Below are 125,000 nucleotides of genomic sequence, written 5' to 3' on the forward strand. Positions count from 1 at the left end.
GGGAAAACTAAACACAATGCTGGGAGAAAGAAGATGGAGTCAGGAGACGCCATGGAGCTGCCAGAGGGAAAAGACATGAACTGTCAGTTAAAACCTTGCCAGTAAGCCACAAGCCTCATGGTAAAACATAAAATAATAAAAATGGGTTAAATTAAGATGTACGAGCTAGCCAATAAAAAACTAGAGCTAATAGGCCAAGCAGTGATTTAAATAATATAGTTTTTGTGTGATTATTTTGGGTCTGAACAGCTGAAAACCCACAAATGGCCTCCCACAACCAACAGCTCTGGCCTATGACATTGAACTGGGCATCTTCTTTCATATCTGCCTATAATATAAAGACTTGGTCTTTTTATGGTGTGACACAGTTCCTGCATGTGTGCTCCCCCCTTGTACATGTGTTTAATTTTTATCTTAGTTATGTGACTGTTTGTCTGCATGCATGTCTGTGTACTGTGTGTTTGATGTCCTTGGAAGCCCAAAGACCATGGCAGCTGCTCTAGAACTGTTGGTTCCAGGTTTTAAGCATCAATGTGGGTGGTGGGAATAAAACTTGAATTCTTGGTAAGAAACCAAATGCTCTTAACCTCTGAACTATCTCTCCAGCCCTTTTTGGATGCTTTTAAATTTTTCATTTTTGCTTGCGTGACCTAATTCATCTGCTTTATCTTTGGTCCTGATAGTCTACCTTCTACTTTTAAGGTTTTCCCTTGAGTTTTTTTGTTGTGTTGTTGGGTTTTTCAATTCCATTTTTCATTTTAGATATGCCTCTTCAGTGTTTATATCTTTATTGAATTTGGTTTTCCAGTCCTTGATTGTCTTTGTCATTTCAGCCAGCCTTATGCTTGCTTGTGTTTTCTTGGACATTGCTCAGGCATTGATTCTCTTTAAGTTCCTTGGGATGTTTCTTTTGGTCTTCTGTAAACTTGAATTCTTTGATGAAGTTTTGTACTTTAAAAATTTTGTGCCTTGGGGATTACCTTGGTAATTCTCATTGAAGATCTTTCTGTCTGTCTGTCTTTCTCTGTCTCTCTCTCTCTCTCTCCTTTTCTCTTTCGTGTGTGTGTGTGTGTGTGTGTGTGTGTGTGTGTGTGTGTGTGTAGTTGAACAAGAATGTGGAGGCCAGAGGCCAACTTTACATGCTTTTCCTCAGCAAACATCTATCTTGTTTTCTGTGACCTTAATATTTATTGATGAAGTTCAGCTGTGTGATCAGCTGGCATTAGTGATTCTCCTGTCTCTGCTCCCCAGCACTAGGAGTTCAAGTCTATATCACATCTCACTTGTTTCAGGTCCTTTCACTTATGTGAGAAGTGCTTTGATGACGGAGCCATCTTCCCCAACCTTGATATTGCATTTATTTGTTTTTGAACCAGGGTCTTGCTGTGTACCCTTGACTGTCCTGGAACTCACAGAGGTCTGCCTACTTCTACCTCCAAAGTGCTAGGATTAAAGGTGTGTACTATCAAGTTAGTCCAATGCTACAATTTAAGATGGGCGTAAAACTGTGAGGAAATTCTTTATAGCGTTTACTGTAGGAACAACTACAGAGATCTCTATATTCCTTGAACCCACTCCTGGATAGTACCTGTAGACTCAACACCCCTCCTTCTTAAAAACCTGTGTTGTACTTGAGGGCCCCATGTTGACACCATCATTGCCAATAGTTTATACATTGTCCTAGGATCTCTCTTGGTGCTGCTTACTTGGGCACACATAGAATGTACCCACCTTATGGTGGAGACACACTTACCATCCTACAAATCCTCAGTACTTTGTGTTCCTTTCTACTTCTAAGCCCTGTTTCTAAAAGCATTAAACATCTTCTTTATAGTTCTGCCTTTTGCAGAATGTCCTGCATTGGGAATCATACAGAATACAGTCCTTTCAGCTCAGCTTTTCCCTTCCGTAGTATATATTTAAGATTCCTCTGTGTCTTTTCATGGCTGATATCTCATTTCTTTCTAGTATTGAAGGGATGTCTTAGGGTTTCTATTGCCGTGAAGAGACACCATGAACACAGTAACTCTTACGAAGGAATACATTTAATTGGAGCAGCGTACAGTTTCAGAGGTTAGTCCATTATCATAGTGGGAAATGGTGGCATGCAGGCAGATGTGGTGCTGGAGAAGAAGCTGAGAGTCCTACGTATTGACTGTGGGCAGCAGAAGGAGTCTGTGTCCCATTGGCCAGACTTAAGCTTGTAAGACCTCAAAACCTGCCTCCATAGTGACATACTTTCTCCAACAAGGCCATACCTGCTCCACAAAGTCATACCTCCTAATAGTGCCAGTCTCTATGGGCACAGCATTTAAACACAAGAGTCTATGAGGGCCTTACCTACTCAAACCACCACAGTGATATTCCACCATGCAGGTGTGCAGGCTATCTCAATGCTCCCGTGTATTGGGGATTATAAGTAATAGAAAATGTAATAGATGTTTCTATGTGTATATGTTTTGAACTCCTGTCTAAATACACACCAGCACAATGATTAAATGGTAAGAGTACGCTGTATTTTGTAATAAACTACCAAACTGTCTTCCATCATGCCATGGCATTTGGTTGGCAGCAAACAGGAGTTCACGTTGTCCCACCCTCTCCCGCATTTAGTGGTGTGATTGTTCTGGGTGGGGCATTCTAAAAGTGTGGAGCCCTACCTATTTTTTTTTTTTTTTTGCTTTAGCATTTCTTGACTAAGCTATGGTGGGGTGTTTTCAGTTACTTGCCACCTTTAGATTTTCTCAGGTGCTGTTTAGGGTCCTTGGTCAACTTTTACCCTGGTTGTCTGTCTTCTTCTTTCTGAGTTTTAGGAGCCTTTGTGTTTAATATTCAATGAGGAAATGTCTCTTGCACACATTTCCCCCAGTATATGGCTTGTCTTTTCATATTGTCTCTTGCACAGGAAAAATGTGAATTTAAAAGGAGTCCAGCTTATTCTTTTTTGTGGATAATACCTTTGGCATCATATCAAGTAGACTATCCTGTGTCTTTTAGGAGTTTTGTAATTTGTATTTCTCATTTAGGTCTGTGATCCATTTTGAGTTTATATTTGTTAAAATGTAAGGTTTTTGTCTGGATTCATTTTTTTTTTGCATGTGATGCCCATTATTTCCAGCATCATCTCTTGAAGTCTTTCCTTTGCTGGGGAACCTTTGCTCCATTGTCAGGCATCAGTTGACTGTATTTATGTGGGTTCAATTCTCAGCTCTCTGTTCAGTCTAGATGACTACTAAAATATCAATTTAAAAATAATTTTACATATTTATTGCCAGTACTAGTCTACCTTGATTATCATAACATAGATTTATAATTAGGTTTTATATTGATCTGATACTCCAAGAAGCAGTAAAGATGGTAATATTTTTGACTTTGTAGATCATATGGTCTCTGTTAGAATGACTTCGTTTTGCAGTTGTGGGAAAGTTAGCTTGTTGACCTCTGTTGTATCCCATAGCCCTGCTCAACTCGATTATTAGTTCTTAAAAAATTTTAAAAAGTAATGTTTATTAAGGTAAAAGTCATATAACAAAATCAACTACTAAAAAACTAGACACAGTAGCCTAATACACTGTTATGTACCAACCATTTCTGCCTGATTTCAGGACAATCCTGTACATGTAAAATCCTTACATATTAAGCAGTATCTCCCCATTCTCTTCTTTCCAAAGGCCCTGACAATCACCGTTCTATAATCTATCTGTAGATTTAATCATTTTATATCTATCTGCAGAATGGGGTCAATCTATGTGTCACCACATCTGGCTTTTAATCTTTAGTACAGATCTGTACTTATCTTTCCCAGGCTGAGTAACAGTGTGTTGCTTATATGTCTGTGGCTTCTTTGTCCATTCATCCCCTTGAGGGCCATCTGGGTTGTTTCTACCCTTTGATCGTTGTTAGGAATGCTGCCATGAATAAATATGTCCATGCTTGTTTGGGTAGATGGTTTCAGTTCCTTTGCTTATCTACCTAGGAATGGAATAGAGGGTCATATGGTCACTCTCTTCAACCTTTTTAAACTTAATAGCACCTTTTAAGATGTCAATAAGAATTTTTACATAAATAATTATACTTACAAGTAAAGAGCCTTGGTTTTTCCTTTGTGATTTAGATGTTGTTTATTCCCATTTCTTACCTTATTACATAGTCTATATCCCTCACATAGAATTGATAACAAGTTGTAAGAGTAGATAGTTACTGATCTCAAGAGGAAAGCTTTTTTCCATTGAGCATGATGCTGAGAGGTGCCTTTCAGAAGATAAGTACTTTCTATTCACCCAGTGCCTTTAATAATTAAATGTTGCGTTTCACAAAATATTTGATATCCATTTAATCACAGTTTTACTTTTCTTATTTATTTATTTATTTATTCAATTTATTTATTTATTTTGGTTTTTCGAGACAGGGTTTCTCTGTAGCTTTGAAACCTGTCCTGGAACTAGCTCTTATAGACCAGGCTGACCTCAAACTCACAGAGATCTGCCTGCCTCTGTCTCCTGAGTGCTGGGATTAAAGGCATGCACCATCATCACCTGGCCTCTTTTAATTTTTTACCATTATGAATTATACTTTGTGTGTGTGCATATGTGCATGCCACTGCTGGCATGTGTGGAGAGCGTCGGAGAACTCTCTGGAATTGACTCTCTCCTGCTATAGGTCCTGGGCATGGAACTCAGATGGGCAGGGTTGGTGCCAAGTGCCTTTACCTGCTGGGCTATCTTGCCAGCCCTGTCTGACTTTTAATGTTACTATAGCCTTGCACTTATGGGATAACCTCTTGGTCATGGTGTTCTCTCCTTTCAATATATTTTGTAGCTAACACTTTGTTTAGAATTTTTGCCATCTGTGTTCATAAGGGAAAATAGCCTGGAGTTTTGTATAACTTCTTTAAATTTTCTGTCTGTTTAATTTGAAGTTGTCAGGAGATTGATAAAGTAGACTGCAGAGGTTCAGGATTATATTGCATTCCCCAAGCTACACAGTCAGCATGGTAATGGGGTTGAGAACACTCCAGCACTACTACAGCCTCTTTGTGGACTCACATCCATGGCCATGATGCCCTCCCTAGCAGCAGGAGTCACTGATTAGCTTTCCAGTTGTATACGTTTGCCTTTCCTGGGCACCACAGAAAAATCATGTATGTCCTCTTTTGTGTCTTTAGCATGTTCTTGAGGTTTATGTGCATTTACAGAATGCATCATCTGTGTCTTACTTTTAATGGCCATATATAATAATTCCATTGTATGATTACCTCCTCATCAACTGACAGACATTAGATTGTTTTTATTTTTTGGCTGTTTTGCTAGTATGCACATTTAAATGTAGGTCATTGAATGGTTATTTATTTATTTGAGTAGACTAACAGAAGTGGAAATTCTGAATCATTTGGCCTTCATCTTTAATTCCCTGAGGACAGAAATGTGTTCATGGATTTTTAGAAATGCCTTAGTGTGGTCTTTGAGTCAGACCAGCTATAGGCTTGCCAACATAATGGGTAACAAAACTGATCTGAAGTTATTCGTGACATATTCTCCTGTGAGCCTCTACTTTTTATTAATACTGTCCTTCCCCCTTTGAAGAACTTTTTTCTTGATTCCTTGCAATCGTATCAAATAACCCTGGAGATTTTACATGTCTGACATTTGTATTTCCATAAGAACCCCTGAGATATATTCAGAAGTACTTTACAGGAAAATCCACATTAGCAGACTAGAAGAACTGCGGCCCCGGTTCCCTTGACTCTCGTTAGCACTGCTGCTGTGAATATGTGTGCGCACTTTGCTGGAGAACCCATTTTTAGTTCATCTGTGTCTACATATATGAGCAAGTGACAGGGACAGATTAAAACAGCTTGAGCAAGAGAGACAAATTAAAAACAAAAATCAGGGCCAGTGTAACAGTTCAACAGGTAAAGGTATTTGCTGTCAAGCTGGTCACCCTGAGTTTGATCCCTGTAACCTATATGGTGGAAGAAAGAATCAGCTCCTGAAGGCTGTTGTCTCACTTTCCCGTGGGCACTAGCATGGACATACCCACCTCTCCCCTAAAATGATACATCACAAACTCAGATCCAGGGTGATGAATGGCAGGCAGCAGAACATGGAGGCTCATTAGTGGCTCTGTGTGTTCTTCTATTGCCACTGTTCCTGTTACTTACAGAGTGTGTGCAGTTTATTATGAACACAAAGCAAGGCTAAGGAGGAATCAAAAAAAAAATTTAAAAAAGGGGGGAACAAAACAAACAGAGAAACAAAACACACACACACACATACACAAAACCTCCAAAACAATGAAACATGTTCGGGTAAACAAAGGGAAGGAAACCGAAAATTGAGTTAAAACTTGAATTTCTACCAGCCTGCAATCAGGTGTGAGACCTGCCTCCAGGCTGTGCCACCACCCCCACCACTCTCTGGACTCTGTACCTCCAAGACCTACTCTGCCACCCAACCCCACACACCTGAACATCCTCCTCATGGCCATCCCTCCCCTGCAACCCCAGCAGACTACATTGGCACAGACACAAATCACATCAGTTGGAAAAACTGACTACATAGGCACAGGCTCAAACCACAACAGTTGGAAGAACAGGCACAAGCCACACCAATTGGAAGAAAAGATGAGTAAATGCTGGTGTAAGAATTCATTCAACAAGTAAAGGAGCCATGTCGTACCACCAGAACCCAGTGATCCTACAACAGCAAGACCTGAAATTTCAATGCAGCAAAAACACAGAGATATGCACTTTAAAATTTCTTTATGAAGATGATAGAGGCCCTTAAAGAGGAAAGGAAAAATTCTGTTAAAGAGGTTGAGGAAAAAACAATAAAAAAATGGAAGTAATCAATAAATCCCTTAAGAAAGCAAAGAAACCCAAGAAAAAAACAATCAACAAATGAAGGAAAAGGCTCAAGACTTGAAAATGGAAATAGAAACAATAAAGAAAACACAAACAGAGGGAATTCTGGAAATGAGAAATCTGAGGAAGCGAACAGGAACTACAGAACACCAACAGAATACAAGAGATGAAGAGACTCTCAGGCATTGAAGATACAATAGAGGAAATAAATATCAGTCAAAGAAAATGTCAAACCCAATAAATTCCTAACATAGAACATTAAGGAAATCTGGGACAGCATGTAAAGATCAAACCTAAGAATAATAGGGATAGAAGAAGAAAAAGAATCTCAGCTAAAAGACACAGAAAACATTCAACAAAACCATAGAACTTCCCCAACTTAGAGAAAGACATGACTGTAAGGGTACAAGACACTTACAGAACACCAAATAGGCTGCCCCCAAAGTCCCCTATCACATAATAATCAAAACACTAAACATACAGAAGAAAGAAAGCTAAGAGCTGCAAAGGAAAAAGGTCAAGCAATGTAGTATAAAGGCAGACCAATCAGAATTATCCCCAACTTCCCAATGGAGACTCTAAAAGCCAGAAAGTCCTGGGAAGACATTTTACAGAAACTAAGGGACCATGTATTCTAGGCAAGAATACTATACCCAGAAAAACTTTGAACCTATGTAGACAGAGAAAACAAGATATTTCACAACAAAACCAGATTTAAACAATAGCTATCCACAAATCTGGCACTACAGAAAGTACTAGAAGGAAATTCCAACCCAAGGAACTCAGTTACAACCACAAATCTAAGGCAATAGATAATTTCACAACAGCAAAGCCCAAAGAAGGGAAGCACATACACACAACTACTACCATCACCACCAAAACCAAAACCAAAAAAAAAAAAAAAACCCGAATTAACAATCACTGGTCAATAACATCTCTTACTTTAAATGGACTCAATTTGCCAATAAAAAGACACAGGTTAGCAGACTGGATACAAAAAGATGATCCATCCTTCTGCTGCATATAAGAAACACACTTCAACTTCAAAGACATATATTATCTCAGAGTAAAGGGTTGGGAAAAGATTTTCCGAACAAATGGACCTAAGAAGCAAGTTGGTGTAGCTATCCTAATATCTAACAAAATAGACTTCAGACTAAAATTAATCAAAAGAGATGGAGAAGGACATTTCATATTTATAAAAGGAAAAATTCATTAATATGAAGTCTCAATTCTGAACATCTGTGTCCCCCACACAAGAGCATCCACATTTGTAAAAGAAACATTACTAAAGCTTAAGTCACACATGAAACCCAAAACATTAATAGTGGGAGTCTTCAACACCCCACTCTCATCAATGGATAAGTCTTCCAGACAGAAAATTAACAGAGAAACAGGGAAACTAACAGCTGTTATTACTTAAAATGGACTTAACAGACATCTACAGAACATTTCACCCAAACACAAAAGTATACCTTCTTCTCAGCATCTCATGGACTCTTCTCTAAAACTGACCACATACTTAGTGGTAAAGCAAATCTCAACAGATAAAAAAAAAAAAAAAGGAATAACTTTTTGTATCTTACCAGATCACCATGGGTTAAAATTAGAGTTCAAAAACAACACAAACTACAGAAAGCCTACAAACTCATGGAAACTGAGTAACTCTCAACTGAACCACTTCTGGGTCAAGGAAGAAATAAAGAAATTAAAGACTTCCTAGAATTCAGTGAAAATGAATGCACAATATACCCAAACTTATGGGACCTAGAGAAAGCAGTACTAAGAGGAAAGTTTATAGTACTAAGTGCCTAAATAAAGAAAGTAGAGAAATCTCACACTAGTGACTTAATAGGACACCTGAAAGCTCTAGAACAAAAAGAAGCAAATTCACTTAGGAGAAGTAGATAGCAGGAAATAATTAAACTCAGGGTTGAAATCAATAAAAGTGAAACAAAGTACATTACAAAGAATCAATGAAAGAAAGAGTTGGTTCTTTGAGAAAATCAACAAGATAGACAAACTCTTATCCAAACTAATCAAAAGGCAGAGAGATAATATCCAAATTAACAGAATCAGAAACAAAAAGGGGAAAATAACAACAGACACTGAGTAAATCCAGAGAATCATCAGGTCATACTTCAAAAACCTGAACTCCACAAAATTGGAACATGTAAAAGAAATCAATTTTCCTGATAGATATCACATACCAAAATCAAGACCAGATAAACAATTTAAATAGACCTATAATCTCTAAGGAAATGGAAATAGTCATTAAAAGTCTCCCAAACAAACAAAAGCCCAGCGCCAGATAGTTTCAGTGCAGAATTATATCAGCATTTCAAAGAAGAGCTAATACCAATACCCCTCAAATTGTTCCACATAATAGAAACAGAAGGAATACTGTCAAATTTTTTTTATGAGGCCACAGAGCCTTGACACTCAAACCAAACAAAGATACAACAAAGAAAGAGAATTACAGAATAATCTCCTTCATGAACATCAATGTAAAAATACTCAATAAAATACTGGCAAACTGAATTAAAGAACATATAAAAAAATCATCCACCATGGTCAAATAAGCTTAATCACAGAGATGTAGGTGTGATTCAACATAGGAAAATCTGTCAACATAATCCACCATATAAACAAACTGAAAGAAAAAAAAACACGACCATCTATCTCATTAAATGCTGAAAAATCTTTTGACAAAATATACCACCCATTCATGATAAAGGTCTTGGAGAGAGCAGGGATATAAGAAATGTACCTGAACATAATAAAGACAATATACAACAAGCCAAAAGCCAACATCAAAATAAATGGAGAGAAACTCAAAGTGATTCCACTAAAATTAAGAAAAACAATAGGCTGTCCACTCTTTCCAAATCTATTCAATATAGTGCTCGAAGTTTTAGCTAGAGCAAAAAGACAACAAAGGAGATCAAGGAGATATGAACTGGAAAGGAAGAAGTCAAACTTTTGCTATTTGCAGATAATAGGATAGTATACATTAAGTGACCAAAAAAATTCTATCAGGGAACTCCTACAGCTGATAAACGCCTTCAATAATGTGTGGGGATACAAGCTTAACTAAAGAAAATATCAGTAGCCCTCTTATATATAAATGATAAATTGGCCAAGAAAGAAATCAGAGAAACAACACCCTTTACAATAGCCTTTTAAAATATATATGTATATATATGGGGATAACTCTAACCAAACAAGTGAAAGACCTATATGAAAAGAATTTTAAGTCTCTGAAAAGATATTGGGGAAGAGATCAAAAAATGGAAAGATCTTCCATGATCATGGATCGGTAGGATTAACATAGTAAAAATGATGATCTTACCAAAAGCAATCTACAGAATCAATACATTCACCATCAAAATCCCAACACAATTCTTCACAGACCTGGAAAGAATACTCTTCATATGAAAAAGCAAAAAACCTAAGACAGTTTTTCAGTGCCAGAGAAGTTAGGTAACAAGGAAGACCCTAAGAGGGACACATAGATCTCTCAGGGAAGAGCAAACAGATGAGCTGTTCTGGCTAAACAGGTGGTGGGGGAATGGGACAAAGGGAACGTGAGGGATCAGGATGGTTGAGGGTGGTAAGAGAGAGGAGAGTAATGAAAGAGGTATCTTGATAGAGGGAACCATTATGGGGTTAGGGCAAAACCTGTTGCCAAGGAAACATCCAGGAACCCACAAGAATGACCCTAGCTAAGACTCCTAGCAATAGTGGAGAGGGTGCCTGAACTGGCCTTCTCTTATAATCAGATTGTTGACTATCCTAATTGTCATCAGACAGACTTCATCCTGTACCTGATGGAAACAGATGCAGAGAGATTCACAGCCAAACACTGGGTCAAGCACCAGGAGTCCAGCTGAGAGTGAGGAAAGATTATATGAGCAAGGGGTGGGCACATCAAGATAATGATGGGAAAACCCAGAGACAGCTGACTGAACTTGTGGGAGTTCACTGACTCTGGACTGAAAGCTACGGAGCCAGCATGGGATTGACCTAGGCCCTCTGTACCTGGGTGACAATTGTGTAGCTTGGTCTTTTGTAGGACCTCTAGCAGTAGGACCAGGACCTGTCTCTGACATATGAGCTGACTCTTTGGAACCCATTCCCTATGGTAGGATATTTTTCCCAGTCGTGATGGCTGGGGGAGTGGGAGCTTTTAGTTCACGCTTCTGTTCCTGACATTGCCATTTAAAAACCTACAGAGACTGCTGTTGCCCAGTGTGTCTACCGCTATATCACTCTGATGATGGCACATGGCTGAGCAGAGTGAACAGCCTACACCAATGGGCCGGATACAGTGCTCAGCTATTTGGGCATCTGATCTGATCTAGATGAACTCCTTTGTTTAAGATTCAGTTCCAGAAAGAAGCAGAGTAAATGTTTCCTTTACCCAAGTACTATCTCATTTGAACTGTGAACCCGGAGGCTTGATGAAGCCTGTAGGCAGAGACTTTCAGGAGAAAGAAGGTACTACTGGGAGGACTTAAGCTGCTGGGAGCCACTCACAAGATGAGTCAAAGCCTACAAACTGTTAGCTGGTACGAAATGGCTCTGTATTTTCAACTTAATTTTTTTACATCCAAGGTTTAGTTTTGTTGTTGTTAAAGTAGGGCCAGATTCAACTTGCTTCAGGTTTTCGTTTGTAAACAACCTTCCTCCCCAGCTTAATGGTGATCTTTGCTGTGACTTCTGCATCCTTTCGCCTGGAGGTTTGTTGATTTGTGTTGAGTGCTGTTAAATGACATACAGATCCCATGCATTTTTGACAAATCAAAGGGTTTTTTTTTTGAAATCTCTCTCGAGTTTGTTTTTCACCCTCAATCTCCCCAGGAATCCAAAAATAAATGATTAGCCCTGAAAACATACACAAGTCCCATTGTACAGACCGAGCAGGTCATATTTACATTTATTTAGGAATGATTACACGCACGCACATGTGCATGTCTAACAACAGTTAATGAAGAAAGGAGGCCATAAATTTGAAGAAGGACAAGAAAGGTTAATATGGGAGAGTTTGATGGAGGAGGAAGGGGGAAATGATGCAACTATAATATCAAAAAATAAATTTAAAAACTGATATAGAAACAAACAGGATTGCTTCCCTTGTATATGTGAGAATAAAAATACCACTTTATAGGGCTGCAAGGATTAAGATAATTGAGTAAGTGATGAATGAAGCAGTAGACAAATGAAAAGCAGAAAACATCAACTGTCCGAGAGGATGCCAGAGCCTTGCTATCTGACCCCGGGTAAAGGGCTTCATTCCAGAGGTTTCCATTGTAACTTTGGGCTACTAGCATCTCTTGTCCTCATTTATTCGCTGACTAAAGATTAACTGGTATAGTACATGTAAGGTACTCTACAGAAACTGCGTTGTAGTTGAAAGAAAATGGTACAGCAAGAATGGGTATGGGTAGTTGGTTTGGCTTACTAAGAACACTCATTCTTACACGTGGCATCTGAGTGGGAATACCTAGAACACTCCCATGTAAACAAGCTGGTTGTAGACAACATTCCTGTAAACCCAGCACTGCGGGGTAGACAGGCAGGTCCTGGGAGCTCACCAGCCAGTCAGTCTACTGAACTAGTGAGATTCAGAGTCACTGACAGACTTTGTCTCTCGGGAATAAGGCAGAGAGCAATCGAGGAAGACACCAGTGCTTTCTTCCGGCTTCCACAGGTGCATGAAAAATATAGACACGGCAGACACTGGCGCCCATCAAGGGGATCAGTACTGCACCTGGGCCTCCCAATCTCAGCCTTCAGCACTTCATATATTTATATAATAGGCATGCAGTCAATAGCTGGGATATATTAGATAAAGAAAATTTACTTTTTCAGTTAGCATGCTTCTAGTGATCGCAGCATCCTGTGGAAAGGTATGGAAAACACGAGCTGATGTTTGGGGAGACACCAAGTAGAAAGGCTGGCTGGATGGCTTAGCACTTCCACAGGCTTTATCGCCTGGATGTACATTTGCATTTCTTAGAGAAAGTATGGATTTTAAATTAAGTTACTAATTTTTTTCTTAGATAACATTTGTTTACATAAAAGTGTCATCTTTGGGGATAAAGACTGTTACATTTGAAGCAATTACAGGAGTCAGTTTCTCCTGCATTTAATATCCCGAGAAATCATAAGCACATGAGCGCTGGAAACATGGGTAAGACAACCTTTAGAGTTTCTGGCATCAGGGTTAAGCTCATTTTGAACAAATGTCATTTTCCTGTGCACACACTTGCTGTCACATTGGTCTCTAAATGTCCATCTTAAGTCCTAAAATGGGAACGCTGCTGCCAGTGGAATGAGAACAAACAAGGGGTTGTGACTAAGTAGTTCTAGGAAAGCATGTTGGGAGCCACATAATGAAAAAGCAGATATTTTTATTATGATGTTTATCCATATTTGGCATTGCTGTAAATGGCTGACTAACATTTACTGCCAATTCAGTACAAATGTGTGGTTTGGTAATACCAGAACAGCAAATTTAAATGAAAAATAAAAGTTAAACATTTCCACACAAAATTTTACAGTCTGACATTTCACTGTGTAGGTAAAAAGACAGGTTTAAACTACAGGTTATTCAGCAAGAATAAAAAACTACAGCTTGTATTTTTAAACGGGAGTCACTGGTTTTTAATTTTTACACATTTAAAAATTACTGTGATAAAAATAATGAAAAAGCTCCTTAATAATGCCATACACAGTATAATATAGATTTGTCCCCATTATATAGCATTTGTTTAATATACAAAATAGAATATTGACACACTGAAATCTATATGTAGTTAAGCAGGTTATTTAGAAGGATATTTTTATACAGCCATTTATCAGAAAATAAAATCCTTTCAGGCATGTTCTAGACAGAAGCCAACCCTTTCCTGAAAACCTGGTCATCACTTCTGATGGACCAGGCTGACTGAAAGTCTGGAAAATGAGAAAACTTCCATCTGAAGTGGTTTGCAGTGTCTCCTAAACACTTTTATTCCACCTTCTAACACTGAAACCAGGCACATAAGAAACACATTCAACTACAGCTTATTGTTGGGGGTGACCAACCAAGATCTAAAGCTCAATGAAGGCTACCATGATCCTTGAATGTTGACAGAGCCAAGCTTAATAGCATGATTCATCCCACGGTGCTATGGTCTCACAGTACAGAAGAGGGAGAAATACTGAGACCAGTGTCCAACTGTAATTCCCATCCCTGTCCTGGCCCTACTCTGCAGTGCTGGGGAGGCTGGCTTTTCCACATGCTCACCAAGTTCACCCTGCACTCATCTCAAGGATTCCACACACTAAACATGCCCCTGTCCCTCTGGGGGGTCTCACTTGTTGATTTGTCTTCCCTTCCCTTCCCCAAGCTTCCTGTCTTCTCATTTCTGCTTATACAATATCCCAAGTCAATGCCTAAAATATCCACAATGTCCCTTTTTGTCCTACCAGTAATTAAGGGTAGTTTGTAAGATCTGTTGAGTCATGTAGGCATTTCACCAACTATCACTGAAGTTCCTATGAAGCTAAATAGTTTGTAATGGCATGAAACCACACACAAATTGAAGCTGCTCTCAAACAGGAACACAGCCTTCTCACTAATACTCAATCAGGATAGATTTCTTCCTTCCCATACAGGGAAGGAACACAGCTCTTTATCCATTTAATGGAAAGCTTCCTATATTAGTTTTATGAATGTCTGCTGCCTCTGTTACTAACAAAGCACACAGATCTTTTTCTTTTCCTTTTTGGAGCTATAATTCTTTTGAGAGTCAAGCTGGTTGGGACTAAAAATAGATTTATGTGTGATGTGCTTTCTGGCTTTAACTATATAACATTCCATAAATGTACAATAATCTATTTTTGAGAAGCTCATTTTGAAACTTAACACTGTCATTGATAATATTCAATTGGTATTTCTTAGGCACCATAAATTTCACATCCAGCTGGGTTACAATTACCTTAAAGTAATCTGAGACCAATTGAAACCATTAAAAAGTGAACATTCCCTTTTAGGAGAATTCAAAAAGCAAAGGATTACACTTTTTTATTAAATAATTTCTGCAAAATACTGAAAAAAAAAAACAACATTCAAAAAGCATTCAAAGAAAACATAAACATGTCCTCATTTTACTTGGAAATAAACTATTGTAGGATGGAAAGGATTAGTGTATTATTGGTGACCTATGGGATTCTGTAGTATTTACATATTGCTGGTACCTCTATTCATATTATTGCCAAACTTCTAAAGCCTCTGTTTCTGTTAACCCGTGGGGAGGTCACATGTGAAAGTAACCCTGTTACTAGATGGTGCCTATCACTACATAAGCACCACCTTTCTGTCTTTGTGTATGTTAGCGCAAGGGGAGATGTAATAAACTAACCCTGCACTGACAGGGTCGTGGTTGGAGAAGGATAGTTAGAATGGGAGGTGGGGAATTAGTTCCCTATGATCTGATTGGGTCAAAGCTTCAACAACCCCCATTGCACACAGGGCCAGTCTCCATCTCCCTCTTCCTAGCTTAGAGCAAACCGGTTTTGACTTCTAAGAACACTGAAGCCTGTCCGGATGCTCTCACACACTATACATCATATAGGATATCCATCAACATTTCTTTGACCCCTACAAAAAATATATAACATGTCATGATAAAACAATCTCATCTAAAAATCATTCTTATTTTACACTATACAGCTATTTTACAATCATTTTAATAAATTGCATGTAAAGCTGCAGTAGCCCTTCCCTTCCCAGATTAGTGAATACCAATATGATATATATCTGAAACTATAACTAAATATAAAAATATATTAGAAGTTTCATATTTTTAATATTAGATTTTCAGTTTTCTATTACACAAATAATTTGGCCACCTTAAGTAGAAATCAATTTTTTTGTGGCTTAGTAAGTGTGTTAAGCTTTGAGTTTACAGAAAGTTGGTAAGGTGCACACAGAAAGGGCTACCACAGCTTCTGGTTTGTTTACATGATAATTCTCAGTGTGAAGGTCACAAGACTGTGTTATGCTATGGCACATGTAGGGATGTCTAGCTGGACAAACATGGATGCCTGACATTCAGTTCTAAAAACAAAAATCAGTAGCTGATTTTCCTGAACCACCAGGAAAGCTAGACCAATTGGTGACAGGTGGGGTGTGAAAATGGGCGTCTAGCCATTCTTCCATATTAGAGATCAGTTCGGGGAAGTTAATGACAGAAGTTACTTGGTCTGATTTTTAAAAAAAAAAAAATCTCTCAGTCTTGTCACATGATCTGGAAACATAAATTTTAAGATGTTACACAAACCACTCCAGAAGGTCCTGAAAGAGTTGATTTACAAACTTTTTTGCCATCTCACCAATGTAGAGATGGAACATTAGGTGTACGCTGGGCCTTTCGGTAGGTGCTGTCTTACAGTCTTCTGTGACAGTCTCCACGGTTTCCCCAGTGGTCACTGTACTAGGTAGGTGCTCTACACCATTTAGGACGGTAATCTGCACAACCTATCTAATTCTCCATGGAAGCAGATATATACAAAATAAGAGCTTTTGACAGGAATACTGGAGATCTGAGTCAATTTGTGTGGTCTTCTGACAGCTAAGTGCCATCAGGGTAGAAGCACCAACCCATTTTCACACAGAGGATTAATATTTAGAGTTTAGGAAAGCTATGGACTAGCTGCCCATCTTAAACAGCTGTACAATAACTTGAATACAAAAATTATTTAAGAAAAAAACGAGCAAGCATAGTTCACTGAATATAAAGGAAAATTGTTAAAACCAGACAGTAATAGCTATAAAAGGCACAACTTCCCTTTTCTGATATACACGTGTAAACTTTTTTCAGGTTTCCATGCATAAATCTCAAAAAATGCTATCTTAACTATACATGGGAAAAATACACCAAGAGAAAGTCTAGAAGTTTTATCCAGCCAACTGAAAGTATGAGCAGAAAGCTGATCACATGGACTCTGGGCACTGGTGGTTTAGGTGTGTTCTTCCCCAGAGTGGAGACGGTGCACACGCCTCCACGGAACTGTCCTTAGTTTCTGTGATACACCAACCAATACACTTCACTGTCTGCTTTCCCATCACTCAGAGTGATGGCTCAACTGCTTCTGTTGCCGAGTCTTGGCCCTCTATAAACCACATGTAGTGCGTATTCGAACAAAACAAGACAAAAACAAAAAGAACAAAACATCTACAAGACAAATTGATAAGTTTGTACAGTAAAAGCTATAAATTCAACTTTCTTTAAGGCAACCTTTCTTAGTAAGGCAGTCATTTCTGATGAAACAGAAGCTTTTTGATATTTCCATTTGTATATTTTGGTATCTGATTAGTGATGATTTCAGCTAACATCTCTGGGAATTCAATACTCATGGACTTATCCAAAAACGTCTGGAAGCAGTAGGTAAGGAGGTTCTCGACCACCTGCAAGAGAAGACACAGTACCGATGAGGCTTTGGACCACAGCAGTGGGAGGGGCTTGTATCCCTTTTTTCCCCCAAGGCTTAACTTTCATTTTTTCCTTTTTATTGAAAATAGATTCTTTCCTCATACAGTATACCCTGATTATAGTTTCCCCTTCCTCCGTTCTTCCCAGTTCCTCCTCCTCTTCCCTCAAATCCATTTCCTTTCTGTCTCCCATTAGGACAGAACAGGTGTCTAAGAGATAATAAATGATAACAAAATAAAATCTAATAGGACAAAAATAAATTATCACATTGGAGTTGAATGAGACAAACAAACAAAAGAAAAGAGCCCAAGAGAAGGAACAAGATTCTGGGACACTCGTTAACTCACTCAGGAACCCATAATAAACACTGATAAAAGCCATAATCTATAGTGCAGAGGACCTGGTGCAGACTGTCTTCATGCTCTGTTGGTCTTTTTAAAATCTGACCTAAAATAGACTTATCTTTATTGGAATTCCCCAGAGAAGAAAAATCATTTAAATAAAATGAGCACAGAAGTACACCAGACATTTTACATTTCTTAAATCAGGAACGGAAGCCTGATGCCTGTCATCCCAGCACTTAGGACACTGAGGCGGCAGGATCAAGGAAGATTGTGAGTTCGAGGCCAGTCTGGACTAGTACTGAATACAGGAAGATGAAACCAGCATAATTTAATAGCTCCTTTGTGTAGGGAAATCTACTGTAAAAAATAGTGCTATTAAGCTCTGTAATATGGTATTTTCACGGAAATGACTAGAATAGTAACACAAGAGAAATGTGTACAAAACTGAAGTTTACAAAGTTAACTTGAAACATCACTGAAATATATAAACTGAGGGGGATGATTTATTGGGGGATGTGTGTGTAGTACTAATTAAGATATACCTCATGTCCCACAAAATTCTTATGTTCTCTCTGACTCTGGGTTTTTGAGACAGGATCTGTCTTCTACAGCCTGACTGTCCTGGAGCTCAGACATCTACCTCAGCCTTTGCTGTGATTAAAGGCCTGTGCACCACACCCAGCCTATGTTTCTCTTTTTGTGCTCTTTTGGCTTTGTGTTTGATACTTACATCATGCATGGAGTCCAAAAGTTTTGTCAGTTGATAAAAGCGCTGCCAGTTCTGACTGGAGTTTCCTTCCCTTTTGACAATGGCCTTTCCTAGCTCTTTGATATAGGTCATTCGAATCTCATCAAATAACTCTTGGCTCTTGAGACCTTCCTTAGGGACTAAAAGGAAAGATGAAGTCAGTTAAAGAATTGCCTTGCTGTACATTGTCATGCACCAAGTAGGACATTTCATGCATACTTCAGTGTTACAATGCACTTTCAATGCATCCAAAACCCCATGCACTTTCCAAGGACTGGATGGAGGACCACAGCGAAGTGGAATAGGGCAATGAGGACTGGGGTCATACCATGGGCAAGCCAATTATTGTCTATCTTATTAAATGTGAGCTGGTGATGAAAAGCCTGTTTTGAAGATGAAATGATCATTGATGATATAGTTAACTTTGGCTGGTATTCTTCACTTTCAATTAGTTATATTTCCAGGTAGAAGGATTTAGAAACAACTTTTATCCCACTAGCTACATGCTAAGCATTTGTATCATACAATGAGTTAATTAGAACTTTAAATTTAGCATGTAACATAAAATGTGTTAGCATACTCAAATTTTATATGATTCTAGTATAAGAGGAAAGATGGTCTTTACTTTGTCATAGTCTACATACAGCCCTTTCTAGGGAGCAAATATCTGTTTCTGTGTGCTTTTAAGAACTAACCATACTTCATGAAATCTGGATTGTAATATTGGGGTATTTTTTATTATCCTATTACTCTTCAATACTCATTGCTACTAAGGGATGATCATGGGCATTTACTCTTGTGGAGTTATAACTTCGGTAGATGGTTACATTTCTCAGTGTGCTCTCACGAATACTGCTGTGCTAACAATGGTTAGGGGCAGTAAAAGTTGGGTAGTTTAATACAGAGACCCGAATCTGCAGCCTCCAGATTTCAGGTTAGGTGCTGTGTAATCCATGACTGCTGATGCCAGAGGGCAGACTGAGTAGCTGAGACAGAAATGACCATGCTGTAGACATGTGCTGCTGCCTTTGAAGAAGTTTGCTACCTCAGATATTATGCAGTGTTACACATCCTTTTACTTCAGCTAGTCAATGCCTTCATTCAGTACTTCTGGAAATACCATAAACTTGTTTCTTTTTAAATCCAGTTTAAGATTATCCTTCCAGCATTTAGCCCATCTCCATTTTTATTGAAACTATGGATATATTTGAATTTATTTGGGCTCCATTTACCTGGCATCTCTTATCATGTCCCCTTGCGTCCCTCTTGCCTCCAAGCTCCTATCCTTCACTTCTTACTGTCTTGCTAGCACCTTCCCTGTGTCCACAAAAGCTGGCAATGTGCATACTCTAGTTGTCATCCTTGAAATGAGCGTCCATGCTTACCAGATCCTCCTCTAGGTTTATTATGTGATTTTTTTTGTATTTTAGTTGTTTTTAACCCACAAGGATATAGTCTGTTATTTTATATATAGGCAAATGTCAGTTTAAATCTATGCATTCCCCACTACCTTAGTCCTTTATTCCTTAACAAACATGAGTTACTTTCCTTCAGCCTAAGTGAGAGTTCCTGGTGGCCAGCATTTTCACCCTGGCTTCTGGAGGAGACAGGCATTTTTTTGGGGGGGGGGGCTGTCTGTATTCGCAGTGCTTGTTGACAGAGCTGGTTAGAACCTGCCTTGTCTCTGACTTCCTCTCCTCAGCATGGCTCTCCTTTGTTCCCTTCTAGCTTGGCCTCTTTTTGCACCTTCTGATTTTTTTTTAAATTTAAGAAATCGTATTTACTAAAAAGCACAAGGATGTCAACAAGACAGTAATCCATTTTTCAGTCGCAGTCATATTTGATTATCAGAATAATTGTTTTGTGCACGTTACATCAGAGACACCTGAGGATGGAAACAGTCCATTTACAACCTTACTGCACCAGCTGAGTTAGTAGCTACTGAAATACACCAGGACAGGGCTGTCTAGAGACATATTAGAGAGCGTGCTAATGATTTCCAAGCTGGAGAGTTTAAAATCAAATCTTACACAGCCTTCCATTTCAGTTTTTTTTTTCCATAAAGGGAGCTGTTTAAATACTGTATTGACAAGAAAACCTAAACCTGACCCGATTCATGTTTAATCATCATCTTCAATGTCCTCCGTTTCCTTGGCTTCACAACTCTCTCTTGTACTGCATCCTTTCCCCTTATCCTGGATTTTGTTTTTTCATATGAAGTCGAGTTTTGATCTTTCAAGATCAGTAAACAAGTGTGTTGGGATTTTAATGGGGACTGCATTCAATCTGTAGATTGCTTTTGGTGGGATAGCCATTTTTACTACGTTAATCCTACCAATTCATGAATATGGGAGTCTTTCCATCTTCTGATATCTTTCCAATTTTTTTCTTCAAAGACTCGAAATTCTTGTTGTACAGACCTTTCACTTGCTTGGTTAGTGATACACCAAGGTATTTTTCTATTATTTTAGGCTACTGTAAAGGGTGTTTATTCCCTGATTTCTTTCTCAGCCCATTTATTGCTTGTAGACAGGAGGGCTACGGATATTTTTGAGTTAATCTTGTTTCCTGTCTTGACTAAAGGTGTTTATCAGCTGTAGGAGTTCCCTGATAGAGTTTTTGGGATCACTTATGTACACTATCACATCATCTGCGAATAATGATACTTTAACTTCTTCCTTTCCAATCTGTATCCCTTTGGTTTCCTTTGGTTTTCTTACTGCTCTAGCTAGACCTTCAAGTACTACTGAATAGATATGGAGAGAGTGGAGTCTTATTCCTGATTTTAGTGGAATTGCTTTAAGTTTCTCTTCATTTAATTTGATGATGGGATCCCTCTTAAGAGATTAGCATCTTTTCTTTTAATAGTGTATGTCTTAAGGTTTATTGATGTCTTTTCTTGGCACAATAGCCTATTTCTTTTCAGTGATGAATAATATACCATTATTGGACATATCAATTTATCCATTCACCTACTGGAGGACATTTCATTGCTCCCAGGTTTTGTCAAATACAAACAGCTTGGCTATAATATTCTTATTGACATAATTTTTCAATTACTTTGTATACTGATCAAGCAGTTGCTACATCAAGTGGTGAGACTATTTTGGTTTTATAGAAAACTGCAAAAGTGTCTTCTGAAATGGCCATTCTACTCTGCAGTTCTTTGAGCAACGAAGGAGAAGTCCTTTGCTCTGTGTCCTCACCAGTATTTGGTGTGCTCACTACTCTGGATTGGTGCATTCTAGACAGGTCCTGCAGTATGTGACAGGCAGCACCGTGTCATGCAGACTTTCTGTCTTCATCTCCTATAATAAGGGTTCTTTGCATATTCTCAGTCCTTACAAACTGGGTTGTTGATTTTCTTGTTGATGTTGAAGAGTTCCTTATATATTTTAAAGAATGTCACGTAAGACCATTCTTTTATTACTTATTCAAGATGTCAAATAATTAATATGGACAAGAGCCTTCGTATTTTTTTGGATTTTTCTAGCTTGGTTATTTTTGCTAGATGAAAGCAATTTCATTAAAGTCTAAATGTCAGTAGTCTTGTTTAAACTTTTGGTTGATTTTGACAAACTGTTGTTTTAGTTTTCTAGGCAATTCCCACACATGGCAGTACTCACTATTTAAGTCCAAACAATAACGCAGTATGAAACAGAATTATTGTTGGCATCCTTTTCTAACATAGTGATGTACTAAAGATGGAAGGGTGGAAAGAAAGACAGTTCTACACAGGTTTTAGTCAACTGAGATCTAGGCAGATCCCACCCCTATTTCTACAATACCTATTTATCTTACTAACATCAGTAACAATATATATACACTACTCACTTCTTCCCTTTCTGAAAACCATCTGACTAGCAAAACACAGTGGAACTGGTATAATTACTCTAAGAGATCCACAAAACAATAGGTTTAAAACTTCCACATCCCATGCGTTTGCCATATTTAGACATGAATCTTAGAAGTGAGTAGGTGGTCCACCAACCTGAGGAGAGAAGCAGTAAGGTTTTCATACAGAGATACTCTTCGTAGGATACCTGCAGTCTTTGTAACTCAGAGGATACATACAGCATTTGTTTACATTGTTCATACATGCAGGGTAGAGTCATTCTCTGCCTGTGAGACAAAATAAAAGTGTGAGTTAGAAAGAAAAAGTGCTAGTGTAAAATAACAGCTCAAGTTTGGTTTGGTTTTCAATATGAACTCATGAGTGAAAGCATAACTGTTGCTAGCGATAATCCCCTGGGGAACTAGAATGATGGAGAACAAGAGACTATGCAGTGATACCCCTTTATACTACAGACACGAGGATTTTGTTGTTTTAGAAATGTGAACACTTTGCTATTAGAACTCATTAAGCTATAGAACTCTGGAATGCCTAGCATAATTTATTAATGAATCATTAGGATTCAGTTATTTTTACATATTTTCTAGTCTGCTTATTTCTTTTAATTTATTTTTTGAGATTATAATATAATCTACATTCCCCAATATTCTCCTTCAAATTGACGGTCTCTTTTTGCATTAGTTGTTACAAACATGTATATTTATTTATATTCCTAAGTACACAAGTACGACATGCTCAGTATGCAGGCTGTCACTGTGTATACTTCTGGGGCTGACTAGTCGCATAGGATAACTAATTGGTGCGCTCTTCCCTGGGCAAGACCATTTCTCCTGCTCTCAGCATCCCTTAGTTGCCTGTAGCTCTTTGGGTAGGCTTGAGTTCTTGTGAGATTTCCTTCATCCATGTGAACATATCTATTGTTGAGCTCCTGTTTAGGCAAGGGTACAAGTTTTCTTTATAAATGGCAGATATTATTTTATTTTCTTTAGCATTTAGAGTTATTACCATTTACTCTTTTAAATCAACATTTGGCATCTGACTATAGTCAGATTTACAACATAGTTTTTGACCTTATTATTTAAACATCAGAAGCCCCTCTGATGAATAGTAGTTCATCCTAAAATCGGTTATGTGTGACGGTTATGCTAAGAGGCAGTATTTGCACTTGTCACTCTCTTGGTCTTCCATCTTATCATTTGAGACAATTTCTTACTGAACCTGGAGCTTACGTATAGGCTATGCTGTCTGGCCAGAAAGCCCCAGGGATCCTCCTGTCTGTAATTCCCTAGTGTGTGTCTCCATGACATGTAAGCAGCTAAAGGACAGGGGCCATGTCTATATTCTGATGGAGTTATGGGTGAAGCCCAGTTGGGAGAGTGCTTTGCCTGGCCCTGCACTCAGGCTCCCTCCCATCCCCTTCCCTCTACCCAGACTAGGATGTTATGCATTATTGTTTATCTCTAATACACGATGGCTATTTCTTGGCCCTAGAACAAAATCAAACATCTGTTTCATGGACTAGATGATTTTGTTTGGCCATTATTCACTCCCCTAAACACCACCACACCCTTGAGGGCCTTCTTTCAATTCCTCACCTGCGCCAAGCTCACCTCCATTCCTCACACTTGTTCCTTCTGCCGTGAATGCCCTATACTTTCACAGGGTTTGGTTTTTTCTTTTCTTTTGTATAGTGAATAATTAGCTACTCAAGCCCCCCCGGGTTCCAAAAACTCCCATCAACTCCACCCCACCCCGCCACACTATTCATTTCGTCTACTATTTTATTTCGTGTTTTTATAATACTGCTTGGCACTTGGTAAGTACCACCTACTTATAATATGGCAGGAGAAAATGACAAGTGCCACCAGTGGGGAGACGATATTAACGTTCACTGGGTGATTAACTTCTTCAGCTAGGATTTTTTCCTACTACTTTCCAGCCATTGGGAAGTCTCTGCTGTACCTTCTGAGATGTGTGTCCCATAAATTACCCAGCAGTAGCTCAAAGAAAAGGGTTCTGGAATCAAGGTTACCTCATAACAATGGCTCTGACATACTCCCTAAGAATCTCTCCTTAAAAATACCTCGGTTATCTCATCTGGTCCCCACTAAACATGTAAGATAAAACAGGAACTTAACTGTGTCATTGCTCCAGCCTCTCCCACTTAATGTTTAGCTCAAACAGACGCACTTCTGTAACTCCTACACTTTTTATTTCTTTTTTTAAAATCTGGTACATACAGTAAGGAATGCTTGCTATACACAACCTCTTTAGGATGTCCCAAATACTTTCCAATTCCCTTTTCTCTGACTCTTCTATGCATTAGTCAGCATTGGGTCCTGAACTCACTGCTCTTCTGGATACCTGTCAGGTAGTCATTGTCATCGCATGCATTGTACCTGAATGATGGTGTGCTGATGGGGCTTTATGGTCTCACTACTTCTGGGAGGAACGCTTAGAAGAATCTATAAATAGACAATAAAGGATAATCTCTATTTTCTTCAGAGAATACCCCCTGGACTCTGGGTATGAACTCATATGCATTCTAGGAAAGGACAAGTCACTGGCACAAAGGCAAGTGATAGAAAACAGAGAGCAAGAGCAACCAGGGCTCTATGGGAGAGGTTATATTTGGTCTCACATGAACTAATAGGGTGCATTTGAGGAATGACCAGTTAAAGTGTCAATAGAAAGTGAGGATGTGGGTAGTGGTGGCGCACGCCTTTAATCCCAGCACTCGGGAGGCAGAGGCAGGCAGATCTCTGTGAGTTTGAGGCCAGCCTGGTCTATAAAGTGAGTGCCAAGGCAGCCAAGACTGTTACAGAAAGAAACCCTGTTTCAAAAACAAAACAAAATAAAACACAAACCAGTGATAAACATAGCTGCATGAGCGGCAGTCATAAGCACAGATACTGGCATAGGCCTAAAGGATAAGACAATGGCTGAGTTATGAAACTGATGAGTTGTGATAGTTCTTCAGTTAAAAAAATCTCCATATTATGTTTCCTCATATATACTTTTTTCTTCTTTTAGACAGGGTCTCACGTGGCCCAGGCTGGCCTCAGACTTGCTAGTAGCTAAGAATAATAAAAAAATTCTATTATTCCTATGTCCATTTCTTCAGTGCTAAGATTATATGTATACACATTGCACCCAGTTTATGCTGTGCTGGGGACATACACACTAGACAAAAACTTTACCACTTGAGCTACACCCTGAGCACAGTTGTTGCAATCTAGGGCATAGAGGTTCTAAGCCTTGCCATGCAAACCGTTACCTCTTGTCTCCATGTCTGCAGCACTTCACATCTACTTAGTGGGCACATTCTTATTGTTTTTACGGGCTCCACATGAATTTTCTCATACTCATTTTGTCTTCTTGATTAGGGTTATATAAATTAAAGCAATAGTACAATAAGATTATAGTTATTATTGTTACTTGCCACACTGTATTGACATCAAGACTCCAGAGATGCCCAAGCTATAAATTGTTTTTGTTTTTTGTTTGTTTGATTTTTAAACCATGGTATCTATTATGTAGCTTTGGCTGTCCTGAACTCAGTATGTAGCCCAGACTGGCCTGGAACTCCACTTGCCTCTGCCACAGGAGATGTGGGTTATTAATGGGGTGCCCTACCACATCCAGCTGGAGCAAAGGCATTTGTAAATGTTATCTCAAGACAGTAATAATGTGACATGTGCACATCATCTTAGAATTGCTCTACCTTGTTCTAACTGACAAACAAGCCTGCTTCAAGTCTGTCCAGATCTAGAGAGCTGGTGGGATTGACTCAGGACCACATCATTATGATAACCCAATGGGAACATCAGCTGCGGAAAATACAGTATGAATGTAACTTACTCATTAATAATCAGATCAGGAGCAAAGCACAGCAGATTTGCACTTGCTTGTCTGTATGATCTCCAGCCCAGGGCAAATGCCATCAGAAACATCCATGAGTACTGCAGGAGGGTCATTTGGTCATCCAGGTGTAAGTTTCGGAACCCTAAATTGGAAACACTCTAGTTGATCAGTTGGCCTTGTTTGGGGGGGGGGTGACCTTTAACAGATAGCATTTGTCAGATCAACACCTAGACACTCAGAACTTTTAAATGGTTTAACAAAATGTATGAATAGCTTGGATTTTTGTCACTTTTGCTTATTTAAATATATACAAAGTATATGGTAAAAGAGAAAGCCAAGAGTCTTAGCTTAGTATATTTCTTAATGGATTCAAATTTTAAAATTCCCTGCTACCTATCTTGTGTCCTTTGCCAAAATGGTGGGGGTGATGGTGCTTAGGTCACTTAGTCTTCCTTTACCTGTGTAGCCATAAGCTTGCCAATCCCACCACCTGTAAAGTCAGGGCTGAGCTTGACACCGAATTCTACTACACCAAAATCCAACATGAAACTTGTGCTTAGAACTGCCTCACAATTAGATGTGATGTTTCATTTAATAAAAAGTGAAAATGATTTTGCGTTAGTAATTTTTGACAAATTCAACACACCCACTTTATCAATTTCAAAAGCAACAAACAAACAAAATGAATGGGGTTTCCAAATGTTCTCCTCCAGGTGTCATAGTGAAGATACACGATCTTATCTAAAATGAAATGCTATGGGTGTCCAAATGGTGTCTATAGATCTCTCATTTGTCCTTATGAGTAAGAGAAACAAGATTTTCTGTGTGATTAGGGTGATATAAATTCTAAAGAGCCCTAGAACAGCTGTATTTTTTTGAGGGGGGGTGACCCCAGGGTCTTGTGCATGGTAAGCAAATGGCATACCACTGAGTAATATACCAAGCCCAAGCCAGAATGCCTTTGTTCATTCTGTACTCCTGCCATCCTGTGTCTTACCTGGTATTGCCTTGGCCCATTTCACTGCTGCAATCACTTGGCGGCCACCTAACATGTTGAGCGTGTTCATGATTCTCCAGGCTGAGTCTGGAACAGAGCTGTCGTAGCCTGCATACAACACCTCAGGTTCAATCACCTCCAGCAGTGACACCAGGGTAGGGGTGAGCTGTGGCAATGTCGCAGGGACTACTGTTTTGTTAGAATTTTCAGAAGTCTCTTGTGCGGCTCCTGCAGTGGCTTGCTGAATCCCTTTTATTTTTTTCTTTGTTTTTCGAGCTGTGGATATTGGGAAAAATAGAAATGTACTGAATCAACTTTGTAGCCCAAACTTTCCAATTACAAGAGGGGTTTGATTTCTGAAACTATTATTGAAAGAAGTAAAAAAAAACTATTTTTAAGTTTTTGGCATGTGTGGTAGTTTGAATATAAATGCCCCCATAATTTTATAGGGAGTGGCACTATCAGGTGGTGTGGCTTTGAGGTCTTTTGCTTAATCTTCTCTCAGTGTCACAGTAGACTTCCTGTTGCTTGTAAGATGTAGGACTCTCAGCTACTACTCCAGCACCAAGTCTGCCTGCCTGCTGCCTTGCTGAACTATATGCCAGCCCCAATTAAATGTTTTCTTTAGAAGAGTTGCCATGGTCATGTTGTCTCTTCACAGCAATAGAAACCTTAAGACAGCATGTATCTGTGAATGTTTGTTATGCACAAGTGTGAGTGTGGTGTATGTATACATGTGTATGGGGAGAAAACACATATACATAGAGAAGTTGGGTGTCCAACTCTCACTCCCCACCTTATTCTTTTTGAGGCAGGCTCTCTCACTGAAGTGGGAGTAGACTAGCAGCCAGTGAACCCAGATATCCTCCTGTACCCACCCTATCTCCCAAAGTGCTGGGTTTAGCAGGCAGGGACATAACCATGCCTGGCTTTTTATGTGAGTAATGGGACCCAAACGTGGATCTCCATGCTTGCCTAGCAGGTGATCTTACCCAGTGAGCCCTCTCTCTAGCTCCAGAATTTTTTATTAGTAATTATGATGGCATGGAAACGGAGAAATTTTGTTTCTAGAAGGGAAAGATCCGTTGGCATTCACTCCTGTAATTTGTTTCCCCTAAAAGTGAGCCAGTAGTCTACTGTTGGCCTTAAACTTCTGATCCTGACTCCTAAGTGCTAGATTATTTTTATTCTCATTTTTTATTAATTCGTCCAGAATTTCATACAATGTATTTTGATGATATTTACTCCTTTTTCTAATTCCTCCCAGATCTACACCCTCTTCCCAACTCTGTTCTCACTATTATCTTTTAAAGCCCATCCAGTACAATGTGTGCTGTCCATTCACTCTTGGATGTGCATCCTTCCCCTGGAGAGGGGTGACCTGTCAGGGGCTACACTCAATAGCTGCTTGGCTAGGGTGTGGGCTTCTGTGCCCATTCCTCTCTCCATGCTGAGATTTGGCTTGAGCTTGCCCAGGTCTTGTGCATGCTGCCATAACTGCTGTTAGTTCTTATGTGCAGCTGTCTGCCACATCTGGAGAGCACTGATTCTTATAGTCATCCACTGCCTCCACTCTTACAGTCTTTTCCACCCTCTCTTCTGCAGTGATCCCTGAGTCTTGGGAGGAAGAAGTTTGCTATAGGTCTGCCATCTAGGACTAAGCATTTCGCATTGAATACAAATATACACTTAAATTAATTTTTGTAACCATTGTAATTTCAAGAAACAGACAACCATCATTTTATTTAAAGCAATGTTTAATGTGTTAGTACTTAGCTGTCCATCTTAAACAACTTAAAAAGCTCTGGGATGGTCTGGAGGGCCTGGACTTTATATTTAGCAGCACACTCTATGGAAGGTAGCATTAGGAGTCTCTTCCATAAAGAGAATGAGCTGAATACCATTCTTTCAATATCAATATCTTTCATTTAAATTAGTGCTACTCTTACTTCTTTGGTCTCTCAATATAAGATTAATCTTTTTTTAAAGGTTTCTTTTCATTTTTAATTATTTATATGTGTTTATGTCTGAAAAGGGTATGAGTACATGATTGCCTATCAGATCCCCTGGAACTGAGTTACAGGCAGCTGTGAGTCAAATGTGGGTGCTGGGAAGTGAACTTGATTCCTCTGCCATTGATCCATTTCTCCAGCCCAAAGACTAGTCTTTGTCATTATTGCTTATTTAATTCCTGCTAACTGTCTATATTTACAGTTAGCTCTACAGCTTCCAGGATGACTTCCCTAACCTTCAGGACAGAATCTGATGGCCTCTCCTCTTGACCCTGCAACATTATTCCTTTTGTGGCATGCCACGCTATTTTGTGGTTGACTTTGTGCCTAAATAGAAAGTAAGCTGCTCAAACTCAGGCACTGAATTTGGATTCTCTTTCTACTTGCTGAGTATTTGTTAAATGAAGAACCGTAATAACAGTGAACACTAATGTGAGTTATAAGACACCACTTTTCAGAGCTTGCTACTTCAACTACAGCAAAATCCCAAACTTTTCCAGAGGAAAGTTTCTAAGTGAGATTAAGTGTTGATTATATAACTTGTTATATAAACACGGATATCAAATTCTAACTTACAAGTAGTTTTAGTTTCTTTTATAATTAAACCACAAAACCATCCACTAATGCCTTAATTTTTTTGTAGAGTTGTAATAAAACATACTTTTCAAGTAAAAGGTGTACTTTTTTTGAAATGCCAAAAAAAGAGAGGAACATGAAATAGATCTCATACACAATACTTTTTCAACCTTAGGGAATGGTTTTAAAAGGATGAAAACAAACTTGCTTCAAGTTATGTAATTTTCAGTATTATATAATTTCTTTAATATATATACTCTGGCTGTCCTAAATTCAATGTATATAACAAAATTGATGAATTAATACATAAATGATATGATCATGGAAAAAAATCCAAAATATTATACAGTATGTTTTATTGGACAATAATATAATATTATGCTAATTAAGTATGTATAAACGGAGTTCATTAAGTGATTACATCTGCTTGCTTTTATAAAAATCAGAAGTGATCAGTTTTCATGTGGTAGCTAGACAGTTCCTTTTAGGTATCTCCATTACCTTCAAGGTTCATTCCAGCCTGAAGACATTTTCGATAGCGGCATGCTGGGCAGTTTTTTCTTCGAATTTTATCAATGATACAATCATTTCTTCCAGCACAAAGATAATTGTGCTGTCCTAAAAGAGACAAAAGGGGCATCGTTAAAATTACACAGATCTATAAGGGTATTTTTTTATGAAGAGCCTAGTCTCTGTTTTTATTTTGAGCAAAATGTGATCAAGATACAAAGTCACTGACTAAGGAAGGCATCATCAGTGTGTTTGTCTACATGAAATCCAATGTTAAGAGAACTTGTTCTGTTCAACAAATTTCAGAGTTAATTAAAACCAGCCTTACTAAGGCATTTCATAGGTAGATGTGTACAAATCGTAAATATACTTTGAGACAGAACTGTATTCTATAAGCCCTGTGCCAAAAGTCAGCACTTTAAAACTGCTTATACAGTTCCTTTAATAGTTACAGATGAAAAAAAAATAGTTACAGATGGCGTCTGCAATGTCTGGGATTGCTTTATTACTATTTCTGACATATTGTTGACGTGACTAAAGAGAAAGCAGGCTTAAAAATATTTGGGAATGCCTATGAAAAATGAATTTAATAAACATACCTTCACATGTAGGTAAAATTTTTCTTTTTTTCTTTTTTTTTTTTTTTTTTTTTTTGAGACAGGGTTTTTCTGTGTAGCTCAGGAGCCTGTCCTGGAACTCACTCTGTAGATCAGTCTGGCTACAAACTCACAGAGATCTACCTGCCTCTGCCTCCCGAGTGCTAGGATGTGCTACACCACCACCTGGCTTTCTTCCCAATTTTAAATGAAGTGAAATGTTACAAATTGCTAACAACTGGTTACATAAATCACAAACTAAGAAAGCTCACAAAGATTAATATGCTTTTAGAATATAAGGATGTTTGGAGTCACCTGTGACCTCGAATGCTGACTGAAAATAGTGCTAGCATCTAAATTTCCTGGTACCCAGTATTGAAGAACTGTCATTCTCTGTCAAAACATTTCAAAGAACATTAAAAAGGAAAAGACTAAACGTGTTTCTGTCTTCCACGTCCACATTCTCCTTGTCCTCTTGAAAGGCAGAGGGAGTAGAAATTTCCTACCTAAGACTTGACTGTTCACATAGACATACCAATAACTGACATTCCATGTTACTTAAGCTAGATGGGATGGCAAGATGTTGAGAAAGGAAGGACATTTCTCATCATATTTAAAGAAATGCAATGTCAGCTCACCAGGCTGAACATTTTCTTTAATGACTAGGCAACTTAAAACATGGATTAAAAAGTGTTTTGTTTTCCTGATATGATAAATCATGATGCTTTTTAAATACGAGTTTGGAGTACACAGTTAACTGATGAGGTACAGAGCTGACTATGGCTACACATCTCGCTTTATTTCAGGACTACTCTTCCATGCCAAATATCTGTGCTCTCTGACATCCTTTCTGTATTATGTAAGCTTCCTGGCTTCTTGGACACAAAATGGAAGAACTAACCCAATAAAATCATATTCTGTAGGACTGAAGAGATGACTCAGCAGTTAAGAGCACTTGCTGCTCTGGCACAGGACCTGAGTTCAGTTCTCAGCATCCACTTGGGAGCAGCTCACAACTGTCTAACTCCAGTTCCTGGTAATCAGATGCCTTCTGGCCTCAGCAGGTACCAGACATGTACATGGTGTTCTCACAGGCAGACATTCATATGCATAAAATAAAACTAAATCCTTCTTAAAAATCCCATCATGCAGCAAAAGGAAAAAAAAAACCCTGCAGAGATTGCATGCACAGCTGAAACAGTAAAATTTCACCCCTTAAGAACATCTCCATATCACTGTCTTGCAGAATCTCCCCACACTAGTATCCTGCAGTTATGGGAGAAATTCCTTCTAGAGTAGAAGAGAGCCATTGTTTGTTTTCTATCAGCTAAAAGGCTCAGCTATGCATTTTCTGCTGATATTGATTTCTCTGTCCAGGGTATAATGTAGTGTGACTCTTCACCACAGGCTCAGGCTATCATAATAAAAATACGATGTTCAACTGGTCGATTCCTTCCTTACTATAAAACAAGGGATTGGAACTGGTGTTCAATATCTCACAAGGAATGAACATGCACTACTAATAGTAATTTAACAACCATCTCTTTAAGACAGGTATCTGGAGTTCCTGTTTCCTGCTACCTGGTAAATTTCCTTTTAATTTCTCAATACCAAGTGAAGAGCCTTGAGATCGCCGAAGCCTCTCAATACTGCTGGTACTGTTACTTTTGGCTGAAATTTACTTTTAGCATGTGTCTGTGGCTTGCTGTTAATGATAGGAGTAGCTGTCAGACTAAAAGATACCTGACGTTTCTGTCCCCTGATACACAGTAATGTAGTCCCTTCCCAAATCATGCCAAGCTGACTTCTGTGACCAATAAAATATTTCATAGATCAAACTGGTATGAAGATAGGAACACAACAAAGGTCATGTAAAATATGCAGACTACAAACTGTCCTGGGATTAAATGTAATGCAATCTGATCAGGTTAAACTTCTTGGTAGCAGTATGGTCCATTGGGGTGCCAAAAAAATAAAAAATACAAAAATCCTGTTCTTGAAAACATTAACCTTTTGGAGTTTGTTCTTTGATGAAGTGTTGGAAAGTTTGTAAATCTCAGAGGTAATTATGCAAATATCGTGTTCAACACACCAGAAGTTACTGGTTAAATCTCTTGTAATTACTTTTATTTCAGCATCCACCTATATTATAAACTGGCAGGCGTCAGAGGCTTGTCATATGTGTCTTTGAGAGTCAATGTCCTGACCCAAACACCTTACCTGGAGACCACTGTTGGAATCCCAGCTTTGCCAACTCTTCAAACCTGACTGCTCCTCTGTTGGATATAGATCCTATTAGGATCTAAGTGCTCACAGGGCCATAACTGTTTTGGTATGTGTGTACTTAACATAAGGTAGGCACTTATCAATGACTTCATTTTCCACATGTGAACAATAAATTTAGATACTGTGGGTAAAATGACATTTAAAAAAAGGGACTGGCAGGGCAGAGGAGCATAGAAAACAATGGAGAACTCCCAGGATCTTAAATTACAAAACAAAATATCGTGCCCAGCGGTGGTGGCACACACTTTAATCCCAGTAGTTGGGAGGAAGAAGCAGGCAAATCTCAAATTCAAGGCCAGCTTGGTCTATGCTAGTTCCAGGACAGGCCAGTTCTGTTACAGAGAAACCCTGTCTTGAAAAACCAAAAAGAAAAATAGAAAGAAATAAAGAAAATATTTACTCTCAATACATCTTATATAAATAATAAGTGCTTAAAACTTACTCATATTTATATTTGGGTATTTATAATACCAATATGGGGGTTAAATATAATTTCTAGTATGTGTTAAAATGTGATGTTAAATATATAATATACCTGTCTTTTAAGGAAGAAATGCTACTAGATAAAGATTTGAGTTAAAGTACCAAAGTGTATAGAATTTTAGAGCTGGGTTCCAGGACAGGCTCCAAAGCCACAGAGAAATCCTGTCTCCAAAAAAAAAAAGAAAGAAAGAGAGCCAAAATATGCCCATTACACATTTAAAGGTCTTCTTGCTAATCACGGAATCTAGCCACCATACTCTGCTGAGACAATTAAATAATAATAATAATTTCTTAAAAAATAGTGCAGCTAATACTATTTTTTTAACCTAAAAATAAGTGAAAGAGTTAATTTTAAATAAGAATTAAGAACAGTGGACTGTAGTGATATTATATTTCAGAGGTTAATTTAGTTTTATTTTCTGGTTTAATTCCATTAAGAATTTAACTTTTAGGAATGGTATATAAACTATCTCTAATACTAATCTTTCTCTCTGGGGTGTGTACCCACCAGCACAAGGTCATCCTGTATCATTTTTACAGTGCAGTCACCCTCTTCAAAACATCACTATTCTAGACTACCTCTGTATGATAATCTCTGTACTTGGAATTGTTAATTCTGACTTTATTAAGTGGACCCTGATCTCCCTGAAGGCAGATCAAGTCTTAATGGTATTTATAGTACTTAGCATGACCTCTTATTAGCAGAGACCTCCCATTTCCTGGTGTCACTCATTTTTGTCTGACCGGGGGAGCTGGCAGCTTTGAAACCAACTTGCTTATGGGGAATGGAAAGCCACTGCTGTCTGACTGTTCAGACTCAGCGACTGTCAGCTCACGTAGCAGTATTCCTCACAGTGTCTTCTTCAGTTCTCTCTCAGACTGAACTTTTCAGCAGTTTATTCTATTTCTGCTCCTTCCTCCTGTCCTTCCCCTTCCCAATGGAGGACATGAGAGGCGCCATGCTTGGCCCTAAATGGATGTCTAGCTTTGGTGGACTTTGCATACAATGGACAGTCCAAACTGTACTGTGAGAAATAGAAACAAAATAGAACGGACATGAAACTCTTCAAAACACACACTACCTTCCACTGCTCTTTTGAAGAAGACTTTACAGCTCCCACATGTCAACACGCCGTAATGGCATCCCGAAGCTTCATCAGAACACACCAGGCAGAGCTTGGGAGGTGGTCCCGCTGCTGTTGAGGAGCTAGATGGAGGAGAGCTCACATCTGGTCGCATTCCAGGGCTAAAGGAAGAGGAGAAACAGTGTCATGACTGTCACCACTATGAAAGGAATAGAGCAGCATGTATTTATTTTACCTTTTTATTCCACATTAGTAAGTTCCCAATGAATTGTCTTTTGCCCTATCTAAATATATTTAAACACATATTATTTTTCTACATAAAATATGAAATGCAGGAACTGGCAAGACTGCTAAGTGGTTAAGATCACTTGTCCAGCAGACATGAGAACCTTCTTGAGTTCAAATCCCTACCACCTTCATAAAGCAGGGCATAACTGTGCATGCCTATAATCCAGCATTGGGGTACAGAAACAGGTGGATATGAAGGGCTCCCCCAGACAGCCAGCCTAACTGAAACAGTAAGGTTCCCAGTCAATGAGAGACTCTGTCTCAAGTCAGAAAGGTGGCAAGTGACAGATGATACATACCCTATGAACTGCTCTGGTATCTACACACCTGCATATTTGCATGCATGTATAACAAAAACATACAACAGTAATAAAATAAAAATAAAATATGAAGTGAAATAGCTAATGTTGTAGTCCACTTAGAATATAATTACTATTTAAATGTAATAATATGCATTATTTTCTAAGTGTGCAATTAGCAAGATTTTTTTAAAAAATGGGTTAGACCTGTAATTACCATTAAAATCAAGAAAGAATATTTCTATCACATCCCAAAATTCTATCCCATTAATTGCATAGAACATCAGTCTTTTTTCCTCTTTATTTTATGATCTTACATTAATTAAGAATCATTAGTATTCTCTAATATAGGAAATATTATACACCAGCTAATAAATTGATCCGAGCTGAAACAATAGTTTCTTATGACTAGGAAAAGATTATTCCAGAAACATTACTGTACATATTGGAAAAACTGTAGTTTTCAACCCCGAGAATGACCATCCTGCTCTCACACAACAGAATGTCCCAAGGCAAACAGTGCCGAGCATGAGCTAGCCTGACCCTCTGACCAGGCCTCCCCTGCCACTGTGCCAACTTCTTACCACCACAGACTGTGTACAGTGTAACACTTATTAGTTTAAAGTTCTTAAAATTTCAGTAAGAACAATGGATGCTTATCTTTTCCCCGAAGCAATAAAGACAGGAGATTAACTATTAACTATTATATTTCATATTGGTAATGATGGTTTTCAATACTGAACTATCCTAAGGAACTCCTATCTGTGTGTGTGTGTGTGTGTGTGTGTGTGTGTGTGTGTGTGTAGGTAGGTAGGTAAAAAGAATTTCTAGGCTCCTGCTTCAAATGACACTGCCTATTCCTTATCTTCTTAAGTACTCTCAAACAGGCTTTCAAAAACACGAATAGTGTGGAACAACCCTTCATGTTAAAGTATGTTGTTTATCACTTACATAAGACAGTTCACAAACATAAACACACTCTCTCTTTCTGAACTGTGCTCACTCTATTCCCCAAAAGATGGTATACAGGAGTAAAGTAGTGGGTATCAATTGTCTCTCCATCCTCCATGCACGCCTTCATTTCAGCCCAGGACAGTGCTGCATTTCAAGTGCAAAAAAAAAAAAAAAAAAAAAAAAAAAAATCCATGCATTGACAACTGAAGCAGTTTCTTTACTTTGATCTATTAGAAACAACAAGGAAGTCTTTCTGTTGCTAAATTTACTTAGGAATAAAAACTGAAACTTACTTAGGAATAAAAACTGAAACATAGTAACTGTAGCTGGGAGTTGTTACTTGTCCCTCTAATCCTGATACTCAGGAGGATGGAATGGAAAGACTGGTACAAACCTGAGACCAGGGTGCGACCTGCCAGTTCTGGGAAACCCTGTGAGACCCCGTTTCAAGGAACAACCAACCAACCAAAAATGTGTCATAATTCTAGTAAGTCAGTCATTAAGCCCAAGGTTCACCCTAAATTTAATCCTCAAATGAAGTTCCCTACATTTTGCCAAGTGTCTGTTTATCTAGTGGCTTAATCAATAGGGCAGCATACCCGCCATTTAGTTCTGGGAATGGCTCTAGGTTTCACATTGTTCTCTGAGCACTGTCAACAGACCTTCTGTTTACTCCATATCACAAGGTATCGATTCCTTGCTAGATTTGGGCAAGTGAACTGACTGCATACTGAGAATCTCCTGAGATGACTGATGTGCTTGGCCACACCCTCTGGTGACTGTAGAAGTAAGGTAAAGCAGCTGCTTTGGGCCAGAGTTCTACACTGAAGTAGGAAGGTCCTGGGATGACACAGAGTGCAGTAATTTGCTAGGGGAGCAAAACTCCCTAGCCTCTGGTTCTGAAGATGCTCCTATTCCTGCTCAGTCAATCTCTTCTCAACTGACATCTATTTTTAGGAAGCAGCAAGTTGCTTGTATATTTAGTTTATGGAAAATGAGCACACTGTTTAAAGATTTTTAAGGTCAAGTCTATAAAGTTTCCTTTACTAATTTTACATATGGTATTCACATATGTATGAAATATATGTATATATATGAATTTTAAACAATATTTTGTAGTACATTATGGCTTACTGCCATGAGGAGACTTTCATTTAACCTCTGAATAACATTGTGCTAAGATGCCAGCATCTCCAGGTGAGGTCATGCACACAGTGGCACATTGGTACTCACAGAGGACACCAACTTGTTTCAGATCTCAGTAGTCCCACCTGACTACCTGTGTAGCTTTTGGAAAGTGTTGACTACTCTGAGTTTTAGTTTTCACATCTTCAAGCTATATTTTGAAACCAAAATAACACTTTAGAAGTCTAGTGTATAGTTCATCCTTGCGGCAAAGAATTAAAGCATATGTGTTCATTATTTTCTTAAGGAAAATAAGTCTAAAATCGAGAACAGTAGTCTCCAAATTATCACACAAAAATTAGAATACATGAAAAACATGTTTAGACTACTCAAATATGATTTATAGATGGGAAACAGTTAAAACTAAATGAGTGAACAATCTAGAACCCAAGTCAGGCTTCGGGGAATCATCTGAAGTACGTCAGATAAGAACTCGGTACGTGGAAAGCTGCATACCATAGACATCAGTGTGGGGCAAAATCAGCTTTTATCACACAGAAGGGAACTCTATAAGAAACAGAAGAACACAGCTACAAGTGTTATTTGCTATGATATTGTCAAAAGGGCAAGGGGATCAAAAAAATGCTAGATCCCCAAGGAAAATAACTGAAATCTTCTAATAAAAAGGTATCGCAGAAAGGATAGTTATACTGTAGTAACTGTATATTTCACATGCTTTTTCTTATGGATACTGTCAAATGCTAAGAGCACAAGTATGCTAAGAGCACAAGTATACCGTGGAACAATCTTTGTATACTCTAAATAAGTATTGCTCTCATCAGTTAATAAAAGCTGGCTGTCCTGTTGGTGGGCAGGAAGAGATAGGGTGGGAGAGACAGACTAGGAGGATGCTAGGAAGAAGGGTGGAGTCTGAGAGCCTTGAGCCAGACATAGAAGCAGCAATATGAGAAGTTCACAGGTGAGGTAAACGAGCCTTGGGGCGGCACACAGATTACTAGAAATGGGTTGATTTATGTTATAAGAGCTAGCTAAAAAACAGGACTAAGATATTGGGCAAACATTTATAATCAATAGTTAAGTCTCTGTGTGGTTATTTGGGGGGTGGCTGGTGAGGCAAAGAAGTCCACCTACATAAGTATTTATATCTCTATTTTGTCACATATTAAAAACATACATGTGTTGATATATACAGAATTAACCATTGCTTTGCTTTCTCAAGGATGTTCAGTGGACTTGACCTCTTTTAACTATGAGGTGGTGGTGAATACAATGATTAACATCTGTTAAGCTCATCAGTGCAGGTATCATCATTCTGAGAGGTCTTGGGGCTTCCATGGTCCTTAGAATGCACTGTGAGAAGTGCTTTCATGGAGAACACTGGAGATAATACAATAGTTTGGTGATGATTTGGTGTTTAAATTCTCAATTGTTCTGTTTTGAAATGGGATATTAATGAACTGAGCAAAAGGAAATGGTATTATGTACTAAACTTGAGGCTTTCTCTAAAGCATAAGAATGTTAAACTTTTACAAACCCAAGTGTTATGGTTGGCTTGGCCTTCAAGTTAATTTAATCAATAATTTTTCAATGCAGTGCGAGATATCCACCTCAAAACACAAGCGTTAACTACCATGGGAAAATCTTGGGAGCACAACTGCCGCGCTGGTTTAATTTTTAACAAGTACTAATGGAGTAGGTGCGTTCTTTTCAGCTTTTCAGTGTTGTTCAAACGCCACAAGGCACTTCTCAATAAGGGGACAGTTTTGTTCCTAGGGGACATCTGGCAATGGCTGAAGACATTTTTATTTTTTATAAATGGGGGAAAGCTACTTTTGTAAGAGATAAAGGCCCAAGATGTGAAAAAATACCCTCCAGCGCAAAAGATAGCCCCCAATAACAGACTTGCCTAGCTTCAAGACAGCAGTGCTGAGGTGGGAGCAGCTTTGCCAAAAGCTTACAGCACATACATTGGTGTGGATAAATAAATAAAATCTAACAAGAGCCAGAAACACTTTTAAAGTGTGTGGTGCTCATTCTTGATTGGTGAATCCAGAACACAACCCCTACAGCTAAGACTCACAGTATCCTGGGAGAGGGAAGAGGAAGATTGTAACTTCAAGAGGACACAGTACCTACTATGCAACAGTGTCTTCCATAGGGACAGAAGAGTCTCAAAGATATGGTTTCCTAAATAAGACTGGAACAATGACAATGGCAGTTGACATGCTGATGTGGAAGGAGAGTATCTCACAGGGTCCAAGCCCTAGACGAAAAGCCACAGGCTCTGACTGCTGAAAGAGTCAGTCTTTCTCAGTGATGCCACCCTCCCCCCAATCAGCTAATATCAAGTAGTCAGCCCTAAAAAATATACATCTGTGTGACAGTAATGTACTCAGGTTATACTTTTCCATATGTGTGCTTGAGTGTGTGCAAGTACACACACCTCAATATTAACTGAAGAAAAACAGGCCATGAATTTGAGAGGGGCAGAGGGCAGACATGGTGGGATGGAGGAATGAGGAAAATTTATAAATACAGTAGTCATATATAAAATTTTCCAAAAATTAATAAAAATTTTTAAAGGAATGATTGCTTTATTGAGGTAGCCTCTGTAGTCTTTTAGTTCAGACAAGTCCAAACAGTGGTACAAAATGGAGTTGAAGCCAGAGACTATGCAGGCCTGGTTGTCAACGACAGAATTAGCTTGAGTAGGTAATTTAATTTTTTCCTCTAGGGCTAGCAGTGAAAGGTGGATTTTACACATTAAAGTCACCTGTACTTTTCTTATCTTTGTTCATTAGGAAAAATGTAAAGACTCAGCTGCACACACCAGGAGACTGTAGTTTGTGACTCTTCATTTATCTTTGCTTTAGCTAAAAGATTACTGATTGTTTACTAATATGCTATGGAATAGCTCTCAAACCAAATATAAAATACTCTGGGGGAAGATTTTCACCACACTTCTGTTCTATGATTTCAGTAGGACACATTTTATCTTATTTTAACAAGACAAGAAAACCTGGTTATTTATTCTTTGCTTTGCATTTATGGAAGAAGGCTTCCACTTTAGGTATATATAAAAGCTTTCTGTAAGGTTTTGACAAGGTAGGGGGGAAAATCAATGTTTCTTTTGAAAATACTTAATTTCTCACTGGCTGCATGGATCAGAAAGTTATTTGGTGAGGATTCTGAAAACCAAATGATTTGTATCCACGACTAAAAGTAGAATGAGATCCAATTTCACTCCTAATCTTTCAGTTTAAGCTAAGAAAGTATAGGTTAATATGGAATGAAATCATCTGTGATATATTATGTTCATTTATCAAATGAGCTGTTTGGATGTTGTCCATTTTTATATAAAAACATGAAATGACAATCCTATCTCCAAACTGTTCACCATTTACACCCACTTAAGCAAGTCAGAAGACAGAGTAGCAAACCTGTGTACAATCATAGGCCACAAGCATTGTCAGTGAGGAAGGGCGAACGTGGAAAGATCCTCTCTGACTTTGACACAAGGGTTTGTCATGTCAGTTCTCAGGCATGGTCTTAGCTAATACACACCAAACAAGCAGGACACATTTCCCAAGTGTTTCTGAGTAGAAAAGGATACACTTCGATCGGTAAATGACTTTTGGGGTCCCGTATGTTTATTTGAGAATAAATGGTCAAAAGTCTGATATACTTCACAGAAGAACAATGTATTTCTTCCTCATGAACAGCCAATTCTGAGTCCTTGAGTAATTTAGTGTTTAACACCTGTGTCACCTTGCATAGAGGAGAAAATAGTACAAATCTTGTAAACTCCACACACTTTCTTTCTCGGGTTGTATTCTCAGTTCTGTTAGCTTAGTTTGCAGTAAGGAATGTGAGTTTTAAGGAAGAACAACGATGTTTTAAATAGTACATCAAGACCAAGATTGGTCAGGAAGAAGATTAGAAAGGCAAGTTTTCATTACATGGTTATTTCTAGAATGTAAAATTTTTCTTTGCTTTCTGTTTGTTTCCTCACTATTAGGAACACACAGGATAATTAATGGTTTTCTAGGATCTGAACTGTAAATGGTTTCATACAGATTTTTGAGCATGTCATCTTCACAGAAGGCAAGAATATGATGGAGACAATAGTAAGTTATTGCTAGCTTCCAATATATACCTTCACATCTTTGAAGTGTTTGTATTTCTACTTGAAATATAAAAGTACATGTCTGTGAAATCATACCAATAAGATCATCTTGCAGCTAACACTTTGCATGAACTTGCAATGCTACCCTAGCTTCCTTCTCAGTGATGAGGATATAGGTGTATTCCACCACATTCTGCTTTCTTATTTGATTCCTAGAGATCTGAGTTTTTATTATGCTTAGTAGCCCACAAATTAATGCAGAGATTTTGCAAACTTTAGTCATTTCTCATATCCTACCTATTACTTGTTGCTGCTGTTTTGGAGATGCAGTCTCATAGCCTAGGCTTTGCTTTTTATTCTAATATACTATGCCAACTTTCTCTTTCCTGTCCTCTCCATAACAACCACCATATGCCTCTTTAACCACTGCAGTGATTTGTCCTAAGTTGTCCTATTCTTCGCCTTTTCTCTTTCCATTCCAACCAATCTCTACACTGGCGAAACATCCACTCCTGTCCTAATTAAAAAGTCTAGGGGGCTTCTCCAATTTGTACAGTATAAGCACAATATGGCTCACAGTCTGGCCTCTTTATTTTTTCCAATCATATGTCTTTCTACAAACACAAACCATTTGGTGTGTCATTTCAGAGAACCTGTGTTTTATAAATATTGACAAAATGCCTAGTGCAGACCAAGTTTCTCCTGGGAGTCTTTGATAAGACCCGTCCCCATCCTGAAGTATCTACTGTGGCGTTTCTGAACCACAAGATCTTGGAACTCAAACATTCCCATTAAGATTTTACACAGGTGGCCTTGGTACTTTTTGATGTTTATGTGTATGTTCTTCCTACTAGATAACTACTTTGAAGAGGCACAGACCCCATGTCTTGTGCCTCTTCATACAATGAGCCTCTTGTACCTGGCTTTAATAAAGATATAAATATAAATATGCTAAATAAAATATCCTCTCCCATCTGGGAAAGAATTTGAAGCACCTAACACGATAGGTGTTTATATAATTATACCCAATACAGGTATAAGGTATAACCCTACAGCTAAGTACTGCACAGGATTCTTTATGAAGAGGACTAAGTAGAATAGCATATATAATCTTGTGACATGGACACTATTGTCAACATTATGGATTTAAACATATTAAATTTACAAAGTCCAATCCTGTCTTTCTGCTCTCCTACACACTTGTATGGTGCTTCCTACACCAAGTTAACCTTGTGAATCAGTACTATGACAAGGTGACAAAATTGTGACCTTGAGATTGAGGAACAACACTTTCTACTTCACGTCTCAGTAACACAGACTACAAGCAGAAAATTCCTGTATTCACTTCTAATCCTAATTTGATTTTTTTTAAAAAAGGCAAAGAGTTGTCTTACAACCATGTTAAATTTTCAAATATTCTATTCTACAAATGCCTACCCAGTTAGCTCCTAAAATCAAGGTATTTCTAAGAACAAAAAGGATGGAATAATATGTCTACATGTAGCACAAAGGAAAGAAAGCATCCCTCAGAACAAGCTTTGGCTTCATTTAAAACCATACCCACTCTACTCATCAAAGGCTAAAGCTTAATTCTCCTGCTAGCATGAGGTAGTAATGTCTGTGGTCCCAATCTGCTAGCAAATGAGCCTCTTTTGATCCCTCCCTTCATCCTGTCATATTTACAGTATTAATATGATAATAATATATATTTGATAAAGAGGGAGAGGCACATTTACTAGAATTCCCACTACTAGATCAAAAAATAAATAGCCTTTAGAATAGATGAAAAATCTACTTATAGGCTGAAAAGATTTTCAGTATGTTATAAACAAACCTAAATAAAATTCCCCTGTCACAGCAATAACCATATTGAAAATTACAGATTTGAATCCCATATGCCAAGATCCATAATTAGGAACTTACATAAATAGTACTGTTTAATTTACAGACTGAGAAGAAATAAATTGAGCTATTAGTAAGAATTTGGAGGACAGTAGCTTTTGAGGCTGATAAAGTTTTTACAATTATGTGGGCACCAAGAAGATACCCCTGAGGTAAACATGAAAATTCAGTTCTAATTCATCCTCCCTTATCTGTGAATAGAGTACAAATTATTTATAAAAGTATATTTGTAACTTAAAAGTCCAAAAACATCTAGGTTGTTGACATTTCCTTAAATCCCTATCATGGTGAATTACTGTACTCATGGAGACCACACAATGAAGCAGCAGAAAGCAGACATGTCTTATGCACACAACGCCATACTTGCTCTCAGAGAAGCTCTGATGTGCAATATATGGACTCATGTATTGGGCCCTGGAGTCTTTCAGAATAAACTAACGTATCAAGTTGGATATGAGCAGTTACAGGGAAGTCATTTTCTAAGCTAGAACAGAAATACTAACTGGTTAACTTAAGTGAAAGGAGCGGAGCTGGAGAGGAGTGTCTAGTCACTGTCAGGTCTAGGAGGGGACGACATATCTACTCTTAGAAAAACAACTGATGCTGAACAGATTGATAAAACAAAAAAATCTTATTATTCGGTTCAAAGGTCATTAAAGTACCATAATTTATTTATCAAACTCAACTCAAAGGTAACAGGTACCATTTATTTAGAAGTTTTGTGATGATACTTGGTACACAGATTCTGTGATCCTCATAAGCAACCTGAGAGATGCTGTTGCTGTTGACATTTAAGGGTGTGGCAGCCAAGACAGAGGGGTGTTTTAAAGAACACCAGTCCCAGACACACTACATGGAATATACCAGTAGGAGGGAATATCTGAATTTGGTATTTGATTTCAGGTTGGCTGCCATTTCACTTTTAGCACATATCAAAAACAAATGTTTGGCTAACTACAGCAGAGTAACATAAAATATGTACGCACTTTTGGGTGACTAAGGTAGAGTAATGTGGGATATGTATAATATGGTAATAATTACAGGATGGAGGTCTCCTATTCCACAAAACTATACTCTCTGCTAAAGTCCTCCAGGTAAGTTATGTAAATATCAAAATATACAGAGGAAAATATTGCAGCATGTACATGTTACATATATGTACTTTAATGTACATATATTCACACACATATTCTCTATAATTCAGGAGATAAGCAATATAAGCTACAATGTAGTTTTACTTCTATAAATTTCAAAAACAAGTTTTGATTTTATTTCAGAGTCCAAAAAAGTTTAAATTACTGTAGTTCAAATTAGAATATTTGTATGACAGTAGCATCTTTCTTCTAAATCTAAATTCACTAACACTTAGAAACAACATAGGATTGAAAAAACTCAAAAATAGGTGAGTGTGATTTTGTTTGAGACAATTTTTCTAAATGTAAACATTTCATGAGCACAGATGACGATTTCTTGAGATGGCACTGTTCCTGGCAATGCAACCGAAATGTGTGTCTGGCAGCTTTGGGGGTACGTGATAAACATTTATAAGCAAATAACAGTAACTCTGCTTGCTTTGAACTATTTTCTTTTCCCCCTAAAACTATTCTGAATATTTAAGAGTAAACCCAGGGACTGGAAGGTTGACTCAGGACTTAAGACCACTGTGTGCTCTTCCAGAGGACCCAGCTTCAGTTTCCTGCACCCATGTGGTAGCTCATAACTACCTGTAACTCTGGTTCCAGGGCTCTGGCACCCTGTTATGACCTCCATAGGCACACAGGCACACCAATATACAAATTAATATTTTTAAAAGCAAATAAAATCCTATATTGTCTGAAACAAAACTTCTAAAACTCAAAGTTTATATCTCCACAGAATTATTAAAAATATTTTAAACTAAATTCTTTCCTGAATGCCGCCTTATGTGAGTGGTTGGTTCTGTGCACAGGAAGCAAAGCTCCTGAACACTGCACTGTTGATAGGACAGTCTGTCCACAGCAGCTCCCAAACCTGAGACCTCCTGAAAGTACGCTCTACTACTTAAAAACCACAAAGCATTGTTTAAAATTGCAACTTAAAAAATCATCACTTAAAGTCACAATTTGAAATTATAAATAATATGCTTTGGTGGCAATGAGCATTTTAGTAATTTGAAATTCATGGCACAGCAAGCATATGAAAGGCATGCTGGCGGCACTTTGAGAAGTAATGGTTAAAACTCCTTGTGATCTTGGATTATCTATAGAAAGAATAATCTGCCATAAGTGGAACAGTAAGGAGGAAGGCTAATAGGAATTTCATTTATAGCAGGTAAGTAAAACATGGCTCTTTGAACAAATGAAGGTAAGGTTTCTTCTGGAATCCTGAATCGAAAACAGTACATGGTACAATTCAGCTGTATTCGGTTTAAATGGGCTTACTGGGAAATGTCATCATGTTTATTATTTTCTACAGAGAAAATATTTTCAAGTTTATCAAATAACGCAGTGAACTTTGGTATGGCCTTTTTTGGGGGCGGTAAGCTATCTGTGTACTTTCTCTGTACTTGTACATAACATGTTTTCACATTAAAATGAGTACATATATAAAGTACTGCAGTATGCTATAATAAAGTAAGAAAAAAAACTACCACTGCAGAGGTTTTCTTGGCGGAGGAGGGGAGGGGGGAGATGGGAGAAGAAGCCAAAAGACAATGACTGTTCCAAAAATTCTAGCCATGGTTTAAAACAGAATACAAAACCACTTGCTAAAACGTGGATTATAAAATTGGTATATGAAGGACAAGTAATTTAGCACTTACATCGTTGACATTTTCTTATCAGTCAGAGAATCTCCAGCAATTCTTTACTGTTGAAAACTGACAACTTTATCACACAAAAGCACTCCCGGGTGAACGGCCCACTGTTAGGCAGACAGTACTGCAAGAGTCAGGCTATACGGAAACTACTCAGTCTGAGTATTTATACCCTGGTGTTCTGTTTTTTTCTTGTTTTGAACTTACCCAAGACTTTAGATAAGAACCAATGACTAAACCAAACTTGGTGGCATATAACTGTAACACCAGTACTTAGGAGGCTGAGACAGGGGACTGCCCTGAGTTTGAGGCCAACGTTGGCTACATAATCACAAAACGTGTATGATGACATCTGAATCTTTAGAATTAAGAGCATGAAGTGTAATAGAAAAAAAAACCCTATTTTTACATTACAATGGAGTGTTCAGGAAAGGTCCTTGGTAAACAGGAGGAATCTGACCATTCCTCCTCTATGAACAGAGAAGAGGGCAGGAATCCTGAGGACCATCCCTATTTAAAGTGTTACTTTTCCTTCGAGTGCTCAAGATGTGACCCAACCCAATATGAGAAAAAGTTGCTGTAATTGCTGAAATGGACACAAAGCCTAAAGCTAAAAATAATGAGGAACAACAACTTAGGAAAAGCTCACAGAAGAAACAATGGGCTCATGTCTTGCCATGCAGTGGGAAGTTGAAATCAGCTAAGTAACTCTATCTATGGGTTACAGGATCACATTTTGAATAGTAGATAATTTACTTTCATTCTTGCTAGCAACAAGAAATGCTACGATATACTACACGCCAAAGCAACTGCAATTTTCCTTCCAGGTAGGAAGAAAAAAAATGGAATAAATTCGACATAACTGTCTCTCTCATCTAGAAAACATAAAATATTTTCTTTGTTTCTTTATAGCCAATCCACAATCCTTGGTGTAGGCCAAGAATACTGTTTCAAATCCATTTAGAAATATACAATGAGAAATAATGAATAATCTACTAAATTAAGCTGGATTAGATAATAGTTAGAACATTTAGAAAATAGAGGACTATCCATTCCTCTGTCAGAGAAGACCTGAAGATACTGACACACAGAGTTTCCCGCCTTCCATAAATCTGCATGTACTCATCTGCTATAAAACTAGAGTGGATTGCTTTGTACCTCACTTTTTACATGTGAAACACTGTTATTTGCTTAGTTAAAATATTGAGAAAACATTTCATTTCATTAAGTGTCTTTTAGCCATTTGAGATTTTTCTGTTGAATATTTTCTGTCTAGTTCTGTACCCCATTTTTCAATTGGGTTATTTGGAATTTTGATGTCCAATTTCTTGAGTTCTTTATATATTTTACCAATCAGTCCTCTGTTCGATGTGGTGAAGATCTTTCCCCATTCAGTAGGCTTTTTTGTCTTACTGTGTCCTTTGCTTTACAGAAACTTCTCAGTTTCAGGAGGTCCGATTTATTTATTGTTGCTCTCAGTGTCTGTGCTACTGGTGTTATATTTAGGAAGTGGTCTCCTGTGCCCATGCATTGAAGGCTACTTCCCACTTTCTCTTCTATCGGGTTCAGTGTGGTGGGGTTTGTATTGAGGTCCTTAATCAGTTTGGACTTGAGTTTTGTACATGGGGATAGATAAGGATCTATTTTCATTCTTCTACATGTTGACATCCAGTTATGCCAGCACCATTTGCTGAAGATGCTTTTTTCCCCATTGTATAATTTTAGCTTTTTTGCAAATCAAAACAGCTCTGAGATACCATCTTACACCAGTCAGAATGGCTAAGATAAAAAACACCAATGATAGCTTATACTGGAGAGGATGTAGAGTAAGAGGAACACACCTCCACTGCTGTTGGGAATGCGAACTTGTATAACCATTTTGGAAATGAGTATGATGGTTTCTCAGAAAATTGGGAATCAACCTACCTCAGGACCCAGTAATACCACTCTTGGGCATATACCCAAAAGATGCTCAATCATACTACAAGGACATTTTATTCAACTATGTTCATAGCAGCATTATTTGTAATATCTATAACCTGAAAACAACCTAGATGCCCCTCAACTGAAGAATGGATAAAGAAAATGTGGCACATTTACACATTAGAGTACTATTCAGCAATAAAAAAAATGACATCTTGAAATTTGCAAACAAATGGATGGAACTAGAAAACACCATCTTGAGTGAGGTAACCCAGGCCCTAAAAGATGAACATGGTATGTACTCACTTGTAAGTGGATACTAGCTGAAAAGCAAGGGATATTGTGCCTGTAGTTCATGATCCTAGAGGAGATAAGTAACAAGCTGAACCCTAAGAAAAACATATAGATATTCCTGGTGAGGGGAATAGAGAGGGTGGAAGGGGAAGATGAGGGGAGAAAGGGAGGGGGAGATCTTGAGGGAACGAGATCATCGAGATGAAGGACAGAGATGAGAGCAAGGAAAGAGATTTTGATTAAGGTAGCCATTATGGGGCTAGCAAGAAACCTGACACTAGAGAAATTTTCAGGAATCCACAAGGATGACCCCAGATAAGACCCTAAGCAATAGAGGAGAGGGTGCCGGAACTCACCTTGCCCTGTAGTCAGACTGATGAATATCTTAAATATCATCATAGAACCTTAATCTAACAATTGATGGAAACAGAGGCAAAGGCCTGCAGCAAGCACTGGGCTGAGCTCCCAAAGTCTAGTTGAAGAGTGGAAGGAATGAGAATATGAACAAAGAAGTCAAGACCATGATGGGTACACCCACTGAAACAGTTTACCTGAGCTCATAGGATCTCACCAACTCCAGCTGGATTAAGAAGGAAACAGTATAGGTCCAAACTAGTCCCTCTGAATGTGGTTGACAGTTGTATGGCTGGGGCAGACTGCAGGGCACTGGCAGTGACACCAGGATTTATCCCTACTGCTTATACTAGTATTTTTGGAACCTATTCTCTTTGGATGGATTCCTTGCTCAGCCTAGATATAGTAGGGAGGGCCTTGGACCTTCCCCAAAGCAATGTGCCTTACCCTCTCTGAGGAGTGGATAGGGGTTGGGGAAGGGGGTAGGTGGAAGGAATGGGAGGAGGGGAGGGAGTGAGAACTGGGATTAGTATGTAAAATGAAAAAAATACTTTGTTTTCTTTTTTAAACACATAATAAAAATAGAGAAAACTTATGTCAGTAATAATATTATTAATTAATAATAATCTTATCTGTCCAGGGTTTCCAGCCTAAGCTGGCCTTGAATTCCCTAGGTACCTGAGGGTGACATCAAACTTCTGATCCTACTAACTCTAACATCCAAGTGCTAAGATTACAGACACGCAGTACTATGTGTGGTTTCTATGGTGCTGGGGAGCAAACCCAGGGCCTCATGGATACTAAAGATAAATACTCCTTTCTCAAATCACATGATTCTAAGGGATTAGGCTACAGTTTAATCTTTGTCCAGGTCATATTTTGCCTTGATTCTTTTCACCATTATAAGTATTTTATATCTTCAGTTGAATTTCCTTAAATTAAATTCTTGTAAGAGTAAAGAAATTCAGTGAATCACTCAAGAATTTTCTCTGTGTACTATAATGGTACTTTTTTCTTGTTTCTTTCGGACTGGATCTTCCTACTTAACCCAGGTACACTCTGAACTCACTTTCTTCCTGTCTCTGCCTCCTGTGTGCTGGAATTATATGTACATGCAATGATGCCCTGCATTAAAAAATGCATTGTTCAGCTACCTCTCTACCAACCCAGAAAAGCAGTCCGAGTGTGAGTGCATACAGACCTTTGCCCACACTGGCTTCAAACAACAACAACAAAAATCTAGTGAACTTTCAGTTAATGAAATTGCCTCATTTTTTTTATTCTCGGGTGTTTGCCTTCACTTGTAAAGAAAAAGAATCAGATCATTCAGAATTTAATTGATTAAGGATATGTCATCTTCAATTTTAAAATATTTCAAGTCTGATGGTAAATCTCTAATGCTTAGGGCTGTTACTATTGGTATGAACAGATGGTACTAATATTTTTACTATTATTTGAAGTGTATGGGACCTTGAAAGTAAAGGGACCTTGAAAGTAAAATGACTAGACAACTAAGTATCTAAAAATGATACTATGCATTAATTAGCTCTCCCAAGAACCTATTAAAAAGAGAGTAATGTCATTTATTTTTATTCTTTGAAGATTGTGGTTTCAAAGGCAGTCTATCCAAGGGTAGAGAACAGATGTGCAAGGAATAGACTTCTGGGATTTCTTAAACAGTAGGAACAGCTAGGGAACCTAACTATCAACATCAAAAGATTGATCAAGAGTTTGATTAGAACATTTGCAGGTTTCTTTTAATAGAAATAATAGGTTAGGTTACAGGCATCTAACTCTTATGTGAAAAATTATAATGTTGAGTAAAATATGTATAGTTATCCTTAAAAAGTACCTGTGTTGAATAAAGTATGTATATTTACTCTTAAAAGTACCTGTGAGCAGACAAAGAATTAAGCTATATCTAAGAGAATGAAAGCACTCCAACCACATAGAAATACTTTTAGGTCTAGCCAAATATGAGTTTCAAATTAAAGAATAGAAAACTTGTTTGAAAAATGGACACTCTTTTTACTACCCCAAATAAACAAGATAATACAATATACATACTTTATAAAGTAGGAACTCTAAATGACTAGCAAACAAGTGAGCAAGTTATTCAGCTTCATTAGTAACTATGCAGTTTCAAATTTAAGCCACAACGAAAGTCCATTACATACCTAGCATGGTAGAAATGAAACATTTGATAGTAAGAAGGAATGAAATTTAAAGGGTACAATTAGTTTTGGAGACAATTTGGCATCACCTTATCAAGTTTGGTGACCCAGCAACTCCATCAATGGATGAGCAGCCATAAACAAACAGAAACAAAGAAGCATACAACAAAACATAGATGTTGGCAGTTACACTTTCACTGTAAGCTCAAGCTGGAAAGCAGTCGGATGCTCACTATGAATTGATGAAGGAGGTCTTCTATCTACATGTTGCTTTCGTTGATTAATTAATAAAGAAAACTGCTTGGCCTGATAGGTCAGAACACAGGTAGGCAGGGAAGAAAGAACAGAATGCTGGGAGGAAGAAGGCAGTGAGGCAGACGCCATGCTTCTCCTACCCAAGACAGACGGTGGTTAGACTCATGCCGGTAAGCCACAGTCAAGTGGTGATACATATTAATAGAAATGGGTTAATCAAGATGTGAGAGTTAGCTAGTAAGAGGCTAGAGCTAATGGGCCAGACAGTGTTTAAATGAATACAATTTGTGTGTTGTTATTTCGGGTATAAAGCTAGCTGTGCAGGAGCCAGGTGGCATGAAAAGCAGGCCTGCTCGCCTCATCACTAAAATTGATGCCCGGTTGCCTCATCACTACAGTGAACTGTTGTGGTTTCTTTATATGAGACTGATATGTAAGAGGCAGGATATATAGATGGTTAGACAGCTGTCTAGTACAGTACAGCTGTGAGCTTTATAACTATTCTTATATGTAACTATGTTTTGGTTCATAGAACTTTTATTAGTATAGTTTTTTGTTTTGTTTGGGAGTATTTATTTATCTGAGATTCGGTCTCACTGTGTTGTGCTAGTTGGCCTGGAACTCTTTAAGAGATCTGCCTGCCTCCCAAGTACTGAGATTTCTTACTACCATGCTGGGCTTCAATGACCTTTTATAATTCAAAATAAATAAGCAGAAAATCTCTATATTATCTTGTCTACCAGAGTTTTCATGACTTCATTCCTTTTACAGTCTTAGTCTTTTTTTTTTTTTTTTTTTTTGTATTTTCTTTCTTAAATTCCTAGACTGGTTTTATTTTCTTATATTCTTTCCTATTTTCTATGTCTTTTAACTTATTTCTGGGTCATTTTATTTTTCTGTTTCACTTGTTCTATTGAACTTTTCAATTGTGTAACTGCCTTTGAATTCCCATGGTCTCAGTGCAATCTCTGAAGGTTTTCTGTAAAAAGCATCACACTATTATTTAGTGAATGCTGTTCTTATGTCTCAACATAAAAATGCTAGTTTGAGAGATGCTTCCTTTCCCCTGCATGCTTTCTATTTTCTCCCAGATGGGTTTTTATTTTTGTTTGATCTCTGTTGCCATCGCCTCACCCATGCCCACCCCCTGTGCAGGCAGGAAATTCAAGGTCTTTATCTATGGTGATACAAACCACAATGGTGGACAGAGACAGACAGATTCCACGCAGTTGAAGGTGGAGGCCTCTGACATCGGAAGGCCAAGTTCTACTCCTTGCTGAAAGCAAAAGCTTAGCATGTAGCAAGCGAATGAGCATGGGGATAAAGCACTCATAAAGGAAGCAAAAAACTTGATGTCAACTCCCCTTTACATAAGACTTCACTGCATCTGTGAACTCAGGAACTAGAAGCATTCTTTGATTTGTGAAGTTTTCCTTTGACTACCTTTAAAACCATGAATGCTGATAATAATACAGAAATAACTATTCACCACTAGCCTTTTAGGAGACATCTGCATACAAGGATCACAAACACTCCAGGTCTCTTTCAAATACAAGAAGGTAAGTCTTCAATTACACACTGTTCTAACAGAATATGGATCCGGTGCTGCATATTTATAACCAGAGTTGAGATCAAGATGACATTATTCAGTATTAACGTGTTAATAAATATTTTTTAGTATTCAAAAAGTAGAATTGTTAGGAAAGACAAAAACTATTTCAAATAAATTATTGCAGAATATAGAATTATTAATTTACAATGAATGATATGGGTAAATGCCCTCAATGTTTATTATGAAGTCAACTGAAATATTAGTGGTATGGGCTTAATTAACTTTAATAGCGTTTCATAGTAAGCAAAATGGAGATGAGGGGGAGATGTATTTTATCACATTGTATCCTGGCACACACCCAGCTGATGTTTGTCTAGGATGATGCAATGGATGAGTCAGAAGTGGTTCTAGTGACGCTATGTTCAAAAGTACAGCCACAGTCAAAACAGTAGTGACAACAAAGAGCATGAGGTAGGCAGGACTATGTTATGCTTAAGAATATTTAATTACTTTCCTGTTAGTGATTTCACTTGACCTGTTCATGAATTGATACTAACTCACCTTGTGTGGGGGCTGGCAAGGTATACATGCTTATAATCAGTGATCTCATTATCTTATCTTGACATCATCTCTGAGAATGGGTTGTATTAACATCTCCATTTTGAGGATAAAGGTAAGACTAGTAAACAAGTTCCAGGGATCAAGGTCACCAACTTGGTATCTTCCTGACAACAGGAACCTATTTTCAAACCTATAGTCCAGGAGTTCATTGCCTCTTATTGGTGTTCCCCATGTTGATGCCGTATGGACCCAAAGTTACCATGGACATATATTTGATAATCACTTTTGAAGAGAAGTTGGAGATCTCAAGTAAAGGTTTTATGGCAGCAAGTTACCAAAACAATAACAACAAAAAGAAGACCTCTCAAGCTGTTTTAGGACTGAATCAGAAAGTCCTGAGCAAAGGTACAAGGAAAACCAAGTTCTGTATCAGAAGCCAGGAAACACAGCTGTGTGCTTAGTACAAGTGTAACGAGTAAGACGAGTTGGTTTTTATGAAGTATCTGCAGTCCATTGTGGAAGACATAAGGACATTGAAAGGTATGGGGGGTCTTAAATACCAGATGCTAACACAATCTATAAACTGAGCTAATTAAAATTAGGGATATTCTTTGGATTAAGAGAGGATAAAATACAAATGTCAGATTCCAATTGTGGTCAAAATAATGTATTTTAAAATTTTTGATGACAGGGTCTATATATTAGAGATCAGGCTGGCCTCGAACTCTCAGGAAACATGCCTTTGCCTCTCAAGTGCTGGGACTGAAGGCATACACTACCACACCAGGCTAAGAAGAAACAGTCTTAAAATATGTCAGCAGTTTCCTGACAAGAGCAGTCTCCAACACTACAGGAAAGCTGCTGTGAAGACGAGGAGCACCGCTGTCCCCCAGGGCAGCACAAGGAGTGGCATCCTCTCGAACAGAAAACATTCAGACTCTGAGGACCAAGTAAGAGTGCTTGCAGGGGACGTGTTACCTGGCCGTGGAAAAGCCACCTCTGGCACTTCTAAACCAGTGCTAAGAGGGTGGCTTGATATTTGACTGGTTTCTGTGATTTACAACATAGGCGGTGACTAAGAACTCTGCAGGGGACTTTCTAGAGAGAGCGAAACTTCACAAAGAAGTTTCCTCCCTCAAAATGTGATATTACTTAAAATGCAGAAACTTACATAATTATAATTTCTTTGAATTGTTTTACCATGGTAAAAAGTAGGAAGTTCAAAATCTCAAGTAACAAAAGAAATGTAATTTGCAACAATTTTCAAGTTGCAGGCTTTAAGGTATTTTTATAAAATTTTTATTGATATGCATTAACAGCACAAAATAATGAGTTTTACCATGATATTTGTCTTTCCAAATATTGTTTATTTTTCTTAGCATGATGATTTATGCCCATTTCTCTATAAGCAACACAATTTTTTTGTTTAGTGGCTGTATTATACTCAAATATATATGTATAATTAATACACATGCACAGTCTTTATCCCTCCACTGCCGGGTGATTAGGCTGAGTCCATGAGTTGGCTGTTCTGAGTAGTCCCAAATAAACATGGGTTTGTAGGCACCTTCGTTGTATGCTGACTTTGATTCCTGGTATGTACTGAAAAGTGATATAGCTAGATCATGTAGCAGTTCTGGTTCTTTTTGATGTTATTGTTAAGAATCAACTGATTTCTGCAATGGTTGACCTAACTGAGAAGCACTGGATCTCAGAGGACTTAGAGCAGGGAGTATGGGATAAGTCTTGTCAAAATACATTGTATGCGATTCTCGAAGAATTAGTACAGTATTTAAAAGGAATAAATATTACTGCAACTCAAAGTAATCTTCACCTTATAACAATATAAGAGCTACCCAAGCTGCCATACTTGCCAGCACTTGTTTCATAAACACCATGTGCACATGTGTACGTACAGATACACAAATACTGATGGTGGGCATCTTCCTTCATCGCTCTTCACCTTGTTTTATGAGACAGGGTCTCTTACTGGATGTTAAACTCACCAACCTGGCTTGACTGCATGCCAGCAAGCAGCAGGGGTCCCCTGTGTCTACCACTGCAACCCCGAGATTCTAGGCACAGCCCAGGCAGCACACTTACTTGCCTTTTACTCACGTGAGTGACAAAGAGGAACACAATCTTCATTACTGCAGGCAAGTTCGGAGACATGCTGCTTGTTTTATTTATTTTTCAAGGCTGAATAGTTTCTTATTTTAAAGACTTATTTTTGACTGGGCTTGGACTCAAGAGTAGAAAATCTAAGTGAGGACAGCCTACGTCTCTTGGCGATCTGTTCTGGGTGTATTTTGGCTTCCTTCATTCTCTAGGCTAAAAGTTTAGTATATTCAACAGCCTCCACCTCAGCTTTCTGAGTGCACCGTTTCTTCAGAGCAATGTGTCCATGTTTGTGCTACAGGACACGTGCAGTGACAAGACACTGATCTTAGGTGCTCTGCTCCTCGGCTTCTTAACTTCTTTCTTAAGGACTTTCTCACAGCATACTGCTGGACATCACCTTCTGTAGAGAAGCTGAAACGCTTTCAGATTCTTGTAGTTATTTTGGGACTCCTGAGTCACAACAGTATCTGTCAGCTCAGGAATATCCTTCTTTCCCCCCGGCCCCTTTCTTTCTGCAGTGGCCACATTGAGAACACCCAGACTGACATCCACGAACAGACTCGGGCTTCCTCTCTTCACTTCTCCTTGGTATGGAGCAGGGAAGCTCCTTACTCAACAGCAGGCACACTGTGCTCTGGGTCAAGATCTTGCTTCATGGGAACATGTCATTTGTCATTCCTGCCACTGATTCAGAACTCGTAACCTTTGCACTCTTCACCCAGGACGTCAAGCATCTACTTCTGCGGCCATGAGCTTCTCATTGAAACTATGAAGTTTGCATTTGTCATCATTTTTGATGAGTTTCTGTCAGCCAGTGGCTGGGAAGGAGATACTCAGCTACATCTTGTCACAGCCAATCCTAGGAGGCATCACACACATGCACGTACACACACACACACACATACACAACACTATAGTCCTTTTCAAAAAGTCCTTGTCTATACATATATCTTTCAATGTTACCCTCTGTGTTTTCCTGTAGTAGTTTCAAAGTTTTGGTTCTTAAACCAGGTCTTTGATCCATTTTGAGTTTTGTACAGAGTAAGAGGTAAAAATCAAGTTTCAATCTTTTACATGTACATATTCAGTTTTCCTAATAACTCACTAAAGAGAGTGTATTTTTTCAATGTATGTTTTGGCCCCTACATGGATCAGATGGCTATAGGTAGCTGTGTTTCTGCCGGTTTATTTCTGGGTCCTCTATTGGTTCCCTGGACCACCGGTTTTATTTTCACACCACTATCATAGTGGTTTTGATACTTTGGCCCTGTATTCTAATTTGAAGTGAGGTACTTTGTTGTCCCTTAGTACTGTCCCCATTTCCTTTAAGGTTGCTTTGACTATCTGGGGGTTGTGGTGTTTCCTGTTAACTAGACTGCTATTGCTAGTTCTGGGAATAATGTCAATAGGGGTTTGATGGGGCCTAATGGCATCAAATCTGTAGATGACTTTCAATAACACAGTTATGCTGTTTCATTATCTCTAGCATCTCTGATTACATTTCCCTATTCTGTGTATTCATCTTTGCATTTAGTGAATTAATTTGCCCACCTGTCACAGCTGCTTTTGCTCCATGGTTAACATGAGTTCTGGTCAGCAAAGCAGAAGGCCCTTTAGAGTTGGGGGATCATCATAAGGCAATGGAACGATGAGGCTGGAGCTGCATGTGGCTGCCATGTTGAGTAAGGGAAGATGAGCACAGGATATGAGGGACACAGCTAACATAATAAAAGCAATATACGACAAGCTGAATGCCAACATCAAAATAAATGAGAGAAAGTCAAAGTAATTCCACTAAAATTAAGAACAAGACAAAGTTGTCCACTCTCTCCATACCCATTCAATATAGTACTTGAAGTTTTAGGTAGAACAATAAGAAAACTAAAGGAAACCAAGAGGATACAAGGGGAAAGGAAGAAGTCAAAGTATCATTATTTGCAAATGATATGATAGTGTACATAAGTGACCCCAAAAACACTATCAGGGAACTCCTACAGCTGATAAACACCTTTAGTCAAGTGACTGGATACAAGATTAACTCCAAAAGAAAAAGTAGTAGCCCTCCTATATAAAAATAATAAATAGGCTAGGAAAGAAATCAGGGAAACAGCACCCTTCACAATAGCCTCAAATAATATAAACTATTGGTGTAACTCTAGCCAGGCAAGTGAAAGACCTGTATGACAAGAACTTCAAGTCTTTGAAGAAAAATACTGGAGTTATCAGAAGATGGAAAGGTCTCTAATGTTCATGAATTAGTAGGATTAACATAGTAAAAATGGCCATCCTACCAAAAGCAATCTACAGATCGAGTGCAATCCCTATTAAAATCCCAATACAATTCTTTACAGATCTTGAAAGAACAATACTCAACTTCATATGGAAAACGTAAAAAAAAAAAAACCAAATTCTATACAATAAAAACTTCCAGAGGTATCACTATCCCTGATATCACGCTCTACTACAGAGCTATAGTAATAAAAACTGCATGATATTGGCATAAAACTGTAGGAGGAGGGCCTGCTTGCTCGTCCTGGCTGCCTGGCTAGCTTAGCCCTGAAATCACCACACAAAAATTGTATTCATTAAAACACTGCTTGAGCTATTAGCTCTAACTTCTTATTCGCTAATTCTTATATTAATTTAACCCACTTCTATTAATCTGTATATCACAACATGGCAGTGACTTACTCGGTAAAATTCCCAGTGTCTTGTCTCTGGCGACTCCATGGCGTCTCTATGACTGCTTTCTTCCTCCCAGAATTCAGTTCCGTCTTCCCCACCTACCTAAGTTCTGCCCTATCAACAGGCCAAGGCAGTTTATTTATTCATCAATGAAAGCAGCACACAGACAGAAAAATCTCCTACACCATAAAACCAGACAGGTGAATACATGAATTAAATTGAAGACCCACACACCTCTAGACACCAGATTTTTGACCAAGAAGCCAAAGTTATACAATGGAAAAAAGAAACCATCTTCAACAAATGGTGCTGGCCTAACCAGATGTCGGCATGTGGAACTGCCAAGACCACAGCATGAATCCAGATACGATGCACATCACAGAAAACACGATGTACATCACACAAGAGAATGTGGGAAACAGCCTTGAGGGCGTTGGCACAGGAAGGTGTCCTTCCTGAATGGGGCACCAATAGTGTGGGCACTAAGAGAAACACTTAATAAATGAGACCTCATGAAACTGAACAGTTTCTGTAAGGCAGAGGACACCGTCAATAAGACAAAACAGCAGCCTACAAAACAGGAAAAGATCTTCACCAGCCTCACATCCCATCCAACAGAGGTCTGATTCCAGAATATAAAACAACTCAAGAAACTAGATTGTTAACCAGCCTAATAATCCAATTGAAAAATGTGGTATAGAGCTAAATAGAGAATTCTCAATAGAAGAATCTCAAATGGCCAAGAAACACTTAAAGAGATGTTCAACATCCTTAGCCATTAGGGAAATGCAAATTAAAATGACTCTGAGATTCTATCTTACACCTGTCAGAATGGCCAATAGCAGAAACACAAGCAACATGCTGGAGAGGATGTAGAGCAAGGGGAACACTCCTCCATTGCTGGCAGCAGTGGAAACTTGTACAGCTACTTTGGAAGTCAGTGCTGCAGTTTCTCAGAAAGCTGGGCATCAATCTACCATAAGACCCATATATATATGGATGGGACATTTATCCAAAGGATGATCAATCATACCACAAGGATATCTGCTCAACTATGTTCATAGCAGCTTTATTTGTACTAGCCAAAACCTGGAAACAACCTAGATGTCTCTCAACTGAGGGAACAGATAAAGAAAATGGTACATTTATATAGTGGAGTATTACTTAGCTGTTAAAAACAAGGATGCAAGGAAATGTGAAGGCAAATGTATAGAACTAGAAAAAACTTATCCTGAGTTAGGTAACTCAGACCCAGAAAGACAAACAGGTATGCACTCACTCATAAGTGAATATGAGCTGTAAAACAAAGGATAACTGTGCTACATTCCACAGACCCAGACAGACTATGTAGTAAGGAAGGCTTATAGGGGGATGTCTGGATTTCCCTGAAAAGGGGAAATAGAGATTCTGTGAATGGACTGTGGGTGAGTGGGGGTGGGAACATGAGCAATCAGGTTGGATGGGGATGGAGCAGAGAGTACTGAAAGAAACTAATAGAAAGGGAGGTATTTCAGGGTCAGGTACAAACCTGGTGCAAGGGAATCTCCCAGAAACCTACAAGGATGACCCCCAGTTAAGACTCCTAGTACAGCCTCAACTGGCTATTCCCTATAACCAGACAAAACTTCAAGTAGAAGTGGGAAACCAACCCAGCCACATAACCTTTGACCTACAGTCTGTCATGCCTATGGGATGTGCTGGGGTAAAGGGTCCAGAAGTTGAGATAGTGGCCAATCAATGATCAGTCTAGCCTCAAAACCCATGCCAGGAGAATAAACCTGCCCTTGACACTGTCTCAAGCACCAGGATCTGGCAGGATGACCCAGAGACCTAGGGTGGAAGAAAAAAAAATGTCAAAGGCAGAGATTGAGGAATCCTACATAAGTGGGGGAGAAAGGATTGTAGGAGCCTGCGGGGTTAAGGACACCAAAATGCACAGAATCAACTAACCTGGGCTCATGTGGTTCAGAGAGACTGAACTGACAACCAGGGAGCCTGCATTTATGTTACACTAGTGTAGCTTAGTCCTATTGTGGAACTCCTAACAGCAGGAACAGGGACTGTCTCCAACTCTTTTGCTGGAATTTGGGACTCTACTCCCCATACCGGGTTGCCTTGCCCAGTCTTAATACGAAGCAAGGTGTTTAGTCTTACTGCAACCTGATATACCATGTTTTGTTGATATTCATGGAAGATCTGTCCTTTCCTAAGCAGAAAATGAGGCGGAGTCGATGGGGGCGGGGAGAGACGGGCTGGGAGGAGAGGAGGGATGGGAAACTGGTACCTGGGTGTGAAATAAGAGGCAAGCAAAGCACTCTGCAGGGGCGCCCTAGCAGAAGATCCCCTCTACAGTCTCACCTTCAAGATTTAAAAGAACTGAAACTAGAGGCAATTCCACATCCCCTCTTCTGTTTTAAAAACACAAAACATTGCCCCTGCAGACTCACACCTTAAACCAGTGTCCAAAGTTGGAAGCCCGACTGATGATCACTTTGAGTATCACAGTGGTGAATGGCGAGTGTTCTTTACTTCTAAATGCCATATACTAAGTGCCATTTCTAGTATCTATTAGATGATACACAGAGACTCTTTGAGACATTCATCTTATTATACAAACAAATAATAACCAACATAGTTGTTGGCTGTACATCTTTTGGTACTCAGGAAACTCCAGCTTGAAAAAGCTGTTCTCTTGAATTACTTCCCATCTAGAAGCTTACGCTAAACTAACCTCAAGGCCTACAAATAGTTACTGTGAAAAGACAGTAAAAGAGTTCAGGTAGGTACCAGTGTATATTTGATAGTGCTAACTGTTTTTTTTTTTTCCCCCTAAATTTTGTTTGGTAGAGAATAAAGTCCCTCAGTACAGCTTTGTACTACAGCTCCACCGTCTGTCCTGTCCGCCTTTCTAGAAGAGCCTTCCTTTAAGCAGATACCAAGGTGAGGTGTTTTAAACTCTTGCCTACTGGTGACTATGTGTCTGAAACCTTATATCCTACCTTGGGCAACATGACAGGTATTCAACATGTGGTTCTTTACTGTTCACCTCAAATCTGGGCTGTCAAAGGGAATTCTTAACCATTCCAGTTAGCAACTTTTTCCTTTAATGGTGTTTTTGAGATAGTTTCTCACTAGCCCAAGTAGGCCTTGAACTCTCAAAGTGTCTCTGTTCAGCCTCTTAAATCCTGGGATTACATGTGTGCAACAGAGGTAACCTGGCTGCCAGATTATCAGCTAACTCGTGTGCTAGCACATTCTTGGTGCTCTAATTATAAGAATTGAATGTGACTTCTAATAAAAGCTTTGAAAATGCCCACCAAAAGTATAAACTACAACAATCAATTAATAAAAAGCAGGATAATGTTAAAGCCAGGCGTTGACGAGTTTGTACAGTCCCAGCACTCAGGAGGTACAGGCATGAGCGTAAGGATTTCAAGTTCAATCTTACCTACATAGTGAGTTTGAAGTTAGTCTGAGCTAATTGAGACCTTGTCTAAAAAAATAACACATATATACACACAAACATATACAGTTCATAAACTGTGGCAATCCTACTTTTAGACACTATATAATGACCGCTATTTTAATTATAACTTGATATCACACTTGCAAGTTGGCCTCTCTGCTAACATTTATTTGTAACACCCAAAATGCACTGTCATCCAGGTTCCATGCAGATAAGCAGTGTTGAAAATCTGACTTCACTCAAGAGCACATTCCAAACACAGAAAAGAGACACACTACCTTCCTGTTTTCGGGCTACTATGTCTTTCTTGTGTACTTAGTACCACGTCTAGAATTTAATTATCATGGATAATGAAAATTACCTACAAAGCTAGTAAGATACAATGTTAAACACCTACTTAAAAGACTGTATAGATCTCAATCAATCCACATCTGTCAGCAAAGGACTTCACAGTGAAAGATTTTGGAGCCATTGCCATTCCCCACTTGAATTTTATAATCCTTTAAAAAAAATCATCCTTAGTTCATGGTGATTGAAGGGCCAGGTGGATTTGGGACTACAGCTGCCAACTCCTGATGCAGACTTGGTTGCATTACCATCAGGAATCACCACAAAACACTACCTGGCTATGAGTAAGTTAGGATCTTAATAAATAAAATACATAGTAGAGTAAGTCCTTCGTTTGCAGGCAGACACATTATAAATGTTTGAATACGGAGAAATAAAATATGAGAACACTAGTGAGAGGAAAGAGGTCATAGAGGTTGAAGGAGGCAGAGAACCAGAGATGTGTACCACAAAAGTCTTAGGAAGAAATCTTTATAAACAGGTCATTGATGTATAGCACGGAGCTATTGCATAGTATGTCACCGGACAGTGTCCACTGAACTTAGTGACAAGAAGATGATTGGTAGCTCAGAAAAGCCAATGCCAATGAGCAGAGACAGAAACCAGATGTCTCCAAGATTAACCAACTGCCTCCCAAGGCCTTCCAAAAACCACTCTCCACTTCCTTTGCTGCCACTCCAGCTCATGCTCTCATGAGTTATCGGATCTTTGGCAGTCACTCTTACAGTTACCTTGCTGTATGTATGTGTGTGTGTGTATACGTACGCACACACATACACACACGAGCGCCATCCCCAGCTGCCAGAGTAGTACTTCTAAGGTAGAGCATGGAGCAGAGCAGTCTGGCTCAGAAGCATCATGGTTCACTGCTGCCTTGATGGAGTGTGCAGCAACCCTCTCATCTTCAGTGGGTTCTGCACTGTACCCTTACCATCCACACACAGATATGATCAGATCACGGCTGCTATCACCTTAGCAGTCTTCACTGCCATCAGCGCTGTTAGGACGATCTTATGTGGTTCATAAGGTCTCACAATATTGGTAAAATCCAAATATGATACCATTACTAGTCTCAATCTTCAAGTCCATATTGCTATGATTCAAAAATCTGCCTTAAAATTCAACCTTTAAAAAATTAACCACATTTAAAGAGTCAAAATGTAAATTACAGTTATGCAGATGAGAATGCTTTTCTTCTTAAGGTATGGGTCTGGGTCTCTAATAAGTCTGACAGACTGGATAAACATCATCTAACAGAAAACTTGTCGGGAAATATATTTATTGTTGAAACACACGTCTAATAAAGGGGGATGTTCAAGAATTTAATGATGGATTTCCTAATATTAATCTGTTACAGAAACATTTCCATCCTGTTACCACTGGCTCTCTATTCCCAGCTGAGTAGAAAGACAGGAAATAGAAGAAAGGTACATGTGTGGTGCTTCCCCATTGGAAGCGAGCGGCCTAACACACGACACTGAACGAGCTGGTGCCATGACTTCCCAGCTGGAGAACTGTCACACATAAGACAATTTAACTCCAGACAGACCAGAAGCATCTAACAAATCTTAGAGGTGATAAGGATGATGTCATTGGCAAATGATATGTTATATAATCACATACCATATCCCATGTCTTTAACTTTGTTACTATTTGCTATTGCTATCCAGTATTTTACATAATCACGTGTGTTACATAAACCCCGTACAGTGCAGTGGTGATGGACTGCACTTGGCAAAGCTGCTCCCCGTCTACACTTCCTCTCTGTGCTTGGTACTCATTACACTATGACAGGTGTCTGCAGAGGACTCCTAGGATCAGTCACCAGAAGATGATTCTGCACGTGTAACAACTATGAGGAAACAATGTATCTCCGTGCCAGAACTGGGACTTTGAGATTTTATCAGTGAACCCAGAATTTCATCAAACAGCAACAATGAGCTATCCCAGATGTATTTTGTTGGTTTATAAAGGAATGCCAAAAGATTTGTTCTTTCTTAATTAGAATATATTATGTTCTCAATTAGAGAAGTTCCTTTCATTCATATTTTAGGAATCTAGTGTTTCCTTGATTTTAGCAAGATGTTCTTTAAGCCACAAAATAAACAGTGCAGACCACTGTTATCATAGCGCTTACTCGTCCGTCTCAGAACATTCTGTGTAGTGAGATTTCATTTGTACTTTAGTATTGCCTGAAGACCAGACCACAAAACAGCCACACTAGTCAGCCATACAGGCCAGGCAGTGGTGGCACACACCTTTAATCCCAGTAGGCACACTAGTTAGCCATAGAGGCTGGGGCGGTGGTGGTGCATGCCTTTAATCCCAGCACTAGAGAGGACTGTAAGGCGGGAGGAGACAGGAACTTGCCCTCCTTCAGTCTGAAGATTTCATAAAGATAAGCGCTCTCTAGTGGCTTGGCTGCTTTGCTTCTCTGATCTTCAGGTTGAACCCCAAAATCTGTCTCTGGGTTTTTATTATTCATGCAACAATTTTGAGGGCTCTCTGGGAGGCAATCTCCCAGTCTCTGCTTTGGGAAGTCCTGTGTCTGGTGAGGAATCCTGAGTTGGTGACGAGCCATGAGATCCACTTTGTCCTCACCATTGTCTTAGTGTCACTTAGAGGTGACAGAACATGTGCTTCATATGCTAAGTACTGAGGGCAGACGACCAAACTAATTTCTATTTGATGTCTCTGTCAGAATTACCTAGTTAAGTCCAATCAAGCTCAGCACCTTGATTTATGTCTTACACTGCCAACTCATTTGGACAAATTTGGAGGTCTAACAACTACTTTTTTAGAACCATTTACATCATTACCTATGCTCATTATGCTGATTTTAATAAGGTATTAGCATAAGCAATGACAATAGCTAATCAAATTTTGACCTACATGTCGTGAATTTCCCCACCGAGGGGAATGGGAATGCTACAACTCAAGAAAGCTTGCAAAGGAGATACAGAGAACAAAAATTAAAAGCTCCCTAAAATATACTATATCCGCTAAAATTTATTTTCATATTTTAACACTGAGCAGATGTCTTAGTTAGGGTTTCTGTTGCAATGAAACACCAGGCAAGCTGGGGAGGAAAGGGTTTATTTGGCTTACACCTCAGCATTGCTGTTCATTACTGAAGAAAGTCAGGACAAAAACTCAAACAGGGCAGAATCCAGGAGGCATGAGCTGATGCAGAGGCCAGGGAGAGGACCTGCTTACTGGCTTGCTTCCCTCGGTTTGCTCAGCCCACCTTCTTAAAGAAGCCCAGAAACCGAAGCCCAGGGATGGCACCACGTACAGTGGGTAGGGCCCTGCCCCGTCCCCCAGTGATCACTAAATGATAAAATGCCTTATAGCTGGATCTCAAGGAGGCATTTCCTCAGCTGAGGCTCCTTCCTCTGATGACTCTAGCTTGTGCCAAGTTGACACACAAAATCAGCCTGTACAGCAGATAAAATGACCATCTAAACCCAGCGTCCTTTGTGTATATCTAGAGACTGTATGATTGTGGGTTCACTGACAAGTACAACTCACAGTGCTTTAATTGGCTCTGATGGTCTAACCTGGTCTGCTAGAGTGTCACTGCATGGAACAAAGCATTTAAAAGTAAAAGAGCTACAATGTAAATTTATTATATTATAGCATGTTAAAAATCTTATTGTGAAAAACAAGTGCTTTTCTTAGATTTCAGATTTTATGCATTTGTAAGTTTCAATGTGGAAAAATTCCAGTCTCTATTTTACAAGTAAACAATTATGCATGACCTTACTTCTTGTTCCTGTAAATAAATCCAAAGCAATCTTCAGAAAATTTTGAGTCAATAATTTGGTTCCATGAAATTCTCTAAGTATAGTGTTTCCTGAGTTGCAAAGTAAGTTGTAGAATATTCAGGATTATCATTATCTTTTGACTAGTTTTTCAAACAAACAACAACAACAAAAAAAAACTACCCAGAATCCCGGCTTCCGCTTTTTACGCGGGAGTGACATTCAGCTAGTGTAGGCAGCTCAGTGGTTCACCAGCTCCGAACTAAGTGTTAGGTGGGATGTGTCTCTGATGACAAACATCAAGTATTTTCCTTTTTTTTTTCCCAAGATATCTGTTTACTTTATTACAAAAAGATGGAAAAATCCTCAGTTCCTAAATATCATATCTTCTCCCTCAAATACCGGTAGACAATAAATTGATAGTAAAAACCGGCCAAAGAAGCTCCAAATTTGAGTGTAAGTACATTCAACAAGGAGGTTAAGCAGATTTCAGAAATTCCTTATAAAATACCAAAACTGCCTTTTAAAGAAACCTTCTCATTTTCAATGTTTGAGGGGTTGGGTTCCAGTGAATTTACTAACTTCTAAGACATTTCTGACTACTTTGGAAGCACTACAAGATCTTGTAAGTTCCTTAGTATATTAGTGCAAGTGTGCCTTCCCTCCGTGTTTAAAGAAACGGAAATGAACAAGTTAAAAAGCATTTTCCTAACCCTGACTGTAAGTCACAAGCTTGATGCTGCCTGGAGCCAGCTGGCATCGGGCCCGTTTACAGTAGGCTGTTTACTCGCTGTCTACCAATCAGCGCAGAGAAAGAATGCTTACAGGCGCAGTTGGAATGCTCTCCAAAATAGACCAACAGAGGTGGAAGGCTTAAGAACTTTATTAAACTTTATAGGTATTATCTGAAAACTCCAAAGCCTTGGAATCCACCTTTTTAACTCGGCATTTTAAAGTGATCCTCAGTGAACAATCTTAAAATAAGCTCCTTAGTGGAATGGGTATTTTTTCTACATTTTAAGTAAATTTTAACTATAATTTTTAAAGATCACAACACAGATCTTAAAATAGATTTTAATTTTAGTTAATTTGATTGAAATTGCTATTACTAGTTCTTACATAACACAACAGTAAGAAAGAGAAGGGCAGAATATGTGGAAAATAGGAAGGCAAGCTCTGATGATCACAAAAGAAATACATCAGAAAACAGCTGAGTGACTTGGGTCGACGCCTAGAAGCTACGGTGATTGGTGTTAAGACCGTGGAGAGGCTCTTTCATCCCCCATTGTCCAGTTTAAGTCAGAGAAAAACAGGTAATAAAAACTCTTTCTCCATTATAGTAAATCCCAAGTTTGTATTCTCAAGGTTACATACTATATTTAGCATCAGTAGCCATGGTAAACTTTAAAATATAACTTGTCTCAGTATTTAGCGAATGTTCAGATGACTGACAGGCAGGAGCTAATGTCTCAGGTATTTCATAGTTATCAACTTAATCCTAGAATCAAATCAATAAATGTGAACAAATTTTACCCAAAGGACATTAGGAATAAAAACTACATTTTAAGCCACACATATGCAGGGAAAAGAGGATGAACATGTTCTGTAGGAAAAGGGTAGCTCCCGAAAGCTCTGAAGCACGCACAGCTACAGTGCAGGGCAGCCAGGTCTGCCGTGCAGTATCTGGCGTCTCGAGCGTCCTTATTTTAAAGCAGATTTTTAGAAACCTATACACCTCTTGCTGTACTAAAGGAATCATTCCACGATGTCTGTTGCTGTACGTAAGCAGTTAGCTTTAGTAACCGAGTCCACACGGCAGCACAAACCGCTTTACCGGCACCACAAGGCTGCCCAGGGTCTACGCGGCGCTGCTCTTCGAGCACATCTTTTGCTAATTAGCCCCCATAATTTGGTGGTTCCAGCTCCTGGAGTACGCTGGTCACAGTGTATCTTGTTCTGGTTTTACTTTTTGAGTTCTTTTTCCTCATGATTTGTTTCTTTCAAAAAGAGATCACATGTTAATATGGTTTACTTATTGCTAAATTATAGTAAGCTATTTTCTAAACATTTGTTTTCTGAAAATCCTTATAGCTAATTATCATATTTAGATTACCTTTTCTTCCTTCCTTCTTTTCCCCAATCTCCCCACTCCTTTCTCATCCTTTTTCTCCTTCTCTTACCGCTTTCTGCCCCACCCCCACGGATGGACTCCAGAGGTGTACATGCCTGCACTTTGGCCCTGAACCACATCCCTAGCCCATTCCTTTTAGGAGCCTAAAAACAAAGAATATACACCTAAACTGCTGGGAGCTATCAGTAATACATACTGCATAGGCTATTTCTGAATTGTCACTACGATATACAATTTAAATAAAACATTGATTAGTAGGTAAATAAATAAAATTCTACCTAGTGCTTCAATAGTTAGTAACTGAATAGGTACAACATTCATGACCATGAAAATACTATAATTTACAAACAAGATTGTAAAATACTTCCATGGCAGGACTATAGAGATGCTCAGTGGTTAAGAGCACTGGATGCTCTTCCAGAGGACTTGGGTTTGATCCCCAGTGCCCTACAGCAGCTCACAGCTGTGTATAACTCTGGTTCAATAGGATCCAATGTCCTCTTCTGGTCTCCCCAGGTACCAGGCATGCAAGTGGTATACACACACACTTGCAGGCAAATTATCCAAACACATTAAATAATAAAATTAAATATACTACTACCTCAGCAGGGGTGAAGGCCTAAAGACGCATCAATTATTCATTAAATCAGTTGAATGTTTTCTATCTATAATGTATTATTAGTATATTTGCTACAAAAAAGTGGTTTGTCGACACTCAAATTTGCACAAAGGAAATTGAAATTTGACTTAGTAAATACAATAATTATAGCAGTAATTCCACTTCTTAGACACATTTCTATTTTCTACTTTTCAATTTTATGCAATAAAAATCATGTTGGTAGTTGAAAGAATATATACTTTATATACAAAATTGAGTATCATAGCATGAAAAGCTAAAACTGGATAAAACTGAAAGATAAGTGTTTTATTCAATAAGAAAAATTCTAAACAATTTTAGAAGAATTTTATAATCCTCAGGCTTGGAACTGAATTATTGAAAGGCAACTTCACCCCATCTCTTAAACTACAAATGGGGAATGCCATGCTCCGATTCTCCTTATCACCGCCCACACTTTTCCTCTTTTAGTTCTGCAGAATACCACCTCTAAAATAGCATTCTAACACTCAACAAAACACAAAAATGCTGTGCTAATATCCTAGTTGTCTTCACTGAAAAATATATACTTTCACAGTTCCCTTATAATGCAACCCCCTCTTCTAAGTAGCATAGCTACCAGAAGGCATTCTTAGACCCCTCTCAACTTCTCCAGATCCCCACTTTCTGCTGACAGTTAAGACTTCCAGAATCAAAACGGACTCTGAAACCTTAGTTAATGGCCGACTAAAGCCCCCAAGACACATGGACGGCAGAAACCAGCAGATGAGGTGTTAATCCAACAGCTGACCAAGCCGAACGGAAGGTGCTGCCATCTGCCAACAGCTGCACACCTTTCTGTGGATCTGGGTCTGTATCTCTTAAGACCCACCTTGCTTACAGCACCGCCATTCCCATTCACCACTGTGGTACAGGAAATTTGTTTACTCAATTAAAGTTTGCCCTTTCTTTTTATTAATCCTCTCAAACTTCTTTATGACTTTTAAAAACTTTTAAAAAATTTCTGTGTATGGATGTGCTGCTTGCATGTTTCTCTGTAAGTACCACGTGAGTGCTCGGTGCCCACAAAGTCCAAAAGAGGGCATCAGGTCCGGTGGACCAGAATCACACAGAGTTGTGAGCTCCCCTGTGGGTGCTGGAAATTGAACCTGAGTCTTCTGGAAGAACATCCCGTGCTCTTGACCACTGAGTCATTTCCCCAGCCCTTACTGACATAGTTAATAGACATTTTAGAAGATTTACTATGTAGAATTTTCTCTACCAGAGATTCTCCCCATCAGTCTTATCTAGCGAGACTGCTGATGGGTCCATTAGTAGACAGGTCAGAAGAGGATGGACACCATCGATGTCACACGTGAGGCCGACAGCACTACATAAGGCAAGTCCTAAAACTAGCACACAAAGTCTGCACCTTTTCAAAACCAAAGTAACAGTCCCATAGAAAACAAAATGAAAGGCTATTTACAGCTGCAAAGAAAAAAATAAGTAGGAATAAATTTAACCAATGAAGTTAAAGAGATGTACACTGGAAACCATAAGACACCAAGGAAAGAAATCAAAAACATAATGCAAAGATTGGACGTGTTCATGAGTGGGGTGAAAGCAATAAAGGATTAGGGAAATCCATCAAAATTCCAAATTGTGGTAGTCATAGAAAAAGAAAATAATCCCAAGATTGGTATGGGGGCAGGGGAGCATACCTTCATCAACTAAGAACCTGAGCTTCCCGACTAAATGCTGCACTGCAAAACGGTGCAATAAGGCACTGAGATAAAAACAAGAGGAGACTCACAATAGGATGGAGACCCTAGAAGGAAATGAACTTTTGACAACAGCATCAAGAAAATATAAATGATTTCCACATGCCACCCCCAGTGGAGTTTTCACTGTGTCCGTACCTGATACACAAAAGTCAACTTAAAATACGACCAAAAACCCCTATGATCAGATAGAGAGGTAAAAGTTCTTGGCACTGGTCTCTGCAGTTACTGTTCGACTACGCCATCAAATGTTCATGCTACAAAAGCAAAGCATGGAGCAGGAGAGATGGCTCAGAGGTTATGAACACTGGCTGCTCTTCCAGGGGTCCTGAGTTCAATTCCCAACTGACAGAACAATGAATACATGATGTGGGAGTGTCATATATCAATCTGTTGATTTCATTGGTTAAGTAATAAACCAACTGCTTGGCCTCATAGCTTAGAACATAGATGGGAGGGGGAAACAGGATAGAATTCTGGGCGGAAGAGGAAGTGAGGTCAGACTCTACTCTGCTCCCGGAGAGACCCGACAGCTCTGCTGGAGCAGAGACGCCATGCTCAACTCTCCCAGGATGGACAGAGGCTAGAATCTTCTCGGTAAGCGCACCTTGGGGTGCTTACACACATTATTAGAAATGGGCTAGTCCAGGTGCAAGAATTAGCCTGTAAGGGCTAGAGTTCATGGGCCAAGCAGTTCTTAAATGAATATAGTTTGTGTGTTGTTATTTCGGGCATGAGCTAGCCAAGCGGCCGGGGTGTTGGGGACGCAGCCCCACCACTTCTTATTTCAACAAATACATAATAAAAAAATAAATCTTAAAAGAATAAAAGTATATAAATTTAACTTTATTATATTATTCATAATGAAGGGGGAAATCTCAACAAAATAAAAAAGCAGCCCACAGACTAGTACAAAATATTTGCAAACAACATATATGATGATGTGATAACATTTATAAAGTCTAAACCAGCATAATCCCTAACAATATAGGTATCTCTCCGTATACCCACAGGTAAATGTAGTCTTCATCCCTCCTCAAAGTCACTCTCTCTGCAACAGACATAGACCACTTCAGAAAACCACAACCAATCAAAATGCAGCCCTGTGGAGTCTGGTCCATACATCTGCTCCTCAGGCTCAGTGAACATGGGAGGAGGGGGCTGAAGGACTGCAAGAGCCAAAGGATCGCAGAGTTTGCTATGAGAGTGTCCTCTAGTTGTGTCAGAAGCTACAGCCATGAAGATTCACCAACAGGACTGCACAAACATGAGCTCAGCAAACACTGCACCAATGGACATGCCGAAGAGGATGGAGAAGAGCCATGAGGCCTCAACCCTGCACAAAGAAGTATATGCAACCAAGGAAAGCTGGCACAGTAGGGGGGTCTTCCTGGGGGAAAGCGCACCAACTGGTGGTCCAGTGCCATATGGTCTGGGTAGGGGTTTGGAAAGAAGGGAAGGGAAAATGTAATTATAATCTCAAAAAGGAAAAAAAAAAAGACTATTCACCAGCAGAACAAATAACCCAGTTTTAATGATGAGCAAAGACTACATCCCCACTCCCCAAAGGACATTATAATTCTTCTGAGAAGCAGGAAGACTGCTGTGAGTTTAAAACCACCCTGAGCTAGCAAGTGTGAGCTAGTTTCAAGTGGGGAACAGAGAGGAGAGAGAAAAGGAAAACAGACAGACTAAGAGATATTACCTTACACCCTACGGATGCCTGCTATATACTGCCGGCCAGGGTGCCGACTGGCAGAGCCAATGGAAAACAGTATGGACATTCCTAACAAGTCACGGGTGGAACGTCTATGAGATCCAGCAATAACTTCCGGGTGACGGGATTAGCCTCTTGTGAAGATGTCTGCACTCCCACGTTCACGGCAGCATTGCTCAGATAAGATGTGAGAGCAGCCTGAGTGCCCATCAAACTGATGCATGGATAAAGGAAACCTGCCACACCCCCAGACGACTGTTCAGCCACACAAAAATGATGCTGTGGATGGTTATACTCTGGGCGGACGGCGAAGACATGCTAAACTGTACATGACGATGCAGAAAGTAAAGCTTTGCAGGATCTCCTGATGGAAAAGAGGAGGTCTCAAATATGTACACGGAGGAAGAGCATGGAAAGGTGGTGGTAGAAGGGAAAGTTAAGATTCCATGTTCAATATGAAGTCTAAATTCATGAAGATTTGATTTTATTAGATATTGTTTAACATGACATACAATGCTATGTAAGATTGCAGATAGTAGTCATTCTATTTTCTATGAGTATATCTTCACCTTGTCTTATAAGCCTGAAGTACATACAATAAAATTTATTTTGAATAAACTCAAGGCAATCTCTGGCTTCTGTTTTTGCTCTCAGTATTAAACTAAGGACCTTATTCATGCTAAGCAAGACTTCTATTACTGGTTAAGCCCTCAACCCTTTTTTAAATATTTTAAAGAGAAAGCAGCTAAATAGCCCAGGCTGTCCCTCAATTTCCTCTACAGCCCAGACAGGCTTGGAATGTTCAAGCTCCCTGCTTCTTGCTTCCTATAAGTACCTGAAATAAAAGGCCATAGCCACAAGGCCAGACTTAAGTCTCAGGCTTTTAGCTTCCTTTGTTGGACACTTCACTAAAATTAAGCCTAAACTAAAATTTTTGTTGGCAACGAGAAACACTTTTAATAAGAAAATAAAGAGGTATCTAATTACCTAGATGTCAGAAGAACCTTGAATATCTACCGAAAGCAGAACAATCCATCTATGCATGTTTCTAGTCTCTCTGGTATCTCCTTAGGGGCTCTTCAAGCCACTAACAAGTAGTTAGCAGTGACTGCAAGTGATTCAGAAACACAAGGCCTGTGGTCATTTGTCCCCACCACAGGCTGACAGCCACTGCTGTAGTGGACCTGAACTCTAGAGAATACAGGAACAAGGCAAAAGCATGCAGTCTAAAGCAACACATCCTACACAAGAAGCAAGGATGATGTAAAATGACCAAGTTGTAAGGCAATTCTGGATGAACACTTTGCTTGGCAGTGAACAGTGTATTATATTTTTAACTCAGAAGTGGTTTAGATCTATTTTCCTAAGTGAAGACCTTTTCTTCTTTGATTGTAGGAGGAAATATCCCCGAATGAAGACAGCACAGGCAGCAGCTCAGGAATCTGCTTCCTTGAGTTAAATCTGCAGTCTGCGTGCCAGCATAAGCCGACTCCTTCACAATTTAAAAGAGTTGCAAAAGAAAAGGGAATAAAAGATAAAATTCCTGGAAGCTTTCTACAACTTATTTTCTAGAAAATGAAGAATCATGACTTAATCCTAAAGAAATTCTCTATTTCTAAATACAGTGCATTCTTACAATCATTTGTGATTGGCCTGAGGAATGCTCCATGTCAAGTCTTAAATACAATACAAATTCACAGCATCCCTATTTATAGTTTGTTTAGACATAATCTCCAGTGATACATGTCTACATTTCACAGATTTCCACTCTTTATTAATAAACAAGCATTTCATTGAAAACATGGAATCTTGCTTTTTTGTTTTGTTTTTCGAGACAGGGTTTCTCTGTAGCTTTTGGAGCCTGTCCCGCAACTAGCTCTTGTAGGCCAGGCTGGTCTCGAACTCACAGAGATCCCCCTGCCTCTGCCTCTCGAGTGCTAGGATCAAAGGTGTGTGCCACCACTGCCTGGCTGGAATTCTTGCTTTTTAAAACAAAATTGACAGACTTTTACTATGTTGTTGAGGCAGTGCTATAACCCCCAAACTGGCGATCCTCTTAGTTCAGCCTCCTGAATAGCTAAAGGTAAATTGTGTTACTGTGCCTGGAAAGAAACCATCTTCTCATTAGTTTTAATACTTTAAATTTTAAATCTTCCTTTCTTTAAAAAGCCAACCAACCAACCAACCCACCCAGATTTCCCTGGGAAGGGGAAATAGAAGAGATTTTGTGGGGAGACTGAGGGTAGGAACAAGAGTGATCAGGTGGGGGGAGAGTGGGGAGTCCAGAAAGAGATTACTAGAATGGGGGGGCATTTCAGGGTCTGGTAAAAAACTAGCACAAGGGTAAATTAATATCCATCTCCATCTCTCTATCTCTATCCATCTATCCATCTATCTATCTATAGCTATCTCTCTATCTTTCTATTGAGAGAGTTCTGGACATTAGGTAGTTTTCTCAAGACTTTCACTGTACTTCCTTTCAAAGCAGTCTGGAAAATACAAGTAATTGCTCAAATACACCACACAGAAAGACAGCACTTGTTTTTAAACTGGTTCCATCATGGTATATTATCAGCTACGATAAGAAGCTTCCAGATGTTCTGTGAAAGAATAAATTAGAAAGGGCATTGGGATGGTTGTTAACCTTCTTTGTGCCAATCTGACTGGAAATTCACCTCAGAGCCTACTTCTGAGGCTCGTGTGGGAAGGTATTCCAGAATCTAACTGAGGAGGGATGGCCCACCTGAACATCAGTGGTAGCTTCCCATGGGGAGGTTCCCAAATGAAGAAGAGACTGCCTGCGCATGAGCTTTCTTCATCTCTCCCTCACTCGGGATGCAGGGGCCAGCCATCCTATGCTCTGACCACTATACATTACCTGCCAGCTTTAAGTTGCCTTTGTCAGGCATTTGGTCAGAATAACTAGAAAAATAATTAAGAGAGAAAACTAGTACCAAGATGCGGGGCTGCTGTGCTAACGCTGATCGCAAGGACAGTGGCTTGGGAGATGAATGTGGAGGCGTTTGGAGCTGCAGTCCAGACAGGCCCTGGGATTCTGTAAACAGCTTAATGGGCCATTCTTGTGGGGCTTTAGAAGAGCAGGATGCCCAGAGTAGAGGACAGCAGAAGTCCTTTAGTCTGGGTACATGGGCTAAGGATCATTCATGTTACATTCTAGAAAAGAATCTAGCTATATCCCACAAGTATCTTGAGCACCAGAGTGAGGCAGCATTAAAAGACAATGGACTAATTTGTCTGACAAAGATTTTAAAACAGCATAGCATTCAGGCCATGGCATGGTTACTGCTCATTGCTCTTTTCCAAATCCACAGTGGGAGCAAGCAAAAAAAAAATTCAATGTGCAGTTTGGTGAGGAAAGGCTTGCAAGTTTAAGTTGCACAAGGCAGGGTAGAAACACAGTCTGTTAAAATGTTTCACTGTTAAAAAAAAGTTTATCAGAATTAAAGGGAACCTTCCAGCTTTACACTGGCTAACAGGAAAGGTGTCAGAAGAAAACTCTATCGAATATGATCTTTCCATCACTTCCACTCAAGATCTGGAAATGGAACCCGGGTCACTGATAGGCGTGGGGGCAGGTACCCCAACCTGCTTAATCATCCCACTGGATCCTGATTCTCCCTAAGAATAAAAAGACATTGTGGTCCCACATCCTGACTCAGGCAGTAGCTATGAAAATCTCCTGTATTTTACTGGCATGGGAGGGCAGTAGAATAGGCCCCAGTCACAAAGAACTGTGATTATCTGTTCTGATCGATCTGGAAGCTCTATGAAAGATCCCCTCCAAAGGACTGCCTTTGTTTTGCTTACCATGGAACCGGCTTGATGTAAAGTACTACACTCGGACAGGAGGGCTATTGAAGACATCTAGGAGAAGGCCTTATTGTGTGCACCCTGCGGTGACAGTGACACCTGAAACAAACAATAAACTACTAAAACCCTTGTGAAGAAGAGCTGGAGACACCACAGAGGCTCTGAAAAGGACTGGCATGTTCCTAGATGTCTAGAAGCTACCTTCATGAGGAGGGCTGTGTTTATGCCAAAGACCCGGACAGGCCCTGAGCTACAGATCCGTATCGACTGCAGGTAAAGCTAAGGCAAGACTGTTGACTTGGGGGACAAGGCAGGAAGTGTCACTGTAACAACAGGACCCGTTGGCAGACTGGATGCTATTTGTGCTCTAGGTACTTAATGAAATCTGTATACAACCCTGAGGTGGCCCCTACATGAAAGGAAAAGATGGCGGGATATTTATGGCACAAGTGAATATAAGCTTTACAGATGACCTGAGAATAGGCGCAAACAATGTCTGTACCGCATATCAGCAGCCAGTGCTGGGCAGCGAGCGGGGGCGCAACTGTATGGCTGTACTACAAGCAAAGGCCCTCTTATCTGGATGTCATGGGTGAAGAAGCATGCTGGCTTAAAATCTCTAAAACAAAGATATGAAATCTGAAATACTTCAAAGTCTGAAACTATCATGTTAGCACTCAAAAGTATTTAGATTTTGGGTTTAGATTAGTATTTAGGGATCAGTCTATATTAAAATAACTCATTTTCAGCAACAAAAATAAAAGATATAAAACAATAAAAATACAAGATATAAAACCAGTCCAACCTATGCACAAGAAAAAAAAATCAACGGAGAAATACTGCCTCAGAAGCTTATTACTGCAGTATTTCAAAGATAGACTGATATAAAAAAAACACTGTCTAGTGAACTGAAATATAAAACTGGCATCTTTTACACTCAAAATATTGATACAGAGATGTAAAAGATGAAATAGAACCAAAACAGACATGTTAAAGCAGGGAAGCGCTAAAACTACAAGCAAGTCCACTAGAGAGGACCAACAGAAGCAGCCAACAGGCAGAAGGATGATCAGTGAACCCACAGGAAGATCGCCTGGGACGATGCAGCCAGAGGAACTGGGGTGAAAAGAACTAAGGGAAAGCTCTGCACAAGGCTTGGAGGTTTGTGGGCCATCACTACTTATAAGTAAGAGACAGCAAGTGTCACAGTGGGAGGGAAGCCCAGCTATCTGAAAAAAAAACAACAAAACAACCCCACATATAATGGAACACATTCAAACACCCAACAAACTCCAAATATGCTAGATTTTAAAAGACCCACACTTAGGCACATCATAATAAAACTACCAAGTCTATAAACAGAGAATCCCGAAGGCAAGAGGAGACAATTCATCATACCCAAGTTCTGAGCAGCAGCGCCTCAGAGAAGACAGCTGGGTGAAATATGCAAAGTATGGAAAGAATTAAATGTCAGAGACCGCTACACTCAGCAATGGCACACTTTAAAAGTGAAGGGGGTTAGAATATTCTAATTCAGGTACTTACAAAGGTTTATCATTTACAGATCTGCCCTCCATCAAATACTAAAGAGAATCCTTTAAACCGAAATGAAAGATGAAAATAACTGCTTCACATGAAGAGCACCAGGAAAGAGCTGGGTATATGACCCCATCGGTAAAAATCACGAGTGGAGAAGGAGGCATGGAGGCACACAGGCTGTAACCACGCGCCTCTGGGGAAGAGGAGGGAATTCACTGGCAGCCGGCTAGACCAAACAGTGAGCTGATGCAGCTCTGCAGAGACACCTGTCTCAAATAACGGAGGTGAAGAGCAGATACACAAACACAGGAGACTGCAGTACACTTCTGGACAAACATCGGGGCACTGGAGAAACGAGAAAAAAAATGAGTACTAGAATCAAACGTGACATTCCGGAATATCACATGGGACACAATAAAAACAGCGCCAAGAGGAAATGAGTGCCACACACTATAGACACGACAGATAATTTAATAATAAATCAAAGAGTCTCACAAAAGACGGACAGTTTAAAATCAATAAAAAGGCAAGAAAAAATTACAAGCTGAGTTAATCAATACATGAGCTGGAATCTGAGAGGACAGCACAAAGCATGGATTAAACAGACAGAGTGCTGGCGCTGGAGACAGTTCAGTTCAGTAATTGAGGATGCATACTGTTCTCGCAGGGGACCTGAGTTTGACGTCTGCACCCACGTTGGACAGCTCAGAACCGCCTGTAACTCCATCTCCAGGGGAATTTGATGCCCTGCACTTAAGCGCACATATCCACACACGCATGTGCACACACACACACACACACACACACACTCTTGAAAAGAATATGAATCTAGAAAAAAATGTTTAGATCTCTGAGGAAAAACATAAAGACAACCCCTGGTAATCCTTAAGCCAAATTCACTAAAAGACACTTAAAAAATATAGAGCCAAAAATGAAAAAAATAAATACCACTGAAATCCAGTGTTATTAGAAAATGTTAGAAAATTACATGCCAATAGATTGAAAAATCTTAGAGAAATTATCAATCTTTAGACACATATGACATAACCAAATAGCACCAAGATTAAAAATTATAAACAAAACAATAATAAATGAGATCAGAATAGCAGCAAAACCCCCAAGAAAGTAAAGGTCAAGCCTCCATGAATCTTCTGCTAAAACTTACCAGACTTCTATAAAGAACCAAATGTTTGTGCTCCATAAATGAGACTAACCGTTTCCAAAGCTCATCCTATGCAGCTCATGTCACTCCGCAACCAGCTGACAAGGCAGAACACAAACCCTGTACACCTGTACTCCTGCTGACCCTCCTAGGGAACCCTCAATAAAATACTTACAGAGCGTATTCAATAGCACATTAAAAAGAACAAATACCATGATCAATCTGATTTCATTCTAGGAATGCAAAGACTGTTTAACACACACAAACACAATACACAACACAAATACAATCAAGAATACAGTTTATATGATCATCCAACAGACACAGAAAAGACTTTTGATAAAATCTTAAAAACATAGATAAATCTGACATAGCTAGATCATAAATCATAAAGACTATGTATGACCAACCTATAGCCGACATCTTACTGAACGGGAAAATACAGCAGACATTTCCTCTGAAATCAGGAATGAGGCAAGGTGCTCATCCCATTGCTTTCATTGACTGTAGTCCTTGACTTTTAGCCAGACTATTAGGCTAGAAAAAGATGGATCTCCAGAAGAAAGAAGAAAGCTAATCTGTCCTGCTTATAGATGACACACTTCCATACATGGAAGACTCCAGAAACTCCACCAAGAGACTTGCAGCTAATATACAAGTTCAGCAAAGTAACAAGAAAAAAACCTCAGTACTTTTTCTATACACCGATAATGAATTCACTGAGGAAGAAACTTGAAATAGCTGGGAGAATGGGGGTTACTGACAGGAAGAGGGAAAAAAAGAAAAAAAAAAAAGAAAAGGGAAAGGAGAGAGGAAGAGGTTGGAGAAAATGAGAGTAAATAAAATTAGGACTGAACCTAACTAAGGAGGTAAAAACTTTTACAATAAAAAAGCTAAAATAATAAAAACCAAAAAAAAAAAAAAAACAACACTGAAGGAAGACACTGAAAAGCACTTGAAATAGAAAGGCCTCTAAATATGTCCCTAGATTTGGGAATATTTAAAATGACCACACTTCCAAAAGTGACCTACAGATTGAACAAAACCTTCGTTAATTCTTTCCAGAACCTAAAGAACCAACCTTAAAACTCAGATGGAAACACAAAAAGCCCTCAACTAGCCAAGGCCATCTCTGTTTGCTCAGTTGTTTCAAGTTACCTCAGTTCTTGGCTCTGCTCGGCCTGGAGCTCATTCTGTAGACTGAGCTGAGCTCAGAGTTTAGTGATCTTCTGACCCTGTCCTTCTGGGTGTTGGGATTACAGGTGTGTGCCACCACACAGATCTGCCGAAGCAGTATTAATCATTAATCAATAAATGGAATGATACAAACATCACATTTCTGATTTCAAAATAAATTACACAGGGCATGGTAGCAAAAAACAGTACAGTGCTGACACAGGAACAAGAACAGACCCACGGAATAGAACAGAGGGCCCAGAAATAAATCCAAGATGCCCCAGCCAAGGGTTCTTAGCAAAGCGTTAAGAGCAAACTTTGAAGAAAAGTCATTCTAACAAGAGGCGCTGGGGAGACTGGATAGCCATATTAAACTATACTCCTTTGCTTGCCTAATATAAAGAATCAACTCAAAATAGATGAAAGACCCCAGTGTAAGACCGAGAACTGTGAAGACACAGAGGGAGAGCTCCTCAAGCCTTCAAGAGAGGCAATTCCTGAATAGGACTCCGACAGCACAGGAAACAAAAGAATTGAAAAGTCAGAATATAAAACTCCAAAAAGTATCTTAACAAGATAGGAAAGAGACAACTAAGTGAAGAGACAGTTCACAGCGTGAGAAAAACCCTCGCCAACTATTTGCATGACAAAGGATCAATTATGCAGACTGTACGAAGATCTCAGAAAAACTTCTTATCAAAAGAACAAAGTAATCCAGTCAAAAGTTTGTCAGTCACCTCAACCGTCACCTCTCCACAGTACAAATGGCACCAACATCACAAAACAATGCTCAATACCTTCAGCCAGCAGGAAAATTAAAATGAGAACCACGCTGAGAGTCCATCTCACCCCAACGAGAATGACTTTTACCCAAAAATACGCGGAGAAAAAGACATTATACTAATGGTGAGAATGTAAGTTAGCACAGCAATGCGCATGTGTCCCTAAGGTGTAATGGTTACATGGTCAAACCATACCATGCTCTGTCTGGGTATCAGACAGAGCAAAGCAAGCCCGTAGATGGAAGACATGCGTGCATCCTTCTGTGTAGTATAGTGTTCTTTAAGAGCAGAGCTGTGGGACCAGCCTAGGTACCCACCAACAGAGGAATGGATAAAGGAAGAGGGTGTATCTCCAGAGTGGAGTATTAATCAGGTGTAAGAAAAACACAGTCACATCACTTGCAGAAGACCTAATAGGACGAGAGGACAAGGCTAATCAAAACAAGCCACCCAGACAAAAGCAAGCGCTCCATGTTTCTTCCTCATACCTGGCCACTTAAAAAAGTTACCCTGAAACCAGAAGAGAGGCGAGAGGGGAGACAGGAGCCACATGCTCCATCACTCTCACCTCTATCCAGGATCCAGTGTAAATGACACCTTTCAGAGTTGTCACTGAGAGGTATCCCAAATGTGAGTGTGCTACAGACTGGTCCCGCAACTGTCACCTTTGTGTTGATCTTTGCTGCTGTGGCCAAAGCAAACTCTGTTTGCCTTATACAACCTGCTGACTTCATCTCTTTCGCCACTCCTGTTCTTTCACTTTCCTCCAGGACTAAACTGCATATTTAAAATCCTTCGCAGGGTCCCCTGTGTCTTCACATATCTGGACACTGCTAAGCTTATCTAATATGAACCCTTAAGCTTTCTCAGAAATACGGGAAGTTAAAACTCATGGACAAGTGTTTTTGTCTGACCATCCCAAAGCTGCTCGCTCCATTCTGTTCTAAGTATAATTGCTTTTCCCCACTGAGACAGAAGACTTCCAGAATCCAGCTCTCTTCTTCCCTACCTACAACCAAAGGGCAGTTTCCAGCGAAGTTCATCTCACCAAGCAGGCACTTTTCAACAACTTTGCAACAATGTTTATCCTAAATCTAATCTCAATTTCTTCACTAAAATAGAATGAAGGGATTAAAGAAAAGAAGGGAGAGAGGGAAAGGCCCACCTTGATTTGTAAACTACTCAAACTGCTGTTTAAATAGTACCATGAGAAAGGAAATGTTAGTGTTCTCCACCTCTGACACCCCCACGAGAGAACAAAGAGTAGTGGTCACTACTGCTACGGCAGCTCAGCTGCACACACAACTACCTGAGCTTTGGGGTATCTAGTACTGGTGTGCTTACATTCCAGCCTATGCAGTCCATTTCTAGATAAAATTTCCTTGGGGATAAAACCTCAAGAGACATTTATCAGGAGACATTTTCATAGCATCACTGTCCAAAATAACAAACCAAAACCCAAAACAAACAAAACCCCTAGTAATGAGCCATGTGTCCACTAAGAACAGAGACATGTCCTATACTCACCCCCTCCCCAAAAAAAATCTGTACAAATACACATCAGTTTACATGAATGGGTGTTAGGAACATAATGTTTACAACAAAACAAACGAAACCACCAGGTTGTGACCTAGAGGGACAACACATGCCTGTAATCTTACCATTTGGGAAGCTGAGGCAGGGGAATCACTATGAGTTTTATGACAGCCTGGGCTTCAGTGCCAGATCCTATCTGAAAACAAGCAAACACACAATCAAGCAACACCAAACACACATTATATTTAACATGATTCCATAACATAAAGTTAAAGCCACCTAATCATAGCTAATGGATTAAGTGATAGTAGGTACCTCAAGCGTTGCTTATTATTCTTTAAACAATACACAGAATTTATAGGTACTTTCCCCCATATGTATCACTAAAAACTAGTATCTCTGGTAAAACAGAACACAGTTTTAAGAGTTCATCGGGCTCAGTAACTACTGTCTCCAACTTGAGCAGTTATTTCACTCATGGTACTCAGGATAGTCACTACTGATATTTGTTATCTTTTCAAACTTTCCCAAACCTTCATTTACCTCAACCTCAGGTTGACCAGAGAATTTTACAGACAAGTGAGTGAAACCGAGTGATAAGAAGCAATGCAAGTAAAAAGATCAAGAAACGGTTGAATTTTATACTTGTGACTTGGATTCTCAAGCCGTATTTTGTAGCATCTTCTACCGCTTTTCCCAAGCCTCTTGAACCTCCAGTAGTCACCTGTTTTCTACGGAGCCATCTCATAACTCAGTAGGAAATGTCACAAACCACAGGGCTCACCAACCTGATGTCAGTGTTAAGGCAAACACCTGGATTTAATCACTACGCTTCTAGACTCCAGGTTGCCATCAAGATAACTGTTTCCAAATTATCCCACTTAATTAAAAGTTGAAGGTTTTGGAGATTCTGTGTACAACAAGAACTAATTAATACAAATTAATCAGGTGACATAGTCTAACTTAAAAAATAACAAGATAAATTTATAATTAATGCTTCTGATGATACGTAAGTCAATTTCAAAGCTTTTATAAATTTGAAACTATACAAAGATGTGAAATAGTAAAGGTAAACTTGTGAGCATATACACCCCCCAAAAAAAACATGTACATACACGCATGCACGTGTGGGCGCGTGTGCGCACATGCACACATACACACACTCAGTGGCATATACCCGTGATCCCTGAATGTGGGAAGAGCTGAGGAAGAAGACCATGAATTGAGGTCAGCCTAAGCTATATAACAAACAAGCACCAACATGCTCAGCAACACTGGAATAGCGCTATTCCTTTAATGTATATCTGGTTAACTTTTGAGAAAAAAGATTTATTTTGACATGGAAAGATGACCATCTAATTGCATAGATACAGTCATATTTTTTAAATTACCATGTAAAAATAGCAATAAGGCAGCCCCATGCGTTCTTGTATAGGTAGCATTCCATTATACCTATTGTCTTTATGTGCCCCAGTTGACTCAGGTTCGTGGCAGATAGATTATCCAGACAAAGGCAAGCCAATAAAGAGCAAGAACCCATTAGCCCAGCTGATTTGGTATTTATGCTTAAATAACTGGGGACAGGGATTGTTTTGCAATCTTCTCTTGTTATGAATGCAAATCTTAGAACCATATCCTAGGCACTAGAATTTACTGGCACCCTCACTGTCCTTTAGAGTTATGGTTCCAAGTGTCATTCAAATTTTCTGAGGCGTTTCTGAGTTTTACCTCTGCAAATCTGCAACTCTTGAATGGGAATGAGGAAGGCAGGAGAGACCATATAAACAAGACAAATAACAACAACAAGAAAACCTATTTTCCTTCAGGAATACCAGGAATGGTGTGGTGGCACTACCCCTCACAGCCTTAAGTGGCCCACTGCCTGTGACTTATGAACATCACGGTGCAGAAAAGGCAGAGCAGCTGACTGGAGATGACAGCGGGGATGGAGAAAACACAAGCCGGCTGTTGCTCCACAGAGGAAAAGAGGACGCTCTGCTCAGGTACATAGGAGGCTCTTTTGCCTCAATTATTTCTAGCCTAAAATTCCCTCATTACGATGACTTTGCTTTCTTACACTGTGTCATTCATTAAAGCAGAAATGTCCCTTAGTATTCAGCTTTTACCTTCTAATGATAAGGCAGAAATAACTTGTTTAAAAACAAAAACTGGCCACTGAGATAGGCATGTCTTTAGTCCCAGCACTCAGGAGGGATTTCTGTGAGTTCAAGGCCATCCTGGTCTACACAATTAGTTCCAAGATAGCCAGGGGTATGTGTTAAGACCCTGCTTTGAAAAACAAAATCACTGAAACTGGTCACCGAAACACAGAAGGTTTATGGAGGGCAGTGGCCTCCTACCAAGAGAAGGTACCAAGGTTTATGTGTGGGAGTCATGACTTATCAGTGCAGATTGTACAAGAATTAGGACATCTAGGAACATCTCATCTGTCTCAGATGAGAGCTGACTCAGGAGAAATATAAATGTTAATTTGCATAATGAAGGACCATATAAATATATATTGTCCATTTTTTATACTAGTTTCTCATTATGACACCAAGTCTGTTTTTTAATTATTTAATAACCTCCCATCATTACCCCTAGAGAGATGCAAGCCCTTTGAGATGGGGAAAATAATTTCTCTTTTTGACTTCTCAGCACCTAGCACAGCACTTTATCTTTATGACCTTCCATTTTAGAGTCCTGACCCCTACTTGTCCATTGGATTTTCTTTTTTCCAATTAACAATCCTTCCCAACTAAGACTCTTTCCTCAGCAGTCTCCTGTAGGATTAAAACAACAAACAAAAACATGCATTCATATGAAATTAGTATTGCTTGTTTGGGGGAAATATCCTTGGTTCCCAAGTATCTGGACAGCTGATGTTTCCCTTGACTAATGGATGAACATGGTTCTTCTAAAGCACTAAATGAATTTTTTCCTAAAAAATTAAAGACTGAAATCTACTCAAGCTGGTTTAATTCTCATAAAAATAATCAAGTAACAGCTTTTTATACAACACTCATCTACAGTGGAACATTTTATTTGTCATTAACCAAAAACAACACCCAAACTTTCTTTCTTTAGAATACTGTGTAATTAAACAGTGACTAAGGTAGAGAAAAGTCATCTGTTATGCCTGTGCTCAGAGAAAGGTAACACCAGAAGAGACTCAGTATAGCATAGATTCCTTTTAGAGTACTTACCTGGTACTTGTCTTGATCGAGGCTTTAAAAGCTCACCCTTTCGGAGTCCAGATTCTGAGATATCTGGACCCTTATAAGCATTACATTTTTTATTCTGTATGGGTTTCACTTTCTCCCCACTCCCATCCACCCTATCTATCTATCTATCTATCTATCTATCTATCTATCTATCTATCTATCTATCTATCTATCTCAAGTCAGGTTTCTCTGTATAGTCCTGGCTTTCCTGGAACTAGCTCTGTAGACCAGGCTGGCCTGAAACTCAGAGATTAGCTTGTCTCAGCCTCTAGAGTGCTGGGATTAATGGAGTGTGCCACCACTGCCAGCTGGCTTTCTCTTTCTTTTTTCATCTTGTTGAAGAATAAAGTGCTGTGGAATAATGCTCTTGTAAGCTGTAAAGATTTGTCACTCACAATGGTTTAATAAAATACTGACTGGCCAGGAGCCAGGTAGGAAGTATAGGAGGGGTAACCAGACTAAGAGAATTCTGGGACGAGGAAAGGCAGAAAGTCAGTCACGAGCCAGACACAGAGGAAGTAAGATAAGGATGCCTTACTGAGAAAAGGTAACAAACCATATGGTGAAACATAGACAAGAACTATGAGGTGAGCTGTTAGAGCCAATTAATAATAAGCCTGAGCTAACAGGCCATACAATTTATAACTAATATAAGCCTCTGTGTGTTTCTTTGGGACTGAACAGCTGTGGGACAGGGCAGGACAGAAACTTCCGTCTACAATGAAGGGATTTAAATGTCTTAATTCCCACTCAATATGACAACTATCTATCATGCATGGAAAAGAAATCCATGCCATTTCATGTTTAAATGGCTCTTTTAAACATTTAAAGACAATTAACTGTCAACTGTTCATGTGTGGTATAATCTTTCCTGTCTTACGTAGTACTCTTTTTCTAATGGGTGATAATTCCCAATGTGGTATTAAGGCACCTATCTAGTTAGATCTAAAAGGGCCCAGAATTTTTTTTTGAACAACAAAATAAATGTGGACTGTGTTAATATTACAACTCCTATCCTATGAATTATAGGGAACCCTACCCTAAAGAGATCTTAGGTCTCTACCTCTTTAGTATGTGTCTCATAGGACAAGATCCACAAGTGGCCACTTCCTTCTGAGGCCAAACTAGTCAGACGTTCCTCTTCCATCCCTGACATATTTTCTCTTCCCTTTTATACAAGGAGGCCATCAAGTCTACACCTTGAATAAAGTGTAGGCAAGGTTTCCAAGAATAAACTCAATGGTTTAAAAAGACTTGGCAGATACTTGCCCTGCTTCCCCTTTTAAGTACACAGAGAATCCGAGGTTCAGTTCAGGTAGCCACTTTGATGCCTACCAGGAAGATGACGTGACAAGCAGGACAGGGCTCTGGATCATGATAAAGCTGGAATTTGAACTTCCACTGGTATCTGACTTCTAAGCCCTTTTACCCTTTGGACCAGTGATTTGCATTTCACCTCAGGAAGCTGGCACGAACAACTTGACTGTCATAACTAAAGGATGAGGTTGTCTTTTTTTCCTTAATGCAACTAAATCCTGTAACTATTGTGACAAATTGGGAAGAAATAGAAACAAACAAAATGACCAGAAAGCACAGTCTTCCTTCTGGCAACAATCATTTTACAGCTCTTCCGTCTCCTGATTGCGGACCCTGAGGTTTTCTTCCAACCAACAGAATGTGGTTGACGCAGAGTTGTTACAGAATAAATTTATTTTTACATGCTTCTTCTGGCTTTTTGGGAATTCTACTGTTTCAAAAAGCTCAGGCAAGTCGGCTGACTGTTGCCATTTATTGCTAAAGCAAATCAAACCACTGACCATAAATACACTGACTAAATCCAGCTGAGTTCAGATGAGCCTGGCCAGATAAGAACTGATCAGCTAACCTGGAGATTCATAAATAATAAATGAATGCTATGTGAATGCCACTATGTTTTTATCTGCTTTCTTACAGAGCAAATATTAACTTATACAAGTTATCAGACAAATTTACTTTGAGCAACCGAGTAAATAAAAGGTTGCTTCTGAAAAGCTTCAAACTGGAAAAACTTGATACTAAAGAGAATGACAAACCTTTGACCTAATAGAGTAAGGCTGAAATACAGCCCAGTTTACCCAGAATTTCGCATATGTTTCAATATGTGTATTTAATTTAGGTAATAACATGAACAGTTACATATTTGAAAAACTAAATCAGGAAATAATGGCTTTTTTTTGTGTGAGCCACTATATAGCTGCTGAGAACCAAAACCGAGATCTTCTGCAAGAGCAGCAAGTGCTCTCAGCCACTAATCCTCCAGGAAAGTGATGCCTTTTATAATTGTGGAATTTAATTTATATTGAAGCATAAGGAAAAATGTAAACAGTCCTTTAACGAGGCTGTTTGATTAGACTTTCAAAGAATTATTCTCTTTAAGAAGAAACTGAAGATATAAAAAGATCAGACAGCAAGCAGTGAACTTATTTAGAATATTCTAAGAATTTGTGAAGCTAGGAGAGGCTTGCTCTTCTTCAGAATGTTATTCTAACTTACCTTCCCTCAAGTGCCTAAGAGGGTCAAGTAGTAGAGAGTGACTCTCCATAACTCATGGGGCAGAGTGGGAGGGAAGGAGTAGAACGGGGAGTCAGACAGGAAGCACTCCTCTTAACAAAACATCTATCACACACGCATTTTTCAGTTCCCATTTAAAGTTAAGTCAAAATATAAATCTGATCACACTACCAGAAATTAAAGTTTCCAATTGCTTAACTATTATACTTACTTTGAAAGCTAAAACCATAACGATCCTGTCTTAAGAGCCATCACGGAGGAAGACTCACTTATCAACAGTGGCACAGTACAATGGGCCGAGGGCTCACACAGCGTTTAAACAGTAAGATGCTCTCTAATCTGAAGTTCCATCATTAAGAAGAAGCACTGCTGTTTCCTGACTGCTACGTGTCAGCCTGTACCACATGGTTCACCAGCAGTAGCTCCTTGTGCCCATCTCAAAAGCGAAGAAACTAAGGGTGTCTGGGTTGTGAATTTGATCAAGGTCAAACAGATTTTAAACAGAAAGTCTGACACGATATTAACTGCAGTAGGTCTGTTTCCTCCGGTGAAATGGTTAGACCCCAAGGCTGGCTCCAGCTAGAACTCCATGGGTCTACAACAGTGATAGAACACTCCTTAACGACTGTGTACGGGACTTACTGGTGAAGACTGGAACCTTACTCACCAGCACACAACTCACCATCTATCCATTTCCGTCTAAATGCAGACAGAGAAGGAATGAGGTTAGCTGGCCTGTTTACCAGCTCCCAGACTGGTGTTCTTGGTCTTTACCTCCAGTTCCTGCGCAGAGGAAGCACTGAACAAAGGGTTCTCCATAATCTCCACTGAAAAGACAATGAAACTGGACCCCTTCTAAAAACCATTTCCTACAAATGCTTCAAACGTAACTTCCACAAAACACAAGCCGGAGGCAGGTACCCACAGCCCTGACCCTGCGATCCGCTTTGCAACTCTGAAAACCTTGGCTCACAAACAGGAAGTGACCAATATGGGTGCTGTTTAGCGATTCTTAGAATTCCAATTTTCCCTAAAAGGAATAAAGTACATTTAAGGCAAACCCATGCTATCTGCTTCCTCCTCACCTTGGATCTTGTTCAAACAACTAAATTACCTTACATGCTAAGGTGCTACAGTGAAAATATTCCTTGTCCCTACAAAGACTGGATGGAATTAAAAAGAGAGGTCAGACACAGACATGTGCAAGAGTGTGAGAACGAGTGTGTGAGTGTTTGCACACGCGCACATATACACAGAGTTTTGGAGGCACAAGCCTGTAGTCCCAGTTGCTCAGCAGGCTGAGGCAAAGAAATCACTTGAACCCAGGAAAAAACCCAGTGAGACCAATCTCAAAAATATCTAACCGACTCACAAATACATGCCCATATATATTTTCTGTATTACAAAGCAGTATCTAAATACACAGATGCTGGGCACCTACTCATCAAGCACGGAGGCAGGTGAGAAACAAAACCCTGCACTGTGAGCAGGTACCGTGAGAGCAGCAAATACAGGCCTATTAAGGACAAGCTTCCTTCTACTCAAGAGAATAGAATCCCTGGCTTGGCAGTGAGGCGATGCCTAGCATCCCAACTGGGCCAGGTCAATCATTTGGTAAGGGACCAGCCCTGGGAAGATAGGCTTACCTTATGCCAAAGAGTTAGGAGAGGTAATTTTTCCTTCAATGAGATAATGTACTTCTTCCATGACATCTCACCCCAGCACAGTAGCTTACAAAGCACGCATTTCCTAAGTCTGTCCACTTTTCTGAATTATTCAAGAAAAGGGTACCTTCTTTTCTTCTTTCTAGCCCTACTGAGCATGCTCTCCCTGTCACGGCACATCTGCCCTCCATGCTGGCTCAAATGGCATGACTTGCTCTTCTGCATTCGCCTCTAGGAAGCTGCCAGGGATCAGCAGTTTGTCTGTCAGGGTGCTTCTTTTAAATTCAAGAAAATCAGCCTGGAGTTTGAGTCCATTCTAAAATTCCTTTTATTAATGAGACTAAGAACCACAGGTGGGGCCTCCCATTCCCCCCTTATCTAATCTGACAACCTACCTTCCAGTAACATTGCTACAGGATGCGAGAATGGATTGCTGTGGCTGAGCAACGCAAGGGAAATGGACAAACTGTATCATTAAGTTAACCTAAAAGCTTAGATAACATCCAAAGCAGAGGAACAGCCTATATTCTAAACTGTAACATCTGTGTTATATAGCACACTGCTGTGCTAAAATCAACTTTGAAGCTTATGGCAAGAAACTAATTTGTAATCATGTTGTTTTTATTACAAAGGAAAGAATAAACATCACCAAGTGATGCTTGACTCCCTGTGAAAGGTTAAGTTGGAATCTGGTGTGGTGGCACACACCTGCAGTTTTAGTACAAGGAAGGGAGGTTGAGACAGGAAATCAAGAGTGTAATGCCAGCCTGGCCAACACAAAAAACACCACCAATGGCTGCGTACATCTCTTAACATTTTGATTACACAGAACTCTGACAGTAACCCACTTTTGGAATCTAATCTCTGATCAGGAGGGATGCATTGGAAAGGGTCTTCATTGGAGCCTATGGTGGCAAAAATCATCAACCAACCTGAATAGAACATTATACAATTATTAAATAGAATAGAATCCACATTTGCTGATCTGGAAGTCCAGGGATTATTTGTTAGGTAAGCAAAGCAAGCTGCAGAGAAATGGGGAGATGATCCCACTTTGATTTAACAGCACACAAACCGGAACAACTTATACATGTCTACTTACTACTGTGTGGTTGGTTACAGAGAAAGGCACAGGCACAGCAAAGAGGAAGGAGGAGTGAGGTGGGAAAAAATTACTTCCGTTATAATTTACCAAAATAAATAATCCCATTAAAAATTATATTTTGATGAGGCATTTGCTAAAATATTTAAAAGGAATCAATGCAGAGACAACCTCTATAATCCACTTGCAAGAGAAACCAGGGAAGGCTTGCTAAGTATCGTCCGGCATACAGGTGAGCAACACAACCACAGAGTGTCCTTGATTAGGGACACTATAGAAAAGCAGCGTTCTAGGAAGGTTATATGGTAGTCAGCTGCAGCATGGATTAGAGAGGGAAAGGACAATCAGGGAGCCCCCGCTGATAGGAAAAAACAAAGTTTGGAGGGAGGGCGTTGTCAGTTTTCCCTTGTGCAGCTTCTTGAGGAGCAGGAACTAGACTCCTTCCTGGGCTGGACTCACTTCTCATGGTCTCAGAAGGATGTTACTACCTATTTCGATGTTTTAACCTGTCTTCCAAATGGAAAGCTTTTAAATTATAAACTAATCACGTGCTTTGCTGACCCATTTGGGACTTAAGTTGTGAGAACATCTACATGCTTCAGGAACTGATTTCAACAGCACCCACTCAGGGAGCTAGAAAACTCCAGGCCCTATCTTTAGACCAAGTTGATTCAGCATCCTGAAATGCTCCGTCCCGCCATTTTAAGATCTTTGTCTTGTAATTCTCCAGCTAGTCACTGAGAATTTGGGGGGGGGGCTGCTTTCTGGATGCTTTCCAGACTCCTGTCCTTGCTCCATCCCCACTTTTTCCTTGAACACTAGAGAAGTTCATTCTTAAAAGACCTCCTCTAATTTTCTTTCAATAGTTAAGTCCTACATGGCTTGGCTTTATTTAACTTATTATTATTGCTACTGGTGTCTGTCTTTCCCAATTTAAGAATGAGTTATTCACCTGCAATACTTAGAAGGTACACCTTTCTACTAACCTTTTAGGTTGATGATATTCACTACTGTGCAATAAATCAAACCCAAAACATCCATAAGCTGAAGAAAGACAACTTAGAAATTCAGAGAAAATTAGCCATTCTTCCTCTCCTGGAATAGTCAGTGTTTACAAACATAAATATTTAAAACAACAACAACAACAACACAGTTTCTTGCCTAATTTGACCTATCTGCTAGGATAAACTGTTCTTAATAGAAGACTTAAGACCTGATAGTCATGCCCATAAGGAAAGCTCTAACTGGGCTTGGTGGGTCACTTTTATAAACTGGAGGAATAGGGAAGTGTACTGGGAAAAGTGGTAGAGGGAGAGAGTAGGGGCAGGTAAGATTAAGACGTATCATATACATTTATGAAATTTTCTGAGAAAAAAATAACTGTAAATTTCTGTGGCAGATTATATAGCGGGAAAAAAAGCAACCAGCTATATCAAACACCCTCAAAAACATTTATAAGCACTGACTGCCCTACATTTGTTTAATGATATATGTATCTGATTTCTTCTAAGAAACTGCAAGAATCAGTCCAATTTAAAGCTTTAGAGTAAATTTTATGTCCAATAACAATCAAAATATTTTAATTATGTATACTCTATTTGCATCATTCTGTCCTAAGACTGACTTTTTTAGACTGAAGTATCACCGATACCCATTCTTCTTGACTTAGATGCCAAGTTTCTTATTCATCTATTCAGCATGTACTTGTTAGGGACTAACGAGAGCCTACACTTTTCTGGATGCTGGGATACAGGAGCAGAGCAAGCTTATAGCGGAGAGGACACAAAGATTCCTAAGTATGTCAAAGGGGAGGAAACAATGTGCGAAAGAAAGACGTTATAATTTCAGACAGCGACAGAGGTCTCTCTTATGCAAGTGATATCTAAGTGTGACCTAAATACAGGAGACCAGGAAAGCATGTGGATATTTGGGGAAAATATTTCAGACAAAACATCCCCAGGCCTAGATCATGTACCAGGGGTCCTAGAAAGACAACCATATTCCTCTTAGAGACTACAGAGATACCCCACATGGCCTAAGAAATTCAGTGTTAAACTAGGAAGTGCAGTCCGAGGCTGCAACGCCCACCTTGTTCCCTCTGTTGTGCACTGCACAGTGGGGGCGGGGATAACGGTGCAGCCATGCTTCTCTATCCCAGGGCAACTGGAGTCTGTCCTGACAGGTGGGTCATTCTACCGGTTTCCATTCTTTTCATAGCACATGTTCTTACCCGTCTCTTGCTCCACATTGTTGGGCGGACTTTCACTACCCGGTCATCCCCTTGGCCTTCTTCAGGTAAAAGCTTAAGAAGCAAATTGGGAGGAAGGCGGAGCAGGCATGAACGTGACACTGTTCTCCATCAGACTCTGATCATTGCCTTCCTTACGGCTGCACGCTTGTGCCCAGCGCCCAGCTCAACAGGTATTGGCTGCTCAAGTAGAGCTCTGTGCCCTCGAGCAGACACCCCCCAGTAATGTGCCTCCTATGGTATGTCTTGTTCTTGTAGCTCTTCCTTTTGCCGACATAACATCATCACCGGGCTTCTTACACATGGCCCAGTGCCCATGCAGAAGCGGAGACACACAGAAACCAAACAGCCAGGCCCCAGACAGAAGTTTAAAATTCTCATTTTCTTTTTTCATGGCTTTCTAACTTTTCCTTCTGGCTTCCTCATAGTCTCATCTGGATTTGCCTTGGTATTATTAGAGCGCCATGGCTCTGTTTTAATGACACTCTCTATTAAACGGTCATTTGTCCTCAGTCAGTCAGACTGCGAATTTTCTCCTTAGGTTATGTTAAAGTCCAGGGCCTAGAGATGTCAATGCTGCCCCGACTCCCACATCATGGTGATGGTTCCCATCCCCTTTTATAGGCCACTGAAACCTGACGTCATGTTTTCAGAAGAACAATGACTATTAAAGAAATTAGCTTGTTTTAAATACAGATATAAAAAAGTTTTAGACCATTCTCAATAGAGAAGTTCTCCTGGAATAACCCTCAGTCCTAACAGGACATAAACACAGCAGACATCCTACCTGAATGGTTCGGCATGCGCCATGATTTCAGAGGCCAGAATGATTTCAGATGATAAATGTTTCATCTTAACATTCAGTCAACAGTAAACAGAAAAATAGATAAAAGTAGAACTTGAGATAAAAATTCTTGAGTTATTAAATAGTGGCCAGTAAAGCCAAAGTTTCCTTTTCAGATTTTTAAAGAATACAAGTAAAAAATATTTGAATTTCATATTGAACATGTAACTCAGACTATTTTATTAGTATAAGTAACTTTAATGCACTTGTTGCCATAGTGACCGTCAAATGGTTAATTCTCCAGGACATGGAGGAGATGAAATGAGGACCTCAAGTACTTTGCAAATTACTGTAGGAATTCACTCTGTATTTACTCCTTTACTCCATATCTGCAATCACCATATTCCTTTCAAGTCCAAGCCAAAGATGGCCCTTCTTTCCTGAACATAAAATAAACATGAGAGGAAGAGGGGGGAAACAGGTTTAGAAGTAATCTTTCCTTTTTCTGCCCTATAGTAAGAAAACAGGACTTAACCACTGAGTACCACCTGCTTTAGGGCAGTACCAGGGAAGCGTACTACAGACCTATTCTACAGAAGTGCCTGCACAAGCCGGCATGGTGGGAGGCTGAGGCAAGAGTGGAGGCAGCCGTTTTCAATTAAGAGTCTATTTTATAGAGGGGGGGGACTAGGAGGAGGAGGGGAGAGAACACCTTAGCTGAACATTTTTAAATAATCCTCAACAAAAGCAAATATTACAAACAGAGACAGGCTAAACTTCTCAAAGTTATTCAGCTTAAGGCAAGGGGTCAGTACATTTTCTGACTAAGAACACTGATGTAGTTTACTGTATGTATATCATGATGTACACTGATGAGCAGTTTAATGAGCTCAGTTTCCTTTTCTGGTTTACAAGGTGTCTCGAGACGATTGCAAAAGAAGAGAGAAAACAACACAGCCTCTCACGGTGTGGACTTAGAAATAAGAACCTTCATTCTGGGCTTTCTATCTGGGGGAAAATATTTTTAAAAATATCTATTCTGCTTTCATATTTTCTCCTTCATAAACTCAGCTGGATTCCAGATGAAATGATTCACATAATGTTCTAATTAAATTTTCAATATTTTTATTTGTAAAACTCAGGTTTTACAATGATATATCTATCGATTTAAACTACAATTTAATTTTTTTCTATATTTGGCAACACACATGAACACACACATATGTATACATATATATATATATACACAGAGATGTATATGTGTATATATAATGTGCATCTATAATTTGTTTTTAGTGAAACTTTTTAAAATGATTATTTTATTTTTGATTGTATGCATGCATATGCAGGCAGGTTGCACACATGTGAGTGCCTGAGGATAGCAAAGGTGTCAGATCCCACTGAAACAGGACTATAGGTTTTAAGCTGCATGATGAATGTTCTAGGAATAGAACTCAGGTTCTCTGGAAGAGCAGCTAAGTGTTCTTAACTGCTAGGCCTTCTCTCCAGCCCTCATAGCAGCTTTGTCACCACCAAGGCATAAGTTAGTAGATGTCTTTAAGCAAGGTTTCTAATCCTCCCAAATCTATGAACCTAGAAAAAGTGTTAGTATTTATGACTCTTAAAACTGAAAGCTTCTTGATTTTTGCATGCATGGTTACCTGAGAGGATCAGACAATAAAAATAGAAAGGGGCCAGCCTTGCATTTATCAATAATGTGGTTTAAGTTATCAGTATAGCTACTAAATTTCCGATGGTAAACCTAACATGGATTAAAATCCACGGAAAGGGTTACTGATGGAGGTATGCCCAGTACAACAAGACAAAACAAAACGAAACCTTGAAAATAAATGAATACTAAGGTAACGGTCTGGGCTTTAAATGCAGCAGTCTAGATAAAAGGGACTCATAACCCTCTGGGGAATGTATACAGTGGGCACTAAAAAAGTTCCCAGTGATTTTTGATGGGCAGCACCCACACTAGGGATGCAGGCAGCACCTACACTAGGGATGCAGGTATCTTCACTCTCAGCAAATGAGGGTCATCCTGGTTTAAACTGCATACAATTGCCAGAGCTTTAAAATTGCCACCTTGCATTTTAATAACTGTTTTGTAATTTCCAAAGTAAACTCACACTTACGAATTTGCTTAGGTTTTTAATTAATACTATTTTTATTGTATACGTGTGTGTATGAATGGGAGGTGGCCACGGCATACCTGTCAGGGTCAGGGGACAACTCAGTCAAACAGATTCTCATTTTCCACGTTTACCTGGGTTCTGCGGTCAAACTCAGGTACCAGGCTTGCATACAGCCCGTTTACCTGCTGAGCCATGATACAAAGGCATCTACATATGCTATCAAGTAGCAGTGCTAGGAAACAGGAAGTGACTACGCACATACATACGGAGCGGAGCCTTGGTCATATTTCTCCTTTATATTGTGCTTTCAGACTCACTGTTGGTGGACAATTAGTGTGAACGATCGTCGAGGAATTTCTAGCACATCAAATAGAAAGTAATTCCTTTCAGACCAGTATGAAGGTTTCTGATTAATTTTTCTTTAAATATCTTAAATCTCCCACTTGTAAAATTCAGGTAACAGCTGCTTTTGTTCTACATGGGTCCTGACAGACTCAGAAACTTAATATAACAAGCAGAATAAAGAGCGTCAAAGAAGGAAGACACTGAATGCGATGAACGTGTGAGGGGTGGAGAGCACGAACTGTAGCAGCGTGTGCGGTAGCATCGTGCTGCCGAAGAACGCAGAGAACACTAACGAGCTATACGGGAAAGAAAGGACCAGTGGTTTTTATGAAGTCAGTATTATGTCAACTACTTACTCACGTTAGACCTCTAGGGCAGCCCTGGATGCTAAGGCTCACACAGCTGCCAACAGGGTGGTTCCAGGCGACTGCACAACTAATGAGGTGTGGAGTCCTTCCCTAAACACTGGCCATGATCTCAATCTCTCATCTGAAATGAAGGGATGGGAACAGATAACCTCTTATCTACTACATAAAACAAGCTCTGAGAACTCAGGGGTTCTTCCTGGGTCCAGCTACAACAATATTTACATTTTATGAGCTATCAAGAACACCATTTTAAACCTTTCTCTTATAAAAGTACACATCTAAGTTCATTTTTTTGTCTTATAATTAATGATAAACAAGGAAAATGTCAAGAAGCTGTCTTTAGGATACCCTGACCTCCCACACAGTATTCACCTCATCAAATAGACAAGAGAACTGCAGAATTTTACACAGACACACAGACCCATTGGGGTTTTGATAATAACGACACAGAGAAAGTATCTTTAACTTCAAAACACAATTACCTAATTACCTAGAATGATAGCTTGGTTCAGTTTAGCCTCAGAACCCAGGTCTTTTTTTTCCCCCTACCATTACTTCTATTGAACATCTAAATCAAATTATCTGGAAGGGATGGAGTCGGAGGGGAGAGCAAATTTTACATACTAAAATTAAGAAAGCCCGAATTCCCAACTGTAAAACAAAACATAAAAATGATGACAACATAAAAGTGTCCATAGCAAACCAGTCACGCATCACTCTTCATGTGACAATCTAAGGTCGTAAATCAGTGCATTGCCCCAACACGAAATACTAAATCATGAACTACACTGGATATCATTTCACAATAACTTTCAAAATTTGGCTATCAAATATGCTTTCATAATAGCCATGGCTAAATATTATTATGGAAACTTATGAAATAATCTAGAATAAAGGCTAATTTATTATTTAAAATGAACACTATAATAAACTGGAAGTTTTTAAGTGTCAAAAACTGCACATTTATTAAACTCTCAAATTAGTAATTAAAAATAATGTAATGTGTAAGGAATGTAATGTGTAAATGTGTGTCATAACTCAACCCTTCTCCTCTCCTTACACATATATACATACATAAACATATATATGTAAATTATACTCCCATAATTAAATGGAAAAGTTCTAAATTAGCAGGAACCTTGTTAAACACATTGCATTAGAGACAATATAAATCTTGTTGAAGATTGCTAAAATAAAGTATTCTGAAGTACTTAAAATGAATAGCTGGTTACTCCAAATAAGTATGTTTAAGCACATAGTTCAATCAAAATAAGTGATTAATATTTAAATTGGCTCAGAGATTAAATTAAGGGATGGTATGTTTTCATTCAAAATAGTTAGTTTTAAGGACTATTGCAATATAAATAGTTTAAGTGGCTGCCTAGTACTTACAGAATCCAATAATTTATGTTATTTGCCTAGTTTACTCAATATCCTAGCAAAAATCCAGATAACCCACGGAAAGAGTTCTACTCCACAGTGAGTTGGTAATTTATTTGCAAAGTATACTATGAAATAGGAAATGGTTGTAAACACATGAGGCGCCATGATTATTTTAACTAAGCTCAAAACATTAGATTTTCTCTAATAACAGCTTAAATTAAACTGGGACAAATATGAAATTGATTTTGGCAGAAATAAAAGTATGATGTAAATTTTGTCCTCGTTTTGGTAATACAGCATCACAAGAAAGAGCTCACTAGAAACATCGTCACTCTGCACTCTCCGTCCTCACAGGAAAGCTTCACTGCGGCACTGACTGAACGAGCGATCCTCCTGAGATACCTGGCGATCAGCTGCTGGTCCAAAGGCTCAGTATACGGAATTGTCCTGAAATCCCAAGTTTCTCCCCTATCCCATGCCTGTTACTTCTCTCTTTACCCTGCCCCCCACGGGGTCGGGGGTTGAAGCCACTAGCTACAATTAACTTTCTAATGTATAAAAAAATAATATATACAATAAAGACGTCATTAAAGGTCACACCCAAGAGTCACTGACATGAAAATGACCTCATGATTCCGAAGGAAGGAAGGAAACATTTTAGGGAATTGTTTTAAAATGTAAGTTTCCCTTAGGAGAACTTGGAAACTACAAAGCCAACATAGAAGAAAACGAGAGCAGTTGGCTGAATAAAGCTGGAGAAATAGATAATTGATCTCTTTTGTAAAGACCACAAGTTGATTTTTTTTTTCTGGTTGTATCTTAATCCAATAAAACAGTCCTTAGAAATTATTTATACAATGGGATTCACCAATTTATATTGTGCATACCTCAGAAATATAAACAAATGCTTATCAATTTGACAACTATTTATACTCTATTAAACAATGACTTTTGACAAAAATACTACCAGGACGGCTTTAGAACAATAAATACTACACAGCATGAACCTATTATGCCAGTTTAATTTACTCATACGACAAGACTTAAACACGCATAATAATTAACTATGAACAAGTATTAAAGACAAATGTACTTGAAGAAACATGCTCCAGACCTAACCAAAGCATAAATGAAGGCTCCCTAATAGAACTAGGCTAGAGTGCACTGAGTCTTACATAACTCGCAGAGAATTCAGCTGTCTTTCACACTGGCACTCGTGGAAAGCATACTATTTGATACAATCTCTCGTCAGCGAAACCTCTTAAGGCTCCTAAAGTGACCTTTAACCTCTTACTAATTTATCTACTGCAACTTGCATTTCATCTACATCTGTGCAAAGTACATTTAAGAACAAGTCATAAAATGCATAGACATTAATAGCATATGGAAAATGGTCAAATAATGTATCTGTTGCAAAAATAGACAAAACCAAAATAACATCATGAATATGAGTTGAACTGTCAATTACAAATATACAGGGATTAGCCAAGGAAATATTACAAGAATTTCATTAAGAGCTGACTAATGGCTTGTTACACACGTCTGTATTAGTCATTCCATACTGAACTGGTACACCTGAGTACACAATTGCTGAAATTCCTCTTAAAATCAATCATACTGATCTTTAAGAAGAAGAGACGATTCTGCCATGAAGGTAACAACATATAAGCAAATAACGATATGCTCAAAAGCAAATCACACCCAGAAGTCTTTTTATATAATGGATAGCAACAAACAGTAAGCTCAAAAAGCCACTGGAACGCCCACTGCCAGACTCGTCCGAGGGCCAGGAAAAAGGAAAGACATTAAACAAGCAATCGAAAGAAAAGGCTAAGCGTGGCCCAAACCTACTGACTGACTCTTTCCTTTATGTTCTGTCTCCTCCTCAAAAAAACATCTAGCCTGGCATTCATAGGCAAAACTAGAGAGGGACAGAATGTGTTCCACTCAGCCCCATGCTCCTACAGTTTTATTATTTTTATAAAACTTGACACAGACATGGCCGATAGAGAGATGTCTACATCTCCTTACGTTTCAGGAGCATTGTGAAGCTCCCATTACCAAGCCCCACACTCCAGAAGACTGAGCTTTTATCTTGCATTGTTCTTTTTCTTTAACCATCCTACCTCCCAGGAAAAGGGCTCTAATTCCTCTGAAACCCTTGATGCTCTCCACCTATTTTCTGCAGTGTACACCATTTAATGCTGAGGTGAAACATGGAGGAAGAAAATCAAATTACGCAGAAGCATGCCTGCTTCGATTATGCTTGCGTTAAGCTCACTGCATTTTACAGGGGACTTTTAGAACTGGACGCTTGCGCTACTAAGAACGGATCTGAGCAGCAATAATCTCTACCTTGTCTTACCACCAATGAACCTAAACCTTAAAAAAAAAAAAAACACAAAAATCTTAATCACGATACTCGTAAGTTTACAATTTAATGTGCTAACCTGATGTCATGGTACACTGATATATTTGTAGAAATTGTCTTCTCCCGGAATATAATATGAAATAGTTTTTATTAACATTCTGAGGGGAAATGTTTTAGTTATTTAAAATTCAAATAAAAAGTATGCTTTTTTAAAAAAATACAGTGCTGCTAATGACATCCAAGTGATGTCACTAGCACATCACTGCTGCTTTCCTATCTAAAGCGGAGAGGACTCCATCCAGCTGTTGCCTCAGCGTGTTGACTTAGTGGCTGATGACTCAGGGTCACTGATCATAGCTAATGTTTGGCAACTACCGTGCATCATATAGAGAGAGCAACCAATTTTAGATCTGCCAGGGCTGCTGCTGGGAAACAATAGAAGAATTCAATAACGGTCAGAAAGGAAACATTGTCCTAATTTATTTGGGTGAAGCTTGGTTCTGGATAATCACAGTTCCCAGCCCTAAGTGTGAAACTTGCAAGCACTGCCCCTGCCCATTAGGGTATTTTACTGTGCTAAAAGACACCAGTGATTAAACACAAATAATCGCGTCAGTATACAACTGATCACTTCCTGGACAGGAAAGGACTTCTAAAGTGCCACATCATCAGAGCCCTGCCTACCTTTGTAAAGGCAGAGGCACAACAAAAACGGGAACCTTTTATATGTCACTAAGAAAGTGTCAAGGTGCTTTAGCACTGAAATTATTTAATGGTTTAAGGGTGAGATTTATTGTTCATATCCCAGATTTTATAAGACCTAATGATAATTTATAGTGCATGCAAATTAAGTTTTGGTTCTGTTGTTCTTTTTATAATTAAAAAGTGAAGAGTTTTATGATAGCTTTCAGGCCATGGGATTTCCTAAATACATTGGTTTTCCTTATATAATCACATGTTTATAAATCAATTTAATAGCTCTCTATAGATAATAAGATCAGCTATGATTACTCTTTTATGAAAGTCAATGGCATGAAACCTATTGTCAAAAACTTAAGATTGGAAAATTTAAAACACAGTGCATCTCAACATTTGAAAAACATAAGTTTATGCAATAAGAAATTATTTAAATTTTGTTGTTGGGACTATCTTAAACCCCTAATTCAGAAAAGTTAAAATGCTGCAATAATTTTCCCCAAATAAGAGAGAACTAATTATGAGTATTAGATTAGTAGTAACTACCAATAGTCAATACAAACAGTAACCACCCATCTCTCAGGCTAGACAAGAGCAAAGGCGATTTTTCCCCTCTTGCTAAGCTATAATTAAGCTGTTTAGAAAAATAGATCACAGTCTAAATCTAATTATTCCCCAATATCAGCTTCCTACACATGGGAAGAGATGCCCTTTTCTGCATCTATGTAGGATAACCTTCATGGAAAAGGGATGTTGGAAAGGTGTAGCTCCGTGAAAGAACACATTGAGAACATTCTCTTTGCGAGTGTTAAAATCTTCTCAAAGGGAGCAGTAAAGATTACTAATAAGTTGATGGGACTACATACAAAGGAAGGAAGAAACAAAACCCCTAGCAATTAATCAGCCTTGTATCACTACAATCCACACTTACCTAACCCTACCAGTACATTTATCTTAACTTACAAGTTGTTTTCAGTAATTTCATTCTAGGGAACCTTGGTGAGATCAGACAGTAATGTCGGTATACATATACTGAGAAAAAAAGAAGAGAGACACACACGGCGGCGCTTGCTAACTGAAGCCTGAAAAAATTCTAATCATGAGTTACCTACAGGGGTATCTGCAGAAGCATCTGCAAGCATCGGCACCAGTTCCTTCCTCAAAGAGCCTGGTAAGCAGGCACCAATTGTCTACATTCAGCTACTCGAAGCAATGGTCTACGTCGCTACACATTGCATTGCTTTAACCATTTCAAAACTCAGAATGTTGGTGGAACAGCAGGGCTCAGAGTTACTACTCCCAGTTCTTAACCCTTTAATTGAAAGGTAACACTCCACACAGGACACATAGAGCAAAGCAACTTTTAACTATGGAAGCATTTTTCTGTAACAATGCACTCTAAAGCAGCTAAAATTCGTATGCACAAGTATGTGTTAGATGACTAGATATTATTTTCTTGATTTCATGTTCGCTCTCCTCAAGCTCTACTCAAGCAATCCGTTACTGAGCAATTCTGATGTAAAGTTTTCACACAAAAATCTTCAACACCGACCAGAGAGAAACTATTACTATTCATCCAAACACCAAAAGTGCTTCTGCACAGGTGAGTCCTTCAGATTTTCTAACCTGCCTACTTTCAGAAGACCATTTCTACTGTTATTTGAAAGAGTATGCAAAGCTCTAGAAAACACAACCTGATAAATGAGTTCTAAAATGGACCACACTAAAATGATGGAACAGAAAGGCATTTAGCTTACCTTGAGTAGCCATTAGAAAACACGGATCGGGCTGGGAAGTTCATAGTCCCCAAGGAAGCCAGATTATCCTCTCCAGATCCTTGGCACCTATTCCAGTTTTCAGAACCAACGGGAATTGGTGGAATGACATTAAAAACAGGCTTCTGATCCGGCTGTTCAGAAAGCGATGCTGCGTTCATGTCATAGTGGTACATCTGTCCTCCAGAGGTACTCACACCATGAACAGAAATGGCAGATATCTTATTACCAATTATATTCGTCCCAGAAAAGCTTGCCTGACAATAAACTGGGCCCAGTTTCTCTTGCTTAATTACCCCGGGGGTGCAAAGTTCAATGAAATCATCTTTTTCTGTTTTCACTTGGGGCAGCGTTACACCGCTGGAGCTTGGTAAGATCGGATCTCCAGTATCCTTAATTTTAGGTTTAGTGTCCGGTAAAATAAAAGGCTTACAGTCCTCATTTGCATCTTCTTCCAAAAGGAATGGATCATCATCTCCTGCCAAAGGAGAAAGAAGGTTTTCATCTATCAACAGGTCTGCCCTCCAAGGACTCTGATTTGTTTCTTTACCAGGAGACCCAGCAGAAGAAAACTCCAGATCCTGCAAGATGTCAAAGGTACTTTGGTCTGCGGTATACAACTTCACACTGCCACCATTGGTGCCAGGCTGGCTTTTGAGATTTTGCTGTTCTGAAGATGCATCAGAGTGCGTTTTGGGAAACTCCTTCCCTGGAGGGGTAGCGCGCCCAGCAGCAGATGTTGAACTCTTGGGCTTCTCTGGAACACTGGTTGACCTATTGAGGTTTGCAATACTTTCTTCCAGAAGCCGAAAGTCTGTTTCCCCAGAGGACAGGCTAATTTGGCCCTGTTGTGGGTATCCCAAGTCATTTCCCATCACTTTTGTTTCTGTCTCGCCCATATACAGTCCCATGGACAGTGAAACTGCTTTGGACAAATCTGGCTGCTGCGCATTGCTCGCTGAGCCTTTTGGAAAATCCAGAAGCCTCTGCTGCTTGGAATCTGTCTGAGAAGCAGCAGCCAGTGAGGACGAAGATGCAGAAACCTTCACGGTAGCTCCTCCCCTTAGGGTTTTATGAAAGTCCATCACGTTCCCCCTCTCCCGGACAAGCAAGCTGCTGGGGACTTCTCTAGCAGGGGGAGCTAAGGATTCTTTGGAGTCCATTGGCAAATATTAACTACAAAAAAAGAGAGGACATAATAAGCTATAAAATCACATTATCTCTGATCCGATTAGTGAGAGACAGCCTATTAAATGAACCCTTTAGGTAACTCCCAATCAAAGTCCCCACTATCAGAGGAATAGTTTCTGTCTTCTAAAATAAACCTATAGTCCCTGCTCCCACCCAGAGAACTACAGCTAAAAAAACACAAGGCAGCTCATTTGCAAGGACAGAGTTATACTGAACTGATCTGAATGTGGCTGTTTATCCTGCTCACTAAATGTACAGCTTTGGCAACCATAGGAATTGTAATTTGTTATACATGATTATTCTAGAGGTTCAAGTTGATGTCAAAGTATTTAACTTTCTTTTTTTAGGCATAAACCTTAAAATTCCAACCCCTTCTCAATCAAGGATGATTGCCTTTCTGGAAACCAATAATAAGACATTTGATAAACGCTATGGTATAATTGTTTGCACCTTAGGACTCACAATTTCACCTCGTGCCCATCCCCCCACATCCAACCCTTTCAAGGTACAACCTGGAGGATTATGCACATTTTATTTGGAAAAAAAAAGCAGTGCTGTTCTGCTATAGGCAAGGGAAATGCTCTTATCTTTAACCTCCATTTCTAACCAGACGTGCCTGTTTAGTAGCATCCACCTCCAAACGTTGGCGATAAGATATGATATGCATTGTACATAGCCTAAAATATGTACTTTTAAAAACAGCAGAATTTGTACTAGCTTCTTCACTGCAGTTCTAACTTATTCAAATAGATAAATGGAGCAGAACTCATCAAAACTCCTAACACCAAAATTAATCGAGCTATATTTCTTTCTAAAAATTGTTTAATGCACTCAATACAAAATAGTTTATTTCTAGATTTAAGATTTTTTTCTTTCCAAATATGGAAATGCTGGGAAAAATAGGGAAACGGGTCTGTGTAATCACATATAAATTCAGACAAAACCTATCCAAGAAAATGCTCAGAATAATTTTCTCTGCAGTTTTCAACCTACATTTATTTAAATTGTATTTGTCCAGATCGTTAGTATATTACTAGTAGACAAAATGCTTTAAGAGGTTGTCAAAGAATATGATAAGTATATTGGGGAACCCCTCTCATAAAACGGTAAACTTTTCCGGTACCAAGACACTAAGAAATAGGATCATCTTCACTGAAAGGGAAACGGGAGGTAGGTGGAGAGGGTGGACCTGCCTTAGGAATCTTCCCCTTAAGCGGTTTCTCTCTCAGAACCCACCTGGGATCTGTGTGTGCATCTCATAAGGATCTCTAACCATGAGATATGAAACGGCCCCTAATGAATTTCCACACCTGCTTTTTTGACAGCTATCTTTCAGGCCCAAGACCATCACAATATTTTATAAAACGAGATGCTCCCTTAAACGACATTTATCCTCCAGTTAAAACTGTAAATAACCCTTGGGCGTTAGTCGGCCCTCACGAACTATGCCAAGGGTCTTAAGTGGTTAAGGCCGCAATGATCAAGCCTGCAACCTCAAACATGAAAGTAGCACTTGTCAAAAATCGCTGCGCGCACATACACACACACACACACACACACACACAACCTGTGACCAGGGAGGGTCTCTTACTAAAAGGGGACCACTCAGAAAAGTCGGGCGCAAAATCCTGCCCCAAAGCTAGTGCACAAGTCGTCGGGGGGGGGGGGGGGGGGGGGGAAGAAGGAGGGAGAAAGGTGCGAGGTGAAGGGAGAAACGTGTCCAGACCTGTTGAGTTCTCTGCGGCACGCCCACTTCTAGCAGATAAGGCCGGGCGGGAGAAGTCTGGGCTGGAGGCTGCGAGCCCCGCGTCCACCCCACCAGCCCGCAGCCCGCAGCCGAGCGCCCTGAGCCCGCGGCTCGCAGACACCGTTCTGCCTTCCCCCGGGAAAAGCGGCTGTCCGGGCGGCCCCCGAGGAGAGCCCAAGACCCGAGGGCTTGCGGCAAAAAAAGCAAAACCAAAAAGCACGCCAGATTCCCGCCGGGGCGCGCGAGGCTCCACGGCGGGGCAGCGCACCGGGCCAGGGATGGCGGTGCGGGGAGAGGAAGCGCCGGCGCTGTCACCGCCGAGGCCCTTTCGTCACCGTCACCCTGCCCTCGCCAGCCTCCACCCCCAACCCCAGGGCTGACAAAAGTTTGCCAAGTCCCGCCGCCCCGGCTGCCGAGCCCCTCGGGGAGCGCCGCCAGCCCGACTCACCTCCGCTCGGGCGCCCGCTGCCCAGCCCCCGCTCACCTCGGCACCCGCGCGCTCGCCCGCCGGCCCGCGGCTCCCACCGCAGCCAGATAAACAAGTCGGCGTGCGGACGCGGGAGGCGCGCGTGTCACGGAGAAGGAAGTCAACAGTCGCCCCCTCTTCTCCATGGGGGAGGGGAGAGCCCCTAGCGCGGAAAGTCGCCCGCTTCCCGGCTGACAAGCCGAGCCCCGCGCCGCTCCCGTCTCCCGCGCGCGTCCCCCGTCCCGGCGCCGCGCCGCCCGGCTGCGGCGTCTCGTTCCACCCACTTAGAATCCGTCCCCGACGGGCGGGCGGCGACTCGGGCTCCAGGCACTGACTCGAGCTCGCAAAATGGAGGAGGCGGAGGTGGGGGGGGGGGAGCGCGGACACGCGAAAGGGCCGCCCGGCCACGGCAGGCGAGCGGGACCGAGCGAGGGGCGGGCGGAGGCGGCGCCACGGCGCGCACACACTCGCACACACGCGCTCCCACTCCACCCCCGGCCGCTCCCCGCCCGAGGGGCCGCGCGGCGGCCGCGGGGAACGGTGCAACCTGTTGGCGACTGTCAGCAACTGCAAGGGCGCCCGCGGCCCTCGCCCCCTCGCCCAGCGTGCGGGGCCCCGCCAGCCCGGCCCCGACGGCGCCTGCAAACCCCGCGGCTCGCAGCCATCGCCTCCGCCCGGGCGAGCGCGCCTTCGCCTTCCCCACCCGAGGAAGGAGAAAAAGTGCGGCAGCGGCGGGGTGCCGACCTGGCCTGGGAGGCAAAGCGAGTTTCTTTAGTTTCTCTTCTCCCTGGCTCCTTCCCGCCCCCGCCCAGCTCGGCGGCTTGGAACCGCTCGGGAACCCGCCCCGTGGGTCCGCCGCCAGAGCCCCCAAGGGTGACAGGCAGCCGGCCGAGCCACAGGGGTGGTCCGCGCCGGCGAAGCGCCGAGTTGCGCGAAGTGTGTCACACTAGCAGAGGGGCTACAGGATGGCACGGAAACGGTGCAGCAGCGCCGCGGCCGCTCTCGGGGCCGGACGGCAGACACGCCCTCTAGGGAGGCTTGAGGAGGGGAGGGCAGAGGAGAGGGGTCAGCGCATACGTACTGTGAGCCCGTGGGGGGGACTCGCGTGCCGGCAGGTCCCCCCACCCCCGCATCGTCTGGGCGGCCCCGTCTGCAGCCGCCGTGCGCGCGCGCGCTCCCTCGCTCGCTCGCACCGGGAGAAGTTGCAAAGCAGAACCCACCCTCCCCCGCGCCCCGACCGTCCCCCACCCTCTTCCCCGAGTCGGAGAGGAGGCGGCGGCGGCGGCGGCGGCAGCAGGAGGCGCCGCCTGCCAAGTTCAACCCCCACCCCTCCCTCCCAGCCTGCCAGCGCGCTCACACTCGGAGGAAGTTGCACGCCGAATGCAAAACCTCTAGCGAGCAGGATTTCTTTGCACTTGAAAAAAAAATGTAATTAAGGAAGCATTGGGGGGCGGGAGGGAGGGGGGGCAGGCCGAGAAGCAAGTTGCAGACGGAATAGTAAGTTGTCGGAGAAGTCCGCCCTCTTTTCACCCCAAACTCCTGACCTCTCTTTCCACCCCCTTCGGGGCCCGCATCCAAGCTCCCCGCCGAGACCCCTCCTCCGAATCATGACATTTGCTGCCCCCGGCTGGGTGTGTTGCCCAGCCCGCAGGGTTCCAGAGACCCCCTTTGCTCCCCCAAATCAAGCAAAACACGCAGCTCCAAAGCCCTCCAACGTCAGCGTTTAGCTTCCTCCAGCTGTTCCCGTACGCGCCTCCGGGTCTCCCAGAGAAACACGTGGCCGGTCCCCCGAGGACTGAGAGGGGCACGGGGCGAGGGTGGCGGTGCCCGCCGGGCAGAGCAGGGCAGGCGGGGGCGACGCGGGGACCCTGGGGTCGGGGGGACGCGGGGCGAGGCGCGGCGCTGTGGCTCCGCGGTGCGGGGAAGTAACTTTGGTGCCCCCACAGGTGACAGCACTTGGCACTTATGACAAGAGCGGAGGCGGCCGCGACTCCACCGAGCGGGCGGGCGGAGGGCGGGCGCGCGACTGCAGCCGCTCGCGCCGCTCTGCTCTCGGACTCCGAGGGCGGCCGCCTCGGCCTGACCTCCCCGATCGGGATCCCTGATTGGGGAAGCGCGTGCCGGAAGCCTCCCGCCGCCATCTTGGTAAAGCGCGGTGAAGCCGCACCACCACCATCTTGGCGAAGGTGCTCCGTGACGTCCCACCGAGACGCCCCTCCTTGGTGGAAAAGGGTCCAGGCCGCCCGGAGCGCCGTCCGCTAGGCGAGGGGAGAACGTGGCTGTGAGCGGGGGTCTCTTGGGCAGAGGTGCTCCACGGTCACTACCTCCACCGGCTCCCAGGCCGCCATCTTGGCAAAGGAACCGAAGCTAAACCTAGACCATCTTAAGCCCTTCTGCCCAAGAGTGTTTATGAAGAGCCCCTGAGCCAATTGGTGTTAATGAAAAATAAAAACAAAAAAGCATGTAAAGTCGAGAAGAGAGATTCCTTCCTTCCCAAGGAGGATGAAGTCAACCAGGTCCAGAGTGGATAGTGAGAACTTAAACCTATGACTCTACTTTCCTTGCCGGTTTTCCCTCCTTCCAAGGCTCAAGTACTGCAATCAGATGTCTTGTGAACTTGGTCCCCTGACTACCAACAGACTCCTGGGAGATGGGTACTCAAGCCTACAATAAAACTCATGCTAAGATGATTATCTTTGATGTTTGCCTTTTATAAAAAGAACTAAGGATGTGCATATATTATATAATTATGTATATCATTATACCATAAATCTTCTACATGATCGAATTACTCATCTAAAGAATCTAATTCACTTCTCTTTCATGTTTGAGCTGTACATGGTAGGTGATCTTCATTTTTGAATAATTTATTTTTCAAAAATTTTCACTTAACGTTTCCTCTTTGCTTTTTTGCATGTCTAATAGCTCTTAATGTAGAAGAGTACCTCACTTTAAATTTAAAATTGCTTTTGCAAATATTTTCAGTTGAACAAAAATATGAAATCTTCTCGTTAATTCTTTTAGTGAACTATGCCTTAGTTTGTTACTTCAATAGAAAAACATCTCAGGCTTTTTAATCTGCCATATTTATTTTAAAATATGCTTAAACTTTCAATAAACATATTTGCACAGTAATGAAAATAGTTATGAGTTTTGCTTAACATTCGCTGACTCTTCTTCCCAATTTGACTGGAAGTGTTGAAAGAAATAGATATTTTCAATTTTACTTATTGGGAAGGGCTACAGCTCAAATCTGGGGCCTCCCACATGCTAGGAAAGGGCTCTGCCAATGTGCAGTGTTACCAGTGTCTTAGGGTTACTATTGCTATGATGAAACACGATGACCAGAAGCAACTTGAGGAGGACAGGGTTTCTTTGACTGGCAGATCCATCTGAACAGTTCATTAGGAAAAGCAGTGAGGACAGGAACCTGCAGGCAGGTGTTGATGCAGAGGCCATGGAGGAGTGCTGCTTACTGGCTTGCTCCCCATGCCTTCTGCAGCCTACTTTCTTATCTCCAGACCAGGGAGGGCACCATCCACAATGGGCTGGACCCATTTTTTTTTAAATCCACAAAGACCTTATCTACCTTTTTCATTATGGTATGTCTCTGGAACAGAGGCATATGTATAACAGGCTTCAAGTAATATTTTACAGACTTATAATATTGTGTCTTTCCATAGATTTTAACTGCCAAGCGCACTGTACTCATAAGCCACTAGACCTTATGTTCCTACAGTAGCCTGCACAGTTTGATAACGTGTTACAATGATAGTTCATTTGTTGTGTGAACGTTTGCTATATTCTTAGTGCTGGCTGGAATATAAGGCCAAAAGACAGAGACGAGTCTCTCCTGTTCAACACTGTGTCTCCAGTGCATAGTTGGTGGTAGTTGAGTGAATTGATGAATATGTATTGAATACCATGTTCGAAGACAAATTATTAATAAATGAGCTGCTACCATAGCACCATTTACATTGCTATAGCTTTTGGGCTATAGAGATTGCTCAGAAAGTAACAGTGCTTTCAGCTCAAACAAGTAGAGAAAGAAATTCAAGGCATTTATAGAATAAGTCAGATTTCTCCTTGCTCATGATTCTCTCCTCCTGCCTCACTCCAATTATCTTCTGCCCACGCCGCTTCGCTGAAATTGTTTATAGTGTCTTTCCCTTTAGGTTGTGTAGAAGAATGCTTTCTTTTCACACTCAAATTTCATTCTTAATATGAAAACAAGTTTCAGGGGGAAAGCACAGACTGTGTTTAGCTCAACTGGTGGCAGGAGAAATATATGGGAGTAACCTTGTCTCTATGTTCATCACCTGCCTGCACACCAGTGGTAAGTGTTGTATGAAGACTAGATAACTTGGATTTATTGGGATGAATTGACTAACTTTCGTTAGAAAAGATTATTCAAGAAAAGGCTCCTTATAGCCCACCTCTACTATTGGTCAGACACATTTTCCTTTCCAAAAGGACACTTAACTTGAAACTTATTTTCCTATAGCTAAGATACCTTTTTTATGGCTCTGCTTTTATTTGTTACTTTACCCATCCCCTTGAATGTAAACTGAAGCCAAATAATTTTTTTCTCAATAACTAGTTACTATACTAGTTACTTAACAGAACTTTTCATGTTGGCTGTCAAATTTTTCTTTAAAACATTTCCTGAAACCATCATAGCAAGTAAATGCCTCTTTAATATCTTGACTTTGGAAATACATTCTTTGGGCTATACAGGTAAGTGGTTCAAGGGAAACCCAGCTAAACTTGAATGTCCCATTTCTGTGTGCTTTGTCATTTCCATTTGCTTTGCAAGAGACATGTTTGTTATAAAACTGAGTACATCAAACTCTTGATCAGTTTCCATGCTGGTTTGGTATGTGTTTCTTTAGGAAAAGAACACATTGGAATTAAGTAGGAACTTGGAGATGCTACATAGTTAACACATCTTTCCTTCCCCATTTTTTTTGCTTTGTTTTGCCTTTTTGCTTTCATCATAAGCAACTTAAAATACCAGCTTCTGTTGCTGTGTATGAAGTGTTTGTGGCTATTCTGGTTAAATCTATGTCCTCTATATTAGCAGAACTTGGTTGAAGCAATAAGGGATTAAAGGTGAGGTTAAACATCAGCTGACAAATTAGATACATGTTGCTATAAGCAGCAATCTAAGGTTTTAAGTGTTTTAAGACATTAGAGTAAGCACACAGAATAATTGCAACAATTATACGTACATTGTTTTTCATTTGTGGCATCTGTGGTTGGCCATTATGTCATTAGCTTTCTTCCTTTTCTGATTTAATCTCTTCTGTCCCATGCTCCTTTGGTCGACAGTGTTTCAGTCTACCCCATTTGTTGGTGGCATTGTTCAGCTCAGTTCTGAGAGGCTTTCCTTCCGTTTCAGCTCTCACACCTCAGTTCCTAACTTAGATTATGTAGATGTTTGTTCCATTTGAACCTAAATTGTAGGTTGGATTTATACATCATTTTTAAAACAAAACTGAAGTTTATTAAAGAGGTTTATTTTAAGATGTATTTATTTATTTAATGTACCCTGGTGTTTTGCCTCTTATTAAAGAGTTTCAATATAGATTTAAGCACAAGTGTCAAAAAGAGACTCATGTAAGAGGTCAGTTTAACAAATGTACAGGCATGTATGGACTTCTTAGGAGGTGGCAGACTCTGTATGTTCTTCATATTACATTATAAAATGCTACAAAGGACATTTGCTCCATTTTGTAAAATAGTATCAATATTAATTTTCTCTATCCTCTTGTTTAATTTTCATTTGAAATAACCCACAGTTTACACACTTGAGTGGGTTTGGGCCAGTCATTTAGCTTTTCAGTTTGTAGAATGTAATATCTATCCATATATCTCAAAGGAAGTAGGAGATTTTGAACTTCAAGAATTTTTCAGAAAAGAGGAGAGGAATACGTATTTTTTGCATTATCAGAAAGTTACAATAAAAGTTCGAATTACCTTTACCCCTTTTCATTCATGTCCCAGATGGCCAGTGCAAAGGACTATAAAGTTTTAGTCAAATTTTAACACAAGGCAACTTAGCCTTGTGTTACAGCTAGCTGTACAACCTTGTAAAAGCTGCTTGTTAACCATTCAGAGATTTTGTTAGTTACTAATCATGGCCATTATTAAAAATAATTTATAAACATACAACTAAACATTTCAACAGCAATGTTAATAAATGCCCAGGAGTGACTTTCTATTTCACTGTTATTTAATATGGTGTAGTGCAATGGACATCTTCTGGTGTGTTATAACATATGGACACCCTAGTCTCTGCATTCAAAAGTGTTATTTTGGTAGTTTAAAATTAACCATGGTGAAGTTTTTGCACCATAGAAATTAGACAAACTATAAACCAGATCTTAGTGTGTTTTTTGATATCCAGACTTCAGTGCTATGGGATATTTTGATAATGAATATGAAATTTTAAGTTATGTTTTTATGAATAAATATTTCTACAGTACTTAAAAACCATTATCTAGTTCATATTCACAGATGGATTTGACTCTCAATATATATCTTTGTTCCTTCACTATTAGCACATTCACCAGTACAAAAATATCAGCCAATGACCAGGTTAGAAGATAACAGTATCTGTTTTGCTGAACTGAATATTAAACAAATATTTATTGATAGCCTGACTTCCCCAAGAAGTTGTATTGATTGTGTTGATAGGTTGGCTATCAACACAAGCCAGAGAGAGATTATTGAAATGATTCTTTGAAAATCAGTTGGCCATAAAGAAGTTACTCTTCAAGACTATTCTACATTTATGTTTTATAAATTGTGCCAAATATGTCCCTTATGGAATGAATTTATATAAGTAGATTTCACTCTCTCACCTAAATAGCAATGGAAATGTCGACAGATCAGAATAGTTAAAATAGGGACACCTTTGGAAGATGAAAAGAGGACAAGCAGTCACTGTAAAAGAAACACCTGGTCAGGCAATGGCAGTGCACACCTTTAACCCCAGCATTTGGGAGGCAGAGGCACGAGGATCCACAAGTTTGAGGCCAGCCTGGTCTACAGAGTGAATTCCAGGGCAGCCAGGGCTACACAGAGAAACCTGTCTTGGGGGGGGGGATGAAAGAAAAGAAACATCTGGATGGGAATGGAGGCAGGGAGGAACTCGGAGGAGTTGGGAAAGGGGAAACTATAATTAGAATATATTATATGAAAAAAATGTATTTTTAAGAAAAGAAACAGACTCAGAGGAACATTTTATGCTGAAGAGTGGGGTGCAGTCCAAGCAGGGTCAATGGTGGATAGGGCAGGAAAAGAGTCCAAAGGAGGGGTGCAATAAGAAAGCAATATTGGGAGTTCTAGGGCTTCGGAATGTCTCTGAAACACCGAGAAAGACTTGTTTCCTAGCTGTCGAATTGTCTTAACATATGGGCAGGAAGGGGAAGTGCCAAAATAGGATTCATGTACTTAGACATTTCTTTCTCATCTAGAAACTAATTCATGTCTGCATTATGGAGGAATTATTAGTTCGTCCTTATGACTTAATCCCATCTCGAATCTATGCTAGGTTGTCTTCTATCACTGGCCTTTTTGAATTATAAAGTCTCAGCCTCCCTGGAACACACAGATAGTGCTGCAACTTTTAAAATTAATTTTACTTTGTTCCGTTTCTCTTAACTGTGGCACAAGACAAACAACAGCCATGCCAGAAGCCACACGGTTGTATTAGCTTACAGTCATCTGCAAACTTCCATCTGGCTGTCATGGTGCTCCCTGGTCCACTCATTATAACTAAACTAAACTCCACACTATAAATCTTTTGTTTTCATTTTAGCAATATGTAGGGAAATTTAGTAATTTCTGTGGTATTTTAAAACGTAGTATTTCACAAAAGAGCTGACTCTGCTCATTCACCCTCCTTAAGATCATAATGACCTGAGAAAGAGCCTCACTTACTTACTACCAAGAGCGGGCACTTTGAAGATTCCCTTTGCATATGTTAATCTGTTGGCTTCAGTTTTCCGATAGTTAAATACTTTGTAGGTGGCTTCAGTGGATCACAGGATATTAATAGGAGATCAGAGCAGAGTGTAACATAAAGAGTACTTTTCTATCGTGTATAGGACCAACGTGTAATCCTTAACAATGAGTAATTAAATTTCTTTTCAGCTCATCTAATAGAAGGGGTTTTCTCAGCTAATTTCCTCTCCCAATCCTGATTGTTTTCATTCCTGCAACTGTATATACCTTCAGGAAAGTAACAATTATTAAATATTAAGCCTGAGCTTAAGGGACATAAAGATGATTATGGGTTCAATTATATGTTTCCCAAACCAAAACATGTAATTACTCATCAATTAAGAAGATTATGTACAATCCCCAGTCTAGAGGAGATAGAGACGGAGAGTGACAGCTCTTTACCCACATCGTGGACTTGCAGGAATGTGGCATTAGCGACACAGGCACTATAACATGACCAAGAAGTCACCTGAGTATCAGAGGTAGACAAGCTAGTGTGAACGCAGAAATGGTGGCCAGGTAGGGTTGCCTGCAGGTATCAGGTATCACTGATCTGAGTGATAAATCGCATTCAAGTGCTTTGGCTATTTCTCAAGGAGAGGCACTCACGATAGAAGATTGCCGTTATTATTCCATGAGGGCGTTTTAAAATGCATTTATAAGACATCCAACTATTAAAGCAAGTTTCTTGGTTCACTTAAAGTTCCCTTTCAGACACAGGGACATGTGAGCCAGAGGCTCACGTCATGTCAAACAGCTTGAATTCTTTTAGCTTTAATTTTCCGATTTTGGTTTTTTTCTTAGAAAAAGATTTTCTCCCTGGTGGATGGTGACACCTATATTAATATGTCCTAGCATGTTATCACATACCGTCACATGCCCTAACATGTCATGAAAATTCTCCTCTCTAGCAATGACCTCCATTGTCCTCTTGCTGAAAGAGGCTGTGTTGCTTTAGTTGGGCCACATGAACCGATAACCATGACCAAGGGATATTCGGCATGTGCACTCTGCATGGCAAGCCCTCAGTAAGGTACTAATGCCCGAGGAGCTAGTGGGAGGGAGGGAGGAAGTGGGTGAGGGAGAGGACAGAGACACAGGGACAGAAACAGAGAGAAGTGCCTCATAATTACTGGGGCTTTTAAAACGGGAATAAAATTGGTGCTGGACATGCAGAAATCTACAGCTGTCCAACTTTGCAGTTAGAGTTATTTATCAGAATTTAACAAAGATATAAACATCACACTTAACATTTTACCTAAAATGTTTGTTGCAATGGAAAGAACCCTGAAAACTAAGCAGAATTGTCACACGTGCTCTTGGTTTCACTTCCTGACATTAATAGGAATCAGATGTTCATTTGTGCTTTGAAAGTTCAGATAGTACACAAATGAATTGACAATTGCTTTAGAGAAAGAATGCCTCCATTTAACTGGGCCCTTTTCAAGTGATGTAGTGGTGTTTTAAGCTAGCATTCTAGTCTTCCATGGAAGGAATTTGTCTTGATTGACTGTGGTTTCAACAAACATGAGGGGTGCTGCTCTGAGCCTCTGCCTGCCATTCTGCTTTCTGTCTTGACAAGCTGAGTGTCATGCAAATCTCTCCAGCCTTGGCACTAGACAGGCAGGAAGCCAGAGCCAGTAATAGAAGCAGGAGGCAGTCTGTGAATACTTGCTGATTAATTTTAGCTCCATAGGCTTGATGGGTTTTCCATCCCTATAATTACCATCAGCAAATAGTTATTGAATGATGTCCAGCGTATTTTTATTCTCCTTTCTTTGGTCCTAATTTTCCTTTTCTATTTTACCTCTCAGTGTGAGTTCATCACACGTATTTCTGTTCATCAGACCCAGACTTTCCCGTGATCAGTGGGTAGGGACTCAGTTATATTCCTTCTACAAGATTATTTATATAACATTATCTGCCTGTCTATAATATCTATCTATCTATCTATCTATCTATCTATCTATCTATCTATCTATCTCTCTATCTTGTCACCTATCTATACAGCTACCTGTATAAATTACCTTGGTTATGAAATGGCTCAAATACTCTCTGGAAGTGGTAGGAGAATAAATTACATGTGTGGGAAGATAAGATGGAAGACTGAAGAGCTATTCTGTGTGGGCTGCTGTATTAGTAGATCCATATCTGCTTTATAAGTTGGTCTTTTTTTTTTTTATTAGAAACAGAGTTGTAAGTTCTTACCGGACTCGATCCGTGGAGGAAATAGAGAGCAGAGGTGAGGGTATGAGTTATGAATGTAACATATGTCAAAAGACCTTCTAGACGGGAGGTGATGGTTACCTCTGTGTTTATAGCATTAGAAGGATGAACTGTGAGACCATTTCTTTCTTAAAGTTTTTAAAGTAGTAGGTACTAGAAAATGGTTGTGATAAGAGCCCAGACATGTACAGGGGAATGCTACATGACTTCCTGCCCCTCGGTAGTCCCATCTTACAGATATAATTAGTATGGAAGAGTTAGCACATCCTTGAGTCTTTTGTCTGGTCATGGATTCATGCACGTATAACCCCATAGTGTTTGTATTAACTAAAAAAGTATTATTGTGTGTCTATGTGTATGCATAATGTGTTAGTATAGGCTATGGGGTTTTGTGTGTGTGTGTGTGTGTGTGTGTGTGTGTGTGTGTGTGTGTACAACTCTGTGAAATGGTTCTCTCCTTTCGTATTTATGTGAGTGGATTCAGGATATTGATCTTGGGTCACCAGACTTGCTTGGCAAGAATGTTTATCTGATTAGCCTGTTTTTCTTTTAAATAAAAGTAGGGATTTATTGCATCTACTTTTTTAGACTTCATTAAATGTCTTAGGTTTTTTATGTCACAATTTCTATATTATTATAAATTATAATGCAATATTACTGTATGGTTAAATTATTTCCAATTTTTCACCATTGTAAGCCATGTTAAGATAAATAATCTTGCATTTATACTTTTATATCATCATGCAAGTACTTTTGTAGTAAAGAACTGGGATGTGGCTCATGCAATGGCTAAGTACCCAATGTGCTACACTGATAGAAATGCTCGTCCATTCCAGCTTATTTTTCTTGCTCTCATTTTCTTTGGGTATTCTTGAAAAATCCAGTTAGAGCTATGAATGGCTATACAGAACAACTGCTACCTGGACATCCCTGTATCTATTCAGGCCTTTTCTGGATCCATCCTTGTGTTAAAAATAAGGACAATAAGATTAGTTTATTGAACTGGGAAAAGAAACCCACAAGGGATCATTTAGGGACAGCATAATGGTTCTACTGAGCAGACTTCAGCTTCTCTGAACATTAGTGCAGAGATGGGCACAGGGCAAGGGGCAAATGAGCCATTCTTCTAGGCATTCTGAGACTACTTAAAAGCTTATCTTAAAAAAAAGACAAATAAAACAAAAAGAAAAACAAAAGGTAGAATGCAAGCTTGGAACAGCTGAGTCTACCACTTAGAGGTACCTTTGCAATAAAGTAGGAAAAGAGAGAAGAGAAACGGAAATCTGGTGACAAGATTCTCATTATCTCGTGTGAGTATCTGTGTCCTGAGTCTAGACTGCTCTGCAGTAAGTAACAGTAACATGCCTCCCCTTTCCTTCTTCCCTTCTTCCTTCTTTCTTCTTCCCTCTTTCTTCCTTTATTTTTTTTTTCTTTTTGCTCCAGTCAATTGAAGTTAGATCTCTAACTTTTGCCCCTAAAATAACACTGGTTGTGGAATCAATGGTGAAGAACACAAGAATGCCACTCCCCCACTAGAGCAGAGAAGCAGCCCAAGGTTGCTGGGTGTGTAAGATGACCTCAAGTTGGACTAGAGTTTCCTCTTAATGATTAATTAGGTGAGATGGGTAAACTCCTTATTTAGAACACGTGCCTGGTGCAGCTTCCACTCTGAAGTTCATTTTCTGATTCTGGCTCCATTTGCCTCACAGCTCCACTTGAAAGAAAGAAAGAAAGAAAGAAAGAAAGAAAGAAAGAAAGAAAGAAAGAAAGAAAGAAAGAAAGAAGAAAGAAAGAAAGAAATGCTGTAGAAAATGCTTCTCCATGAGAGTTATGTTTAAAAGAAAAAGGAGAAGCAAAAGCATGGTGACCCATGCCAATGGATTATTTAGCTTCACAGTAAAACCCATAAGTTATTACTCTGCTTTGTGTATCTTTCCAGGATTATATTTTACTGCTTTGTTTACAGAAGACTTGATATGACTTAACTTGCACTTTATCTGTAGATATGATCTACTGGAATTATACAATAAAATATTAACATTTGTTTACCTCAAACCAAAGCCTGAAAGCTCTGCTGATGTGAAAATCAATACCGGAGTTTAATTCTATCTGCAATCTCTATGCAAACCCTATTCATATTTTATTTACATAAACTTTACATTTCTTTATATTTGTAACAGAAGCATATGGTATGGCTGATAAGGTAGCTATAATCATTCAACATTTATTTGTTTATGAATAGCTCCAACTTCATCTGAAGTAGACCTCAGACTATGTCTCTTAGCAGGCATGTATCCTTGACAAATCATTTAACTTCTCTGGGCTTTTGTTTTCTTATCTGATGAACAATGAAACAAAAGTGTTTGCTTTAAAAGATACTTGTACAGAATAAATAAGATATTCCCTTCAAAGCCTCTAGCACTTACTGGCACTGAGCTGTGCAGAGCAGAGCAACTGTTATTCCTACCAAGTGTGAGATGACCAACCCCACATACTCCAGATAAAGTATATGTGTGCATGACATCAACTTCCTTTGCATGAAGCGTTATCTTCTTCATAACACAGACTGCAGTGTGAGGCTATTGAATACCTGCTGAGGAGCATGTAAAAAAAATCTAGGCACTGGCTGGGAATTTTAATTTTCCCTTTATGATTTCCCAAGCCTATCACAACTACAGAGTCTGTAAGTCTATAAGCCACACAAGTTTTGTATTTCTGCAGTTTGATCGTTATGAAACCTAGGAAGACTATAGATTTCACTATCCAACCGAAAATGGTCAAATAAAGACAGGTATTTAAAAAGCACACAAGTTCATCATGTGCTCTTTAAACAGAAAAAACCTACAGTTAAAGGACATAAAGGCACAGGGAAACGGAATGATTTGTCTGAAGTCTCGCTGACTTGCAAAAGACCAAGAATGAGGATGAAAACATTCTGATTCCTGGCCAAGTGGTTCACTCAGGATACATAATGATCCACCTTCAGAGATCACTGTTGACCTAGTATGAAGTTATAGTCTTGTTTACATTCATCAGCGTCCTCAAAAGGCCCTTTAACTGCAAGATCCAGGTTTGTACAGTGGACACTGCGATGGACTTCAGGCCAGGGTTTTGTGCCCTTTCACCTCTCCCCTCCACTGCATAAGAAGTCACCTTTTCTCCTGTGACAGTTTCTCTTTCTCTGCTGCTTGGGTTTCTGGATTTTTCCTCCTCATTGTTCTTATGGTTCTTTTTTGTTTGTTTGTTTGTTTGCTTGCTTGCTTATTTGTTTTCGAGACAGGGTTTCTTTGTGTATTTCTGGCTGTCCTGGAACTCACTCTGTAAATCAGGCTGGCCTCGAACTCACAGAGATCTGCCTGCCTATGCCTCCCAAGTGCTGGGATTAAAGGCCTGTGCACCACCACCGCCCAGCTTGTTCTTAACTCATGTAGAGTTATTGCCCTTCTGTATCCTCGGGAGTTGTCTTTGGGGCTCTCAGTGAATGCCAAAAGCTACAAATGTTTGAGTCCATTCTATAAATTGCTACTCTAAAACTTAACGGGAACACCATGTGAGTGGTTGGTGTAGCACACTGCTTAACAAATGACAAGAAACATATGTATGATTGGTACAGGTGTGCATTTTTGTGTGTGTATGGTATATGTGTGTACATGTTTGTGCAGATGAATGTGTGCGTACACACATGTGTGCGCATGCATGTGGAGCCTAGAGGTCAACACTGAGTGACTTCCTTATGTTTTTGAGAAACAGTTTCTTATTGAACATGGAGCTGGGCAGTTCAGCTGGACTAGTTGGCCAGCAAGACCCGGGGAGCCTTCTGTCTTTTTCTTCCCCAGGGCTGGGATTGCAGGCTCCAAGCCCAGTTCTTTTACATGGGACCTGGGGGGTTAAACTGTTGCTTCCTTGTGCTTAGGAAGCAAGCACTCTACTGACTGGGCAATCCCCCATGCTCCAAGACATCACTCTTTTCCCTGAGTACTTTTGGTCTGCGATTAGTTGAGTTCACAGATTCACAACTTGGATACAGAGGACCAACTGTAATGATGCCCGTCTCCCTACCTATGGCTGCAAAGCTTTGGCTAGCATCCCATGAGTTTCTCTTGTTAGTTTCTATGATGGCACTGAAGATGAAGGTAAGTAAAATAAGCCCCTGTTCTGAAGACTCTCAGAATAGAAAGGTCAGGGAAACGAAGAGAGGAGGAGCTAACAAAGGCTGTGGGAGGAGCCCTGGGGTGGGAGGGTGAAGACAGAGGAGATGGATGAGATGCACATCTCCTGACAGATGGGCACCCACAACTGCAATCTGAAGCTAAAGGTAGGAACGCTCATGTTGACGGGCAGAACAGCAGCAACAGCACTGGCGTGGGCGAGAGTCAAACTTAAGAACCACGCTCTCCATGTTCCTTGGGTATGACCTTCTGGCTGCCTCGGCTTCCTCAACAGCTATAAAGTCTGGATTCCCTTTCACACTGTTGCGACCAGTCAATGAGATTTGTGCATGCTGATGTTAGCAGGGCATTTGGCACTAACTTGTTAAAGTAATGGTCGTAGTATTACTAGTTTGCCTTTACCAAAACTCTTCCTTCCTTCCTTCCTTCCTTCCTTCCTTCCTTCCTTCCTTCCTTCCTTCCTTCCTTCCTCCCTTCCTTCCTTCCTTCCTGGGGACATATTTATAATATGCTCTGCTTTTCTGATCTCTCAGCTTCCCCTTCCCCAATATCACAATCTGGGTTTATATTTTAAGACCAATTAGAATTTGTGCTAGGAAGCCTTCCCTAACTTGGAAGTCTCTTGTGAAACAAACACAGTCACAGGGTATCTTCCATCCCTCAGAGTCCAAGACCACAGAGACAGAGGGGAAATAGAGGACAGAGAGAGAAAGCTGAAAGATGAAGAGAACTGTGTCTGGCCAGCCTTGAGCTGCCTCCGATCCACACAGCTTCTGACTTAGCTACTACTTGTGCTAGAATTGCACTCGAGGCCTTACACATGCTAAGTCGGTGTTCTGCCAATGAGCTGTTCTCCCAGCTGCAGGGGGCTTTTAATGATATTTACCTCCAAAGGCATTAACTTGCCCCCCCTAGTTTGAGCTCATTTTCCTCAGGAAGTAGAGAAACTTGGACAGCCTTGGCTAGTCTCCATCACCATCACCACAGAGATGCAAAGGCCAGCTTTGGGGGAGGAAGGAGTCAGTCCACTTTGAGCTCCCAAAGTTTTTCTAATGCTTCTGTCACAGCTGGGTCAGCATCAGGATAGTTCACAGGTATCCTCGTGTGTTTGTCTCTTTTTTATTTTTGAGAATTAGCTTCAAGTTGCTTTTCTAAGTCACAGTATTAATAAATCTCACCCCTCAGTCTTTGTTTTCTTCTAGAAACAACATAGTGGTTAAGCATCTGGCTCTGGGGTGAGATGGCCTGGGCTTGAGTCTCATTCTGTTACTTGTTGTCATGTGACCTTCACCCGTTTCTCCACGTCTGAGTGCCTCGGATCCCTTTCCTGGTAAAATGGGGAGGACAGAATGCCTGCCTCGAGGTATAGTCAGGATCCAGTCTGGTCCCCAGTGTAGAGCGTGTATAGCACAGCCTTCTAAACTGCGTTTCCTCTTGGCCCTTTCCGTAGTTTCAGATGAGGTCACAAAAACTCTGCTACAATCAAAGATTTCCAAATGCTCAAAGATCAAAAATTTAAAATTAAGTTCGCAATGACTGTGAGGTGTTTCTCCCAGCACCACCCCCATTGGATCATGCGACTTCAATACAGCCCTGCTTCTGAACACAGCACACAGAAGGCCGACGATCCTGCCTAAAACACCCTGACTGAAGATGTGAGACTACATACAGTACATTAGACATCAGGTTGTTTTTATTATCCAAGTTTTCACTTCTTGTAGTAACACAATCATCTAGTTAGAGAAAGCAAAGACTTTTAATATTTTCCTGCCATAATTTTTCAGCATGGAAACATACAATCAGTATAATTTAGGGTTGTATTCTGTATATTTTGGTTTTTCAACTTGCTATTTGAATTATTTGCTTGAATTTCACAGTATCCAATGAGTTTCAGGTTGGAATTAGGACAGAATTTCCATCAATTTCTGAGGTGGTATTAAACATACATTGTGCTACATATTTGTGCAAAACAGTGATCCGTGTACCAGTGATTATAAAATCCAAATATTGATCAGCTCTGAAAATCAGAGATGTTCTACAGCTGACAGCACCAAATATTCAGTCAACTAAGATTGGATTATTTATGTAAAAAGAAGCACATTGGTCTAATTTAGAATGCAAATATGTTTTCTTTAATAAATTACAAGATTATGTGTATACAGGGAGTTGGGAATATTTCTTTATGATTTTTATATCTACAAATGTTTAACCTGTACACATATTTTATATATCTGGGATTGTGCGAATTTAGGGAAAAATATAAGCAGCCCTGACTTAGATTAGTGTCAGCTGTCAATCATCTGAGTCATTCTTGCCCATAGGACTCCTGTATTCTCCTAAACTGTAGGGAAGATATGTACTAGGAAGAAATAAATGCATGTTCCCACAGGGCAGATGGCATGGTCACAGGCAAGGCTAGAAAGGTCAAGGTAGGGAGCTGAAGTGGTTACCAATGGTCAGACCTGTCTCTTTGTTAGCTGCCAATGCCTGAGTTTCCCTTCCGCCTTCCTGTCATCAATGTAAGGCTCCCCTCAGGTCCCTAGCATTTCTCCCTGAGCCTGCCACCATCATTCGAAGACCATCCCTGCTTTGCTTTGAATTTTTATGCTACTTTTTTACCCATGATATTTATTGAGCTCTACATTTTTCTCTGATCCCCTCCTTGCCTCTCCCCTCCCTGCTTCAACCCTCCCCCAAGGTCTCCATGCTCCCAATTTACTCAGGAGATCTTGGCTTTTTATACTTTATACTTCCAATGTAGATTATATCTATGCAAGTCTCTCTTATTGTCCATATTGTTGTCTAAGTTCTCTGGGATTGTGCTTTGTTGGCTGGCTTTCTTTGCTTTATGTTTAAAAACCACCTATGAGTGAGTACATGTGATAATGCCACTTTTAAACACTGATTTCCATTCAAATCATCAGAGTTTTCTCAAACTGCAGCTCTCAACTCTCCAAGCCCCTCCTCAGGGCAGAGTCCAGGAATCTTTATCTGTGATTTACTATCTAAGAACATGCCCGAGAGACCAGGCCAGGCCACAGAAGCTCTTCAGTCACTGTGACCCAATCATCTGTCTCATCGTCCCATCCTCATCTGTAAAAAAGCTCTGAAAGTGAAGCCATTTTTCCCTTCAGAACCAGAAGAGAGAAGAAACCAACCCTTTCCATAGACTAAATTACTTCACAACTAGTAGAGGTCTTTGTGCCTTCCTGACGTTGCCTTTCTTAAGTTGCATCTTCATCTTTAGCTTGATGTCTTAAGATACGATTAAATCAAAACAATAAAACAATTTTTTTTACTTTAACAAAACAATTTTTGAAGAACAAAATTGGGAGAGTTCAGACTTCCCAACTTTAAAACTTAACTACAAAGTTACATGGATCCAAACAACGCTGCATGAGAACACACCTTTAGATGATGGGACAGAATTAAGGGTCCAGAAATGTCTTGGCTCATCTGGTTTTGATGAAAATGCCAAGACAGCCAACCTTTCTCAACAAATGGTGCTAAGAGAACTGGACAGACACATGCAAAATAGAATATTCTAAAATAAACTCAGAGTGGGTTGCAGACTTAAGTGGATAGGTGAAAGTATAAAATTCTTAGGCAAAAACATACAGGTGAAGTCTCCGTGAGCCTGAACCACACAACAGTTAGATGTAATACCCACAGCGCAGTCAAATAAAGTTAATAGCCAAATTGAATTTCATCAAATGTAAAAATCTCTTCTATCTCAAAAGAAATCATGAAGAAAATAAAATGTTATCCAACAGAAGGAGGTAACTATTGCAAATTGTGTGTCTGGTAGAGTCTAGATCTATTATATATAAAGAACTGTTGCTAGTCAACAATAAAAAGACAACACATATTTTAAAAGGGCAAATGACTTGCGTAGAGTTGTCTAAAGAAGACATACAAATGAGTAATAAACATATAAAAGATGTTAAAATATGCTCAACCTTATTAGCCGCGAATGGGTACAAGAGATATTCCTCTGTATCCACTAGGTTAGGAGTATTTTTAGAACAGGAACATAATGTTTTGGTGAGGATGCGGAGAAAATGGAATTCTCCCACAGTGATAATAGAGTTTCAAAATGGATTCAGTCTTATGACAAACAGGTTGCCATGTCCCTCAAAAAGTTAAACCTAGAATTACTGTATGATTTTTAAAAAGTTTGCTGAGGAGTTCAAGAGAATCCCCAAAACAATATGGGTCACTGCTACTGCCCTTGGTTGCTTTCCAGAACTTGAAGATAAAACCTTATTACTAAAGACACATGCATGTCATAAACAGGGCTTGGAGGAATTGAGCTGGATCTGACCTGGAAGTCTCTTCCCTGACAATTAGCTCTACAGTATAAGAAGGTGCTACACTGTGGGTCTCTGTCTCCTTTCATCGCCTGATGAAGGTTAATATTCAGGAGGATGCCTATATGTTTTTCTTTGGGTTCACCTTCTTATTTAGCTTCTCTAGGATCATGAATTATAGGCTCAATGTCCTTTATTTATGGCTAGAAACCAAATATGAGTGAGTACATCCCATGTTCCTCTTTTTGGGTCTGGCTTACCTCACTCAGGATAG

At 39.9% G+C, this 125,000-nt stretch overlaps 1 protein-coding gene across 5 annotated transcripts; it reads right to left on the reverse strand.

Annotated features, from left to right (window-relative positions):
• Positions 1-13,258: 13,258 nt before the first annotated feature.
• Nr3c1 (nuclear receptor subfamily 3 group C member 1) lies at positions 13,259-107,241 on the reverse strand. Of its 5 annotated transcripts, none has more exons than XM_050161158.1 (9): positions 107,093-107,241; positions 102,590-103,783; positions 34,695-34,861; positions 30,242-30,358; positions 27,153-27,428; positions 26,153-26,297; positions 22,430-22,560; positions 18,421-18,578; positions 13,259-17,321 (listed from the first exon to the last, which is right to left on the reverse strand). In XM_050161158.1, exons 2-9 carry the CDS (start codon positions 103,768-103,770, stop codon positions 17,169-17,171), a joined length of 2,328 nt encoding a protein of 775 aa, XP_050017115.1. In that variant the 5' UTR covers positions 103,771-103,783; positions 107,093-107,241; the 3' UTR covers positions 13,259-17,168. The 5 variants fall into 5 exon arrangements, with proteins under 5 accessions (XP_050017115.1, XP_050017126.1, XP_050017141.1 ...); XM_050161169.1 differs by lacking the exon at positions 107,093-107,241 and adding an exon at positions 105,994-106,356; XM_050161184.1 differs by lacking the exon at positions 107,093-107,241 and adding an exon at positions 106,030-106,174 and having other exon boundaries at positions 34,698-34,861.
• Between the last annotated feature and the right edge of the window lie 17,759 nt (positions 107,242-125,000).

Source organism: Alexandromys fortis, unplaced genomic scaffold (genome assembly GCF_014885135.2).
Source record: "Alexandromys fortis isolate MF-2015 unplaced genomic scaffold, M_Fortis_MF-2015_v1.1 scaffold_17, whole genome shotgun sequence".
Classification (NCBI taxonomy): Eukaryota; Metazoa; Chordata; class Mammalia; order Rodentia; family Cricetidae; genus Alexandromys; species Alexandromys fortis.

Bases quoted from the DNA above. Each gene is read 5' to 3' on its own strand.
- Nr3c1 (XM_050161158.1), bottom strand. From the start codon at position 103,770: ATGGACTCCAAAGAATCCTTAGCTCCCCCTGCTAGAGAAGTCCCCAGC. The intron at 34,862-102,589 runs GTAAGCTAAATG...CTCTTCCTTTAG, and splicing joins TTTTCTAATGGCTACTCAAG to CCCTGGAATGCGACCAGATG. The intron at 18,579-22,429 runs GTTGGTGGACCA...CTTTCCTTTTAG, and splicing joins CTTACTGCTTCTCTCCTCAG to TCCCTAAGGAAGGTCTCAAG.